This window comes from Hibiscus syriacus, unplaced genomic scaffold (assembly GCF_006381635.1).
Source record: "Hibiscus syriacus cultivar Baekdansim isolate YM2019G1 unplaced genomic scaffold, ASM638163v2 tig00110356_pilon, whole genome shotgun sequence".
Classification (NCBI taxonomy): Eukaryota; Viridiplantae; Streptophyta; class Magnoliopsida; order Malvales; family Malvaceae; genus Hibiscus; species Hibiscus syriacus.
Window position 1 is genome coordinate 960,261 of NW_024062700.1, and position 134,512 is coordinate 1,094,772.

The 134,512-nt window shown below is 34.7% G+C and overlaps 10 protein-coding genes, 2 long non-coding RNA genes and 3 pseudogenes across 13 annotated transcripts; 5 read left to right on the top strand and 10 right to left on the bottom strand.

Moving 5' to 3' along the window:
• Positions 1 to 4,123: 4,123 nt before the first annotated feature.
• On the bottom strand, positions 4,124 to 23,792 carry LOC120121121 (myosin-16-like; the record flags this gene model as incomplete). The annotated part of the gene is given in 27 exon segments (XM_039140575.1): positions 4,124 to 4,716; positions 4,998 to 5,257; positions 5,793 to 5,932; positions 6,185 to 6,388; positions 7,413 to 7,507; positions 7,859 to 7,928; positions 9,355 to 9,683; positions 9,840 to 10,017; positions 10,329 to 10,389; positions 10,493 to 10,602; positions 10,688 to 10,777; positions 10,779 to 10,820; positions 10,998 to 11,168; positions 11,259 to 11,385; positions 11,546 to 11,583; positions 13,401 to 13,502; positions 13,583 to 13,640; positions 20,190 to 20,291; positions 20,386 to 20,532; positions 20,623 to 20,759; positions 20,846 to 20,995; positions 21,102 to 21,261; positions 21,680 to 21,738; positions 23,153 to 23,232; positions 23,235 to 23,308; positions 23,394 to 23,539; positions 23,625 to 23,792. Coding segments are annotated over 27 exon segments (3,345 nt in total), but the record flags the coding sequence as incomplete, so codon positions are not given.
• A 12,021-nt stretch (positions 23,793 to 35,813) lies between these two features.
• LOC120121122 lies at positions 35,814 to 39,164 on the top strand (annotated as a pseudogene).
• Positions 38,903 to 41,203, bottom strand: LOC120121009 (annotated as a pseudogene).
• Positions 41,204 to 46,991: 5,788 nt separating this feature from the next.
• LOC120121057 (signal recognition particle 9 kDa protein-like) lies at positions 46,992 to 50,705 on the bottom strand. 2 transcript variants are annotated; one of them, XM_039140532.1, is made up of 5 exons: positions 50,536 to 50,705; positions 50,346 to 50,414; positions 47,675 to 47,768; positions 47,347 to 47,464; positions 46,992 to 47,055 (listed from the first exon to the last, which is right to left on the bottom strand). In XM_039140532.1, exons 1-4 carry the CDS (start codon positions 50,605 to 50,607, stop codon positions 47,388 to 47,390), a joined length of 312 nt encoding a protein of 103 aa, XP_038996463.1. In that variant the 5' UTR covers positions 50,608 to 50,705; the 3' UTR covers positions 46,992 to 47,055; positions 47,347 to 47,387. The 2 variants fall into 2 exon arrangements, with proteins under 2 accessions (XP_038996463.1, XP_038996462.1); XM_039140531.1 differs by lacking the exon at positions 46,992 to 47,055 and having other exon boundaries at positions 47,212 to 47,464.
• Positions 50,706 to 56,664: 5,959 nt separating this feature from the next.
• LOC120121011 (transcription factor UNE12-like) lies at positions 56,665 to 59,776 on the bottom strand. The gene is made up of 6 exons (XM_039140493.1): positions 59,227 to 59,776; positions 58,527 to 58,646; positions 58,143 to 58,208; positions 57,680 to 57,745; positions 57,408 to 57,485; positions 56,665 to 57,307 (listed from the first exon to the last, which is right to left on the bottom strand). The coding sequence occupies exons 1-6, from the start codon at positions 59,566 to 59,568 to the stop codon at positions 57,077 to 57,079; spliced, it is 903 nt and encodes a 300-aa protein (XP_038996424.1). The 5' UTR covers positions 59,569 to 59,776; the 3' UTR covers positions 56,665 to 57,076.
• Positions 59,777 to 64,992: 5,216 nt separating this feature from the next.
• On the top strand, positions 64,993 to 68,152 carry LOC120121010 (tryptophan synthase alpha chain-like). Its single transcript, XM_039140492.1, has 9 exons — positions 64,993 to 65,249; positions 65,910 to 66,056; positions 66,135 to 66,200; positions 66,289 to 66,397; positions 66,971 to 67,047; positions 67,267 to 67,344; positions 67,497 to 67,574; positions 67,809 to 67,868; positions 67,966 to 68,152. Exons 1-9 carry the CDS (start codon positions 65,055 to 65,057, stop codon positions 68,098 to 68,100), a joined length of 945 nt encoding a protein of 314 aa, XP_038996423.1. The 5' UTR covers positions 64,993 to 65,054; the 3' UTR covers positions 68,101 to 68,152.
• A 1,649-nt stretch (positions 68,153 to 69,801) lies between these two features.
• LOC120121012 lies at positions 69,802 to 70,923 on the bottom strand. Its single transcript, XR_005515952.1, has 4 exons — positions 70,794 to 70,923; positions 70,650 to 70,723; positions 70,507 to 70,586; positions 69,802 to 69,999 (listed from the first exon to the last, which is right to left on the bottom strand). It is a non-coding gene; the product is annotated as an uncharacterized LOC120121012 (long non-coding RNA).
• A 2,172-nt stretch (positions 70,924 to 73,095) lies between these two features.
• On the top strand, positions 73,096 to 73,836 carry LOC120121123. Its single transcript, XM_039140577.1, has one exon. The coding sequence runs from the start codon at positions 73,138 to 73,140 to the stop codon at positions 73,834 to 73,836; it is 699 nt and encodes a 232-aa protein (XP_038996508.1). The 5' UTR covers positions 73,096 to 73,137.
• A 74-nt stretch (positions 73,837 to 73,910) lies between these two features.
• LOC120121013 lies at positions 73,911 to 74,476 on the bottom strand. Its single transcript, XR_005515953.1, has 3 exons — positions 74,216 to 74,476; positions 74,044 to 74,128; positions 73,911 to 73,956 (listed from the first exon to the last, which is right to left on the bottom strand). It is a non-coding gene; the product is annotated as an uncharacterized LOC120121013 (long non-coding RNA).
• Positions 74,477 to 77,617: 3,141 nt separating this feature from the next.
• LOC120121060 lies at positions 77,618 to 79,696 on the bottom strand (annotated as a pseudogene).
• Positions 79,697 to 82,337: 2,641 nt separating this feature from the next.
• LOC120121014 (protein ANTAGONIST OF LIKE HETEROCHROMATIN PROTEIN 1-like) lies at positions 82,338 to 84,281 on the top strand. The gene is made up of 2 exons (XM_039140494.1): positions 82,338 to 82,667; positions 83,023 to 84,281. Exons 1-2 carry the CDS (start codon positions 82,520 to 82,522, stop codon positions 84,078 to 84,080), a joined length of 1,206 nt encoding a protein of 401 aa, XP_038996425.1. The 5' UTR covers positions 82,338 to 82,519; the 3' UTR covers positions 84,081 to 84,281.
• A 31,839-nt stretch (positions 84,282 to 116,120) lies between these two features.
• On the bottom strand, positions 116,121 to 116,803 carry LOC120121076 (protein NETWORKED 1D-like). Its single transcript, XM_039140546.1, has 2 exons — positions 116,620 to 116,803; positions 116,121 to 116,435 (listed from the first exon to the last, which is right to left on the bottom strand). Exons 1-2 carry the CDS (start codon positions 116,720 to 116,722, stop codon positions 116,311 to 116,313), a joined length of 228 nt encoding a protein of 75 aa, XP_038996477.1. The 5' UTR covers positions 116,723 to 116,803; the 3' UTR covers positions 116,121 to 116,310.
• Positions 116,804 to 123,274: 6,471 nt separating this feature from the next.
• On the bottom strand, positions 123,275 to 124,123 carry LOC120121124 (FCS-Like Zinc finger 15-like). Its single transcript, XM_039140578.1, has 2 exons — positions 123,858 to 124,123; positions 123,275 to 123,466 (listed from the first exon to the last, which is right to left on the bottom strand). Exons 1-2 carry the CDS (start codon positions 124,121 to 124,123, stop codon positions 123,349 to 123,351), a joined length of 384 nt encoding a protein of 127 aa, XP_038996509.1. The 3' UTR covers positions 123,275 to 123,348.
• Positions 124,124 to 127,151: 3,028 nt separating this feature from the next.
• On the top strand, positions 127,152 to 127,910 carry LOC120120943 (non-specific lipid transfer protein GPI-anchored 19-like). The gene is made up of 3 exons (XM_039140427.1): positions 127,152 to 127,500; positions 127,596 to 127,631; positions 127,743 to 127,910. The coding sequence occupies exons 1-3, from the start codon at positions 127,167 to 127,169 to the stop codon at positions 127,865 to 127,867; spliced, it is 495 nt and encodes a 164-aa protein (XP_038996358.1). The 5' UTR covers positions 127,152 to 127,166; the 3' UTR covers positions 127,868 to 127,910.
• A 1,352-nt stretch (positions 127,911 to 129,262) lies between these two features.
• Positions 129,263 to 130,098, bottom strand: LOC120121125. The gene is made up of 2 exons (XM_039140579.1): positions 129,973 to 130,098; positions 129,263 to 129,646 (listed from the first exon to the last, which is right to left on the bottom strand). The coding sequence occupies exons 1-2, from the start codon at positions 130,096 to 130,098 to the stop codon at positions 129,263 to 129,265; spliced, it is 510 nt and encodes a 169-aa protein (XP_038996510.1).
• Between the last annotated feature and the right edge of the window lie 4,414 nt (positions 130,099 to 134,512).

Consider the following 134,512-nt stretch of genomic DNA (forward strand, 5'->3'; position numbering starts at 1 on the left):
AACTTAAACCCATAATACCCTCGTAAATACCCAGCTTCACCACTCCGTAACCATGCCAGACCACGACCACCGCGGCCTTCGCCGTCCCCATGGGCTCCGATGAAGAGTCCTAACGCCTGGACCACTCTTTCCTCGCTGGCCTAGGCAAGAAACCCAAACTTTACTGCACATTAATGTATGCTCTAGATATGATATGTTCTCCTCAGTACACGATCTATGCCCTTCGAAAATCTTGGTGAACTTTTTTTTCATTCTTGCGTATCTTTTACATGTATATCTGAAAACTTAAAAGAGAAAATCTTTCGCATGTGACAACATTTAGGTTTTTCAAAGTGGAGATCTCGCTGCTGCTAAAGTTGTGTTGTCGAACATGGCTGTTGCACTTGACCGTGTGCTTTTGGATGTAGAGGTAATTGTTCTAAAATGCTATTTCAAGATGAATCTACAGTTTGTAACTTTTATGAACTTCCTTTTTTAGTTACTGCATTTCGATTATAAGTTTTTATGAACTTCTACATGAAATATGACGGTAGCTTTTCAAGATCCTTTTGTATTTCAACCCTACCACAAAGCTTTGTGGGAGCCATTTGACTACTACAAGTTTGGTCAAAATTATATTCGACCTTTGATTGATTTCAGGTGAGTGGACAAATACCACACTGTCTTATTATAGTGGTTTCTTTAGTTATGTTGATTTAGGTTGCAGAAAACTCCGTTGATAATTGAATATGGTTTTGTCAAGAAATATATGGTTGTTCAATTTCATAACTCTATTAAGGTGAACCAATACATTAGATTTTCACGTTAGTGATTAGGACATATGTGAATGTCACAAGTAAGGTTATATAAATTTTTGATTAATTATATCTTTGAATACAATCTAAGGTTGAAATTGTTTTATATTTTGTATTCTATCTGGTGGTTCATTCGTTGTATATTTCAAAATTTTCACTCCCCTTCTTCTTCCCAGAAACATATTATTTTACATGTCCCATAGATACAATTTAATTCTTATCAACTGCTGCATAAGCTGTTAATTGTCATTCCTAGTATTGGTTTTGGTGTTTGGTTCTCTGTCCCTTGTTTTTTGCTTGGTGCTCTGTCCCTTGTTTTGTGCTTGGTGCTCTGTCCCTTGTTTTGTGTGTCTGCAGGGCATGGATTCGAGCATGGCCAGCATGGGCGACGACAGCATTGGTTTCGGTGGATGGCAGACCAGCATGGGTCTTCCTCGGTGGGTTCACGTGGGTGGTGCACTATCTCGGGCTTCCTCGTCGATTTGCACCATATGTTAATATAATAAACATGAGTAATAATAATAATTATTATTATTATAAAAAAACTTCAAAACTTATATTAATTATCCTAAATTTCTTGTAATTGTATTTTTTATTTTTTAGATTTTTTATAGTTCATACATTCATATTATAATGTAATGGTAATGGTTGATTAAAGGGAAAATTATTTATATATTTTAAATGTAATATAAGATTTTTGTAGGATCAAATTCGAGTTTGAGTTCGAGCTTTAATCGAGTTCGAGCTTGAATCGAGCTCAAAATCGAGCTTCAATCGAGCTCGAGTCTCGAGCTCTTGAATTTTTTTTGAGTTCGAGCCTTTTCGAGTTCGAGTCGAGTTTTAATATTATCTTTGGAGTTCGAGTCGAGCTTGAAAATTTTAGGCTCGCGAGTTTTCAAGTCGAGTCGAGCCTACATTTAAAGTTTTCGAGTTCGAGTCGAGCTCGGCAATACTCGAGCTCGACTCGGCTCGTTTACACCCCTAGTGAGTATGAATAAGTATGGTCCGAAATTACAATGACTTTATTGGAAATTAATTTTGATAAAGTTCACTTTACATGATTTTAAGGATTCTTTAAATGGCTGAATCAACCTTACTGTAGCCTCTAATATTTGAATTTTAACTCTCTAGAAATAACAATTATTCCTGATAATTTAGTTTGTGCTAAAGTTAAATAATTTAAATTAAAATAATAATAAAATCACATTTTGATTCTTATAAAATGATAAAGTTTTAATTTAATCATTTTAAAATTATAAAATTATGAATTAAAGAAACGATAAAGTTATATTTTAAATTCTTTAAAAATCTATAATTTATTTAGGCTCTTAAGAAAAAAATTCTAATTTTACTGTCGTATGATTTTAGTCCTAGATTTTTTTTTGGATAATTCAATTTTCTTACTCAACGAATCAAGAACTGCTACAAAAATAACCGATCACAAAAATCATATGTACATCATACTTACAAGACAAAAGATCGGTTAATCAATACCTCAAGAATTACATAGAGAAATATTGATACTATCAGACATATTAATATTAACCCCCTCAGTTTGGTAGAAACAGAATCTTTGATACAAGCAAAAAGGTCGTCAACAATCCTTGTACATCCTCGGAAAATTCGTCTATTGCGTTCCTCCCATAGTACATAGATTTTGGCACACCAAGCAATCTTTAAAATGGTTGAGAGAAGAGATTTGCCTTTCCAGTTATTGCTTGCCCATGTGATAATGTCTTCCCAAGTTGAAAGTGGTTTTTTTAACCCATTATGAAGCAATATTGAGTCCCATAAATTAGCAATATTGAGTCCTAGAATTTCTTCTAATCATAAGGACTTATTTTGAAGTTCACTTTCAGGTGGATTATATATGGTGCATTAAGGGAGAAGAGATCAGCCATTTTTTCAACCATATAGATTGCACGTTCTTAAGGGGGGGGGGATTCAAAGTAGTACATGATATTTTCTTGCATATTCATGAGTTGAAGTGCCATTGACTGTCAATGTTAGGCGAACTTGATAGAATTACAAGTACCATTGATGGTCCATGTTAGGTGAATTTCATAGCATTCGAAGTGCCATTGATGGTCCATGTCAGGTGAAGTTGATAGCATTCGAAGCTAACTGAGCTTGCAGGGATTCCACCTACGTATGGAATCAAGGATTAGAGAATGGTCGCAGATTCTGTTGTCTTGAGAAGGCTTGTTGTAAGGTGAAAATATGAGCAACGCAACCATGATCTTGAATCCTTGCTTGGGCTTCAGAAGGATGACATTGCTACCACCAAACACTTCATGAAAAGATGCAAACTTTTCAGGGCCTTGTTCCGAGAGAAACAAACAGCAGAAGGGGCTGCATTTTCGTCTCAGAAACTTGAATGCGCCACAAGGGGTGGCAGTGCTGGAACATGTTGATGCCATGGGAAGAGACTACATAGAATGACAAGAATTAAGAGGATCTTCAAAGTGACAATGGGGAGTACTAATTTTATAGGGGGGATTAAAGGGCTATTCAGGGTTCTAAGCTAACCTTGATTTATGCAATTCTTATAAAAATATCAGTAAAATTTACAGAACCCTATTGTTGGCATCAATAATTTAAAAGATCATAAGCATCGCTTCCACTCAAAAGCTTTTAACCTACACGTGAAAAATAAATGCACCAGCCGGGAATCGAAAACGGGACTATACCGTGTACTACTCTACCACTAGACCACTGGTGCTTCTGTTTCAGCTTTTAATATTTTTTATTTTCATATTTAAAAAAAAGCAATCGTGTTAATCTACAAACACCAGAGAAATACCAAAATATATTGGTTTAACCTGTTGAATATACAAGGTAAGAGATATAAAAGAATAATGAGTGGTTACTAATATCTGAGATAATCTATGGTGAGTATACATATGTGGACTGAGAAGAGGTAGGGTCTGTAAAAAGAAAATGGTAAAATACGTAAATAGGACCCAATTAGAACACTTTGTTTCACACCGACCCAAATGATTTTTCTATTTTTTTACTAAAGACTTTTAAGACCCTTTAGCCAAAATGAAAAAAAGAAAAGCAGCATAAACGCTATTTATCCATAGACAATAAGAGATACTTTCAACTCTTTATTATTGTAAAAAGAATTTATAATAAAACTTGCACTTGCTGCAGTTAAGCTTTTGTTTTTGCTTTCTACTACATCATATCAACCTAGAATATATTCTCTAAAAGAAAGGTAAAAGAGTACATCAAATGGCTATATATATATATGCATGAATAATACATAAATGGCTATATATGTAGTTCCCTGATGCTTCTTTGGTTGTCAATTTTTGCAGCCCCCTCCCTAGCTTCTTAACAATGCATTTTCCCTTCTTTTTTTAGGTACACAAGGAAGCCGCAGTCCGAAGAAAGGAAAAAGATTGCAGATGATCAGATACAAACCACAAAGCTACTAGATTCAGCCTCTTAATGATGGCTACATGAACCAACTCAATGTTTGCGATGATGCAGCACAATAAGCATCTCAATTGTATATGGTTCATTTCATTATTCATTAACAAAATATATAATATGGATAATGCAGAGGACTTAATTTCGAGACATATACTCGTCTTAGAACTTATCGAGCCTTGTTAGAGACAATTGGAGTCATGGCGACTGTTAGTGAAGATACAAATGAAATTAATGCAGATGGGCAAAGGCATTTCGAAAGGATTAGCTAATTATTTGACCTAAAGAACCCTGCGAATCTTACTCCTATATACAAATCCTGTATGTGGTGTATGTAATAGTTTGGTTTTGAGTCTTACATGCCTATACTGTAAAGCTATTGGATTTGTGTTTATATCCGTCATCTATTGACATGAAGAAACAGAAACACAGATCCATCAAAAGTAGTCATCAAATGCCCCCTCCTTATCACTGTCTGCAGTACCTGCACAATCCAGATCTCCAAAACTAAGAAAAACGACACGGTGTACTACATATACATCCTCCCATCATAAAATATTAACTATCAACTGACTTTGAAATATAACAAATTTTATTACCCAAAAAATTGGATATAACGCAATGAATTTGCTAAACCAGGCAAAATCTTTTTCCCTAAAAGAGAGGTTTTGATCTAGAACAAAAGATTTTCAATTCTTCTTATCTACTATGGGTTTGTTTGAAGCTAAGTCCAACCTGCATTTGCATCAAGAAATAAAGGCCAACCTGTAATGTCTGTGGTTGTAGCATCCTTAACAAGCACATGGGGAGCTTTAGCAGGGTGGGAAGAGTTGTTGGCTGAAGTAAGACCTGAAGCTCGAAATGCGAAATCTGAGCCATTTGATGAAGCATCATCAGAGTTCTCCAAATTATCAAAGTAATCAACTCGAGCAATGGGTGGAGAGGCTGAGGCTGAAATTGAATTTGATGAAGTTTGTAAAAACGTTTTAAGTTGTGAAAATTGCTCAGACATACCAAATACGAGCCTGAGACATGGAAAAGCCAGATCTAGTGTAAGTAACAAGGAATCAGGAGCTTTATAACTAGTATATTGTTGCAACCAGAATTAAGGCAGATATCAAAACTATCTTAGAGATATAATCGAGGTAATGCTCTACTTGGTAACTATCGTTCCTAATAATTTTTTTCCATAGTATTTTTCATGAGCTATCCCCAATTCCCCAGCAGTGACCTTTCATGAAAATAAAGTTGCATACATGTCAATGACCTAGCATAACAGAGTATGTGATTTCATCACTGATGTTAAACCACAAAACAACATTTACATTCATTAAAATTTGAAAACCTTTAAGTATTCAATCGTCCACTTTTAGACAAGGGATCAAATAAAAAAATTCAATAAGTATAATATATCACTGTATTTTCTTAGAGGGAGATAATTAACCCAATAAATAGAAGCCCAGAACAACTTCTAAATATAAAACATAGCAAGTTAAAGTTATCCAAAGCTGATACCAGTAAATCGTATGATACATTTTAAAAGGTGATAAAAAGTACTACCTGTTCAAAGAGTCTTGAAGCTGACATACTTTCTTTTCAGTTTCTTCTAATTTCTTGCGTCTTAGCTCACTTAATTCTTGGGCTTCAGCATGTTTCTTCTCATATTCATCAGCTCTTCTCCTTTCTTCCATCAAGAGGGCCTGTAAGATAAAAGGTCACTCTTAGTGAAAGAAGCATTAAAAGGTTCAAACTTCAAAGCTTGGAAGGTAGTTTTCTCAATTAAGATATGACGTGGCATGTCAAGCCAAGCAAGAAACTATACAATGAAAAAAACTCTATCCAGATTGTACATGGTTTGCTAACCATGTCAAAGTGATAACTTCAATATCACATCACAATTATGAGATCATATGACTTGACACGTCAAAAAAATTCAGCCTTTAAAGCAGTACCTTCAGCTTTTCAACTTCTGATGGAAGGTTCTCAGCCTTTAAAGCATCTTGTATGGAAATTGATCTTTCTACAACAATAGGACATGATTCAATTTCTTTCTCTGCGATCTCTGGCTCTTCATCAGGAGACACATTGATTTTTTTTCCTTCGTTCCGTTCAAAAGGTGGAGAATCTAGTATCTCTGCTTTCTCATGTACGTCAACCTATACAAATAATAGTTCGGTTAGATATCATAAGTACCAAATGACACAAAGTTGATTATGAGAAAATTTCAACCCTCATAATGGCCAGCACCATCACCACAATTATGACAAATGCTAAGTATTTTCTTCTCATCATCCAGGCATATCTAGTTCAAAGCAATGGAGGGAAAATCTTTTCAATTTCATAACTTTAAAATTCTCAGACAGTGCTGAAATTCATCGTTTAAGCTTTAGAGTTCCCTGCTTAAAAGTGTCTTGATCCAAAGACACATGAGGGCAAATCTGCATGCTTGGACCACACGTGCAGATAACTGTTATATATGTATAAATAGATGGGTGCATATACATTTATGTTTGTATATGTGATCTTTAAGATGTACAATCAAACAGATATACAAGCTCTTACCTTGACAAAACCTCATATTTGGAAAGGAAAGTATATCAAGGTTTATTACACTTCTAAAACTCCCTTCAAGAGTTATAAACTATCAAACTTGGGTTTCTTATTTCTAATTTTAGATCTATTTGTATTTTACTAATTGCACTAATAGAAAAACCACCAAATTTAACAAAATCTAATGGGCAGTAAAAAACAAGTCTTCTCACTTGTAATTAAGTTTGGTTAGCGATAAAGTTTCCTAGTTTCAATCTCCTGTCTTAATCCTAATACTAGCATTTAATGGCATAGAGTTAAAATTTTTCTGATTTGCATTTTAAGTATTGTAAAAATAAATTTGGCCAAAAAATAATTTTATGAATTTTCAAAGATAACAGTATTTAAAGTCTAAAACTTCTTAGGAAGTTCACAGAAAATCCAATGTAGATCTAAGTTACTATGCATTTATGCAAATATAGATAATTGGAAACAGTTTTGAAGAATAGTATCCTGAGCTCCAATATATTAACCTATAACTAAATGAACTCCAACATTTTTAAGGTCAAAGTATCAAGAACATTAACATTCAGATTTAGCACACAGAACATAAGGCTAGCAGTTTTCTTCAGAGATATTTATGTATCTTACAGTTGATTGCTTTTCTGGCTCTTTATTTTGTAGTTCATGGACTTCTTTTTCTTCTTTCTTTACCTCTTCTACTGCTTTTTCTTCTTTCTTTTCCTCTTCTTCTGCATTTTCTTCTTTCTTTTCCTCTTCTTCTGCCTTTTCTTCTTTCTTTACCTCTTCTTCTGCATTTTCTTCTTTCTTTTCCTCTTCTTCTGCCTTTTCTACTTTCTTTTCCTCTTCTTCTGCTTTTTCTTCTTTCTTTTCCTCTTCTTCTGCTTTTTCTTCCTCTTCTTCTGATTTTACTTCTTTCTTTACCTCTTCTTCTGCTTTTACTTCTTTCTTTTCCTCTTCTAATGCTTTTTCTTCTTTCTTTTCCTCTTCTTCTTTTTTTTCTACTTTCTTTTCCTCTTCTTCTGCTTTTTCTTCTTCTTCTTCTTCTTTCTTTTCCTCTTCTTCTGCTTTTCCACTGTCCTCTTCTGCTTTTCCACTGTCCTTCTCTTCTTCTTTTCCATCGTCCTTCTCTTCTTCTTTAGAAGCCTGAAAATTGTGTAATGCACATTGATGCGGGATAAAAAAAATGAGATATTGGATGTTTAAGTGCCAAATAGGGACAAGCCTACATATTGATAGTGCATTAATATGTAGTGCACTCACAACCATATGGAAACACGAAGAAAACATGCTTCCCTCCTATATGTTTCTTTTGATATCCTCTAAAGTACATCCAACATTTATTTTGAAGTTAAAATGAAGATAATAAGCTAAAGAACCCAAGCCTTAGCTTTTGGTGAGAAGAAGATAGGTTTTCCAATTTTTAAACCTAATACCAACTATTTGGTGAGAATACAGACTTAGAGCTACTCAACTATTTAAACTTAAAGCTTTTTACAACAAAAGAAAATAAATTGAACATATGAAAACAGTGAGTCTTTGACCCAACACATATCTAGGTGCAGGTCCTTTTACGTTTGGAAGGGAAGGAGTCCGATTCTGAACTCCTTTTCCGAAGGAAGGTACTTTGAATAACATTGGACCACTTAGCATAAAGCTAACCCAGAAGAGGGAGGGTAGAATTTTGCTGGTTGAAGCTAATAAAGGAGATAGTTGTTAGGAATCATGTATACATCATTTATATATGACAACCAACAAGAAAAGAGAATGGAACATGAAACTCAAAAACCAGTAAATGAAGTTCTTGAAAAGTCAAAGCCTTGTTTGATGTTAAAGGTATAAGAAATGGGAGTTACCCAGAAGACAGATCAATAAGGTTCACAAAATGGGAATGGAAACATAAGCTATTATGTATTTGAAAATTGGAGGGTTGGGTGAATTAAGTAACTCTGATGTGGTGTAATTTGAGTCCTCTATTGTTAGTACTATACTAATTGCAGTTTAGCATTGTAGAACCTGCTTTCATGGTGCAATGACAAATATTCAAAGGACACCCAACTTAAACTGAAAGAATACTCTATTTTTCCTTGTCTTGCACTTGACTAATAAGCTATCTAGAAAATCTTTTTCAATTTCACCAGCTAAATTTCAGGAAGCCTAACAAGATGAAATTTTCAGTTACCTCTTATCTGATGAGATTGTTATAAAGATCAATATACAAATTAAAGATACAGCTAAAACCATAATGCTTGCTTTAATTTCTTTTTCTAAAATCTTAGTTTCTTACTTTAATGCTGAAATACATTTTTCCTAATGGAAATAAAGGTAACATATCATTATTGTCAGCGTTAAAAAAACATGTATGTCAGTCTCATCCACCACTAACTACTAAATACTTTATAAGCCATACCTAACTGTCATCGATGCATGAATGCTCGTAACTCTTATTTTAGAATTTTAAAAAAGCATTGGAAACAATAATAATGCAAATATTAAATGCTAATTACAAACTTAGGAAAGTAAAAAAAATACCTACCGTAATATGCTTTGTGAAAGGACTGATACCTTTTTATCTTCTTATAGGATGAAACAGCATTATGACATCACCGATATGACGCAGGGATTTGTTCAAATTAAGAAACTTGTAAACATGATAAGATAATTCTTTAGGCATTACACAAAGCTGGACAATAACCTGTATAATAGCTGCGGCATGTTTTTGTTTCCTAGTTTCGAACTCATTACGGGCAACCATGGCACGCACACCTGTCTGCAATATAATTGCTGAAGATCTGATATCCATGTACTTTTTACTAGCATCTCTTCTGCGGAAAGACTTCTGAATTTTGACAGCAGATGCTATTTTTTTCCTGAATATCAGTGATTCACAAGCTAGAATTCCTAGAAGATACAACAATAAGACCAATGCAAACAATTATTACATGCAGGTGATCATCCTACAGGCCAATGACAACAAAATAAAACAAACTTGGGTTAACTAGAGATTGATTGGAACCAAATTACTCTATATGACTGAATTTTAGAACATAGACTCACCCCTCACAACAGCTTGTATGAAAACAGTAGCCGTACGGATATCAAGATATTGTTTGCGAGATAAACAAGATCTAACTTTCTTCTGAATAGCCTTTGCGGACTCTCCAAGTACTTTTCCCTTGACTGCATCCAACTCTGCCATCTGACCAGCTTTTAAAAAGATCTTCGTTTTCCCTATCTGCAAACCAGCTCAAGGCTCATAGAATACATCCTCTTGCAACAGAATCTCAATATACAAGCATTTATAACCAAAAATATTTTCCAGAAGCAAAGACCGTGCCTTCAAATACATTTAACATACTTTCTGTAGATTAGATCAATACTGTAAGAAAAACAATGAGCATGATCTCCATCATCCAGCCATCAATTTCTCAAATGTTGTGGTTCAGTTGGCTTGATATGTAACCATTTCCTTCTTCACTTGTATTAATTTAATCTCAAATTCTGTTTGTCAAAAAAAAAAAGGAAAAAGGAAAGTTCTTGAATTACTTGATACCCTGAAAGCCCCATCTTTTCCATAATCGATTTGCATGCAACATTTTCTTCAACACTGAGGATATGCAATAACCCCAAAATGAGACCTTAATCAAGAAAAAAATAAGCATATGTTTTTTTAATGTTCTAATCAATTTGGGAAGTAGAAGAATACTTACATCCCATCCAAAACTTCTGGCGCAAGAATAGCAAATCGAGTTATAAATTCACTAAAGGTTCTATTAGTAGGGTATCCCTCACACTTGACTCTGATTGCCTCTAGGACACCCTATACAACTAACAATTAGTTTAGAATGCACAGGCGTAGACCAATAAATATTTGTGAATTGTGATGCAATACCAAGTATACTTACACCAGAACGTAGTTGCTGCAAGACATTGACATTCTCAAATACTTCAGGTCTTAAATCAGAGTTTGGTTTTATACATCTGATGTAGTGGGGGTTCAGTAGAATTTAGTGTATCCATCAATTGTTGCAATTGTAGCTGCAGCAATGAGGCCAAAACATGAGATCTCACCTTTCACAGAGATATTGAAGTATTGAGAACACATGCATGGCTTAACAAACCATTCATTTATCAACATATTTTAGAATGTATGTGTGTGTGTGTGTGTACAAAACTCCTGACTAGTTTATTGAAATGCTAGCAAAATTAAGATACCTTGAAACGAGAACCAATAGATGAGAACTTGCCAGGTTTAGGTGTATCCTCATTAAGTGGAGGAAAAAGGGTTGTTACAAAGGAACATTTGGAAGTACTTAACATCTCCTGATGTTCAGGAACAACATAGTCTTTGTTCTTGTCTAAAAACAGATCACACTGATACTGGACCTGAAAATATGCATGGAATAATAAAAACTTATATGCAATGAATAGAATTGCAGGTGTCTAAACACGGAGACAAGAGGAATCATAACTAACCTCTCCTGCATAATGAACAAGGGTAAATTCTGTGCGAGCCAATTTTGGCTTTACAAAGCGTTTGTGAGTCATGAATGTCTGATAGAGCTTTTGGGCAAAGGTTTCATGGGTTGATTTTGGAAACATACTGTATAATGAAAAATGACAACTATGTAAGGAGTTCAAGAAGAAGAAACATTAGACTTCATGAATGCTACGTATGAACAGGATACTGCATTAGGAATATCTTATTTCACATGTAGCATAGCTTCAATGTCACATATATTGTAAAGAAAATGTTTTCATACCATGTTTCATCAAGAAGAGCAATGATCCCCCCTGGTTTCTGCAGAAGCATTAGAAATTAGAAATTTGTTAAAAAAAATGCTATTCAACAACTCATGTGCACATACTAGAAAATATGGAACAAAAAAATACAACCCCTATAATAACACAAAACCAGGATACATGAGGATTTACATGGCAAGATGGCAATGGCTAATGCAGTTATGCAATGGTAATTTTACGAGGTAAGGTAAGTCACGAAGGTATGGGTTAAAAGAATGAACCAGACAAAATATTATCTGCTCCACATTGCGATCCAAAAGGATAAGTAGCTCCACCCCATAAACCATGTCACACCCAATTTTCAGAGCTCTGTTCCAACAAGCAAACGGTAAGCTCAAAAGAAACTCCATCCTAACAATGTTGTCAGCATTGTACCATCTCATTCCGTGGTCTGATTGGCACCAACCCTTTTTACTAAGGAAACTTACTGAAATCAAATGTAAAACAAATGTTTTTTATATAAAAATGGCCAAAGTAAAGAAGTCTCCCGAACCTAAAGAAGAATGGTAGCAGGCCAAAAATGTTTCAAGAACACAACCAAATCAATGCTCATTGTTAAGATATTTTTGGGTCAAAATAATTGACAGCGCTTCAAATACCTCTAAGCTGATTTACTTTGTGATATATGTCTTCAACTAATCAAATTTGGTAGCAGCTGATTTACTTTGTGAAGACTGAGGAAGAGCCAAGAGGTGAAGGTACTGCTGTATGTAATTAAAGTTATGGTGGCCAGCATTCATACTACTTTTTTAGATAAGATGGACTGGTAAAGAAAAAAAATTTCAATGCATTTGAATTGCTGCCTGAACACTTGACAGTTAATAGATTTTCATGTCAGCATCAGAAGATTGACCAATAGAATCTCATAAACCATCAACACTACCTGTACCGCAAATAGCGACAACACTAGTGTTTCCTATCCTCCAACAGACTGAAGCCAATAGCAAAATCTTTCAGCTTTTTTAGTTAGATATATCAAACCTTTGCCAAATGTTTCATTAAGAAGCTATTACTTGTACATATCTCATTGGAAAAGAAAAAGGGCGTCTCCAATCCCTTCGCATCCATCATTCTCCATTCTGATAGTTGTTCCAGGTAGATTAGAGAAAACAATATTTTCTTTAACCAAAACTTCCCTCTCCATTAGCCTCAGGCAGGGTTGTTGAGTGACTCACCAGAAGTACGAATCCTTTTCTCCTCCCTATTGGCTATTGTTCCTCTGCCATTGATGTTTAAAATATAGTAGTTTTTCATTAAGGTTCTAAACGGTCACAATGATATAAAGCTAAAAAAATGTGCACCACATGCTATTACCTTTTTTTAATCTTTCATGCGCCCTCAAATATATTTTACCATTCATGCTGATAATATTTCGATTTATACGCATTTTTAAAATTGTACACTTTGCATGTAGAAGGCAGATACATTACTGTGAAAATCATGAAGTTTAAGACAAGTGTACCATTTATATTAATCTGAATGGAATGGTACGCAATTTGAACTTCGAAATCTCAAAATGCATATGGTAATTTTAATCTTCTGGATAAAATAAGCAATACTAGCCCCAGCATGAAGTGTTTCTATGCACACTTCGGGTTATACCACTAACTAGTGTCATGTTCCATCAAGATCCTTACACTTATTTGATGCCACATATGTTTCATTCAAGGGGTGTTGACTAGTTTATATTTAGGGAAAAATTTTAGTAGGGAGACTACCCAAGGCTAAGAAAATAACTGGAAGAGGAAAAAAGTAAAAGTAGATACATTTGACAATTTCAAAGTGCTATGAACAGTTAAAAGGACAGTATGCAACCTTTTCGATAAGATCCAAAACATCTTGATTATCAACAAATTCTATATAGCTCCAATCTATTTCCTCTTCTTTGTATAAAGCTTGCTCCATCTTGAACACGTGCTGATTGTATAACCATACTCAGTACATACAATGGAGGACTGAACTAAAACTTAAGTTGTCACATGAGACTAACCTCATACCTGGTTGAAATGCTGTTGAAGCTTTTCATTTGTGAAGTTAATACAAAACTGCTCAAAACTGCACAGAATAATGTATAAAACCAAAATATAAGTAGTCCTAAACATGATTAATTTCTATTACTTTATAATTCATAAATTTATCAAAATCACAACTAAGCCTTGGATTTCTTTAATATCTCAACCGTTCTTGTAAGTCTAAAAAAACTCTGACAATGAAATTCTCCATTCCCAAAAGATTAACAACAAAATAAAGCACCATAAAATAATACTCAATATAATTAAAAAAAAATTATGGTCCATTATGCCCCTTAGTCCCAATGTTGTCAAGGGTGAAATATGCACTCTAGGTGCTTAAACCCTATATTGCCTCAACCGCAACACACAAAAGAAAAGCACCAGACCGAGTGAAGTAAAGCACAATATGCATGTAAGATTTTATATTATATAAATCTTATGATAATAAACTAAAGAGAAAAAAGTGAAAATAAAAGAAACTAAAGAGAAATTCAATCAGACAGGATTCTTTTTATGCCTATCGCCTTATGAAAAAGCATGCCTAGGTGCACTAGGTGTGTTCCTGATCAAATGGACATGGCTTGAAAGGGTCTGCGACACTAATGCTGTATAATGCTAAGACGCATGTCTTGACAACACTGTTTAGTCCACACCTTTTCATTGGTTAAAACCACATAGACTTTAAATAATACACTATAGGAAGGCAGTGAAGCAGAGATAATATGCAATCCGCTGCAGCATTATTAGTGTATGTGCCATTGCTCATTGTTAAGGATGCATTTGTTGGTAAAGTCTAAAATAGAAGATAATTTTATTAATGTTTTCCTTTTTAAATGATGTAATGTGTACTATATGAAGGCCATCAAGAAGAGATCACATTTCTTTGGCCTTGCGACTCAAGCAATATAAGTTGTCTAATGCCTACAATATCCCTTGTGCCCTTGATAACACCAATCCATTGTTTTCAAAATGCTAAGATGCTTGAATAAACAACTCAGTATAAGAAGGTCTATGCCCAACTTCCTTACCCCATCATTAAAGGAACTTCACATCATAAAAAAGGGATAAAGGAGGTTTTCAAATGAATTCTTGATAGTCCATCTTATATCCATGCATTATTGGTAGATAGCTGTTAACCTTGGATGTTCAGAGAAAAGTAAATGGTTTAAAATATTGCTACACAATTCTAAAGCAAAGTAGGGACCATCATCTGGTAAGGTGGTAAATGCATTAGATCCACAAACATTCCAAAATAAAAATATACCAACTTGTCACTGAAAATAGCCACTCTTAAGCAAATCCAGTGGCCACTAAAAATATTTCCAATGAATCCAACCTACTACTTAGGATCCTGCCTTTTTGCAGGATCATAATGTTAAAAGTTCAAAGCTTGGCAACCAACTTTGAAAAAATGGTTTTCAAAGTTTGGTAAATGTTTTTTTGAAAATGGTTTTCAAAGTTTGGTAAATGTTTCTTTGAAAAATGGTTTTTCAAAGTTTGGTAGATGTTTGTTGAAATATTGTAATGAGATAATCATAATTAGTCACTAGACTTTAGGGTATTTACAAGATTAAATCCTTACGCTTCAACTATAAACACCCTAGCTCATTTAGCTTCAAAATCATCCAAAATCCCAAATCATTTCTCTCCCAATACTAGAGAGTTTCTTCTGAGTAGTGAGTATTTTGTAAACACCTGTAAATTTTCTCTCTTAGTAAAAGATCTACAGCAGTCCGGAGACGTAAGCACAATTGGCTGAACTCCGTTATCAATTTTCGGGTATTATTTTTCCGCTTTTATTTCGCACTTACTAATCTGGTTATAGGAAAATTACTTGTTTACTCGTTTATTTCCCAACAACTGGTATCAGAGCTTTTGGTTATAAATTTTGTTAATTTTTACGAGGTTACTATTTATTACTATTCACATGAATAGTGAATTCCGTGAATTGTAAAAAAAAATCGGCGATACGAATTTGTCGACGGAGGTGTTCTAATACACAGTGGTTTGCAAGAATTGTCAGAAACGATCCAAACGAAGCCAAATTCGAGTGGGAGCGATGGCTGCAGACGAAGGGAATATGAAAATTGAAAAGTTCGATGGTGCGGACTTTGGCTTTTGGAAGATGCAGATTGAAGATTTTCTGTACCAGAAAAATCTATATCAACCTCTCTCAGGAAAGCAACCAGAGGGCATGAAAAATGAAGACTGGACTCTTCTCGACAGACAAACCCTCGGAGTTATCCGACTGACGTTGTCCCGCAATGTTGCTTTCAACATAGCAAAGGAAAAGACCACGGCGGGTCTTATGACGACTCTCTCCAGTATGTATGAGAAGCAATCAGCCTCAAACAAATTTCACTTGATGAGACGATTATTCAATTTGCGGATGGCAGAAGGGGCATCAGTGGCTCAACACCTAAATGAACTCAACACAATCACAACCCAGTTGAGTTCCGTGGAAATTGAATTCGATGATGAAGTTCGAGCTTTAATTCTCTTATCATATCTACCAGACAGTTGGAATGCTACTGTTACAACAGTCAGCAGCTCGTCGGGAAACAACAAATTAAAATTCGACGATGTTCGGGATCTGGTACTGAGCGAAGAAATTCGACGGAGAGAATCGGGTGAAGCATTAACCTCCTCAGCCTTGCACACGGAGTCCAGAGGGAGAACTTCAGAAAGAAATTCAAATCGTGGCAGATCCAAATCCAGAAAGGAAAAATCAAGAACGGGGAAGAAAGATTTTACCTGTTATAACTGCGGCAAGAAGGGTCACTTTAAAAGAGATTGCCGAGCACATAGAAAAATACCGGCGTACAGGAATCTACCAACATGACAGAGGAGACAGGTGATGCCATGATTCTAAGCGTCAACAGTCCGATTGAATCATGAATCTTGGATTCAGGAGCATCTTTCCACTCCACCCTATGCCGAGAAATCATGGAGAACTATGTCAGTGGTGATTTTGGGAAGATTCATCTAGCTGATGATGAAACCTTGAAGATCGTCGGAAGAGGAGACATCCGACTAAAACTATCAAACCAGACCACCTGGACGCTGAAAGGTGTGAATGGAAGATTACAAAAGAAGCACTCGTCATTGCTCGTGGTAAGAAGACTGGTACTCTCCATGTAACCTCAAACTTAGAGAATATCATTGCAGTTGCAGATGCTGATGGAAAATCAAACCTATGACACCAAAGGCTTGGTCATATGAGCGAGAAAGGGATGAAAACACTTTTGTCAAAAGGGAAGCTGTCGGATCTAAAGAATGTAGATGTCGGACTATGCGAGGATTGCATCTTTGGCAAACAAACAAAAAGTTAGTTTTGCAAAGATTGGTAAGACACCCAAGGCTGAAAAGTTAGAGTTGGTTCATACTGATGTCTGGGGACCATCTCCAATTCCATCTCTTGCAGGCTCATTATATTATGTCACATTCATCGATGATTCTACAAGGAAGGTGTGGGTTTATTTTCTGAAGAAAAAATCAAAAGTCTTTGATACCTTCAGAAAATGGAAGGCCATGGTGGAAAATGAGACTGATCTGAAAGTCAAACGGTTGAGGTCTGATAATGGAGGAGAGTACAAAAATCGTAGATTCAGAGAATTTTGCGCAAATAATAGGATCAAGATGGAGACAACAGTTCTCATGACACCGCAACAGAATGGCGTAGCAGAGCGCATGAATAGAACTCTAAATGAACGTGCCAGAAGCATGAGGATACATATCGGATTGCCCAAATTTCTATGGGCTGAAGCTATCAACACTGCAGCTTACCTGATCAACTATGGGCCCTCAGTTCCTTTGGATGGCAAAATACCAGAGGAAGTTTGGAGCAAGAAAGAAATAAACATTTCACACATAAGAGTGGTTGGTTGTATTTCTTATGTATACATAGACTTTGCTGAAAGAAGTAAACTTGATGCTAAGTCCAACAAATGTGCCTTTGTTGGTTATGACGGTGATGAGTTCGGTTACCGATTTTGGGACTATGAAAATCGGAAGATCATCAGAAGCAGAGATGTCATTTTCAATGAGAATGTGATGTACAAAGACAGGTCAACCATGGAATCAAGTAACTCCAACACCGAAGCTGAAACAAAGGAATTTGTTGAGTTTGAGGAGATTTCTAGAAATGATGTTCAGATCGCTCCTGAAGCAGTTCAAGAAGAACCAGTCACACCAGAACTGAGACGCTCCTCCAGAATTCCTAAACCAACCCAACGGTATTCTCCTTCTTTGCACTACTTGTTGCTAACTGACAATGGTGAACCAGAGTGCTATGATGAAGCAATGCAAGTGGAGGATTCAGTCAAGTAAGAGTATTCCATGAAAGATGAGATGGACTCGCTTATGTCAAATCAGACGTGGGAATTAGTTGAATTACCACCAGGCAAGAAAGCGCTCCACAACAAGTGGATTTACAGGATCAAGGAAGAGTATGATGGGAGCAAACGCTACAAAGCGAGATTAGTTGTCAAAGGTTTTCAACAAAAAGAATGTATTGACTACAATGAAATTTTCTCTCCAGTCGTGAAGCTATCAACAATTAGACTGGTGTTGAAAATTGTAGCTGCAGAGAATTTACATCTTGAGCAGTTAGATGTGAAGACAGCATTCCTTCATGGTGATTTGGAGGAAGAAATCTATATGAGGCAGCCAGAAGGCTTTATAGAGGCAGGCAAGAAAAATCTGGTATACAGGTTGAAGAAGAGCTTGTATGGTTTAAAACAAGCTCCTAGACAGTGGTACAAGAAGTTCGATAGCTTCATGGGTAGCAATGGTTTTACCAGATGCCAAGCAGATCATTGTTGCTACATCAAGAGGTTCGAAAATAGCTTCATTATTTTATTATTATACGTTGATGACATGCTCGTTGCAGGTTCAGACATGAAAGAGATTATAAACTTGAAGCAAAAATTGTCGAAGCAGTTTGCTATGAAGGATCTGGGCGCTGCAAAGCAGATTCTTGGGATGAGGATCAAGAGAGACACAAAGTCGGAGACTTTGATATTATCACAGGCTGAGTACATCAACAAAGTACTCTCCAGGTTCAACATGCAAGATGCTAAACCAGTAAGTACCTTTAGGTGTTCATTTCAGACTCTTCAAAGAACAGTCACCAAAGACGGAGGAAGAACGTACACAAATGGTGAAGGTGCCATATGCCTCAGCAATTGGAAGTCTGATGTATGCCATGGTTTGTACCAGACCAGATATTGCTCAAGCAATGGGAGCTGTTAGCAGGTACATGAATAATCCGGGTAAGGTACACTGAGAAGCAGTCAAATGGATCCTCAGATATTTGCGGGGTACCACAAATAAAACACTTTGTTTCAAAGGTGGAGATACGATACTGACAGGCTATGTAGATGCTAACTTAGCCGAAAATGTTGACATCAGAAGGAGCACTACAGTGTATATCTATACTCTAGGGGGAACCGCAGTGAGTTGGGTTTATCAACTACAGAAGATAATTGCTCTCTCCACAACTGAAGCAGAATATGTCGTTGTTACGGAAGTCAGCAAGGAGATAGTTTGACTCCAAAGTTTCTTGGAAGAGTTAGGCAAGAAACAAGAAAACAATGTCTTGTATTGCGACAGTCAAAGTGCTATACATCTAGCAAAGAATCTGTCATTTCATTCCAGGACGAAGCACATACAATTGCGATATCATTTTATCCGGTCTCTTCTGGAAGATGGGATTTTGAAACTTGAAAAGATCAGTGGAGCTCAAAATCCGACAGACATGTTGACAAAGACGGTGACTACAGACAAACTGAAGTTGTGTTCAACTTCATTTGGCATGCTAGAGTAACAAGACTAGAAAAACTGCTGTATTGATCGAGGTGTGAAGACAGATTAAAATCAGTCTTCAAGTGGGAGATTGTTAAAAGTTCAAAGCTTGGCAACCAACTTTGAAAAAATGGTTTTCAAAGTTTGGTAAATGTTTCTTTGAAAATGGTTTTCAAAGTTTGGTAAATGTTTCTTTGAAAAATGGTTTTTCAAAGTTTGGTAGATGTTTGTTGAAATATTGTAATGAAATAATCATAATTAGTCACTAGACTTTAGGGTATTTACAAGATTAAGTCCTTAAGCTTCAACTATAAACACCCTAGCTCATTTAGCTTCAAAATCATCCCAAATTCCAAATCATTTCTCTCTCAATACTAGAGAGTTTCTTGTGAGTAGTGAGTGTTTTGTAAACACCTGTAAATTTTCTCTCTTAATAAAAGATCTGCAGCAGTCCGGAGACGTAAGCACAATTGGCTGAACTCCGTTATCAATTTTCGGGTATTATTTTTCCGCTTTTATTTCGCATTCTTACTAATCTGGTTATAAGGAAATTACTTGTTTACTCGTTTATTTCCCAACACATAACTGGCTAATAACCTTTTATTGGAGGATGGGGATAATCACATATTTATATACATATAAAGATTGTTTCTGATACAGGTAACTTAATATGAATAATGATTTCAGCTAGAGTCAATGACAAAAGATTATCAATGATGCAATTTACGAAGTTTTAATTTTTCACACCCATATAAGTACAAATAACACCAGTGCCCTTAAGCAATACCTGCTAGTTTTAAAACTTTCAAAACCATAAATGTCAAGGACTCCAATGAAACACTTTGAGTCAGGATCTTGCCCAATGGAGACGTTTATTTTCTTAACCATCCTGGATATAACACAAATAAGCCATTGATAAGAAATCCATCCAGTTTAAAATGAGTTACGGAACTGCACAAATGCTTCAGAAGTCAGCATCTTACCAGTCAAACAAACGTGAATACAATGTCTTTGCTAAACCATCCCTGCTAACTGCTGCACCATGTGGATCGAGGCTCTTTTTGATAACTTCTTCTGGGGTGACCACATTTCGCTTACATAGTGCAGATTCCAATGCTTCGAGATCACACCTGTAATGAGGATCAGTGGATCTGCAAATACAGAGACACGGAATGGAAAGGAGACAGCAAGCCAAGAGAGAACCTATGATATAGCCATACATGAGTAGGTCTGCTGTCATTTGAAGATGAAATTTGGCTTTGTCGTCCTCTAACACGGATGAATCTTCTTCTTCTTCCTTAGCAAATGCAATATTGCCAAGATGAAGAATTGCAGCTACAATTCTGAAAATTGCTTCCTAAGAAAGAGAAAGAGATATTATTCCCAGTCCGGCTACATACACAGGCAGCTAAATACATCAAAGCTATATAGCATATGGGAGACCTGTTCGCTCTCAGTCATCCCAACAATATCCATTGCTTTCTTGGTTTTAAGATAATCCTTGGCATCATCTACACCAACCAGGTTATAACAACTAGATTGATTAAGGTAATGAAACGTCGTAGGATCTCCCAACTTATACCTCTCAATCTCCTGACAGGACTTAAAAAACTGGTCAGATGGAATGCTATGATAAAGATTCATGAAAATTATTAAAGGGCTATGCAATAAATAATGTAGAATCAGGGTAAATATAAACCTCTGGTGGTGCAGCGCAAAGAAGATAAAAACAGTGGTAGTTCCTTTCAGGATCTGAAATTTGGCAAACACGAGATTTTTCTAGGAGATAAGTTCTGATGGCTGCCCCTGATATTTGTCCACGTCTATCAAATTGAATCTCAACAAATTTTCCAAAACGACTGTGACAACATAATGAAGAGAATGTCAGAAACTACACAAATGACATGACTGAAAAGTGATCATTGAAATTTGAACTATCACAATTCGCTCTTATCAGAAGAAAGAATTTTCACACAAGGAGAGGAGAGCTAATTTTTTTTTTGTTAGTTTAACTCTCTAAAGAAGCACCAGGCTTTGTAAAGAACTTCAAATGTAGTGATTTAAACAAGATGATACTACAGAAGTAAATCCATTTTTTGAACCAAAAAGGGTAACAAATTTAAAACTGTAAGAGAACAATGAATAATTGTGTACACGTCGCATTAGATGAAATTAGGAAGTTAGTCTTTGGCAGAAACCAATAAAAAGAACTTAAAAGTGTAGGTAGAACGACCATCCAAATTACTAGAAACTCTTCAAGCAAGACTATTTTCTCACCTTGAATTGTTATTCCTGACAGTTTTTGCATTTCCAAATGCTTCAAGAACAGGGTTTGACTGCATCAAGACATTTAGTGCATAACATTCAGAAAAAATACATATTAAAAGAACAAGGAACTCTTGTCTATAATAATTTCAAAATTTAATTATATGAAGGGAAAGGAAGATTTAAGGTCCTTTGATTTGTCTAAAAACAAAATTTTGAATGAAAAATGATTACATGCAAGTTAAATTTCCACATACTTTTTGGCATCTGACTCCATTTGCGGGTAGTTTGTTACAGATCCAGAATGTGTTAATTGTAAAAAAAGATTTTCATAGAAATTAGAAGGTGTAATTATAACAAATTTGAAAACAGTAAAATAGTAAAAAAAATGATTAATTTTCTATGCAGTTGCCCATCTGATTTCAAGAAAGCGACCATATTACATGCTGCTGCATTTGATTTGGATTCTATATTTTTGTTTCTCAACCATGTCATAATGTACTGTCTCCAGGTCAACATATGTAGATGCCAGCATGAAGGTCAAATTACATGAAAGACTGATTTTCTAGTCTGAACAAATAAAATAACCATCCTCCTGATTCACATACTGTTTTCAGAAAAGGACCCTCAAAAGACAGGAAAATAGCTCCATTAGCACTAATGAGTCAACCGAATATAAAAACTCAAATAGCAACTGTTCAAGCACTTTCCTTTTCTATAATTTTAGTGACTTGCAAACTACTGCTAATATTCCAACATCAGCCCCCTTATTTCACATTCTCTCCTCTCTCCGCTAAGCAGTTAGGTTTCTCCACTAAAGTGCAAGATTTTTCTTGTGATGGTAAACCTGCCATTATGCTAGCATCTTAAGGATTACACGAGTTAAAATTTTAAGGAAATATACCCTTTTTCCACTTCTAGTCTTTATCCTAGATATAATCCTTTATCTGTCTTTTTGGATAAACTTAGAAGAGGAAATCAAAGGATATTTCAAGGATATTAAGCATTTGATGACATTGGAGAAATTGTCACAACTTTTGACAAGTAGATTGATATTTTCCATCATCCAATGAGTACATCTCCTATGTTTAAAAATGTTGTAATGAGATAGATGTGTCCCTATGTTTAAAAAGGTTGTAATGAGATAGATGTGTCTTACAAATTAAAGCACAAAGCATATGAGACAAAAATATTACTAATGTGTTAACACAGATGCTTTTATGCGTAGCTAAGTCTACTCTTGGATAACAGCACACTATAATATAGTCATTGCACCTCATAACTATGATCTGCATTAACACCTCCTACAGAACACGCGAGAGAACTATGATGTATTGTTGCCTTAATTAATTACATAATGACAACTCCAAAACTTTTTAGTCCTCAAATTGTGTGCTTCAAGCATTTACTTGACTCTAAGCCAAAGATAAAGATTGAAATATTAGCTTACTTCAGTTCAGAATAGAGTTAGATCATCCAGCTTACTTCTAGAACTTTTCGTTCAACTGTCCGTCCTTCCGCACTAGCATGGCCACCCAAATATGCAAGATAGCTCATAATCAATTGGTGGTTTCGGTCTTACCTGCTCCACTTTCACCGCTGACCAATATAGAATTGGATTTGCATTCGTTAATCATCGCCCTGGTTGAAAGTTAAACAACATAGAATGAACCAGCTCCATGATCTTCAAACAATACACAGATAAAATATAGAACCGCTTAGTTACCTATATGCAACATCAGTAATAGCAAAAACATGAGGTCTCAGGTCCCCTAGTTCAGCCCCTTTATAACTGTCCATCAATTTATGATCATACAAATGTGAGAGAGCTTGGAATGGATTGATAGCAATGAGAATGTTCCCGCAGTAAGTCTGCAAGGAGGTATAAAGTATCACCAATACAATTCGTAACAGCAGTACTTAATGCTTCAAAACTGAAAAGTGAGACCGGTCATACATAAATCTCTTGGATTCCGTATCTGATGGCCAAATTGTAAAGCACAGCAGGCTCGTGCAAGTATGATAGCTTAGTCATGTCATCAACACCCCCAGCGGGAGCTTCCATATCCCTGGGATGCAATTTAGATAACTTTGTAGTAACCTGCCCAACATTATGGTGAAGAAAATGAACGATCGGGTTATTAAAGATCAGTTGCAATTGACGATAATTAAGGCTGAACCAGAATGTAATAATAAATAAATATATATGGCTTGCCTTCTTCTCATTTCTAATGTCAACCTCAACTCCATTTCCATTAACACTAGTTACAACCCCGTCAGTCCAAGCCAATTCTGGGACTTCGACCCATACAGGGGAACCTACACCAATTTCCTGTGGCATCCGTAGCACCAGTTAAAGTTTTTCTTTTTAAAAAATATAAAGTAAAAATTACACATTATTTCAGCCTACCATTCCGTTTGGTGAATGTAAAATTCCTCAGAAAATATTAAAATCAAATGAAACCCATGATTTTGGAGAAGGATTCTGACCAAAATGCCGATGTTTTTTCCCCAGTGAAGGAAGAGAAGGTTGTTGTTTGGATGGGGATTGGTATGAGAAAAACGCAATAATCGGAGCACCAATGGATTTCGCCATTTTCTAGGAGCCTCGTGTGGTTCTTTTTCATTTCATTTTAATTTTTTTCCTTTATTTGCATTTTACTTTCTTCTTTTTTTAAATAGACCTAATTTAATCTTATTTCTACAACTAAAATTTCATAGACATGGTTTAGAGAAATAACATGAATAGATAAAATTCAACAATGATATTATATTTTAATTTTGTTGTATAACTCTAAACAAAAGACAGACTTCGACTTGACGGTCTAGCGTTAAATATTTTATTTTTTAAAATTTAATAAAAAAGATTAAATTTTTAGAGACCTGATAATATTTGGGATAATTATCTATTTAATCTTATGTTTCATTTATATTTTGATCATCCTCTAAATTTGACGAAACTGATATATACGATATAATATAATAATAATTTTAATTTAATAATTTATGAATACTTTATTTCATATGAAATTGTTATCGCTTCGGGATGGTTCTGGCGAATGATCAACTTACACAGTCTCATTCAATGAAGACTCTTTAACATCTCATATCGAGCGTCTAAAGGAAACACTGAGAACGCTTTTTTTCTCTAAGAAAAATAAAAACGTCGACAGCAGTATTCGAATCCGTGCAGGCAAATCCCAACAGATTTCGAGTCTGTCTCCTTAACCACTTGGACATATGGACGACCGCGTCCAAACTGATTTGTAAACAATCATTTGGCTTCTGTTCACCCAAAGAATATTACAATTACTTTGAGATTAGTCAAGTGTAGGATAACGTGCAGAAACCGTTTTATTGCAAGGTTTGTGATACTATCTAGCAGTCTGGTGTTGTATTGGAGTGTCTATGGCGTCAGTCTACTCATTTAAACATTAATAAAATAATCTATTCTTGAGAAGAAGAAAATAACCATGACAATGCAATCCTGGGAAAGGAAAACTAATCTTTATTCATTTTTCTCTGTTAATTCAGACAAATTATATTTATATATTGCAAATGTAGCAGACCTTGGGGTACGTATATCTAGAAAGTTCAAACCAAGCTTAAAAAACCTAGTTAAAATAACAGAGCTGAGGTTAACACGTCCGATGGTACATCACAGCAAAGAGAAGCAAACCCTAAAGAGCCACAGCAGCTCTAAAACCAACTAAACGGCAATCCGTTCAAAGAAGAGCACAAGCCCAAAGCACTAAAAATGAATGAAATATCAAGAAAAGACAATTAAAAGATCAACGAGTCGATTAACACCTGCTGTAGCTTATTTGTCAGCAACAACCATAAATGTTGATTTAAGTTGGTAGTGTGGAGTACTTGCCAGCGGAGATAGACCAAGGACTGGCTTGGATAATCGCCTCCGTGAAAATTTTAAATTATTAAATAGTTTAGATATTTTCTTTATAATCTTAATTGATAATGTGTTTTTGTTTCTTAAAATTTTATAATTTCGCCCTTAACATAGAATACATAGTTCGTCCGTGCTCGTCAAATATTGGGTGGGGGTGTGTCCTTTCCTAATGTGCAGTCTGAGGTAGGTTAAAACTACAACTTAATTCAAGAATTACGATGCACTTTCCATGGAAAATCTTTCTTGCCGAAAGTGTTAAGGTAAAGAGTGGAAGTGGAGAAGAAAACAACAGCATATACAGAAATTTGGGATTTGTCCATGTGATTATTATACCCCAAAATCAAATCTCTTTCTAAAGGCTTCCCATGTTTCTGCTGTCAGCCTCTCTGAATATACTCGAATTTTTAACTGCTAATAAGATTTTAACAAGAATATATATGGATACTTTTTAAAAATAAACAATAGATTTTGCTTCAACTCAAAGGTGGGCATAAGCACTCAAGTCTTTATCGACGACATGTGTTAAAGTACACCGAGCATCATCTGTGATTAAGTGAAAGATTAATAGCCGCCATGATCCTAATATGAGAAGAAATCAAAAGCGAAAAAGCAAGTGACTTGCCAACAGAGATTGTGGACTCGTGACTTGCCCTGATGGAATCTTTTAATTTTAGGCATATAGATTTCCCACCAAGAAATGGAAAGGAGCTGGTGATCATGATCACCCTCTTTTGATGTAAAGGGAAAACTATGATCAACTAACCCTAATGTGCAGATATTAATAATTTAAGAAAAAAGAAAAAGGGATTGCAAATACTTTGAGAGTAGAGTGGATTTGTAAGGGTAGGCCGCCATTGATGTTGATGATAAGGGAATCTATGCATGTTTTTGGGATTGGATTGAGGGAAAACGACAAAAGAGAATATGGAGTTTCGAGAGATAATAATAATAATGACAAAACTGGAACCAACAAAATCAAAAGCTTTATGTATAATTTAATTAAGGGATAAATCATGCATCCACCTTTCCTTTTTAATGAAATGGTGGAAAAGGCTCAGAACTTTCCCATATATATAGGATAAGTTTTAGCTAGCTAGCACGCAAAAAAAAAAAGTATCGTACAAATACAAGATAATATATGTTTAAAGATAACTTTTAACATTTTAGCATTGAATATTCACATTTATAATATCTATGGTGCTCAAATACGAATTTTTAAAAAATAACAACAATTCATTTACTACAAAATAAAATATTATATATATAAACGTATGCTTATTTAAAAATATTTAAAAAGACGTTCTCCGTACGAATATTCTCGAAAATATATTTTCAATAAGAAAGAAGATGTTTCTACAAATTCTCATCACAAAAGGATGTTGCCTCAATTTATTTTAAAAGTAGTATCAAATATATCAAAATAATTTTATGTTGAAAATTATTTGAATATTAAAAATGATATCTTTTTGTACGAGTAACCTTCGAAAACATATAACCGATAAGTTAGAAGGCCTTTCTATAGATTTCTCTCATAAAAGAATATTATCTTGGTTCGTAAATTATATAAATATTTATTTATGATATGTATATTAAAGATATATGTATTTTTTTTCTTTCACTAAGATTCTTTAACCATAAAGTTTTTATCTTACTAAATTTTAATGAGACGCATTATCTTCATGAATATTTAAGTGAGAGTGTTATGAATATTTATTTATGTGGATGTCTATTATAATTAGACCACTATATATTAAATAAGATTTTGATGTACCTTATTATTATGACCTTAATGTTATTTTTCTTATTATTTAATTCTTTTTATTTCCTAATAATATGAATATTATTTTTATAAAAATTGAAAGATACATAAATTGAAAATAAAAATGTAAAAAATGTTAAGGAAATATGTAATATTGGATACAAGTATATTATAGCTTTTGTTGATTAAAAGAGTAAAAAATTATAATTAACAACTTATTGAGTGTCTCAGTGATAAAATAAAATGTTGTTCTCTCTAAAAATCTTGAGTCGGAGTAGTTGTATATATAGTGTGTGTTCTTCATTATTAATTTTTTAAAATAAATATTACCTTATAATCGCCTTAAATGATATTAAAAATATTATAATGATTAGAATACGCTAATTGTAAATAAAATATGTAAATAAGAAAACAATTATATATATATATATATACCCACCATCTAAAGTGTGCCCATTTGCTGTTAAAAACTTTATATTTAGATTTTGACGTCTCTATCATATATATAGTGTTTTCTGGTTTCTTCTTTCTATTATTATTTAACTAAGATTTGTCGGAGGTCAAGAGAACCTTTTTGGACAGTAATGGACCAAAACAGCTTATAATTTTGAACTAGAAATATAGATAATGTATGCCCATGCACTAATATATATGACAACTAATTGGTAAATGTTTTAAATTTTATTAATAATGTTGGGATCTCTTAACAGATTGTATCGAAAATCTCAAGTTTTTTTTATATAAATTTCAGATCAAGCATAAACAGATTTATAAAATTTTAGGATGAAAATAAATTATTAATAAAATATGTTAAAATTAAATAAAAACTTAAATTTTTTAAAAGAATAATTGTTCTGATAATTTTCTTGATCGTTCCCTCACTAGACCCCGAAACAAGTAATATAAGATTTAATCTCTTAGAATAATTTATCATAAGATCACCAATTAAAAATAAAATAGAATTCAATGGCAAAGCAAAGCTTGGATTTAATTTATGACAACCTAAGCTCCTAAAATCAATCCATCATAAATAAAGCGCTAGAAATTGGAATTTTTAAAGCAATCCAACATTTAATTAATATGAGATAATAGGATTTTGTTAAGCCTAAATGCGTGTGTAAATGACGATCAATAGGCAAAGAGTTTAACTCAAAAGATTGCACTAATGAGTAATGAGGTCCATTAAAGTTAATGGAAACTGGTGGGTTGCACCGTAAGTTTTAACATTTTTCGAAGTTGTTTTTGTATTCTTTATGGTGGAAACTGGAGCATAACAAATCTCTATTTTGAAATTGTGAAAGAAGTTACTTTCAATTAGGATGAAGATTTGTTGGGTATTTTGATTGAATATAAGAAATGTGGGAAGGGGAAGAATCTCACATTGATTGGGGGGGGGGGAGAACAAAGAAGGGTGGGACTTAAGGTCTTGGTTTTTAGATATACCAAGTTAAGTATTGGGATGTCCATTTAACTTATAAATTCCTCCATGTTCTTTTGTTTTAGGGTGATAGAAGATGTAGTTTATATATTCCGATGTTTTTTTAATCGTAAATTTAATCAGAATCCTACCTAGGAAAGAGAGGAAAGGAAATAGAGTGTTTATAGTTAGTCTAAAGTACATGAGCTAAAAAGATATGAGAGAACAAAGATAAAGAGTTGAGAGAACAAAGATAAAGAGTTGACCACCTGACCAAACGTTATTTCTCATATATTTCAAAGTTTGTAAAAGTAATTAAAAATGGGTAGGTGATATAATTTGACAGAGATATTATAGTCCTCTCAACTCGTGGATGCCAATCCCGATATTCATTCAATCGTTTATTGGTTAAAAGTTAAAACCAACATATTAAAGTATATATGTATGAAATCTTTGACCATCTTCTTGTAGAGATCAGACGTGCGGGTTTCATGGAAATTACCAGGCCTAGATTAATGGAATTCAACAATATATGCATGAAAGATACGTTAATATCGGAAACAGCATCAACATGAACATACATACATACATACATACAGTAACTTGTCAAGAAACAATTGCAGAATTTAGTAGAGATTGATCTCTAGGGTTTATTTCCATAATAATCCTTTAAGATTTGCAGAACTCTCTCCTACTCCGAGTGGACCTAAAAGCGAAAAAAAACATAACATATCATAAAGTAATAATTAATTTTCGTTATAACGAAGTGCATATAAGACGATTGAACTTTAAAGAAATGGAAAGGAGGTGGTCATTAACAGCCTCTTTTAATGGAAAACAATAATTAAGAAACCCTAATATATATATATATGGACATATTATATAACTGCTCCGTCTGATGGAGCCTGAGTGAAGATCGATACATGCATTCATACACACATATATACTATAACTTGCAGAGCAAATATTTTTATAACAGAACCCATATTATTTACCTATGGAGATTGAAACTCCAATATATATATATAGGTACCATTTTGTCTAATGAATCTGGCAGTGTCCACCACCACTATAACTTCCATCGCCGCCTATGTAAGTACAGGGAGAGTGACCGGAGGGTGGAATAAGCCCTCTTTCAGTTGGATTCAACATCTGTCCGGTTGTAGTTGGCGGTGGCCTTTGAATCTCGGCCGATTTCAAGGGCCTAAGAGCTGAAACCCGTTTGTTGCTGACAATCAACAGGATGTAGCAAATCATTACTCCGCAGCAGTAAAAACGTGTTGGACTAAGTTTGACGATCATCGTTTATTGTAGAATGTAGACTGCTGCTAGGGTTTTTGAATTGCTTCTGAACCCTAACTTACGCAGAAGCCTTCCTTTAATTTATAGACGAATAGAAAGAATGAGCAAAGCTCTTTCCTGTTGGTGGAATACGAAAGCTACGTCGCTTTAAAAAAATGAAAGGTATATTTTTTGGGTGCAAGCAAAAAAAAAAAGACGATGAGGAAAATGTTCATATCATATTCTTTGTAGAAAAATAAAAGTTTATATTTAAAAAAAAAACAACCTTATATTATGGATAAACCAGTCAATGGTAATCCACGATTCACCTAATGTGTTTAAGGCGGCGCTTTGTTTGCACACGAAGTCACTTTATGCGATTCTCCCTTGCTTGTCTGGTATTAATCATTATATATATATAAACTCTTTAATTTTATAAAAATTTAATATCGTTCAATGAGTGAAAATAAATTATTAGATTGTGTTCTTGCTTTTTAGTAAATATATTCACATTTCTTATTTTTAATCTCGTTCATTTATTTTTACTTGTCCAACAACCCTAAATCTGTATAAAACTCTTTTTTAGGACCATTGGATGAAATAAATTAAAGGTTGAGATTAACAGTAGAAAATGAGATGATATTCACTGGGGGAAAAAAGAAACTAATCTCATCCTTTGATTTCTCTCAATCCAATAATCCTATAAAATATATAAAACTAAGAGTTTTACCTAATGTAAATAAATTCTAACTCGTATATATACACACACAAAATTACTTAATCTTATAAGAAAAATATATGTGCCTCAAACTATTATTATACATAGTAAAACTCGACATAGTAATAATAACAATAATAATTAAAATAATAAAATCTAAGGTGTGAAATAATAATAATAATAATATTTATAAAAAAAAGGATTGCAATTACTTACACCTCTCACTTCTCTGGTAGAAATGAAAGGTTGTAATGAGAGACTTCTAATTACATCCAAATTAATAATACCTATATATTATAATAATTATTCAGACATATACAGATGTATAATAACATCTACTTACATGTAAGTTTAATTATATAATAAAAGTTTAAATATAAAAATACTTAATTATTCAATAATAAAATTACAGATATAGGTCTAATATATATAATTACATGTAAGTTTAATCATATTCACTTTCTAAACTCTTCTTTTCTTCTTGGTTGTTCCCTTGTCAACTGAGCAATGAACTTCATCTTGGATCATGGCCGTGGTGAGTTTGGTTAACGACCGGAGAGAGTCAAGAGGATGAAGAAGAGGGAGATTTTATTTTAATATGGAAATAAAATAAATAATTAAAAATCTAGTCTAAATTTAATGATGATTAAAAAAATTGATGACATATTTTAATTTTATTAGTTGGGATCATATCATACGTGGTGAAAAGGGTCTATAAAATAATTTCTCATTAAATTAGACTTAATATAAAAACAAGTGATTAAACTATATTCAAAATTAACTTTTTGTGTCTAAAGAATTTTTTTGTTAAAATTTGGTGTTTAAGATTTTTTCCATTACACTTTTACGTGCACACCATTAAAAAATCATCAAGTGACATGTGTCATGTTTAGATTTTAAAAAAATATTTTTAAAAAATATTTTATTTTAAAAAAATAAAAAAAAATATAAACATGACACCCTTCACTTATAAGATTTTTAACGATAACACCTAAAAGTATAGCATAAAAAAATATTAGGCACTGTTTTTAACAAAAAAAAATTCTTTAAATATAAAAAAAAACTTTGAGTATAATTTAGATACATATTTTTATATTACATCATTTAGTTATTCTATTTAAAGCGCGAACCAAGTGGCCTCCTTGATAAAGGAATTATCGTTATTACTTGAAAATCCGAGTTTGAACATCATAGATATTAAAATTGTGAGCATTCAATTTCAGAAGATTGAGGGGTTATCTTTAAGTAGAGATATTATTCTTACATGAATTTTTTTAAGTAGCTTTATAAATATACACGAATATTAATCATGGACGTAAATATGTAAATTATTATTACAATAAACTAATGTGTTTTATATACATTTATTAAAAGAAATTGATGTTATAATAAAAGAATATTGTTTTAATCCAAACATTAATTTTTCAAACATATATATTTTACGTAGAAAAAAAGGTTCATTGAGCATTTATTTAAATATAAATACCATCATCTAGCACTAACCGATAAATGACAGTTAAATAATCGGATCAAAATAATAATCCACCGATTATAACTCAAAGTACACTGGTAAAAGTAATTATTATTGATTGGTTAAACTCAAAGGTGTTTTATTTAAATTATTTTTTAGACGTGTGTTATATATGTATTTATATTTTATTACTGGGTAAACTACATGTTCAGTACTTCAATTATCACTTTTATTTCATTTTAGTCACCCAACTACTTTTGTTTCAAAATCATATATAATATTATGTTTTGATTTTATTTTGATCACCTACCATTAAAAAATTAATAAAAACGATGACATGATATTTTAAAAAAAAAATCAGTGATGACATGTCATTACCTTATGGTGAGACGTCAATATCATTAGGGGTGTTCAGATTCAATCCGATCAAAAAAAATAACCGAAAACCGAAACCGATTTAGTGTGTTTGGTTTTTTTAAAAAAACCCAATGGTTCGGTTCGATTTCGGTTTGAAAATCCGGAACCGATCCAAACCGAACCGAACCGATGAAATAGAATATTGAATTTACAAGCATGAAACAAACCCATCAAAAGCCCCACAAAATCTCACAAAACCCATATACATATACAAATTCAGCTTTCCTCGACACACACGTAATAATTTTGCTCCAGATTCTAGTCATCGATGCCAATGAAAAAAATGGTGCAATAAATGATAATAGCAAAGAAGGATAGTATAGTCTTTTGGTATTTCCTCACTTCTGAGGTAGAGAGAAAATTGTCGGACAAAACTTAGAAAATGTGCCGTTTTACTTTTATGGGTGACTTACTGACGAGAAATTGATTCGTTTCTTGATTTGTTAAAATATATATTATCTTTGTAAGCTTCACAAGCTTGCATTTGTTAAAATATATATTCTCTTTGCATTTGTTATACATATGTTTTTTTATGAAAAAAATTCAAGAATTATTTTGAAAAATTAGAATCCAAAAACCGCACAAATCCAAACCGAATCAAGCCGCACTTAATTCGATCGGATCAGATCCGATTTTTTTTAGAAACATCCAAACCGCAAACATTTATACTTTCGGATCGGGTGAATTTTTAGCCAAAAAACTGATCCAAACCGACTGCAAACACCCCTAAACATCATCATTAACTTTTTAATGGTAGGTGATCAAAATGATACCAAAACATAATGTTATGTATGATTTTGAAACAAAAAGTAGTTGGATGACTAAATGGAATAAAAGTAATAGTTATAGTACTAAACATGTAGTTTATCCTTCATTATTTAATGATTATTTTTAGGTTAAATTATGCATTTAGTTCCTAAAATAAGTTTTGGTCCGTTTTAGTACCTAAACTTTTAATTTTTTTATAAAAATAATACATAAATTTTAGTTTTAGTTTCATTTTAGTACTTCGTTCAAAATTTAACGTTAGGTACTAAAACGGACCAATACTTATAGTTAGGTACTAAACGTGTTAAGTTTTTAACGGTGGGGTATTAAAATGAAACGAAAACTAAACATTAGGTATGGTTTTGAAAAAAATTAAAAGTTTAACTTTTAATTTTTTTTCAAAACCATACCTAAAGTTTAGTTTTGATTTCATTTTTTACCCGGTTCAAAATTTAACGTTAGGTACTAAAACGGACCAATACTTATAGTTAGGTACTAAACGTGTTAAGTTTGTAACGGAGGGATACTAAGATAAAACGAAAACTAAACATTAGGTATGGTTTTGAAAAATTAAAAGTTTAAATACTAAAACGGACTAAAACTAATAGTATAAGTACTAAATACATAGTTTATCCTTTTTAATTTTATATAAAATGAAAAGTATATGCTTCCATTTCGTGGCAATTTGACCCAAAACTCACCCTAAAAAATAAATATCCCCTATTAGACACCTTTCCCTAAATATTTACTGATCTAACACCCTTTTGGAGGAGAGAAAAAGGCATGTTTCACCAATAGCGCTTTAGGTGAGAAAAAGGAAAGGCGCGTTACACGGGACACACCTTTTAGATGACATGGCGCCACGATGGACGTGCCTTTGAAGGCATGTTTCGGGATACACACTTTTCATTCTCAGGTTTCTGGTTTTTTTGTCGGGTTTCTAAATTTTTAAAAATAACAATTATTTTAATAAAATTTTAATTTAGTCTTATCATTTTCCTTTTCGAGTTCTAACAGTTATTTCTGCACGGAGTGCATTGTCAAAAAAAATAAAAGTTATAAAATGATACCACTTTATTTTAATACATAAATAGGGTACTATTTTATTAAGTTTATCAATTATTAAAAGTTATAAAATGGTCATCAGACTATAGAATGATGTTCTGTTGAGTCCTTCGACTATTAAAGTTATAAAATGATCACATGACTATTCATTATATTCCAAACTCGTCCTTTTCCGTTGAAAAATTGACGATATTCTAAGTTGAACATTAACATATTGATTGTGATATAATCAAATCTGATATCAAAATTTCAAACTACTATCATATTTCAATCATCATGTTAACCTCAAGCTTAAACAACCTTCAACTTTTAATAGTCAATAGACTTAACAAAGTAATATTCTATAGTCGAAGGATCATTTTGTAACTTTTAATAGTCAATGAATTTAATAAAATAGTACCCTATAATCGAGATACTATTTATGTATTTTACACTAAATTTAAAGAATCAATTTTTCATTAAAAAATTGACGGTCATTTAAGCTTTAGGTTAACATGATGACTGAAATATGATAGTCGTTTGAAATTTTGATATCAGATTTTATCATATTACACCATGCAGACACAACTGCTCAAACCCAATAAGAAAAATTATAAGATTAAATTAGATTTGTATTAAAATAATTATGATTTTTTTTAATTTAGAAACTCAACAAAAAAACTTAGAAATCCATGAATAAAAAATGTATCGAAATGCAATTTTAAAAGTGCGTCCACCGTGGTACCAAGTCAACAAAATCTCTGGAAGGTGTATTGCACGTGACACGCCTTCCCATTTTTTCACCCAAGGACTTTTTGGTAAAATACACATCATTCTCTCTCCTCTAAAGGTATTAGCTTGGTAAATATATGAGAAAATATGTAATGATATGAGATATTTGGTTTTTAGGGTAATTTTTTTGGTTAAATGATATTTGCCAGTGCAGCTCAGTTGGTAGAACACAAGACTCTTAACCTTGTGGTCGTGGGATCGAGTCTCACGGTGGACAATTCATAATTTTGACTGCCGGAGGTCTACCACTGAAGCTGCTCACAACCTGACGTTGGAGGCTGCCTACTATCTTACTTCCCCCTCACCCCGTTACATAGGGGAATAGAGTCAACTAATTTTTTTTAGGTCAAATGACCCCCTTTCGTCACCCCTTACCGTTATCCGACAAATATATTATAAAGAAATATATAGTAGTAAACGAAGAACGTTGATTACCCAGTTTATACTTATCTTTTTATCAAGTTTATAAAGAATTGTATGTCTAGCTCAGTTGGTAGAACACAAGACTCTTAACCTTGGGGTTGCGAGGAATAATTTATAATTTGGAGGTCTCCACGAAAGCTGCCCTCACTATGACGTTGGGACAACCTACTATCTTACCTCTCCTTACCCCATTCCATACGTTTATAACCTTAGCTATCATTTTCTTCCTCAGTCTCCCACTTTTCTTCTTCATTGTCAACAAAAACTCAAAATCCCAGAAATCCAATGTTTTGCCCAAGCGTTAACCAATCATCGGTTCCTATTTTGCAGTAAAATCCAATCTAAGCACCGTGTCCAATGGATCACACATCCTCCAGAACTGCCCCTCTGCAACTTACACTCTCCACCTCGTCTTCGGTTACCGCTGGATCTTAACAGCCAACCCCGACAATCTCCGCCATATTCTCAAGACCAATTTCAATAACTACCCCAAAGGCTATTTCTTCGTTAGAGTTTTATTTGATTTTCTTGGAAATGGTATCTTTAATGCCAACAGGGAGTCCTGGAAGTTCGAGAGGCAACTTTCGAGTCACGAGTTCAACACTAAATCTCTTCGTAAATTTGTTGAAACCGTCGTTGATACCGAGATTCACGACCGTTTGGTTCCGGTTCTCTCTGACGCCGCCGGCGAGACGGTGCTTGACTTGCAAGATGTTCTTCAGAGATTTGCTTTTAACAACTTTTGCAAAAGCGCTTTCGGACATGACCCGGCCTGTTTGTTACCTTGTTTGCCGCAAATCCAGTTTGCTGATGCGTTTGAAGAGGCTACTGAGATCCTCTTTCAGTTCCTTGGAGAATCAAACGACTTTTCAATATTGGGTCGGAGAGAAAACTCAAAATCGCTATCGCTCAAGTCCGTGATTTCGCGAAGAAGATTGTTAGGGAAGAAGAAGAATTAGATGATAAATCGTCTTTGAAATCGGTTGATCTCTTATCAAGGTTCTTAAGCTCCGGTCATTCTGACGAGAATTTCGTTACAGATATAGTCATCAGCTTCATACTCGCCGGCCGCGACACAACATCGGCGGCTTTGACGTGGTTTTTTTGGTTAATATACGAATACCCTGAAGTGGAGAAAGAAATCCTCAAAGAAATCAAAGAGAAATCGGATACGCCAGTGTATGAGGAAGTTAAAGTCATGGTTTACGTTCATGTTTCGCTTTGCGAGTCCATGAGACTGTATCCTCCGGTACCTAAGGACGGAAAATTGGCGGGGGAGGACGATGTTTTGCCGGACGGGACGGTGGTCAAGAGAGGAACTATGGTGACGTACGCTCCTTAGGCGATGGGGAGGATGGAGAAGGTATGGGGAACCGATTGGGCGGACTTCAAACCGGAGAGATGGTTGGAAAGAGATGAGGCGCGGAAGTGGAGCTTCGTTGGGAGGGATCCTTATACTTATCCGGTGTTAAACGCCGGACCCAGGATTTGTTTGGGGAAGGAGATGGCGTTCTTGCAGATGAAAAGGTTGGTGGCCCTAAATTCAATTTGCAATATTCAACCCAAATTTGAAATTTCACAAGGCAGTGGGCTTGCTGAGTACGCAAATTGAATTGGTTTTCAATTCTAAATTGAGAAAATAACACCGAAAATATTTTATAATATACGATTTTAATCAATTTTTTTGGATTTGTCAAAATGACCAACAAAATCGTAACGCGAACTCTAATTTTTCAACTCAGTTTTCAAATTCGCAACGCGATTGTAAGGTTCGCAACTCGATTTTGAAAAATGTATTGCGAGAGTTTGAAAAACGTGTTGTTGCAATAGTGAAAAAGTGTTACGATAGTGAAAAATCCAAAATAAGTTTAAATTTTAACTATTCCAAATTCATGTGGAGTTTGAAACAATAAAGAATGTGTTGCGATAGTATAAAAGATTCTCAAGTGTTGGCAATGCTCAATCCCACATAGTATTGTAAACACTATTGAGAATAGGTATTTAAGGCTTGAATTTCCCACTTTCTTGTTGAGTGGAAGAGAACAAGGGGGATTCTCGCGCACTGCCGCCGCCGTCCCATCTCGGGTCGTGGAAAATCGCAACGTGAACTTCGACTATCGCAACGTGAACTTGGACTATCGCAACGAATTTAGACTAATGTAAATTTGGAAAATCGCAACGCGAACTTGGACTATCACAAAATCGCGTTGCGAATTTGGAAACTGAGTTGAAAAATTAGAGTTCGCGTTGCGAATTTAAGATTGTATTGCGATTTTGTTGGTCATTTTGGCAAATCCAAAAAAAGTTGGTTAAAATCGTATATTATAAAGCATTTTCGGTCACTGAGGTTATTTTCTCTTCTAAATTTCGGCATTGTTTGCGGTAAATAAATAATTGAGGTGCAATAAAATGATTTCAATGATTAATAAATTAGGATATGAAACAATAAATAAAACATAAAACGAGACATACTGTGAGTTACTCAAGTTTAATTTGTTTAAAATTCAATCAACACTCAAATCGAATAAACTTGACACGAACATCAGTTCTTAACAATTTTTAAGTATACTATATTTTAATTTTTAATTAAATTATTAATAATATTAATATATGTATAATACAATATAAGGTTTCATGTACTAAATGTTAAAGCTCAAGTCATAGTTGATAATTTTAAGCTCTTAAGCTTTCGAGTCTATTCAAGCATTAATTTTTCATTTCGAATTAAAGTCAAGCTTAACAATTTTAAACTCCTAACTTACAAGTCAAGTTAAACTCAACAATACTAGAGTCAAGTCAAACTCAACTTTGAAGTTTTTGAGTCGAGCCAAACTCAACAATACTCGAGTTCAAGTCAGCTCGTTTTCAGGTTTTGAAATGGCAATGGAATAGGGATTGCCAATTTGGCATTGCAATGTGATTGTGGAAGCATGTTGCCCATGTTGGTTAATCTGCAAAACTCACATGCCTTGTTCCAAATCCTCCCTAAGATTCGACTTCAATAATACTTCACGTGACACCAATAAAATAGAAAGAAATGGTTCGGCAAAAACATCAGAAACTCAAACCCCACGCCTTGTGTCTTATCATTCCACAGTTTCCAGCTGTGTATGCAAATCATGTCACAAGCAACTCCACAACCATTTAACCAAATCTTGCTAGTCAGACAAAATTCTCAACATTTCTGGTTTGGTTCCAAACATATTTCACATGTAGACCTGCATTGATGACACTTTCCCATTCAATTCCAAAAATTCAATCCCCTTTCTACCATTCATTGCAATTAAAGATGAAATAGTTCTTACAGTTCTAAACCCCCAATTCTACAATTTTCTTTTGCTGCCAAGGAAGAAAAATGGAAGGAAAAAAAACCAAGGAACTGCTTCGATGCATCCCATGCTCGAACCGTTCAAATATGTACAGGAGCAAATCAAGCCAACTGTTTAACTAGGATGATCGATCGAACATTGAAGGCCGAAAGCGAATCTTTTAGCAAAGTTTTCCCCCAAAGACTACTATGTCATCGTTGATTGCAATGGTAACCTTGGGTGGTTGTGCTCACCTTCATAGGTAACGATAAGCATGGATGGCTCTTCCAAGCACCTCTCCACGTGCTTCCTTGCAGGGCAACCTCTCATACTGCTACATTTATAGTATCCCCTGCACACCAGTTGAAAAGGAAAAGCCTCTTAAAGTCGATAAGTTTAGACGAATTTCTCTAAACATGAATCAAAGTAACAAGCTTGCTATAAAACACTTCAAACATGCAACTACAACTAATGACATGGCTGATAACCCACTTGAACATTAAAGATATAAATGCATCATCATTCCGCTTGGCCCTGCTCGAACCTCCCTCCATCCTCTAAGATTTCACTTCGCAAGGGGTTGAAATTCAACACTTGAAAGTTACCTTTTAACGTCTTCGAGACTAAGGTAATCACAAATCATTCAATGCAGTAAAAGCATAGATCTTAACGAAATTGAAACATTAATGATATTGTTACACAATAAAATCATTATTTTGTAACAAGCCCTTCGTTTATCTACTAAGATCACCGAGTTCCATTCCTAGTCTATTTCAATCCAAAGAGTTCCTACATGCAACTATATTTGAAGCAAAACAGAACAGGAAAACACCAGAATTCACATAATAGCATATCAAATCTTGGTCTGATGATGATCATTACCTAGGGTGAGGAGAACCCTTGATTGGCTTCTGTCCATACTTCCTCCATGAATAATCATCAGAAGGAATATCAGCAAGCTTGTTACTGATTGCGGGCACCTTGATTGATTTCTTTACTCTATGTTTCCTGCCAACAAAGAGTAACTAATATCAAGAGCATGATTCCATACAGATGCCAAAGAGGGCAAAAGATAATATCGAACCTCTTTTTCGAGCAGTGGCATTTAGCGCTGCTCCCACATTTGACACTCCCCTCCCCTCCCTAGTGGAACACTTCTTGTGTTGGGAACCCTGGTCGGAGGAACGAGAACCCCCGCTAAAATGGAAGGCACCCCCACCATTCAAGTTGGCTACACTACCATCTATGCTCAAGGAAGAAATGAAAGACCTAGTCGACGACATGGTGGGCGTACAGCTAGAGCTATCGAAATTCAAGCTAATGCCACTATTACTCCTCCTAAACATCATCTCAGCTTGATGTTTCATTTGTTGCTGTTGGAGCTGCAACCTCTGTCGAAGCTGTTGCTGTCGTTGTTGTTGGAGGAGGAAATGGTAATGCCCCGACGAAGCTGGTTCGGTGAGTTGCTGAAGGTTTTTCCCATTTGAGCTCAATTCCAAAGATGGGGTTCCTAAATAAAGAGAATTCTTGGCATGTGAACCCAATTCTTGTGCTGAGCTTTCATGGTGTCCACCAAGCTGCAAAGTCCTGTGGTGAGGGTTGTCCAAAAGGATGCTCTGGGGAAGACTGGCTTGTAATTTCCTTAGCTTCCTCACCCTTGCATGTCCTAAACCAGTGTTCAAAAGAGAAACCACTTTTTTGAACCTAAAAACAGCCTCCCCAGTTTCAGCCATTAAATTCCTGTAATGAATCTGATCTTGTGGCTGAGACAAAATACTCAAAACCCTATGGCAGCTCTCCACTGCTGCCTTGTTAGCTTCCTCAACCTCCTCCATCTTTACCCCAAAACCAAAAAACAAACCCCTAATTATCCAACCCAAAGATCAACTAAACAAAAACAACAAGGTTCAATAGGAAAACTAGATCTTTAAAGGCAAAAAAGAAAGACCCATCAGTCAAAATTCAAACTTTCTTGCAACAGAAATGAAACCATACGAAACAAAGAAAACGAAGGGGAAAACAAAACCTTGTTAGACTTGGTGTTTTCAAACCCTAGATCCTGCTTCCCATGTTCTTTTTAGATTGAAACTTAAAAAGTGGGAGAGAGAAGACTGTTTTTTGCCCATGGTAAGGTAAGAAAAATTCACAAACGGCCGTAACCAACAAAAACAAAGCTCCCATTTTTACTTTTTTCCCCTTCCACTAAACAATATAAAAAGAAATTCAACAGAGAGAGAGAGGGAGAGAGGGAGAGGGAGAGGGAGTCTGGGTTAAGCTCAGCTGAATAAATCAAAATTCTGCCGTCTCTGTCACAGATTTGAAGGTGGTCCCATGCAAAGACTTTGGTTTGTTCTTTTTTTCTGCCATGTGTTGCTCTCTAAGGAAGAAGAAGAAAGGCAAACATTATACTATATGTTTAAACACTATGGGTGCTTTTTGGTTCACAGTAAGATTATAAGTAGAAATAAAATATTAATAGGGAATATGATTGTTGTATTTTGTGTTTGGTTGGTTTAGTAGTAATGTAAGATTATCGTATTTGGTTAAATTAATAAAAGATTATTAGAATGTATATTTGACCAAATTATTCTTATTATATATTTGTATAATATTACAAATTATAAAATATTTATATATTTTCTTTAAAAAATTAAATTCATAATATTTATATAATTTTTTTATAAAATTAAAAATATAAAAAATGTTTAATGAAATGGTAAAAAAAATTTAACCCCTAAACTTCATATAAAATTTTAATTATAGATTTTTTTTTTGTAAATCTAAAATAATTTAACGATAAATTTATAATTTAATCTTCGTATAATTTTTATTATTCAATGACAGAAGAAGGATATTTTTGAAAATAAAAATAAAAATTTAAGGGCATTTTAGTCCAAAACGCCGGTAATGTTACAATACCTAAGAGAATGGAGGTAATGACATTCCCGATAATATATCTAAAAAAAATCTACTATTGATAATAAAAAAATTACCGGAAATGAGATTATCAACCAATCAAATATGAGAATATGAGATTCTCATCACAATCCTTGAACCAAACACCCCTAAAGTGATATAGATAAGGACGGATGATATTGAATATGGGCCAATGTGTTTGTGGATTTTTTTCTTCTTAAATCGATGGACTGACCAATTCTTTGGTCACCTTTGTGGTGGTATCGTTGACTGCTTTTATTTCCATTCAAAAAAGATATGTGCAATCTTCTAGCATGACTGATGAAATTTTAAAACTCAATTACTTCATTTTTTTATTGAATTTTATATCCAATTCAAAGATTCATTTAATTATTTAATTTTATATATTTTATGATTAAGTATTGGGAAGATTAATTTTAGAGAAAATCGCCTCAGTGACCAAAAATATCTTATAATATACGATTTTAACTAACTTTTTTTGGATTTGCCAAAATGACCAATAAAATAGAATCGCAATGCGATTGAGAGAGTCGCAACGCGATTTAGAAGAAAATCGCAATGCGACTGAGAGAATCGCAATGCGATTGAGAGAATCGCAACGCGATTTAGAAAATCGCAACGTTAAAAAGATAGTTAAAAGATTTTTGTTTCTTAAGAATTTTCTCTAAAAAGATAGTATCCGCGCGGACGTGTCGAAGACACGTATTACCACGACCACGACCATGACCCGACCCGACCCGAGACGACCCGACCCGAGACTAGACGGCGGCGACGGCGGCGACGGCGCGCGAGAGTCCCCCTTGTCCTCTTTCACTCAACAAGGAAGTGCAAAATACAAGCCTTAAATACCATTCCCAATAGTATTTCCAATACTATGTGGGATTGAGCATTACCAACACTTGTTCCAAATATCATTATTCTTCATAAGTTATCATCCATTACAATATGAATTAGTCGTGTTAATGAACCAATATACCTCATTAATATATGGTATTGTTGAACAAAAGAATGATGATGATGATCTTATTAAAGACCATCTAATACGAAAGAATCCAATGCATAACCGATACCTTATTGTGAAACTAATTCACATAGAGGTTGTACGTGAAAAAAAAATCTTTTACTTTTATAGTAAATATCTATCTCAATAATTTTAATATAAAAATATATTTTTTATTTAATAATAGAATTATTTCATGTATTTATCAAGTTATAATTTTAAATACTTATTAAAATGAATTAATTTATTATCGATAATTCATATTGTAATGGATGATAACTTATGAAGAATAATGATATTGGGAACAAGTGTTGGTAATGCTCAATCCCACATAGTATTGGAAACACTATTGGGAATTATATTTAAGGCTTGTATTTTGCACTTCCTTGTTGAGTGAAAGAGAACAAGGGGGACTCTCGCGCGCCGCCGTCGGGTCGGGTCGGGTCGGGTCGGGTCAAGGCGGGTCGTGGTCGTGGTCGTGGTCGTGGTCGTGGTAATACGTGTCTTCGACACGTACGCGCGGATACTATCTTTTTAGAGAAACAAATGTTTTTTTATTTTCAACGTTGCGATTCTCTCAGTCGCATTGCGATTTTCTTCTAAATCGCGTTGCGAACTTGGAAGCTCGCGTTGCGATTTTCTTTTGACCGTTGCGATTTTTTTTTTAACGTTGCGATTTTCTAAATCGCGTTGCGATTTTATTGGTCATTTTGGCAAATCCAAAAAAAGTTGGTAAAATCGTATATTATAAGGTATTTTTGGTCACTGAGACGATTTTCTCTTAATTTTATTAGAGTCGATGCTAGCCGAATAAAACCAATTATAGGTATAATCTTGATAGGAAAAGGTTGTGTGTTTTTCTAGAGGACAAAAGCTAACGGAGAGAAAAAGGGGAGAAATACAAGAGGAAAGCAAAAGTGTAGGGAAAGCAATAATAAAGATGGTAAAACGGGTGAAGCAATGGGGTAATAATTCATACTGATATGACCAACAATGATAAATTAACTATTTAAATACATTTAATCAAGTCATTTATCGTGAATATTTAACTGTTAAGGTGCCTTATTAAATTGATTAATAATATTTATTTTGAATTACAAGTAAAGTTTTTTTTGACGACATTAAAATTTGTATACTTTATTTTTTTCTGATTAATAATATTTATTTTTAATTATGAGTGTTATTTTTTTTTATATTTTGTAATAGGTTAAGGTTCGAATTGTTTTATTATTACTTTTGGTTTCATTTTTTTGGTATTCTTTATAATTTAAGGTAAATAAGAGATGGTGCGAAATAATAATTAATCATAATTGTTTTATTATCTCGGATCAAATCTCCAGCACAAATTTAATTCATTTTTTTCTATCAGATGGTGTCACGTGTTACCATTTAATTGGAAGAATGAAATCATAAATTAAAAAGAAGGCCCTCCAAAAATGTTGTGACACATAACACCATTGGCACATGTCTTCATATAATTAGAGGATTAAATTAATTTAAAAATATGACTAATGTGATAGAATGTGTAAGTACACTAATTTTATTGATTGTGCCATCACCGCTTCCGTTAAATGTTGACGGTAAGTGACATGATTGAATATATTTAAATAGTTGAGTGAGCCGATTGATAAAAATTCAAAAATAATGGTCAAAATGTAAAAAGAGTTATAATTAGATATTCATCGGTATATTTTAACTTCAAATAAAATGTTTTCTGATCAGTCCTTTCTTTCTCCTCCTCTATTTCTTGGCATTCTAAAGCTCATTATATTTATTGATGAGCTTCCATGTCTTTCTTCGATGAAAATATCTCTCAATTCTTTTACGCTCTCACGAAATAATTCGTCTGAAAAATATATGAATTTTGTTGTTGTTGTTGCTGAAGACAACTCTCCTTTTTAGTGTTTTAAGGTTTCTCGTTTTTAAAGGCTTTTAAGCATTAAGAGATGTTTAAACGGGTAATTCAATAACCGATCAGATCAAATTAAATTATCAAAATTTTATTAATCGAATTATGAACACACCAAGTACCAATGGAGTCAATATAGAACGAAGGGCGTCAAATCACATTCCAAATTTTCTATATAATTTATATATATATATAATATATAAATAATAAATGACATAATTTTTAAAATAAATTATATATAAATTTATTTATTTATTATAATTTAAAATTTCTAGTTCCGTTCTTGTTTTTAGGTATGTGCCAGGTGGATCTTATTTTTTTGATCCAATTGTAGTCTTTTGGCTGTTGATTATTCTCTAGACAATTTACGACGTTAACACGATTATTCACAATAAATATTGATGTAACAAAAGAATTTAATTGATCCTTTTAAAAAGTTTAGAATCTTAGTTGATTTTTTATATATTACTGAAAATCACAAATTCTCTAAGGCATCCAAAGATATTATAGCATGGTGCCCCGTTCACCCTTTTCTTAATGCAGATTTAGGTATATTTGATTGGTGGCATAATACACCTTTTCTTTTTTCAAACTAAAAAGCAAGTTCAGTGTGCAGCTAATCAAATCTTCATCCCAGTCCTGCCCGAATTCTCTCTCTTTTTTCTTTGGATTAGAGGACGAAAGGATCATTTTGGCAAAACAATATACTAAATCCACTTAAAGGTGTAATGATATTTAAATCATAAATAGAAATTAAATAATGAATAATTATATGAGTATCAAACATATTCACCTTATAACCAAATAATGCACTTTTTGTCCCAGCTTATACCAAAACATACTGTCCCTTCAATTGGAGAATATTTTCTCAGCCAACTTTCATTTCCTGTCTCTTTTAAGTGGAATTAAAAGTAGAGTTTTGGGGATTGTAGGAGCTTTTTCTTCTTGGCACATGCATTAAGAACGCCTTTATCTTTTTTTTTAGTTAATTTATATCATGCAAATGTAATAGTAAAAGAAATGCATTGGGATGTGAGGTTCTTTAAGGTAGGCCTGGAAATGATTAGATTAGCCAAATGATTTGTCAATACCACCAAGGTCCACAAAAAATCTTAATATCCGATTTTATGTAAAAAAATATTTAAAATCGGATTTGGAAAAAATCGATTTTTTTAAACCGGATCGGATATTTTAAAACCGGATAGTATAACCGGTTTTAGAAATTGGACGACCATATTTTTTACCGGATTAAAAACCGGTTTGAAAAAACCGGATAAAAAACTGGTTTTTTATCCTGAAAAAAATCCGGTCTGGGGTTTAAAAAATTGGATGACCGGTTTTTTTACCAGATTAAAAACCAGATTTTTTTAAAACACCGGATTTTTTCAAACCGAAACCGGTTACACCGGTTACATCATCCGGCCCTCCAAATCGATTATGATCCGAACCGATTTTTTTATTAACCGATTTTTTGATTTAATAAAAAAACCGGATCGATTTTTATTCGATCCGGATCGAATTTAAATCCAACTATGTGCAACTCTACTACCACGGGTGGCTTTGCATTTAATACTTCTAAATACAATGAATTTTGATGACATTTGCAAAACAAAGGGAGGGTTGTCTTTCTTTCCGTCTGTCTCCCACCCATAAGATTTTGACGGGACACCGAAATATTCAAGAATAAAATTATTTGCATTTAAACCTTTGTACTATAGTGATCCTTAAACTCGAGTGTTGGTATATCGTCCAGCATTGAATCTCTCTTAAAGTGTGATTGATGAATTCAAAAGTTGATGATTCAATAAGAAAATGTAAGCTTTAGAGCGGGGGAAAGTTTTGTTTTTGTTCTAAAGTTTTATGTAATGCCTTTAAAACATTGATTTTTTATCGCTACTTGTTATGTTCTACGATCATTAACTTTCCCCCCCCCCCTAGAATATTACCTACTTAATTTATTATCATTTAAAGAACAAACTACCGATACCTGTCCTGAGCACTAACTCATAACTAAACAATCTCAACTCGAAAATATGTCGCAAGAGACGGTCCATTTATGTACCACCAAGGGCCAAGCCTGCATACAAATTGACAGCGCATTTACACCAATACATAAACAGTTTTGTGGTAAATACTGAAAAGGGAAAGATTTCACCTCTTTTGCAGATTTATTGGGCTGGTTGCATTGCATGCCACGCTTGTCGTAATGACATCAAAAGATTCAGATGGAGAATCCAGTAGCAATTCAGCAATTATGCCGATTTCAGTTGCATCCTGGAGAAAGCAAAAACGGATATATGGTCCACAACCCCCCCCCCCCTTTTCTTCTTTGATTAGTGATAAACTCAAGTCTTCAATCCACGCCCCCCACAAAAATATGATAAAATAGTATATCATAATCTACAGAGTGAATCTGCATTCAATGGAATCCATAAAACACCATCAAATTTTCCGAAAAAAATTGACAATTTCAGCATTCTTAAATCATACAAGTCACGATTTCTCTCTAAAATTCAGAGGATCCTACAATAGTTGTTCAAGAACCCCATGTGTCAAGAAGAAGATCAAGCTACTGCTTTCTTCCCCTTCCCTTCTTTGTTGGCTGTGCTTCCATCTGTTCTTTCCCTGTAATTTCTGACATGTCCACTGCATCACAAGAATGCTAACTAGTTACAGCTTTCACATACAAAACCAAACACAAAAAAACGAAAATGTTGGGAAAATAAATACATGGACAAACTTTGGCATATTTTCCAACTATGTTTTTGTATCACTTTAACTTTCATGGAATGATGACTTCTGTTTTGCTACATAGTCAAGAAAGATAAGTCATAATGAAGTAATGAAGAACAATACCATCAGGTCCCCGAGCCATCAAGGTAAAGAATATATTGTTCAGTTTCTCCATCTTCTTCGCCTCCTGTGCTTGATCTGTCTTGAACTTGAGGCACTAATAACAAATAAAATAGTTCAACAATGAGAAAATCCATTGAATATACCATGAAAGAACTAGGGGACTATCAAATACAGATTTCATACATCCCAAATATTACAACTGATCAAACTCTTTTCTTTGAAAAAAAAATCTAAAGTCCAAAAACACGACAGTATCCAAAAGAAATGAAAAACCTAAAAAAAGTAGTGTATTATCATATTCACTGAGGAGACGCTGATTGGAAAGATTACTATCATATTTTCACAACGAACTGATTATGCTAATGTTTATAAGAGATCTGCCTTTAGCCCATCCAGAGGCAATTGTAGGTGCAGTATCTAATTAGGTCTTTATAGATTCAAACTTGAGATATTCAAGCAACACAGAAGGTAAGTATGAAAGTTCAAGATTTCAGTTTAAATATTGCTATAGAGTATAGACACCTAAACACAACTGAGCAACGCAGTTGACGCAGAAAACAAGCATTACCATTACGTGTTTTGAAGATCTCAAATCCAGGCAAGAGTCGCCAGGAACATTAAGTCCATAAATAGAAATCTTCTTTTAACTTCTATGCCAATCATCACCTTTCAGTTCATGATTTCAAGTGATGTGTAGGTGAGTAAGTGAGTTAAAGAAATCAGTTTAGTACTTGCTATAAACTTATCTAGACACCATTGAGCAACTCAGTTAACATGGAAAGCAAGCATAACCATTGAGGATTTTGAAGATCTCAAAACAAGACAAGAGTCACAAGGAACATTTTGTCCATATAATAGAAAATTTCCTCTGAAACCGCCATGCCAATAACAATCTTTCAATAATTTAAGTCGGGGATTACAGTTTGTTAGTTTAAGAAATCAGTTTAATACTTGCAATAAACTTGTCCAAACACAACTAAGAAACTTAGTTAACATAGAAAGCAAGCATAACAAATTGTGGATTTTGAAGATCTCCAAACAAGGCAAGAGTTGCAAGGAACATTTTGTCCATATAATAGAAAATTTCTCAAAACACCAAATTTCATCACTTCACCCGTTAATGAAAAACTCATTGGGATGACTTCTTTGAAGTTCTTTCAATGCAATTTTCTTCTCCTTCCCCTATCACGAGTCTTACAAAAATTGATAAATGCAACAAAGGTCATTGCAAGATTGACTCATGCATTATTGCTACTAATGAGACAGCCAAATGTTTTTTAGCATTTTCCCTAATTAGGGGCCAGAAATGAAAAGCGTGAACAAGTTTAATTGCAATTTATGCCGTATAGTCTACAGAATACAGCTGCAAAAGAGATAGGAAACTAACAAGACATGTTTGTTTATCAAGGAGTTGTGCAGATCAGGTTTTTACTTTCCTAAAAAAATGCTATCAGATTCCCCAGTTTCTATTTGAAAGGCATGGTAATAATCCAAACTATTAAAAGAAAAAGGAATGTTCCCTTGTACAACTCCGGAACTAAGGATCTGTTTAGCATTGCTTTTCAAGCTATAAGGAATACTAAACAGATATATTTTCAAGCAATGTTACCCGGAAAGCAGATCAGTTCAATATGAGGAACGAAAGATGGAACTGGATTTGCTACTTCTATAAAACGTAATTCGATAGTAGTAGTCCTCTCCGGTTTATTTAGTAGGAACAAAATAAAATTTATTACAACATAAAACACGTTTTTGAAACTTATAGATCATTTTTGTTTTTATATAAACACATAATTCTAAATAAATTAATTCTAAAATTTGTGATTTGTCTTTTTTACTTGATAATTTTCCAATAAACTATATTTACATGGGATCACCAGCGTTCCTTGATTCGGAACGTAATTACCAATTTGAAAATCGCTGGGGAGTCCGTGATTTCGGATAATAGAGTTTTCAAGCCAAAAATAATTTTCAAACTGGGCTTTTAAACCAACTAGCTTTTAGCTTTTGGAAAAACACTTTATTGGCATGAGAGGAAACAACTAAGTTAAAGCAATCGAGTTAAACCAAAATCATTATTGGCAGAGATACCCCGGTTCTATCATGCCGAGCTGCCTGTAAGACCTCTGTTGGTTCTTCCTTTAAGATGTATAAACCTACTGATTTTGTAAGAGCACCAACAGCCAACAGCCCAGCATTATATTTTAAATTCAATTATTTATTTTCCCCCATTTATCACCAACTATTTTTTCACTTACAAAATAATATTTAAAATAGACATTTTATCTTTTTAGAAATATTGTTTTGATGGCAATACTAAACGGTTAAAATCTAAACCAAAATTTTCCAAAAAGCACTTCTCCCGAGACTTTTAAAAAGAAGTGCTAAACTAACCCTAAGAAGCAGCAAAGCAAAAGAAAAATAGAAAAATGAAATCATTGCTGCAAATACATCAAAACGAGCTAAAATAGGCATAATATCAAGTACATTATCCACGTAACGCATATCAACAAATACATTCAAGGAAAAAAGATGCTCAAATTCTCATATTTTTCTCAATAAATCCCAAATCTACCTAATTCTCGGGAGCCAATCATCAATTAACATTTCAACATGAAAATTGACTCAGATAAATCCAAAGCAAAAGCAATTAGGGAAATTCGATCGATACCTCTTTGTCATCTGTAACCTTCAAAACCAATTTGCCATCGCAATGCCGGTACTTCATGCAATACCGCGTCTGGATCCCGCCCAATCCAGATCCAGCAAACAGATCAGAAAAATCACCATTTATTTAGTGACAACAACAGCAATAATCATAAGAGGGAGAAACAAAAAGAGGAGACTCAGATTTAGCATACAGATTCAGGACTGGCACGGAACAATTGTACGGTTCGCTCAACGAATTCGTCCCACGATGTTATGTAAACCATTGCGCCGTCAATAGAAGAAAGAACCGATTATGGGATGAGAATCTGCAAGACCGAGCGTAGCCTGCGTCACACTCAAAAGCGAAGCAGAGAATTTTATTGAATTTTGTTTGGGATGGCGGATATTATAGAAAAGTATTGCGGTTTAGGGTCATTTTTAAGCCAATAGAAGCTTGCCACGGCAGCAAAAAGAAGCAAAGTGTTGGACGGACTAGAGTTTAATTTTGCCGCCCCTGACTCGTAAGCGGAGAAAATAAGCAAACCGCTGCGTTTTATATCAAGTTATCAACATTCCTTTGTTTACGATGAAATTCTCTTTAACACCCCTCGGCTTCGTCAGCAACATCCAATTTTTTTATCAGATACATTTTTTAATAATAGCGTATGTGATTATAAGATAATAAATATTCGAAATATTCTTATTCATTTTACAATAAACTCTCAAACGTTTTTGTAGGCATCGTGTTCTAACACGAGACTTATAACAATAACAATGTCATAAGTGTGAACGCTTAATGTTAAATGATCGAGAGTAATCTTTAAACATATACTATCTATCTTGTGCATAGCTTAGATTATCAGATACTTTTGAATAAAAGAAGGGTATATTTCCATCCCGGTCACAATGAAAGAGTTCTGATCATGAAAGAAAATGCACAAGCAAGCACCTTTAGTTGAACACAGATTGATAAAAGTGGTTTAGGTATTTAGCTGTTCTAACTGTGCAACAGACCAAACAAGCTACACCAAAAAAAATGGTCAAATTAACATCGTTAAATGGAGAAACAAAATGCAGATTTCTGCTTTTTCAGCATTCATCTCACAGTAAACTGCTCATTCCGGACATAAATATTTATCATGTCACTGTATTCAACTTTCATTCCTGTCATGATTGTTCACGGATTCCATTATGGAATCTATAGTGAAGTTGTCCTAACTCACTCAGAACCCATCAGAAAACTACAAGGGGTTGCTTTGCATGCCAAAAACTTGTTTCAAGCAGGAAGTAGTTAACATATGTTTTATGACAAACATAAGAGACGGAGATATAATGGAGGATACCTACCTTAATTTCTTCAAAGGAACAGAACTCAAAACAATGTTGCAAATTGGACAGCATTCTAGTCCTCCTCTTGTATCTTATCATATATTATATGCACTTTCAGCAGACTACGTAAAATCCAAAAGAAGCCTATCATAAATTTCTAGTTGTTGACTCAGCAGAGTTACAAGGCACTGAAATGAAGATCACAAGTGAAGCAAAAATCATCTTGAAGTTTGAATCTTTCTTTAGACTTGTATAAATTTCTAGTTATGATTACTCAATCGATGTTTGATCAACTGCTCGCAGACTCTGTATCTTTTTCCAGTCTTGTCTCGAGTGGAAGACTACCGGCATCATTGGACCCATGTTTTTTCTGGAGCTCTTTATAGGTCTCTCCATTTTGCAGTCAAATTGGACTCAAATCCCTTCTCACCCATAATTCGAAGGATATTGAATAATTAAGCATATTCGAATGGAAATTGGGTATGGAACATTTAGATCCGTTTAGTTTTATTTGAATGGGAATACACTATTTGAGATGAGTTTATGGGAGTGATAAATAGACCAAGGAGGGATTATACGGCTGTTGACCGTTTTGAATGGATTGGGTCGTCTTCTAGGGCCTACTCACCGAAGAGCTTCATCGTTAGCAATTGGGTCGATGCTGATAATTGTTGGAGAATCCGGCAAAGATGTTGCATGTTGTGGAGTATTAGTTTTGTGTCCAAAGAACACTTGAGAGTTCAGTACGTCCTGGGAAAATCAACCGATTAGATCTTCTGCCAAACTTGTGTGGAGGATGGTGTTCTTCGGAGTCATATGGACTATTTGGTTGTATCAAAACGACGCCTTTTTCAACAACAAAAATTTCAAATGAAGGCCGTGTATTCGATTTGGCTATGTTGAGGGTGGGATTTTGGTGCAAGTGCAAATGGCCTACATGCTGCCCATCAGTCCTTGATTTCTTTCGATCTCCCTCCAATATCGTAGTGATGGGTAAGTAACCCTGAACTTCATTAAAGCATGGGTAAGTATTGTTCTTGTGATCGAGGGTATCTTTGACCGTCTTATATACGGAAGGTTTTGGTCTGTACCGTGTTTGTATGCTTGTTCTTTGACTCATACTGCATAACTATTCTGAATTGTCTACCCTATAACTGGGCACATTCGTTTTCCAAGTGCTGATTATGGGTCTACTATGTCATTGTGTTATGCTTTTGCTTCTGTGTATCATTTTTCTTGAGCTCGCAAGTAGTGGCAGCCGGCAGGTGTGCCATTGCCATCTCAAGTGCGATCTGGCTGTCTTAAATTTCAATTGAAATGTTTTATTAAATTTTGAATTCGTTTTAATTTTTTATATTTTGATAGACGTGTCGGATCTTATAAGAAAATTTAAAGAAAGTGGATTAGATGTAATTGAAGCACGTGTATTTTGGAATGTGCATGAATCGGATCGTCGTCAATATAATTTTAGTGAAAATCTTGATCTTATTTGATTTCATTAAACGATTCAAGACAAGATTTTATGCTTGGATGAACCGAGGTAACTTTAGTCGTCATTCTTCTGCTAGCTCCCATTAACTTCCCTTCCCAGTTCCGCATAAAAACTCCTGACCATGCAATCTTTTGTGCTTGGATGAACCGAACATCAAAATTCACCTTGACTGATGGGGAGACTGGAGGCTTCCATAGAACTATGGGGGCGGGGATGAAGAATGCAGACACACTTTTGTTGTGGTGATGTCCAGGCACTATGCTTTCACAAAGGTAATTATATCTTCAGAACGCATACGATGACCCTCATGAATAAGGTAATTATATACTTTTTTTGTTTTTAATTAATAATATATATTTTTAACATGAATGCGTAGAAAAAATGTCGTGTTCATTCAAGATTTATGGAGATAAATTCAAAAAGTCTATTGTGGATATAGAAGATTTTCCGTCGAAGCCGTGTCAGACGAGTTATGGATCAGATTTGAGTTGCCATTGAACACCAGTGAAGCTTAGAAATATAGAATTGTTATGAAAGAAAGAGGAAATCTTTGAGAGAGAAAGAGATAAAGATGAAGAGTAAGTGATAATATGATATTATTGTTAATTGTCGTAACATACAAATTTCATACATGTAAGCCCAATAATGAGCCTATTTATGCAGCCCACTAGAGCCTAACAATCTAACTAACATTAGTTACAAAAAGTTAAAGGATTGTATTCTAATACTCTCCAAGATTCCCTATTAGAATACTCTAATATTCCTCTGGTTCTTCTTCTTTAAGTCCTGATTGAACTTCTTCATAAGACTTAACACCAAGCTAAAATCGAAGACGAGGAAAAGAGGCCCTTGGCACTGGTTTGGTCAAAATGTCAGCAATTTGTTCACTGCTAGGAACAAAATTGACTACCAGCTGCCCAGTAAGAACTCGTTCTCGAACAAAAAACATGTCAATCTCTACATGTTTCATACGAGCATGATGTGTAGGATTAGCTGCTAGAGTGACTGTGGAAGTGTTGTCACACCAGGCGACTGGTCTTCCATAAATAGAGACACCAATTTCTTTCAACAATTGTTCTATCCATATAAATTCAGAAACTGCATTTGCCAAGATTCTATATTCAGCTTCACAGGTGGATCTTGAGACCACACTTTGCTTCTTTGAGCTCTAAGCAATGAGATTCCCACCAAGGTAAATACAAAAACCCGTGGTGGATCTGTGATCTTCAACTGATGTTGTCCAATCAACATCAGAATAGCATACAAGCTGAAAAGGATCTCCAACAACAAAGAACAGACCATGATCTAAGGTCCCCTTAAGATTCCTTAGAATTCTCTTAACAGTTGTCCGATGTGTTGTACAAGGAGCATTCATATACTGACTCAACATGTTCACAGCATATGAAATGTCCGGGTGAGTAAGGCACACATACTGAAGACCACCAACAGTACTCCTATAAAGATGTACATTAGAAAAACACTCATCATCATTAGATGTGAGCTTAGGAGTGACTGCTATAGGAGTTGATGTAGGAGCAGCCTGCAGCATACCAGTCCGAGACAATAATTCCTTAATGTACTTTCTCTAGTTTAGAAGCACTCCTTCTGGATAGGATTGAATCTCCATCCCAAGAAAAAAACCAAGTTGACCCAAATCTTTGAGGGAAAACTCAATATATATTTGCAGCAGCACAATCTGATCAACCTCCTCAACACTGCCTCCTGTGATCACTATGTCATCAACATACACCATAAGCAACACTGTTGACTTTGCTGAACACTTGATAAACAAAGATGTATCAGCTTTTGAGGCATGGAACCCCATCCTAGTGACCAAATTTTTTTTAAGTGTGTCAAACCAGACCCTTAGTGCTTGTCGAAGCCCATACAAGACTTTTTTCAGGTGACATACAAGATTTTCTCCATGTGGCCCTTGTTGCTCAAATCCATGAGGTTATGTCATGTGTATGTCTTCAACCAACTCGTCATTCAAGAAGGCATTGTTTATGTCAATCTGCCTTATCGCCCATCACTTCATCACAGCAGTGGCTAAAACAGTCTTGATGGTACTTGACCTCATCACAGGACTAAAAGTTTTGCTAAAATCATACCCTGGTGTTTGAGAAAAACCCTTCGCTACCAGTCTTGCTTTGAGTCTCTCAACCGACCTTTCAGGCTTTTTCTTAACCCTGAATAACCACTTACATTCAACAGACTTCCTTGAAGGAGGTAAAACTTGAAGTTCCTAAGTCTGTTTTTTTAGAGCATTATATTCCTGATGAACAGCCAGATTCCAATCAGGATCCTTTAGGGAAGTATACACATCAGAAGGTTCTGATGCAATGTGATGTGTGAGAAGGGATTTAGGCTTAAAAATACCAGCCTTCCGCTAGTAACCATTGGATGAGCATTTTAAACACGGGGTGAAATAGATGGTGATGAATTTGTGGGGATGAAGTGATGGAAGTGGGAGTGGATGAAGATGATAACGAATATTGATGTGATATAGATGGAGATAACAGATGGGGTGGAATTAATGAATGTGAAAGTTGTGAAGATTTTACAATTTAAATTTATTTTATTTTTAAGTAAAGTTTTAACTTCATTTTATTTTTAAATAGTTTAGGAAAATAATTGTAGTCACATACTACGTTATGATGTTTCCGAATAACATTAATATATATATATATATGAGTATTTTTTTCTTTTCATTTCCATCCTTGTTTTCAAGGCAACTTCAATTTGATGTGGTGGAATCATATCAATATATTAATGTTTGTTTATGTAGCTTTCTTGTGTTTGTCCTGGATCAGTCTGTTTCATAGGTGGATGTTGTGACACGTGGGAAAAACTGGTTGGGTCTATGTTGATAGGGGATATCAGGCGAAGGGTAAATTGGTTTCCCTTGGAATCCTGCTGTCATTGTAGCAAAATCACTAAGCTCAGTTTAGCAGTTTCTTGTCTTTCCCCGAATTAAAGAAGTAATATGGCTGCCATCTCTCCTACCTCATCAATCACCCCTGCAACTGTTGCTAGCAGGCCTCCAACGAGGCTTGCATCCCCGGTCGCCATTGTTAAGTTTCTATGATAATTTCATTTTCAATTCAACTGCAAAATTTGCTTCCAGGGTTGCAAGGACGGCAAAGAAAGGGAAAGTGACATGTTCAATGGAGAAGCCGTGTGATGAGGAGAAATACTCAGCGATGAGCATGAGAGCGTCGTTGCTGGCAGCAGTGTGTGCGGCCACCATGCCAAGCCCAACAGTGATGGCTCTGGTGGACGAGAGAATGTCCACAGAAGGAACTGGACTTCCCTTTGGTTTGAGCAACAATCTCCTAGGGTGGATCTTGTTCGTGGTATTCGCCTTGATTGGGCTCTTTACTTTGTTTACACTTCCTCTCTTGAAGAGGATGAGGAGTTTGGACTGTCCCTCTAAAGCTACATCATGTTGAAAGACTGTTCTATCCTGTAATAAAACTACATCATGCACGTCCAGGGTGCATTCTCCTATCTTCTTGGATAATTGGAATTTTATGTGTAAGATATCCAGTAATACCACTGTTGCAGTAACAATATAGTACAATATATATACATATATATATCTTCTGTCCAGGTCTGACAACCCACTAAACCAAAAATCAAAGCCCCCCACTATGAAAGTGCTTCCATCATTGTCCAATAACCAACTTTGATACAAAAGAGACCAGCATATCAAATGAGGTTTGACAATTCCCTTCCCTTTTTTCATCTATCAACTTGTCAAGGCATGAAGGGCCTGCCTGTATCTTTTTATGCAGACATCAAACCCTGTTTCAAACTTTTTAAAAAGGCAGGAAAAGAAAGGCATCTCTGACTTGTATTTTCGTAGTGTGGGACCAAGGATGGACTGTGGGATGCATACCCTTATTTCCGTTCTCTTTAATTCTCGGGATCTATGAAAGAGGATTTGTTTCTGGCTTGACGACAGAGGATGTATCCGGCGGTTGTGCGTGGTGGATTGCAGTGGCGAGTGAGATAGGCATGATGCAGAGGGCCTTTGATTGAAGGAATTGCATGGCAGCTCCAACGTTCTCTTCCATAAGTTTGGCTACCTGTCGCTCAGTGCCGTCGCTTGACCATATCTCCCACGCCGGTTGGCTCCTTCCACCCTCACCACTTCCATCCTGGTGTGTGATAAGAGGAAAGCTTAATTGCCCGATTGAACAGTCACAATACAATATAAAAGGAAAACGTGGCACATATGAATGATTACGTATTTGTTACCTCAACTGATGATAGTGGGATGTCTGTTACAAGTGGTGCCACTGCACCTGCCCCGCCCAACCTACTCATGCTCAAAACCTGTTATATTATCAACAAACAATGATCCCTAAATATATTGGCAAAGGATAACTTTGGAAACTACAAGGCACATTCATCTAATAAGAACTCATAGATGAATCCCATACACATGACCTGAGCAGCATTACAATATGCAGTTTTAAAAGAACGGAATACGAAGTACAAAGTCAAACGGTAAACAGAGTTAACGGTACCTTAACTTGGAGCCTCAGGAACTTCACATAATCTATAATTTCATCAAGCATGACTGCTCTATCAGTCTGCACAAAAAACATATGTCACTACTAAATGAAAAAAGATATATTACCACGGTTAACTTTCCCCAAACACACCAATCTACCATAAAGTCAACCGTCTCAAAGAGATCCATATAATAATGATCAACCTAGCTAGGTTAAACAACACAGTTAACCATAAAATTTTGAGATATTAGCTCTCAGATTAGAACACCCGAATGCATTCCATATTTACAGGCAATTTGACTTACAATAAAGTTAGATCAGGAATGAAACGAAGTGGAGAAACCCTCGAATAATAAAGTTACATTTTAGCGCCTTCACATCTCAAGTTTAGCCGTAAAACTATATTGCAAGGCTATACAACAAGATACTGGAAATACAAAGTCATTTCATTTGAAACATTAAAAAAGGAACTGACCTTGTTAACATTAGGAACAAGTTCCTGTAATGCTCTGATTCTTTCAGCAATTCTCTCCCTGCGCAACTGTACCAATGGAGAAAATGGAAAGGTTGAATATGACTGGTTCAGGTGCAACTGTCTATTGAGCAGGTTCACTTTGGAATTTCTCAACATAAAAAGTGGCAATAAATATAACTCTATTCAAGGGGATAACTTCGAGATCAATATTAATCAAATAAAAAAAATGGCATTTAAAAAAAACAATTTCATTCAAACAGCTTATATTATCGGATTAATCACTACTTATGTTGCAAGGCATCAACTCAGTCTATCAGTTTCTAGCTTCCTAAAATTTTCCTGGCTATGGAACTAATGCCTTTTGATTCTAACCAAGAAGCATACCCGTTCAGCAATGCTATGTGGATCTGTGGCCTGTCCTCGTCTAGCCCGCACCCTCGGACGCATTGTTGGTGGATGAGGTGATGGAGCAACAGTTGCAGGCATTGGTGAGCCATGGAAAACCTGGAAATTTATATAGGTCATGTCTCGATGATAGGGTTTACAAAACCATTTTCCTCGAACAACCATCTCTCTTCTCAACAAGGAAAAAGGGTAAAGCAAAAAAGATCATCACCATAGCAGCAATAGTTTGAGTGAATCCAATCTAGTGGAAAAGACAATAGAAATCTTACCAGAATCTTCTACACTTCTAAAAAGTAGTGCATAATATTTCCTATAAAATTTGTAGGATGAACTGCCATTACAAATAACTAAAACACAAAACCAACTGCTCCAGATGATATAACATCTTCTAACACGATCAGAAGCTGTTCTGACATTTGACACCTTCCACAAATAAGTGAACTCCGTCTTACATGATATTCACAATTTTTGGCAACTAGGCTGTTCTGATATTTGAGTTTTCTTTCACTATGTGACTAAAGCTTTCATTTTGGGGTAATTAGAATAATTCTACACTGCAAGTAGGTTTATGCCTCTCATTGACAAAGAAACATGTTCCGGTTTCTCTTGGTGGTTGGGGGGGGGAGCGGTTAATTAATGAGAAATTTATCATCAGTTAGCAAATTACTATTTTCCTTACACTTTTCACAGAAGAAGCCCTGCCATCAACGTCTTCATCTCGAAAGCGCTTGCTGCTGCCGGAAGCTTCCTCGGGCTTCAAAACCCCGCCTTTTCCTTGGTCCAAGCTCAACCCCAACGGAAAAACCTGTCCGGGAAACGCACCGCCTCCAATTCCGCCGAGATTTCCGGCTCCGTCACCGGAGCTGAGCTGTAGAAACATTGGCGCCGCAGCTCCCACAGCGGTTCCAGCCATTCCACCGTCGGGTCCCGCCAAACCCGACTCGGAAGGCGCGAAGTCAGGGAGACCGAGGATTTGCTCGAGGAAATCATCCGCGGGAGCTTCGTGAGGGTTATTAGCCATGAGAAAGTCGAAGAGGGATTGAAGTGAGTCGAAGTACCGTTTTAAAGCTACCAAAAAGCATCAACATGCAAACAAGTTGAAAACCCAACAGAATACTAAAAAAGAAAATGAAGTCAGTTCATATCTTTCTGTTTCCAAGCTTCAACCTTTAGATACTTGGGTTTTCGTGGGTTTGGGGTTCTTAACTTGAGAGCTCTGAGAAAGATACGGAAAGGGTAGAAGGGGGAGGAAAAGGGGGTTAAAAATGTAGCCTTTTGTCAGTTTGTGTTGAAGTTCGATCAAAATTATGTGTGGGAAAGTATGATTCCATATGATTCGGTTCGATTTTTACTTTTTATTTTTCATAATTCATCAACTTTTATTTTTAAGGAAAATATATAAATGGTCCCGCGTATATATATATTACTTCATTTGAATCTCTTAATTATTAAAAATTAAAATAAATTATATTATTTCTCATTCAATTATTTAATTATTTTAATTTTATCATCGATCTTTTAATTTTATCAATTAGATCATTTAATTATTTAATTATGTTCAATTAAACTATTAGTCATTAATGGTTAACAAAAATATTGATGTAATGGTTAAAAAAATTTGTATAATTACATTTAATCCTTAATATTTATATATTTAATATTTATATATTATATCAATGTAATCTTAATTTAAATTTAATTTAATAAATTAATCATTCAATCAATAATTATAATGTATCAACACATGATTATGACATCACCTGATTTAAAGATTTTTTTATTAATTTAAAATTATTAATTAAATAATTTTTTATATAATCAAATGGTGACAATAAAACTAAATTACAAAGAATAAATTTTAGAAGGGCTGTAAGGATTCGTACCTAGGCATCAAAGATAGTGGAAGCACGCCAATGCCAATGGGCTATCTTCGACATTTGTATACACAATAATATATATATTGACATTACAGTTAATGCCACCTCAAAACGTAAATTTAAAATATGTATATTTTTAAACTAAATTTGATATTTTCTTTTTCTTTTTACATTTATAATTTAGTGATTATATATAAAATGTTAAATTAATTATTTTTAATTTAATTAATAATTTTATTGTTTATAAATACAAATTGTATAAAAATATAAATGATTTAATTTATATTTAAATGTATGAGCCATTTGATTAGATAGAAAATTTATTTAATTAAATAAATTAAAATTAATAAAAAAAAATATTCAAATCAAGTGGTGACACGTGTCTATAGTGACACATGTCATGATCATGTGTTGACACATGTCAGTTATTGATTGAATGATTAATTTATTAAATTAAATTTAAATTATAGTCAAATTGATAGAATATATAAACATTAAGGACTAAATGTATAGTTATGCCAATTTTTTAACTACCATGTCTGCATTTCCATTAACTATTAACAGCTAGTGGCTTAATTGAACACAATTAAATAGCTAAGTGCTTTGATCGACAAAATTGAAAGATCAATAGCAAAAATAAAAGATCTAAATAATTGAGTAGTTAATGGTATAATTTACCCTAAAAATTATAAAATATCCTCAAACTATAGGAAGTTGTTTTGTTGAGTCTGTTGACTATTAAAAGTTACAAAATAGTCACGTGACTATTTATAATGTTTCAAACTAGTCCTTTTTCATAAAAAAATTTAACGGTCATCTGAGCTGAATATTAACATGTTGACTGAGATATGACAGTCATTTGAGATTATAAGATCAAATTTTATCATATCTCAGTCAACAAGTTAGCGTATAACTCAGACTACTGTCAAATTTTTTAATGAAAAATAACGAGTTTGGAACATAATGAATAGTTGAGTGACCATTTTGTAACTTTTGATAGTCGAGTGACTCAACAAAGCAACTCCTTAAAATCAGGAGACTATTTTGTAACTTTTAATAATCAAAGGACTCAATAAAACAATATCTTATAGTCAGAGAACCATTTGTGTATTTTACCCTTTATTTTTATATTGTTCTTAAGATTTTATATTTTATTTTAGTAAAATGGTTTTATTTTATGTATATTTTTTTTAAAAAAAGTATGTATATTTTTATTAATTTGAGATAAATATAAAATGTTATCTATTCAAATTATTTAATTATTTTATAACTATAAATTTTATTTTTATATTATAAAAATTAATTATAAATTAAATAAAAGATCGAAATTAATTTGATTTTGATAATGGTAATTTTTAAATTATGAATTATAAATAGTCCAAATATAAATATTTAAATCAATTTTCAATTAATTGGTTTCATGAGAGGCCATGTTATTTTCTTCCTTTTTTTATCCGTCTATGTTAATAGATAGTAGGTGGTCTTACAACGGTGTCTTTTATTCGTGAAATTTTACTTCAACTCCGGCTGAATATATTGAAAAAATAAAATAAAAATTATGTCAATAGTCTCTTTTATTTTTTGTCTAATCAACTTTGATCATTAATTTTTTTAATTAAACGCGTTTGATCCCTTACATTATCGATCGGTCCGATTTAAATTACTTAACCGTTAAATTTCGTCCATTAACATAAGTTCGAATTGGTAATTAATATATATATATATATATATATATATATATATATATATATATATATATATACACGTGTCTTCTTCTTCTTCTTCTCACCTCAGTCATTAAAACATGCTGGATCACGAAATCTAAGAATTCATACCTCAGCTACCTTCTTCTGAAACTCATATTCCACTTGAGCACGATATTCAGAAATCTCTTTCTCTGCCTCTTACTTTGCTTGTCTTAGTCTAGCCATTTTTGTTGAAGAAAGAAACTAGAAGATGATCCACATGCTTGGGGTCATTTACACCTTAAACCCGATAATGTTTTGGTCCGAGAAGATGGACATATAATGCTTTCAGATTTCGACCTCTCTCATAGATGCACCGTCTCGCCGACGTTGGTTAAATCATAAAACTCGACCGAATCGAAAAATTTAACATTTTGTACTCGGCCTGCATGTTTGCAACCAACATGTGTACTATAGTCGTATTGTATCCAACCTGCATGTTTCGAGCTGACTTTTTTTTTCTTTCGAACAAGCTTAAGAAAGACAAAATAAAGAATGAATCGAATCATCGAGTCCTCTTCTTGAGCTCACTGCAGAACCTACCAATGCTCGATCGAACCTACCGTCAATCACCGCGTGATTAAACCGAACAACCGATGAAGATACCTTCGCCGAGCTCGATGACTTGGACGGCCATGATTAACGTCTGTCCTCTGTCACCAACACCTTTCAAGGAGTCTCTTCAATCCAGAATCGGTCTTCATTGTTAATTGTGGTGTCTGTTATCGGAAGACGAGAAGCGCAATATTCGATTTCTTGGCACATGTTGGAAATTGAATGGATGCAAGGTGGACGCCATACATTTCCCATCCGAGATCAAAGCACCCACCCACCTCGGAAAAATATGGATGATCTTCGGCCAATTTTATTATGATCGCTCAATAATCCTCTCAAAAGACACGAGTGAAACCCAAGTTCTAAAAAGCATCCATACAAATGGCATAGTCAAACTCCTTTATCGATAACAATTATCTCTTTAACCACTGAAATCGTTTAGTTTGTACGCTAACTTCTTATTTTTATATAAGATAATCACATCATTTTAGTTACCACAATGTACGATATAAAAAAAATTGTATTTAACATTTGATTAAATAATCTTGGCCCCTAATATTTTATTTTAATTTATGATAAAAATATTCTTATTGTTTGATTAAATAGTCATTTTGATTCGTATTTTTTTTTAACATTTTAGCCCACAACGTCTCATTTTAAAGGGAAAAATGTTCTATTTTAGAACGTTAAATGTTTGTTGACTAATAATTTTTATCTACAAAAAAGACATTTTATCTCAAAATGAAACGTTAAGGATTAAAATATTTCGAAAAAAAATGGAGCAAAGTGACTATTATCAAATATTAGGATTTTTTAACATCACGCCTTAACAAAATAGTGGTTATTATTTTATTTGAGCAAAACTTTAAATTTTAAAAAAATATAAAATATAAAATTAAAACATTATAATTAAATTCATAATTTATATAATATAAAAATTGTTAGTAGAATTTGACATAATAAATTTAATAATTATTATTTAAAATAAAATAAAATTTTAAAACAATATAGAGATTAAAGTGACCCGATTAAAAAAAGGATTAAACTTATAACTTACAACAGTGTAAGGTTAATTAACAAAAAATTTCAAAAAATTTTATTCCTTTATTGCAATTCTCAAATTGGGCAAGTTGCAATTTTTATTATTTTCTAAAAAAAATAATTGCTCAAGTTGGTATTATTCATCTCATGTACTTTTGTCTCATTTAATTTGTCCATATTTGTTCTCTAAACAAATTCAGATTTTATAAATTTCTTTCAAGTACACGTTTAAAATTTATGTAATTTAACAATTATATTTTTTTTTCTATTTTGAATATGTTTAAATACGACATTTATGCTTTAAATATATGATTTTTTATAATATAATCTATTGACTATAATCAATATGAAAATTAATTTTATAAACATTGTTCGAATAATGTTAAATGTCATTTTATATAAATTTAGAAAGTTTACATTATTTAAATATTATAGTAATTGTTATTTTTTTACTATCAATGTTTTAAATCATAACATATACAAATATTACAAAAAATTAATCAAGGTATCTCGAGATTCATAATATCTGATTTTTTGATATTATTTCTGACAAGTCGCATAATATTTTAGATATTAAATTTATTGTTAGACGATTATATCTTTTAATCCTACAAACTTACGATTAATCATTATAATTTTAAAGTTTGACATCAATATTAGAGGTCAATATATAAAACTTTATATAAGATTGAGAAAATTGATCAATTCTCTCTTTTGAAATTTCCTAACATTCATCACCCTTAATTTATAATCGAGGGGTCTTCGTGGTAAAAGAATTGTTGTTATTTTTTTAAGACTCGAGTTCGAACACCATAAAAGCTGGGAGTGTGAAAATTTATTGTCAAAAGATTAAGATTTGACGTTGAGCAAATACTATTTTGGATTTACCCAAATTAGTAAAAAAAAAGATAAATTATTTTTTTACTATAACAACCTATATTTTACTATTAAACTTCTAATATCAAAAGTTGAATTAGTAAATTATATTTGTTAGGATTATCATAGATAGTTTAAGAATTTATGAAAGAACAAAAATCTTGGCTAACCATACATAAAAACAAACTCTATTTTTATTGAGAGAAAAAAAAGAAAAACATTCCACCAACCCAAAGTTATAGAATTAGGGTTTTTCCTTTTTAGGTTCGGCCAAATTATGGTTAGATTAATAGGTTTATGGTGAATCCTTACCCAGCAAAATCTGCTTAAAACGGGGCATCACCCTTAACCCCGAATAAACAAATCACATCAGAAGAGAGACCCTTTTATCAAAAAAGCGAAGGGACACCGTAATGGCTATTTCTCTAAAGTCAGCAGCTGCAGGTTTTCGCCAGTTAAAGAACCACAATACCATCTCTCCTCCATCTCGGTTTTCCTCCGGCAAAGCCTTTGTTTCAACTAAGAGATTCACTCCAATGGCTGCCATAACTACTGCTCCAACTCTTGGCCTTTCTGACACCTTCTCTGAATTGAAAAAACAGGGCAAAGTAAGCATTCCCCCCCCCCCCTTTTGACTTCATGTGTATTCCTTTACTGCTGTAAGTTGAGTGTAAGAAATTGATTAAATCGGCTTATTATGACATAAATATGCCAACTTTATATTATGCTAATCTATTTTTCTGTGTTACATTTCTGAATTTATAGTTAAACTTAGCTTGCATTTGAGGACTCATGGGTTTGTTAGGGTAATATCCTTTTCTGGATTGATTCTTTCATGGGCTGTAACAGTAAGGTAGCTAGAGTTTAGTTTACCCTTTTTTTACGAATTTGGACTTCATTGCCTTATTAGACTAGTTTGGAGATTCTAGATAGGTGATGTGGTTTTATTTGGAAGAAGATGATGTGGTAGCTTGATGATGTAAATTTTACTCTAGATGAAAGAATACCTTAGTTATTTTGAAAGTTCAAGAAAAAATTATCAAGGATGAAAGTTTTTATGGCGACAAAGTTGCTATTCACACACGAACATGCCTTTTGATGCAATTTTCTTGAACCAAATTTCTATGTTAAGCTCCCTAAATTGTTTCAATAACGATGAAAAATGTTTATGTTCAGTGACATGAAATTTGTGCTTTCAAGTCTACAATACCTTAGGCTTTGATTGCTGAAGATTGCTGTCTACCCTAACAAGCATTTTATTTCCTAAGGTTGCATTCATCCCCTACATCACAGCTGGGGATCCTGATCTTGCAACAACAGCAGAGGCTCTTAAGGTGCTAGACTCATGTGGCTCGGACATAATTGAGCTGGGTGTACCGTATTCAGATCCTCTGGCTGACGGTCCAGTGATTCAGGTCTGTTAACAATGTAGTACTTTTCGTGAATCTATTTATTTATTTTTCAAAAATCTTATTGATGTTTCTTTTGTTTAGGCAGCAGCTACGCGATCATTGGCAAAAGGAACTAACTTTAATGCTATTCTTTCAATGTTGAAGGAGGTAGGACAATTGTCCACTGCCATGGCACCTATGTTTATTTCCTAACTCGAGTGTTATATTTGTAATCATGTATTTTTAAATTGTACAGGTGGTTCCACAGTTATCTTGCCCAATTGCTTTGTTTACATATTACAACCCAATTCTGAAGCGTGGGGTTGAGCGGTTTATGTGCACTATAAAGGAAGTAGGCATACACGGTAAACATGTTATGATTTTGCTTAATTTAAAACTTCTTTGCTATTCTATTATCCCCCATGTCTCTTATATATTTCTTGAACTCAAATTATCAGGCTATACTTCCAGAGATTGTTTAATACTTTATTCCAGCATATAAGTGTCATTGCAATTAATCAACTGGACAAGTACTGCTTTCATAACTGTTGACTGTTGATTGTGCCATAGTTAAGCTTTTGATTGTTTTCTAGAATTTCTGATGAATGATTCAACAGTGCCTTTTCGTAAATTATGATTGTGAATAGCTCCTTCGCACAACATATTTGGCTTCATTTCATCATTTGTAGCCAATAGTGGTTATGATTATGCTTTCTTTTTAAATTAGTAGGGTTTTGTTAAGACAAAGGAATATGAAATTTGGTGTTGCTTGTGCTGCCTTTGTTTCTATCTTGGGATTCTTTTATCTAATCCAAAACATAGGCTGGATATGTATCACTTGAAGTTTTTTCATTGAGGAGATTAGCATGTTTGCTCTTATTAAGATTCCCAACATTTGTACGGTGTGGTTATGACGATAATTCCATAATTACTTGCAGGACTCGTTGTTCCGGATGTTCCCCTCGAGGAGACTGAAATTTTGAGAAGAGAAGCTCTAAAAAATAAGATCGAACTGGTACAGCCTCACTATAAGAACATTCTTAGCAGCTGGATTTACTACAGAATTGGATCTTTGAAGGCATAATTAGGAACTGATTAGCTATCCGATAAACCATTGCAACTCATTTATTTTTGCGACCCTAAATGTTATTTTCCATACTGCATCATGTGTTCCCCCTTTTCTTTTCTGGAATAAAAGTCAATCTAATATGGCTTATCTGCACGTGTGGTTAAGGTACTGCTTACAACACCAACTACACCGACAGACCGAATGAAAGCTATTGTTGAAGCATCAGAAGGATTTGTATATCTTGTAAGAGATCCTCTTCCGAATTTGATGACACTTTTCGTATTATTTTCCTTGATTACTTATGCTTTTTACCAGATTTTTTTATGTCAAGTTTCGTGACAAAGAAAAATTGAACTTTGATAAGTTTTTTTTACTCTCATCTGCTGGAAATTCAGGTGAGCTCAATCGGAGTTACTGGTGCCCGTGCATCTGTAAGCGATCGGGTTCAGACTCTTTTAAGCGAAATTAAGGAGGTTTGTATTGACAAGAAGAGTCACTATATCACTAATTAGAATGCCAAGTAATAAACTAGCATTCACAACTATTCTATGATCCATGATTAGATCGAGCTGTGCTCGGTGCAATTGTCGAAGTCATTATAAATATCTTTTGTATTTAGGCAACAAATTATTAAACTTTTAAGACATTCTGATGGCTGAATCCCCCTTTTACTTGCATTTTGAAACTTTGTGACTTTTCCATGGCAGGCAACAACCAAGCCTGTTGCAGTCGGCTTTGGGATATCGAAACCTGAACATGTGAAACAGGTTGGTCTTCGAAACACAACTTGATGCATGTATATTTTCCAAGTTATTGCCTCTATGTGAATGTTGATAACATGAACGAGTATGTCATGATCAACAGGTAGCCGGATGGGGAGCCGACGGTGTGATCGTTGGCAGTGCCATGGTAAAGGTGCTGGGTGAAGCCAAGTCTCCTGAGGAAGGATTGAAGGAACTAGAGACTTTTACCAAATCCTTGAAATCTGCTCTTCCTTGAACATCTTAATGGAACCCAATCAAGCTATTAACATTCTTCTCCCTAATGGTTTGTATTGAGATAATATTTAAATATTTTGGTTAAACTTCAATAATTTTCAGAGTTAAAATAAGTGGGTAATGCATCTTTCTGTATTTGTTCAACTTGGTAGAGATTCTTATGAGTTGTCATTTCTAGGAAATCTCACCTTTGTGCATTGACTGCGGTAAATAATAGATACGATGAGGTGTATCCTTCTTTCATATAGAAAACTCGTGCTTCTTGATTTCGAATTCTCTTCCCCTCCATATGTTACAAATATTATTCAATTATCATTATCAGTCAATCATAAGCATAAATAAAATAATTATGACTTAAGGATTATTTTACTTTTATAATAATAATAATAATAATAATAATAATAATAATAATAATAATTTTGACATTAAGTAGCTAACGTCATTAAAATGACAAGTTATATAGATACAAAATGACATAAAATATTAGTTTTTTTAAAACGACATTGTTTTTAACACCCTTGATTGTTTAATAGTGGAATGACCAAAATAAGAGAGGGTGTCAAGTTCTTTGACCCAAATAATACAAGTATTAAGTTCAGTGAGAAAATTAAAAATTTTTAAAATTCATTTAACAAAATAGGAGACAAAGTAAAGTTCACTGATGAATTTTGTAATTTATTCTAATAATAATAATAATAATCTAATAGGCTCACTGCACTAAATCAAAGGCCCAGTTTAGTTTTCTCCACACGATTTCAGCAATCTCAAGCTAACAGTGCATTTCAATCAAACCATAATTACGTTGTTAACAAGAAGGCATATCCCCTCCCGACTCCAAAAGTTTCTTCAAACATCATTCATTCAATTCAAATGGCCATTAAAGCATATCTTCGCTCTAATAAAGGTTTCGTACAGTAACTCATGGAAACTATGATGAGAATCATTACCAACTCTCTGGAAAGAGTAATTTATGTCGTAATTGGATTATGGAATTTAAGATTCTGGATGAGAATTTTTTTCCCAAATTTAAATTCCCACGTTTGGATGGAAAATATTTCCAATAAGGAGTAATAAAATATTCCCAACAATAAAAAATTTTCTTATTTTTACCAGGAATGCTAATCCAATATTTTTCTTAAGTATTTTTGTTTCCTTTTAACTTGGACTAAAATGCCCTTGAAACAAAAGATTTATTTCAAAAATATCCTTACTTTTATTTCAAAAGATATAATCTTTTGTTTTCACAAATTTATTTCAAAAATTTATTTTCACAAATTATCATAACTTTTTAAATATTAATTAACTTTAAAAGAATATATGACATATTTACTCTTTTAATATACCCATTTATCTTTTAAATATTGTAAAAAGTTTATATAAATTTTATAAATTTAAATTTAATAAAAAAAATATATAAATTGAAAATAATACAATAATATATTTTCTATGAATTTTTATATAAATATTTTCATTTAAATATTTGGAATTCAACTTGTTAAAAAAATATCATAAGAACAATTTGGTAAAATATGCATTACAGTAATCTTTTATTTCTTTAACCAAACACTGTAATCATACATTCCTGTCAAACAAACCAAACACAATATTGTAACATTCCTGGTAATATGTAAACTAATGTAATATTCTAGTAATCTTATTCTCGAAGGTAATGTTACATTCCATTAACCAAACGCCCCTTAATATTCAAAGCATGAAGAGAATAGAAACATGATGAGACAGTGGAGCCATACAAGTGTACATCTGCATTTAACGCCTCCCAGATGCCACCCATTCTGCAGAAAACAGGTATTTAACCCGTGAAAGAATAGAATCATGTGCCGGATCATACGGATGATCCTTTGATGGAATCTCCAGGATTGCTGGAACAGGCTTGCTGTAGCTAACATAATGAGGAAACATGGTAAATGACCAAATAAATATGTTTTGGGGGAATCCAATAAACTGTATGGCAGCTAGTGAACTTATGAACTCGTCATGAAATTCATGGTGTTATGAACTTAAGAAGATTTGTATAGAGCTAAATCTAAATGGTATTTACTATTCATCCACATACAACAAAAAAAAGCAGAATGAGTTTACAGATCAGCTAGCACAGCTAAATCCATATAGAAGTGTGAACTTCTCCTATAACATACCAGAACCATTCAGAAAATTGCAAACACCCCATGAAGTTTATGGTGTAACGAACTTGAGATAATTCATCATAGAGCTAAATCTGAATGGTATTTACTTCTCATACTCATAAAAAACAACAAACAGATTAAGCTGAGTTTGCAGATCGCCTAGCACGGTACTACTAACTACTAAGTGGAAGCAACATGCATCAAACTTGCACCAATTTACCCGATAGAAGCCGAGATCTGTGTACTGATTTAGGCATACTCACCTCATCTGCAATCATTGCAATACGAGCTGAGTTGCTAGTGGGGATTTGATTCCTGTTCGCCATTAATTAAGTTTCTCGAGCTGCAAAATCAAGCTATGGTTAGGAAGCTAAGATCCTGTTTTAGATTTGATAAAGAAATCTACCTTTATCTAACGAATAGCCTGCGCTTGCTCTCCACGTTCGATTTGAAGGATCAACGCTAATTCACGGAGGCGGACTGTGTGTAAGAAATTTACCGGTTAATAGGTTTGAATTAAAGTCCTAGAGGAGAGGATTAAGATTCTTACCTTTAGAACCTCAAACTAACCTTGCTAGTTCACCAAGTTACCAAATTTGTCTAGGTTACCGAAGAGGAAGACGAGGGCTTTTGGGAGAAGAATATGACAAAGAAGAGGGGGAAAAGAGAACCCCAAGCATGATATTATCAAACTATAAGGTGCCTTCGGTAGACGGAATATAAGATTATAAGTACGAAGGTAAGATGATTAGGGAATATAATTATTGATAATGTTATATTTTGTGTTTGGTTGGTTTAGTAGAAATGTAAGATTATCGTGTTTAGTTAAATGAATAAAAGATTATTGGAATGTATATTTAATTAAATTGTCCTTATTATATATTTGTTTTTTTAACAAATTGAAAAATATTTATATATATTTTTTAAAAAATTTAAATTCATAAAATTTATATTTTTTTTACAAAATTTAAAATATAAAAAAGTTTAATGAAAGGGTAAAATTTTATTTTAACTCCTTAACTTCATATAAATTTTAATTATATAATTTTTTTTATAAATCTAAAATAGTTTAAGGATAAATTTGTAATTTAACCTTGTAGAATTTTGATTATTCAATGACAGATTTGAGGAAAAAAAATTAAGGGCATTTTAGTCCAAAACGCTGATAATCTAACAATACCTAAAGAAAGGGAGGTAATGACATTCTCGGTAATATACCCAAAAAAATCTACTATTGATAATAAAATATTACCGGGAATGAGATTCCCGGCTAACAAAATATAGAAATGTGAATTTCATTCCCATCAGAATCTTACATTCTATTTACCAAACAACGATTTTCAGTTTCTGTTTTAAAAAGTGGTATAGTTGTTCTTTTGATCCTCTTAGTTTTGGTCACATCTTAAAAACACATTTTTTTATATCATGATGGGTCAAATCCAAACCCAAACTCAAAACTAACTTGATCCAAGTCCTCTTACAAGATTAATGGATTTATCTAAACCCACTCGAGTTAACCTGAAATTACTAACCCAAGATTCAAAATATTACACTTAAACTATTAATTTTAGTTTATTTTAGTACCTAACATTTTAATTTTTTTTTTCAAAACCATACCTAAAATAGTTTTTGTTTCATTTTAGTATCTCATTCAAAATTTAACATTATGTTTTTGATTTTTTTTTGAAAGTTTAAGTACTAAAAAAGACCAAAATGTGATAGTTTAGATACTAAACACGTTAAATTTTTACAACATGATACTAAAATGAAATAAAAACTAAATGTTAAGTATAATTTTAAAAAAACAGAAAATTTAGATACTAAAACGGACTAAAACTAATCGTTTAGGTATGAAATGTGTACTTTACCCTTTTTAAAAAAATGTTTTTGGTTAACTTCGAAGGGCATATTTAAAACCAGCTCTGTTCAATTTTAGGGTTCTTTTCTCTCTTTTCAGTTCAATGATTTTGCTGTACTTGATTTGCTTGGCTTTGTGGTCGTTGGCTTCTATTCTCTCACCTTCTGCTCATTGTTGATGCCGATTGCACAGCTACTATACTTTAAGGGTGCGTTTGGTTCACGGAATAGAAGATTACCAATGAGAATAGAAGATTATTAGAGAATAGAATTACTGAGAATATTGTATTTTGTGTTTAGTTGGTTTAGCATGAATGTAAGATTACCGTATTTAGTTAAAAGAATAAAAGATTATTGAAATGTATATTTGACCAAATTATCCTTATTATATATTTATTTTTTTAACAAATTAAAAAATATTTATATATTTTCTTTAAAAAATTTAAATTCATAAAATTTATATAATTTTTTTTACAAAATAAAAAATATAACAAGGTTTAATGAAAGGGTAAAATTTTATTTTAACCCCTGAACTTCATATAAAAGTTTAATTATAGATTTTTTTGTAAATCTAAAATAATTTAAAGATAAATTTGTAATTTAACATTTGTAGAATTTTTATTATTCAATGACAGAAAAATGATATTTAAAAAAAATTAAAGGTATTTTAGTCTAAAACGTCAGAAATTCATCAATACCTAAGAAAATGAAGATAATGACATTCCCAGTAATATACTCCAAAAAATCTACTATTAATAATCTTACATTACCAAAAATGAGATTCTCCAACTAACCAAACGAAAAAATATAGATTCAATTCCTATAAGAATCACATATTCCCTATCCAAATACCCCTGAGATTTCAGGTATATATGGATTTCTCTTGCTTTTTGGTTCGGTGCTCAATCCTTCGATTGATTGATTGATTGACTCGGTGCCTCTTTGGGTAGATTGTATAACAAAGTCGAGCCAATCTGGTTAATAGATAACTCTAGTTTCTTCTCAGTTCTTGATCTTCACCCATCGGTCTCTAAGGAATGGACCCTCAGTTACCCCAAAGCTTGGAGGAATACTCCGCTTCCTCGACAACCGTAAAATTCAACCGCCCAATTCCGTTACTACGGGGCCCCATCCTGGCTGGGACTTCCGACGACCTGTCATACGGTCCATATATCCTCGCCTTCAAAGACCTTCCTTCCTGGGCCGCCGCACACAAATCCTGCGAGTCCAAAATCATAGCTCAATGCGAGGAAGGTGCTAGAATCGGGTGTGCCATCACTGCTTCCAGCAAGTGCAAACCACCCTGGTGGCAGTCCCTCACTGGCTGGAAATCGATGGACTTAAAGGAGAGGGAGCGCTGCGAAGACCGTGAAATGGAAGACTGTTTGGTTGCCGCCAAGGAAAAGTGCATCGGCTTCGCCAAGGAGCGATGCACGGCGCCGTTTTTGGATGCCAGAATCGCGTTGGGAGAGAGTGACCTAATGAATAAAGTGGTCGGGAGGATGGTACACGCAGCGTCGATGCCGGAGGGAAGCAAATGGGGCCATTTGATCGGGTCGGATAGTTTGGGAGGACCCGAACCAAGGGTTACTAGTTGCAGAGCCAGCCAGTATCTGGGCTCTACTGCTCAATTGCACTTACCCTCGTCATATAGCACTTACCCTCGTCATGGATATTTTATGCCTTTGACTTTTATATTCTTGGAACAGCGTCCTGTAGCGTACATCCCAAATTAATTGTCCAAATAATATTTGATGTATTTAATATAATGTTTTAATTCAAAAGCAATATCCTCCACTTAAAAAAAAAACATACGAGAAAGCCGTAGCCTGTCATTCCAAGTTCACAATGGAGTGCTGAAGCCACCAGGCAAATGCATAGTAATAGAAGCCGCAATGCTTGTAAATTTCACAATTTTGTATGGAAGGTTTGAAGATATTTACCCTTATATCTTCTACAAATTATCCCAGCTGCCCTGTTGTCTTGCTTTGGCTTTTCATGGTATCATGAACAAAAGAATCAGTGTTTCTGTCATAGAAAAAGTTGGAATAGTTAAGGGTTTTAACATAAGCGGGAGATTAAAATCAGTCGACAGCTGTTTTAAGATTATCTAACCTGATTGTAAGAAGATTTTCAGGGTGGTAATGTCCACGACAGCAAATGGCCACCGGAATCACCGCTCAGTAACTGCTTCAAGTCAGTAGTTAAGAAAAGGGAAGTAACCGGGTGCTCATGACACATTTGTACCTTGTGGAGGAGCAATCTGTATTCTGGTGACTGGTCCAAAGGCAAGCCTCCTCCAGTTCCCATGCTAGTCGAGTTGCTTATCGTCTCTATGTCGGTGCAGTGAACCATTTGCTAGACCTTAACAGTCCCATCGTGATGGCCTGTTATGTAACAGTTTGTGTCCAGCCATTCAAAGAAGGTCGAACTTGTCGTAGAGAGTATGTAATCGGATGGAATCTGGGATGGGCTAATTACTGCTAGACAGCAGCCATTGATGCTCCAAACAGCAAGCAGAGTTCCAGCAGCAGTCATGATTTCACCAGTTAAATCATTAACATAGACTGCAGAAACTGGAGCCGGGAATTCAGGAAGTTGCCTAACAAATCGTAAGGAGCTAAGGTCCCATATGATGGCTGTGCAGTCATCTGATCCGCTCACAATTAGCATATAAGACTGACTGACGTGAAGACATGTGATTTTGGATCTGTGAGCACAAAGCACTTTCTCTAACAGCAACTGACTTGAGGTACGTGGATTGTCTTCAATGATCCTCCAAACATAAACTAAAGCATTATCAGTGCCAGTGACCAAAATGTGACCATCATGACTAAAGCCAGCACACTGAGTCTGGTTTTCTAAATGAAGATTCTCATGAGTCGAAAGGAGTCGATCTTGGTCAAAGCTCAAAAATCTCAAGCTGAGATCAGGAAAACCCCATGCTATAGATTTGGAATACATTCTAGGTTTAAGCTTAGTGTTTGCCTTGCCAATAAGAACTATCTCTTGGAAACTGACAATATGAGTAATGGAATTAGAGCTTTTCCGTATTTCATGTGGAACAAGAAGAGTTGGTGTTTTCAACGGATGGGGAGGAAGCTTTCTGTCAGACCGCCTTTTAACATGGGGTTTGAGGAATAGCTGCTTTGGTGTCTGTCCAAAATGATTGATCTGAGCTAGAATGGAAGCTTTCATTGAAGGATCTCTAACTGCGTCTATGTCTACACTCCCCTCATACGTGTAGTGGTAGAATACATTAGCAACTTTTTCAGCAGCCTGTCAGTTGTAACAACAATATACAGCATTACAAGCGGAACGATGAGAATATAACTGAACAATTAGGAAATTTTGACATCTTCTTAAGTATGTGTGTCTGAGTTTCGAATTGCGTTGCAGTTTTAGAAAATTCAATGGAGGTGAAAATATGCTTCAAGAGAATGCCAAAACCTACCTTTCCCCTTTGTTTATATAGTGCAGATTTTCTGAAACAAATTATGATTCTAAGATCTCTCTGTGCATCCGGATGAACTCCCTAGCACTGCCTTTAGCCAAAGGAGGTAGGTGAATATCTCCAACCTAGGGAATATGAAACAACAGAAAATGAGTGGTTTGTTAGTCTTACAGCACCACTAATTTGGCACTTTACAAAGAAGATTTTATTATCACATTATACAACCCATAGTTAAAAATTTCAACCAGGACAGACCTTTTCCCCTGACTGCTTCTCACCCAAGTCAAGACTGAAGGTATTTTCCAAAAACTCGGGCATGTAGAAGAATTTTGGAATGAGTTCTTTCACATCTGATGTGTTACCTTTCCCAGCAGCACTCAACCAAGTATCACTTATGCTACTGAAAAGACAATCAGCATGATCAAACTGACCACCCTGTAGTTTCTGATTTTCCACATTGAATGGTGACAAGCGAAGAAGATAAAAGAGAACAATGCCAGCACTAGAATAATGAGAACCATAATGAAATTTTGGGACCTCTGGGTCATCCCAGCTCTCATATCTGAAAGATTAAAGATAATAGGAATGGTAAGCATAACATAGATATACAACTTGACGCATGCATCTCAGAGATCAAGTAAAAAAGAAAGTAACATCCATCACATGTATGAACTTTCATCTTACATGACAGTGTAATTAGTAATTGCTAATCTGAATGTCACCAACTACATGTGTGACAAAGATAGGCAGCTATTTATTTGAATAGCTATCATGATTAACCTTGTCTTAAATTCCTCTTCTCCTTCTAGTGTCTGACAGCCCATTGGTTTCTCAAGCTTGCGGAAGCTTTTGGGATCTGACAGGTCCAGATTATCGCTCTCATAATCAGCAAGAACCCATGGTTAGATATGGACTTTGAATATTTTTTTTTTCATTTATAATTCTGGCTAGATTTATTCTTTTGAATTTTATAGCAATTGCTCTATCTTTGAGCCATCATACTCACGTTAAAGGATTATGATTTTTACCTCTTTCTGAATTACATCAACGATCTTAAACTGATTACACAGTTAATACTAAATTAAATGCTTATTCAATTTTGAGAATGGATTTTTTGTTATAATTTCTATTTTTCCTATTTGCAAGTCATTGCTATTTCTATGGGTTTGGATACTGCAATGGTTTAGCCCAGCATTTGTGTTTCATCAAATATCATGTGCATTTTTATCTCAATATGTATATATTAGGAGTAGCTTAATTCACTGTATAGTTGGCAAATGCAGTTAATTCCTTTCTGGAAGCTACTGGTTGTAGTATTGCATTAACTAAATCTATGTGCATTTTGTTTGCTAACAGGGGAAGTTATTTTGGAACCTGTGATTCTGACTGCTGTGGTGGTTGTGGCTCTCACCCTCTACACCATCTGGGCTGCAAGGAGAGGCCACGGTTGTGGTGTTTGGTGCTGTCCTTGTTCTCATGGTTTTCGGTCTGATCCAGGTATTATGATATTGCCATGTTTATTTAGCTGTTGTTTTCTCATTGTTGGAATGTATGTCTTCCTGTTTGCAGATTTTCTTCCCAATGGTAAATTGTCAGTGATGATCTATGAGTGCTTGGCCTCGGTCATATTCTGCTGTTATATCATATGTACAATACCGACAACTTAATCAAGCGCTTACGACCAATATATTTGGGCTGCTATAGCTCTTTATTTGGACATAATTAATCTCTTATTTCCACCACTCACTGTATTAAGAGCAGCAGATAGTTGAAGGAAACCACGGTGCTTATAAGCAATTCCTATTCATCACCAAAATCTTCCTGTTGTCTTCTTTATGTAGATTGATGCTCATGCTGTCTGATTTCACTGTGTTATTTTTTGTCAATAACAGGGGATCTGGGACATCTAGGTTGAATGGCTGCTAATTATATGAATGTATATACGTTTGTGTTTCCATGGCAGCAGGTCGATAGGTTGGCAGGCATACGCAAATGCCATAACATTGTACACTATGTAGTTATAATAGAACAGTAGTTGTGCAGTATATTCTTAGATGAGGTAATTACTCTAAATTCTTGCCACCAAGAGGCCTATTACTTAAGCTTTGTCACCTGAGCTTCCTTCCAGCAGCAATCGACAATAGTCTCGAGACTCCTCGAGTCCACAGATAGTACTCTCTCTGACTCCTACACTCAAACTCTACCACCCCTCTTGTTTCGGTCTTCAATCCAAAGTAATATCGCTGTTCTCTGTCGTCGAATAAATGTCTTCCTGGCCATGCCGGCATGTCCTTGCACACCTCCAAAACCACATCTGAAACTCCCTCTCAAAAGTATTATTATTATTATTATTATTTCCATGATAATCCCAGGTTTCTTGTACCAACATTGGCAATCTTGGGATACCATGCACAACAAACTTACTCTTGTTCTTTTTGGTGAAAGTCCCAGCAACATGCTTGCTCTTCATCTTCAAAATCACCTTCAGAAGTTAAATGGATGGTATTATGTTAGTTTAATGGTCATATTATATATAGTTTTGGTCCCTCTACCATGCTCATATTTGAGATGTAATCCTAGTTTAATTGTCTAAGTGGTAAGTGGTAACATTCCTGATGTGTTGGGACTAAAGCAACGAGTACCTGGCCTGCTTTATCCACATAAACCGAGACAACTTTCCAGTGCAAGTCGCCTGCGTATAAACAAAATATAAGTAATATTTAAGATTGAATGTTTTTACGCAAAAAATGAACAAACGCGTATACCTTTTCGTGTTCTTTTTAGAAGTTCACAACCCTTGGCAATTAGCTCTTGATTACAGGCACTAAGGCAATCCTCCCCGGTGTCAAGTTCGCCTCTATGGTTGCCATTTGAATGCCTGTTATTGCTCTTCGCAAAGCTTATTCCTTTCTCCGCCATAAGAACTGCGGTAACGTTCCGTACTTCCTTTTTTGCTCTTGCCTTTAAGGTCGCTGCCCCACGTAAAGCTGCAAAAGAAAATGTCTCCGTTAATGAAGGTTCTTGAGAATCAAGTAGATGGAATAATCTATTAACCTGTAGCTGCAGCAGCTGTAAGAGTCACTATATCATCGGGTGAACGAACATTAACAGCAGAGCTCACAACTGAAGCAAGATGGTCACGTTCGGCTCCCATGGCTTCGGCAGCCTCCACGCATTGCGCAGCTACTAATGTTAATGCCGATTCCACGGCCATGTCCTTCTTCTCTGATTGCTCATTTTTTCCCGAGGTGGAAGAAGAAGAAGAAGAAGATGCGGTGGCGGCGGCTGCAATGGCTGCTATGGCGGAGGCAACTGCAGCGACTGATATAGCAGCGTGGATCTGTGCATTGTGAGCTCTGGTTTCTTCTATCTTTTTCTCTTTCCTTTCCTTTAACCATCTCCCTACTGACTTTGTTTCATTGGGTGTATTCGAGCCATTACCGGCACTTGCGCGACCACCTCCATTGAATAAAGGTTGTATGGAGTTGTGGGTACGGAAATACTGCAACAATCGTAAATTACAAAGCCATTGTTTTCTAAATATGGATATGCTCAACTTGTACAGCAATTATGGACAATATACCTTGACGACATCATCGAATTCCTCGGATGGGGAAACTGGAGGGCTATTATTATCATTAACCAGAGGTTCGCTGCTGTGAGAGAGCCTCCCTGGTGTTAATGGTGACACTTCCTACATGCAAATTATAAAATATTAAAAATAATGATCAAAGCACATGCAAAATCCTAAGTTCCCGGTGCTTATTGGAACACGAAACTAATGTTAGAATCACTTTACCGATTGTGACATGATGCGTTCAAGAACGAGCTGTGACGTGGAAGTAGTAGAAGTGAAAGAGAACTGATTGGCAACAGCGGCGGTTTTATCGAGCTCATCGGTCTCACCCTTTACGTCTTGGGGTATAGAAGTGGTGGTGCAAGAAGAGCCGCTGGTAGACTTAGGAGGCGGAGTGATAGTAATGAGTGAATGGTGATGTTGAGGAGGGGCAACGGCATTGGACACTTGGAGAGCTGAAGCACTCCATTAGACCTCTTGGGCTCTCAGGAAGCTGCGTTCCGGATAAGTAATGGTGGGACAGGCGCTCCGGCCGGCAACGGGTCCATGGACTTGCCGCTTCCATGAGCAAAACTGTGAATCAGCTTCGCGTGTGTGTGGGGAGTGGGGGTCATATAGATATCATCTATAGATTAAGTGGTGTCTTTGTAATTTTTAAAAGTTAATAATCAAAATAATCATTTAAGCATAATTCAACGACCTCTTACTTATTTTACCTTAAATTTTAAATTCAAATTAACATGATACAAGGCTACAAGCTTTATAAGGTAGATAAAAGAATATTCTTGAAAATTTAAACTTAATTTAAGTTATAATTATAATCTTAATCCTAGTATTATGATTGAAATTTGAGATTTAACAATTTAATTTAACATTATTTGATGAACCTATCAAGTAGTCTTAGTAATTAAAAGGATTGTTGTTCTTTCTAAACTATTACAAAAATTTAACATAATTTAATTTATATATTTTTATAATATTATTAGTATATTAGTAACACAACTAATTTATTGTCGTAGAATTAGATTAGACCCTCAATGGCGAAACTTAGTGATAGAGTCTGGGGTAACTTAAAACTTTAAAAAATTTAGAGGCTTAAATTAATATTTTTAACATTTTTAAAGGGTTTAGTTGTTTCCCAAAAAATTAGGGTCTAATTAAATTTTTTTAAATTTTTAGAGGTTTAATGAGATTTTTTTTAAAAAATTATGGGAGGAAATTTAATTAAAAACATTCAAAAAAAATTTAGATTTTAATCTAAATTTCTAAAAGTTTAAGGAGGTTAAACTAAATGTTTTGAAAATTATAGGAATCTAAATTATAATTTTTAAAATTTTGAGGGGGTTATAACCTCTCCTAGTCTAGCTTGTGGTCTGCCGCTGTAGACCTTTGAATTAATAAAAAAATATGATACAACAAATTAAGATTATAAAAATTTTCAATACTGAAATAAGGTGAAAGGCATGAATTGCTGCAATCCATATGCGTTTGAATCAACGGAAATACCAGCAGGAGACAGTGTGGTTCCATGCAGCGCTGGCAATGTTGCATGGGAGTGGTAACCATGGAGGTGACCGAAGAGAATTGTGTTGTATCAACCATGGCTGTCTTAAGGTGTAGTTAACGTCCAAAGCCGACAGCGCATTTGAGATGTCCAGTTGAAACGACAAAAAGTTCAAGCCTTGAAGTAGAACCAGTGTTCTTCCTCTCTGGCACAATGCAGCTGGGGATAAGAAGGACCACCAAACTAAAACCTGCCCTTTTGATAGTCCTTTTTTCCCTTTTGGCTTGGCCACTGATCAAAGAGCCACACCTTTTGCTTCAATGGTCAATACTAAAAAATGTTCAAATTTCAACCATAGATTCTTCACGGATCTTTTCTATTTTCTAGTAATGATTTTTATTAAAATATGGATTGATCCAACAATAAGAGTACGAAATCACAAATTAAGTCCCGATTACATGATACTATTTTATTAAGTCCATCGATTATTAAAAGTTATAAAATGATCCTCCGATTATAGAGTTTTGTTTTATTGAGTCTCTCGACTATTAAAAGTTACAAATTAGTCACTCGACTATTCATTATGTGTCAAATTCGTCATTTTTCGTTAAAAAATTGATGACAATCTCAGTTGAATGTTAACCTATTAACTGTGATATGATAAAATTCGATCTTATAATCTCAAACAACTATCATATCGTGGTCATCATGTTAACGTTCAACTCAAATGACATTTAATTTTTAACAGAGAAAGACGATTTTAGAACATAATGAATAGTCGAGTGAATATTTTGTAACTTTTAATAGTTGAGGGACTCCATAAAGCAACACTCTATAATTGAATTATCATTTTGTAACTTTTAATAGTCAATGGATTTAATAAAGCAATATCATATAGTCATGATACCATTTGTGTACTTTACCTAAAAAAATCATCATAGATAATTTTAACTATGATGGAACACTTATAAAATCATTCTTTGTAATAATATACATCCTCTTAAAAAAATTACCCTAATTATAGGGTGTTATTTGTTAAGTTTTTTAACTATTAAAAGTTATAAAATGATCTTCGATAATGCACTGTTTTGTTGAGTCCTCTTACAATTAAAAGTTACATATAATCACTTGACTATTCATATATTCCAAACTTATCTTTTCCGTTAAAAATTTAACAATCGTCTGAGCTGAAAGTTAACCTACTGACTACGATATGATAAAATTACATTTTAATGATTTCTACTAACACTGCCAACACTTTCAAGCATTGGCTCGTTGATATAATGTTTCAAGCACTTTTTGACGACATAATGTAAATAGAGATTCAATCCACAAAACATAACTAAAACGATTATGATATTAGATTTTATCATATCTTAGTCAACAAGTTGACATCCAACTCAGACGGTCATTAATTTTTTAATGAAAAAAGATGAGTTTGAAACACATGAATAGTAGGATGATAATTTTGTAACTTTTAAGAGTTAAGGGACTCAACAAAATAAAGTCTTATAACTTAAAGACTATTTTTTAATTTCTAATAATTGGAAGACTCAACAAAGTATTATCACGTTGTCAAGTGAACATTTGTGTACTTTTCCCAAAATTATTTTGAGAAAAAATAATTAAAGGACAAATTGTGGATTAAAACTTTTATTTTTAAAAGAGCGTACGAGGCACCTAGCAAATTTAAACCGAAGTAAACGACAAGAGCAAATTGAGAGATACAGTGTACGGTTTCCCTGAGCTCGATACTTCTCCCTTTCAGTTTCTCGTGCATCAAACGTATGCTGACAAAGTGAAACCCAGTTCAAGTTAACGCCGGCATAGAACTAGGCAAAGAAGACAGTTGGAAGAATTCTGTTATTCTAGTAAGTTTATTCGATGGCTCCTTTCAAGAAATCGAAGAAAACGAAGAAATCATCCAAGAAATTGAAGAAAAACAAAAGCGTATGCGTGGTTCCAGTGGAACCCAGGGTTAACGAGCCCGATTGGTGGGTTAGTTTCTGGCACAAGAACTCTACGATTCCAGGTTCAAACTTTCAACTTATATAGTTTCCCAATTTTATTTTATTGTTTCAGATAGCTTTAAGATAATTAAAGTAGTGGGCCTTCAAGTTTTAATACCAAGAGCTAGATTGCTTACCTTTAACATGGTCAATTGCGGATTGAAGCTGAACTGCGCATCGTATTTTCAGCTTGGATAACCGCTTTTCTTTGCCCTTTATTTTAAGCAGACAAATGGGTTTTAAGATCTGCAATTTAGGAATTATATTTGAGCAATAGTGAAAAGGTTTTTTTCTTTTGGTATTTGATTTTCTCTGATTTACAATGAGAAATGAAATGTTTTTGGTTTGATCTCATTGAAAGTGAGCCCCAACTGGCAGGTCTTTCGATACCATCAAATGAGGAGGAAGGGTTCAAGTACTTCTTCAGGGTTGCAAAGAAGACATTTGATTACATTTGTTCCCTTGTGAGAGAAGACCTTGTGTCAAGGCCACCATCAGGGCTCATCAACATTGAGGGAAGGCTTCTAAGTGTTGAGAAACAGGTTGCAATTGCCCTGCGAAGGTTAGCATCCGGCGAGTCTCAGGTATCAGTTGGAGCTTCCTTTGGTGTCGGCCAATCTACAGTTTCTCAGGTGACTTGGAGATTCATTGAAGCATTAGAAGAACGTGCCAAGCACCATCTTAAGTGGCCTGATTCCAATAGAATGGAGGAAATTAAATCGAAATTTGAAGCTTTATATGGTTTGCCTAATTGTTGTGGAGCTATAGATGCAACACATATCATCATGACTCTTCCAGCCGTTGAAACATCAGATGATTGGTGTGACCAAGAGTGCAATTACAGTATGTTCTTGCAGGGAATTGTTGACCATGAGATGCGATTTCTCGATATCGTAACAGGTTGGCCTGGTGGCATGAGCGTGTCAAGACTACTCAAATGTTCAGGATTTTTCAGGCTTTGTGAGGCTGGGGATCGTTTGAATGGAAGCACAAGGACTTTATCAGAAGGGCTAGAAATGCGAGAATTCATAGTTGGCGGCGTTGCATATCCTCTGCTTCCCTGGCTCATAACTCCATATGAAAGTAATGGCCTTTCTTCCTCCACATCTACTAATTTTAATGCAAGGCATGAAGTTGCGAGGTTGCTTGCAGTGAGGGCTTTCTTGCAGTTAAAGGGCAGTTGGAGAATTCTTAACAAAGTCATGTGGAGACCAGATAAGCGGAAATTACCGAGTATCATTTTGGTTTGTTGTTTACTTCATAATATCATCATTGACAATGGAGACCAGTTGCATCCCGATGTTGCCTTATCTGGTCACCATGACTCAGGTTATGGAGAGCAATGCTGTAAGCAGGTTGATCCAATAGGTGAAACCATGCGGGGAAACATAGCAAAATACTTGGTGCAAAGTGAACAAAGAACTTTAGCGAAGTAATTTGAAAGATAGAGTCGAGTATCAGTTGTGTTATGAAAAGGTTTAATAGGGTACACCCCTAAAGAAACTATGATTCTTGTCATTTACAAAAATGAAGTACCATTGTTTTTCTTGTAGACATTAGAGGAGGTTTTGATCATGCTGTTGGTTGCTCAATGACTGCAAATTAAAAGCCTCATGTCTTAATATTTTTCTTCCCTACATATGGTTTCAGTTGTAATAACTCAGCTGCACAGATGAATTTGCATTCTTGAACACATCACAACAATGGCAAATTGATGTCAAACAAAATCCGGGTATGAAATATTTATGGGCAATACAACTAAAGTTTAAGGGAAACATTTGATGTGCATTTTCTTTCAATGAGATTGTGCCTGAAATATACAGCAGGCTCTATAAGTAAAGAAGAATGGAAATGTCAAACACAAAACTAGAAAGGTATGCAATGCAATTAAAGTCTTATTACTGGTAAGGTACACCTGCTGAAGTGCTCATGATAGCTATTGCTCAATCTCCTTTAGTTGAGGGTTTCACGCAGGCACAAAAGCGTGCTTTCTTCTTCTTCGGGATGTTTCTCCCACCATAAATATAGTCCCGCAATTGAACTCGTATTTTACTGTCAGCGATTCTGGTTCGTACCGTGCTGCCTTTTCCATCATCAAGCTGCAGTATGAGAAACTGTATTTTCTGCAACTCCAATTGCAAGCATCTTAACTTCTCAGACTCTCTTTGAGCTTGTTCCAATACTCCCTGTTTCCTAACACTCCCAATCTCATCAGATTCTAATGCAGATTTCCCATCACGATACCAGGAACCGTCTTCAACCTGTGTCATCAATTTGCGATTGGCATCACCTAGCTTCGTGATGGTTTCGTCAGCTTCTTCTAGCTGCTTTTTCACTATACAATATTCGGTTCCTTTCCCCTTTTCCCCTGTCTCAGTTATTTCCACCTTCCTCTTTAGATCCTGCGCAGTTATTTGAAGATTAGCCAACTTTTGTGCATCAGAACCAAGTCTTTCTAAGATCTTTCTCTTGCTTCCTTCTTGGTTGGGCTTTGTAAATCTCTCAGAGCCCTCTTTATCAACAACCAACTCCTTCACCAGAGATTCAGTAGAGGGATTTCTGCTCTTGTGTCCCTTCACCGTACCAATCTGTTCGTAGTCAGTTGTTGCAGTTACCATATTCTGGGCCTTGCCTATTTTCCAGTTTGCACTACCGTCATGCTCGACGGTTTCCCCAATCTCAAGCATCTGATTATTAACCTCGTCTGTTTCTTTCCTGCTTATCACATATGATGTGCACTCGGATATTTGATCAAGCATAATGTCTTTTGTCATCATCTCATTGTCCTCTTCAGATATTTCAGTTGTTGGTCTCTGAATTTCAACAATGCTACCGAGTCCATGGCTAAGTTCCCTCCCTTCTTGTCTAGCATTTACGTGCCCCTTTGCTGTAATACTTTCTCGACGTGAGCTGTTTCCAGATCTTAACTCTTTAATCTGTCTCATAGCGGTCTCTAGTTTGGAATTGAGATTAATGTTTTCCAGCACTGCAAGCCTTTCCATTTCCACCACTGCTGTTTCAATAGCTTTAATTCTTAGATGGATACCTTGCAAGTCAGAAAAAACATGTGAAACTGAGGCAATTTGATATTCGCTTATTTGTTCAGCACGCAAATCGGTCCCCGACTTTTTGTCCTGGAAAACAAGAGAATTGTAAGAGAAACACAGTTTTCAGTATGCAAGTATTATATAGAAGCAACTGAGTTAAAAAAGCATGGAAAGGAGTAATATCAATTGCTGTATAAATAAACCACTAGATGCTCATACAGGCCCCAAAGTGTGGTTGAATTAGAACTGAAATTTAATATTTAATCAAATAGCATGAAGAAGGCAATCTTGCATTGGTTTATTAAAAGTTATAGACATGAAGTCACAAGCAAGCAAACAGACATTACCTTGAACTCTTCATTATAACCCGAGGAAAGTTTAGGATGCAAGAGAGTTTCACTCTCCAAAGATGTCATGCTCTCTAGGAGAGAAACAATAACTGGATTATGTGCTGCTGCCAACTGAGCTTCAAGTCCTCCATTATTATGCTCCAAAATTCTAACACTTATTTCCAGCTCTTCTACCCTCACAGCTTTGGAATTTCTTCCAAGGATTTCGCATTCATTACATATCTCATGAGCTTTCTGTTCAAGCAAGGCTTCATGGACAGCAGAAATCTGATTCTCAAGAAAGAATGCATCAGCCTGATTTTCCCAAAGTTCCTTTTGTAGTTCAACACTCAGACTCTCCTCCCAATGTTTACTTTCGTCAATTTCCTCATTCAACTCCAACAGTTCTGTCTCAATTTTCTTATTAACATGATGAATGCTTTCGGTCCCCATACTTCGACGATCATAATCTCTGGATAGTTTCGGAATTTGACTCTTTTGATCTTCTCCCGACAGCATGACCTCATCATATCTACTCGTCAGATCCTCCACAACTTTTTGCAACTGGCCTCTCTCCTCGTGACTTGCACTGAGCATTTGTTGTTCTTCCAAAAGTGCATTTTCCAAGTTTTCCTCTTCTAGATTATGTTATTCATGAACACCCCCTATTTTAGTCTGCAAAACTTCTTCTCTTTGGCCTCCTTCTGTCTCTTTGCATCTCAATTCTTCATTCAGATCGGAAAGTTTCTCAGTTCTGCTATACAGATAAAAAAACAGCTCAGACTTGAGCCTTAACTCCTGATGCAGTGAATTCTTCTCGCTAACAAGATTTTCAGCCTCTAGTTTCAGCTGCCCAAGCAGTGTGATAAGAACTGAATTCTCAGTTACAAGTTGTTGATTTTCGTCCCGGGACTTGGTAAGTGAATCTTGCATCTCCTGAAGTCTTCCAAATACACAGTCAAGAAGTGATTGGTCTTCTTTGATTTTATCATCATAGCCATGAATAACATCAATCTCAAGAGTCGTCAACATCTGATAAAGCCCCATCCTCAACATGCTAATTTGATCACATACGGATTTCATCACCATCTGGTTTACGGAATTTTCAGTCTCTAATTCTGATATGAACTTTTCCGATACTTTGTTGGCTTCTAAGAGTTTCCTACACTCGAGCGATAGGTATACATTCTTCTCTTCCAGATCTTCTGCACATTTCTGCAGGATGAAAATTTCTACCTGAGCATTCATGGCTTTGTGCAGCTCCTCTTCATATTCTCTCTGTGTTATCAGGACAGACTTCTCGTCACCAAGACACATGCATGAATGTTCTAAGCTTGTTAATTTTTCCCTCAATTCTTCAAGTTCAGAACTTGAATCAATAAGGGAATTCTCCATAAAGTTATTCTTCTCTGAAAGCTTCTCCAAATTCTGAGTAGCAATCTGTAACTGAGAAATGAGTGCGTCCTTCTCTACAATAAGGATGGATTTCTCTTTCAAAAGAGATTGACATGATTCTTCCAGTGTCTTTACTCTCCCCCGAACAACTTCTAGCTCGATACTCAAATCCGAGAGTGAATTCTCCAGAAGGGCATTTTTCTCATCAAGTTCCTCCATGAGTTTCAACTTCTGTAGAATGGCCAGCTTTTCATCACTGTCTCTTTTGCAGACATCTTTTAGCTTTGTGTTCTCTTCCTGCAATGCCTTCACAGATGATGCAAAGTTTTCCGGATTTAAGCAAACCGACTCCAGCTTCCCTGTCATATCCTGATGTCTCTTGTTAAATTCATTGAGTTCCTCTTTCAAACAGTAAATCTCTTGCTGAAGAGCATTTCTTTGATCCACTCTAAGTTCAACCCCTGCATCAAGTTTTGCTATAGTTTCCCTTAAGCTTAAGATCTCATCTTGCAAATTCGTGATGGACATTGCTGAACTTAATTTGAGTTCATTCAGGTCTTTGTTCTCCTCCTTGACTCTCTGCAGTTCATCCTCTAAACCCTGGTTTCGAGTTCCGATGTCCTCCTGGGCACAAGCAAGTTTCATTTCCAGGCTGGAAATTGTCTCTAAGCACTGCCGAGAAGAGCAGCCGCTTCCTTATCTTTGGTCAGTTCAACAACTACTTGCTTTAAAGTTTCAAGTTCACTTTCAGCTTTCTCAGCTCTTTCAGTCATCCTTCTGGCACATTCTTCAGCATTCGATAATTTTTCTTCCAGATTGCATTTCGTCTCCGAACACTGCTTATATCGAGCTATAGAATCCTCCTTTTCAGCTTCTACACGGGCGAGGTCCTTGATTAAGGCTTGAGCTTTGACTTCAGCTTCACTAGCTCGCATATTCAGTTCTGCAGCTTCATTTAGAGCATGAGAAAGACTATTCTCAAGATTATTTATCTTCTCCAAGCATATCTGGTATTGAACAAGTTTGGCTTCCCTTTCAGCTCCTAATTTGGCGAGGACATCCTTCAATGTCTGAACTTCGGCTTCGGCTTTACTTGCTCGTTCGTTTAGCCCCCGAGCTGTCATTCTCTCCAAACTCTGCTGGTACTCAAGTAAGCCAGCTTCTTTTTCTGCTTCTAATCTAGCAAGAGTATTCTTCAAGGTTAAAATTTCCGCCTCGGCTTTACTTGCACGTTCCCTGTGATCGGAATCCCCATTGTGTTGCAGACTTTGTTCTTTCTCCTCTGTCGTAACCGGCTTTCGTCCGGGCACGAAATATTAAAATTTGGCGGGGAAATTAATATTAATAAATAATTTTGAAAATAATTTGTGAGTCGCCATCGGCCTTTTTGGATCAGGTAGGTCGAATACCTAAAAATTATTTTTTAAAAGAGTTTTAAGAAAACATCAATTAAAAAATTGAACTGATCTGCGTTTTATAACCAAAAATTCATTCTTTTTAATAATAAAAAGGGATTCGTGGTCGGTTACGTTTAGGGAAGGATTAGCACCCCTACAACGCCCAAAATTGGTACTTTTTAATTATAAATTGTCTCTATTATTAAAAATTTAAAAATTCAAAAATATATTTAATTTATAATCTTATAATTTCAAAATTGTAAAAAAAAAATATTTATTTAAAAATATCCGAAAAGAACTTCTAGGTGCCTTAAGACAACTCTTTTCTTTGATATTGATAAATATTAATTTAAATAATATTGTTTAATTTTAAAACATCAGAATAGGACATCCAGTTGTATTAAGACTGTCCTTTTCTTCGATATTAAAAATAAATATTTAAAAGTTAATATTTATTATATATATTTATGAATATATATCAAAATATTTAACAATATAATAAAATAATAATTCTATTAAACAATATATTTAAAAACAATAAAATAAATAAAGACATATAAAATTAATAACTAAATTATAAAAATAAAACTAATTACTAATTACTAATTAATTGAAATTATAGGGTTTAAATATATTTTTTTTTTATTTAATAATTTAATGACCAAAATAAACTTATCTAAAATTCAAATTTTATAATAAAATAAATTAAAAGTATGAACTAGGGACTAAAAAATTATTTATTAAAATTAAGGGATTAAATCTGTCATTTATCCTAAATATATTATTTTAATTAAAAAGACTAAAATGAATAAAATTAAAATTCAAAGACCGAATTAAAATTCTTATAAATTCAGTTTAGTGACCAAAATGTAAAGTTTACAAATATGAAGGACTGCGGAAGGGATTTAACTATTTTGTAATTACGCGAATAGCCCTTCCCGAAACGACGTCGTTCGGGAAGGACTATATAAGTCCAAATCGGCTGGCCCTTCGGGCCAGCCATTTCATTTTTTCTTTCTTTTTTTTTTCTTTCTCTCAAACAGAGAGAAGAACTCTCTGTCTTCTCTCTAAACTGAGAGAAGTTCAGTTGGCCGGCAGCCGTTAGCCGGCGTTCATCCGCCGTCAACCACCGCCGCCGGCCACCGTATTCGGTGGCCGGAAAAAAATTTTTTTATATCTAAATGTAGATCGGACCGTCCTAATGACGGTCCCGATACTTTTTTCCGTTAAATGACTCCCAATCGGAGCAGATCTACAAATATACCTTCGGTTTTTTCGGTTCTCCGGCGATGTTCAGCGTTTCCGGCGACGGTCAAGGTTTCCTTGGTAAGCTTCTCCCCTCTCTTCTTCTTTTTGTTTTTGCTCTGTTGGGATCGTTGGTAGTTTTATATCTCTCTATTTTCCCTTTTTTTTTTCTTTTTGGTTCAGTCTCTGTCTCTTCTTGCTGTCTCTTTTTTTTTTTTTTCAGGTGGGGTGGTGGCTTTTATAGCCACCACCGGTGTTCGTCTCGGACCGGTCCGAAGAGGGGGCCTCAGTGAGTCACCGGACTACCAGTGGTGACTCACCCCGTAGCCCTGGCGTGGACGGTCGGTGTTCTAGCTTCTGGAGTCTTCGGCTGGGACGTGGCAGCGGCGGAGGCGGCGAGGGCTGTCGGCAGCCGCGTGGAAGCTGGAGCGGCGCCGCGTGGCCCTAGGGTATCAAACCCTAGGGTTCCTCTCTGGAGCCATGTGGACCGTTGGATCGTGCCAGATCCAACGGCTGTGATGAGGCGGCTGAGGATGATTAGGGTTAGGAAACCCTAACTGGAAACCCAAATATTTAGGGTTTCCAGTTGGATTTGGACCGGTTTCAGTTGGTTTGTAACTGAGCCGGTTTAATTGTAATTGGTTTGTATTTAATATATTTAATAATAAAAATAATAATAATAATAATAATAATAAAAATAATAATGATAATAATATTAATAATGATAATAATAATATTAATAATAATGATAATAAAATGGATAAAAAAATAGTATCTTCAGCTGCCCCTCTTTGCTCATTCTTGTGTTAACAAGAATAGGGCAAAGATGAAAAGATAATAAAATTTTTTATCCATTTGACTTTACTTTGATCATTATGGAGATATTGAATAAATTCTTCTTTTTCTCCAAATAAGCTCTTCTTATTATGAACTTTCTGCTGGGGATGATGATGACCTCCTTTTTGTGATAGAGTCATTCAAAAGGTTGAATAAGCTCTTGATGAGTTCTTCTCATTATGAACTTTTTCTTCCTTCTTCAGATGAGTTCTTCTCATTATGAACTTTACCTGGTAATGTTGATCCATCAACTGATGAATTCAAGCAAAAGGTTGAACAAATTCTTCTCATTATGAACTTCTTCTTCCTTCTTCAGATGAGTTCTTCTCATTATGAACCTTCTCTGGAAAAGAATGATCCATCAAGTGATGAATTTAAACAAAAGGTTGAACAAATTCTTCTCATTATGAACTTCTTCTTCCTTCTTCAGATGAGTTCTTCTCATTATGAACTTTCTCTGGAAACGATGATCCATCAATTTGATGAATTCAAGCAAAAGGTTGAACAAGTTCTTCTCATTATGAACTTCTTCTTCCTTCTTCAGATGAGTTCTTCTCATTATGAACCTTCTCTGGAAAAGAATGATCCATCAAGTGATGAATTTAAGCAAAAGGTTGAACAAGTTCTTCTCATTATGAACTTCTTCTTCCTTCTTCAGATGAGTTCTTCTCATTATGAACTTTCTCTGGAAAGGATGATCCACCAAATGATGGATTCAGGTAAAAGGTTGAACAAATTCTTCTCATTATGAATTTCTTCTTCCTTCTTCAGATGAGTTCTTCTCATTATGAACTTTCTCTGGAAACGATGATCCATCAATTTGATGAATTCAAGCAAAAGGTTGAACAAGTTCTTCTCATTATGAACTTCTTCTTCCTTCTTCAGATGAGTTCTTCTCATTATGAACTTTCTCTGGAAACGATGATCCATCAATTTGATGAATTCAAGCAAAAGGTTGAACAAGTTCTTCTCATTATGAACTTCTTCTTCCTTCTTCAGATGAGTTCTTCTCATTATGAACTTTCTCTGGAAAGGATGATCCACCAAATGATGGATTCAGGTAAAAGGTTGAACAAATTCTTCTCATTATGAACTTCTTCTTCCTTCTTCAGATGAGTTCTTCTCATTATGAACTTTCTCTGGAAACGATGATCCATCAATTTGATGAATTCAAGCAAAAGGTTGAACAAGTTCTTCTCATTATGAACTTTCTCTTCCTTCTTCAGATGAGTTCTTCTCATTATGAACCTTCTCTGGAAACAATGATCCATCAATTTGATGAATTCAAATCTTTGCTAAAATCTTTGAAATTCCTATTAAAAATTCAACATAGATGAAAATGAATGAAAATGCACCTATTTTTGTAAATACCTAAAATATGATGCATGTATATTAAATTATTTGATTTCAGATGAGTGAATTGAATATTTCTTCAATTGTAGAAACCCAATATATCTGTCTTCTTCGAATCAAAGAATCTATCATCTTTGACAAATGTAGATGTAGATATAATGTCACAGAACCTCTCGAGAATAAAACTCAATAGTATAGGCTCTTGAAAAGCTTGTATTCAGGCAACATGTTAATCCTGATAGCAAATCATCTGATTATGAAGTAATCTTTCAGGATGATTTCACAGATATCGATAGTTCTTCTAATACCGAGAAATCTTGAATTCTGATTCTGATGAGGAGAATAAACTGTTATACTTGACAAAAATGGGATTCTCAAAGGCTGAAACTCCAAATAGCTTTCTTTCGGTAAAAGATGGGAAGCCATTACGTGATGATCCCAGTTACAAGCAAAGGCGAAACTTGTGCTATGATTTTTGGGAAAGGAATAAGCAAAAGAAGCTTGAAAAGAAACTTCTTAATGAAGAAGATCATGCAGTTCATCTTTTAATTCTAATGATTGGTTCTGTAGTTCTTACCAAAACAGATCAGATAACTCAAAGAACACTTCCAGAAGATGCTATTTTGTCTAATCAGATCAGATAACTCAAAGAACACTTCCAGAAGATGCTATTCTGTCTAATCAGATCAGATAACTCAAAGAACACTTCCAGAAGATGCTATTGGCAAATTCATCTTCTAAATTCACTGATTGGTTCTGTTAAACCAGATCAGATAACTCAAAGAACACTTCCAGAAGATGCTATTCTGTCTAATCAGATCAGATAACTCAAAGAACACTTCCAGAAGATGCTATTGGCAAATTCATCTTCTAAATTCATTGATTGGTTCTGTTAAACCAGATCAGATAACTCAAAGAACACTTCCAGAAGATGCTATTCTGTCTAATCAGATCAGATAACTCAAAGAACACTTCCAGAAGATGCTATTGGCAAATTCATCTTTCATTTAATGTTTGGACTGGGATATCACAGTACTTATTCGATATAAAGCCAGAATTTGTAGATTCGAAGCATTTCCATGCTGCTACACTAAAAAAGGTTATATTCATAATCTGCCAACAGAGTTTCTCTTATCATGCTTCATTCATGTGCTGATGCTTTTTCATTGACAAAGAATGATGGCTTTCATGGGATCCAAGAACAAAGTTGAACTGTTTATAAACATGTACAGGAAGTGCCAAATTGACAGAAAGGATCTGTAAGGCTTTTGAAGCTTATGACAATGAGCCACCTTCGAGTGTCCAGAAGTATGTTCTTGATGAGTGCTGAAAATGGAATCTAGTATGGGTTGGAAAGAATAAAGTTACTCCACTTGAACCTGATGAGGTGGAAATGCTTCTAGGTTTCCTTAAAAATCATATACAAGGATCTGTATAGAAACATGTTTCCTAGTGATATCAATGTCTTGTTTCTTTTTGCTGGAATCAGTAATGCAAAGATCATCTTCTACTGTTTTGAAAACAGATGTGCAAGAACTGAATGGTGATCGGTTGGAGCAATTGATGAGTAGATTTGACGGATTCGACCTTGTTGTCGGTTATATCTAGCATAACACCCTTATTGTTCAAAATGGTGATGATTTGCTTATTTTGTATTCCATGTATTTAAAAGTATTAACATAAAGTGATATTCAGAAATCTTTAATTTATTTCAAATTATGTTAATTCAATAGAAAAGAATAAATTGAATTTCCAAAAATAAATTAAATCTCAATAAATTGAACTTGAAATAGATATAATTGTATTCAAAGTTATGGCAAGCATAAGAATAATAAAAATTCAAATGTCTCAACAAATTATAAGCATAAGTATTTCTAAATTAATCAAGTTGACACAACTTAGAGTAATGATGTAAGCCTTTGTCTGGAAGATCTCAATCGTTGTCAAAATGCTTGTAGATGTGAAGCTTCTTCCAAACCATCAAAATCTTAAGAGAGTTCAATTGCCAGATGCCTAATATCAACCTACATTTGAGCCGCCTTTTCAGGTTTTCAACTCAAATCCTTCCTTTGGTTACAAGATGCCCTTTGTGGGTTTTCACCTTGACCCCTCTTTTTTCTTTTTTTTTTTTTTTTTTTTTTTTTCTTTTTTTTTTTTTCTTTTCTTTTTTTTTTTTTCTTTTTTTTTTTTTTTTCTTCTTTTTTTTTCTTCAAGCATAATATTTCTTGACAGAATCTGAGTTTATTGGATTTTTCAGAATTTTTCCATCCATTTCTGCCAAGATCAATGCTCCTCCGGAAAAGGCCTTTTTCACAACGTATGGCCCTTCCCAATTAGGCATCCATTTCCCACGGAAATCTTTATGTATAGGCAAGATCTTTTTTAGTACTAGATCACCCTCTTGGAATTCTCTTGGATGTACTTTCTTATCATGAGACTTCATCATCCGTTTTTGATACATCTGTCCATGGCAAATAGCTTTCAATCTTTTCTCCTCAATAAGGTTCAATTGATCAACCCTAGCTTGGATCCATTCAGATTCATCCAGTTTTATTTCTCTCAATATTCGGAGCGATGGAATCTCAACTTCAATTGGTAAGACTGCTTCCATCCCGTAGACTAAAGAAAACGGTGTTGCCCCAGTAGACGTTCGAACAGTAGTTCGGTATGCATATAGAGCAAAAGGTAACTTCTCGTGCCAATCTTTGTAGGTTTCAGTAGTCTTTGTAATGATTTTCTTGATATTCTTATTTGCTGCTTCAACTGCCCCATTCATCTTTGGACGATATGCCACTGAATTTGCATGTTTGATCTTGAACTGTGCACAAAGTTCGGTCATCATTTTATTGTTCAGGTTCAGAGCATTATCTGTAATGATCCTTTCTGGTAGGCCATATCGGCAAACTATCTCTTTCTTTATGAACTTGCAGACTGTGGACCTTTTAATATTGGTGTATGAAGCAGCTTCAACCCATTTGGTAAAATAATCAATTGCCACAAGGATGAAACAATGTCCATTAGATGCTTTTGGTGTGATTGCCCCAATGACATCTATTCCCCACATAGAAAATGGCCAGGGTGCTGTCATTACATGTAAAGGAGATGGGGGTACATGAATCTTGTCTGCATATATCTGGCATTTATGACATTTCCTTGCATAATCAATGCAATCTGTGTACATGGTAGCCCAATAGTATCCATATCTCATTATTTTTCTGGCCATAGAAAGACCATTTGCATGTGTTCCACATATTCCACTGTGTACTTCTTCAATGACATTTCGAGCTTTGCTGGTATTTAAACATCTCAACAGCATTTGATCATTGCTTCTTCTATACATAATCTCTCCATCAAGAAAATATCCAGCAGCCATTCTTCTCAAGGTTCTTTTATCAGTTTTTGATGCATTTGGTGGATAACTTTGATTTTTGATATATTGCAGGATATCATGATACCATGGTTTACCATCTACCTCTTCTTCCACACTATAACAATGTGCAGGAATTTCATATACTTGCATCTTGATTGGCATCATATCAACTTTCTTAGTTGCTTGAAACATAGCAGCTAATGTAGCCAAAGCATCTGCCATTTGATTTTCTTCTCGAGGGAGATAATTGAATGTAACTTTCTCAAATTCTTTCACTAATTCGAGTGTAAAATTTCGGTATTCCAACAATTTGGGATCTTTTGTTTCCCATTCTCCTCGCAATTGATACACCACTAAAGATGAATCTCCATATATCTTGAGAAATTTGATTTTTCTTTCTATAGCTGCTTTCAATCCCATGACACAAGCTTCATATTCTGCCATGTTATTGGTGCAAAAGAACTCCAGTCTACTTGTAAATGGATAATAAACATTATCAGGAGAAATTAACACTGCCCCGATTCCTCGTCCCAAAGCATTAGATGCTCCGTCAAAGTAAAGCTTCCAAGTTGCGAATGCATCATTTGTTTTGACTTCTTCATTCATGGATATGCATAACAGATCTTCATCGGGAAAATTAAAGTTCAAAGGCTGATAATCATTTGATGCACGACTGGCCAGGAAATCAGCTATGATACTTCCTTTTATCGCTTTTTGGTTGACATATACAATATCAAACTCAGATAATAACATCTGCCATCTAGCCATTCTGCCTGTCAAAGCTGGTGATTCCATTAAGAACTTCAAAGGATCAAGTTTTGATATCAACCAAGTAGTATGGTATAACATATATTGTCTGAGTCTTCGAGTAGTCCACACCAAAGCACAACATAATTTTTGTATTGGTGGATATCGAACTTCACAATCAGTAAATTTCTTGCTCAGATAATAAATAGCTTTTTCTTTCCTTCCTGATTCATCATGCTGTCCTAGTACACATCCCATCGAATTTTCGAAGACCGTCAAATAGAGAATTAATGGTCTATCAGGCATTGGTGATACTAAAATTGGGGCATTGGATAAATATTTCTTAATAATATCCAAAGTTTCTTGACATTCTTCATTCCAGACTTCAGGATTGTTCTTTCGAAGTAATTTGAACACTGGATCACATTTGTCAGTCAATTGAGAAATGAAACGAGATATATAATTTAATCTCCCCAAAAAGCCTCGAACTTCTTTTTTTGTGTTGGGTGGTGGAAGATCTTGAATTGCTTTTACTTTATCTGGATCAATCTCAATTCCTTTTTTGCTGACTACAAATCCCAAAAGTTTTCCAGAAGTTACCCCAAAAGTGCATTTAGCAGGGTTAAGCTTTAATTGATACTTCCTCAATCTCTGGAAAAGCTTTCTCAGATTTTGAATATGTTCTTCTTCCGTTCTGGATTTGGCAATAATGTCATCTACATATACTTCAATCTCTTTGTGCATCATGTCATGAAACAAAGTTACCATGGCTCTTTGATATGTTGCCCCTGCATTTTTCAATCCAAATGGCATCACTTTATAACAGAATGTGCCCCACATGGTTATAAATGTCGTCTTTTCCATGTCTTCAGGATTCATTTTTATCTGATTATATCCTGAAAAGCCATCTATAAATGAAAACCATGCATGTCCTGCAGTATTGTCCACCAATGTGTCTATGTGGGGTAAGGGAAAGCTATCTTTCGGGCTAGCTTTGTTGAGATCTCTGTAATCCACGCACATTCGAACTTTCCCATTCTTTTTTGGTACGGGAACAATGTTGGCTACCCATTCTGGGTATTTAGCTGCCTGTAGGAAACCTGCATTGATCTGTTTCATCACTTCTTCTTTGATTTGCAACAACATTTCTGGCCTCATTCGTCTGAGCTTTTGTTGGACCGGTTTATATTCTGGATTGATTGGAAGCTTGTGTATCACTATATCTGTGCTCAAACCAGGCATATCTTGATAAGACCAGGCAAATATATCTTTGAACTCTTGAAGGAGATTTATCAATTCTTGCTTTATCTGGACTGTCAGAGTAGTGCCAATTTTCACATCTTTTCTGTCTTCATCTGTTCCCAAATTCACAGTCTCAACCTCTTCTTTGTGTGGTAGAATTTGTTTGTCCTCTTTTTCTACCAATCTTAATAGTTCAGTAGGAATATCACATTCCAGTTTATCTTCACAACCATTGATTTCTTCCAGACATATAGGCTGCTCTAAATTTATCACTGGATTAAATCTAGGAATAAACATGCTATTAACACGGTGACACCTGCAAATTTAAGTCGGAACATTTCCGAAAGAATATAGTAAATTTATGAAATGTAAAAATGTAATAAAATGTAAAGAATGATTGCCATCTGAAAATTTTAAAGAAAGTTCCTTATATTTAACATAATTTCTTTTACAAGATAATAAAAAGTTTTCATATTTTTGAGCTAAACATAAAGATTAGTTCTGAATATTACTCTGCATTAATATTAAAGACTATAGGAAGATCTTCAGTGGTCCAATTGGTGAGTGTTTCTCCAGGAAGACATGGTCGAATCCTATCCAAGTATTTGCCAGTTTTGTTGTCATTCATGATCATGTTGATAAATAATCCATTCATAGCTTCTTCAACTATGTCTTGATCTTTCGTCAACTTTTCTTCTTTAAAGGCTTCAACAAGCTGCTGTTCCACATTAATTGTTCCCCCTGATCTGAATGTGGTCTTCAACTGTGGGAAAGACATGTATTTCCAAAGGATTTCTCCTCCTTTCAATTTTGCCTTTCTGTCTTCACATCTTCTTTTCATCTCTTTGTTCTTTTGCTGAAGATTGGGCTTAAACCCCAGCCCAAAACGGTCTTTTTTCATCTTTATACTGATAGGAACTGAAATCCCTTGAAGATTCTTTCCTAGACCTCTCCCAGTTTTAGCTCCGATGCCTAAAGTTTGTTGTATTGTCATCTTGGTGCAATCAGACAATCTGGGATATGGAACTTTCCTTCCTTCTGCAACAAAGGTTGTATTTACAAATTCAAGAGCTCGAAAAGAGCATTCAAGAGCTTCATCATTGGTGTCGATATATGGAACATTGCTTGTTATAGACGCAATGATTTCTTCTTCAGCATTAACGCATATTAGTTGTCCATCAACAACAAATTTCAATTTCTGATGTAATGAAGAAGGAACGGCTCCTGCTGAGTGAATCCATGGCCTCCCTAAGAGACAATTATATGTGGGGTGGATGTCCATCACCACAATATCAATATTGTACACGACTGGGCCAATTAACAACGGTATTTCCATTTTCCCAAGCACTTCTTTTTGAGTACCATCAAATGCTCGTACCACATTCTGATAACTCTTCATGTGTGATTGATCCAGAGGCATTCTTTGAAGTGTAACTAGAGGCATCAAATTGAGAGCAGATCCATTGTCAATCAATACTCCTGGCAATACATGACCATGACAGTGTGTCGTGATGTTCAAAGCTCTTACTGACCCCATTCCGCCTTCTGGTATTTCATCATCTGTGAAGGTTATGTAATTGTCGGCGGCTATATGTCCCACAATTCTGTCAAGTTTATTGAGGGATATATCTTCGGGGATAAATGTCTGATTGAGGATTTTCATCAAAGCATTCCTATGCGCCTCTGAATTCATCAAAAGATCAAGAATAGAAATTCTTGCTTGTTGTTTGTGTAGTTGTTCAACCACACTATACTCACTATGTTTCAAGAACTTCAAAAATTCTTGAGCTTGCTTTTCTGTCACAGGCTCATTGAATGCTGGAAGGGATTCATCCTCAAATACCTTCTGAGGTATTGCCATGGCTTTTCCTTTTGCTTTCACTTGTTCTGAAGCATTGGATGTTTCGGGAGAGTAACATCTCCCACTTCTTGTAAAGAAACCGACCTCGCTCACTGCTTCAGACGTTGATGTTGTACTCAGACTTTGTATTTTCTCTTCTGTTTTTTCTAGAGAAACAGATCCTCCTACCATTGAAACATTGGTAGTATAATTCCAAGGTACCCTGCGGGTATCTTTATATGGAAATGGTAGAGGAGTGGTAATAACTACTTTCGGCTTTATTGGTGCAGGAATCACCGTAGATGTTTTTACATTGATGATCACAGGATCATTTATTCTTTGACTTGGTTTAGAATCCTCTGATGAGCAAACATTATCTTCTTTTTTCCCAGGTTCTTCTTCAAAGAATTCTATTTCTCTATTGTTCATCAATTTTTGCACCAAGTTTCTAAACTCAGGACATAGTTGAATTTTATGCCCTTTCTCCTGATGATATTCACAATAATTCTTGCCTTCATTCTGCTTTGGCCTGAATTGTTGTGAAATTATACCGGCTAAAGAAAGTTGTTGGAATATCCAAACAAACGGAGATTTAATTTCAGAAATGTCAATCTTTGCTTTCTTTCTGTTCTCTTCCTGAATTGCATTCACGTTTTTATCTCCATGATTTGGCAATGGATGTCTTGATGCGGATGGTGTATTGAATTCCAACTTCCCAGTGTTGATTAAATTTTGAACCACCCTTTTGAATGCTAGACAGTTTTCAATAGAATGTCCTGTAATTCCTTCATGGTAAACACAGTGTGCCTTTGTATCATACCAAGGAGGGAATGGTGGTTGCATGGGAACCAAAGGGTAGGGCCGTATAACATCTGCTTTTAACAGCGAATCATAGATCTCTGCATATGATACTGGTAAAGGTGTAAAAGATAACCTTTCATTTTCTTTTCGAGATCCTCTGGACTCTGCTCGATTAGTGTTTGTTTCCTCTTTCTTAACCCTTGGCTGGGTTATTGTAACACTTTTCGATGAATCTTTGCTATAAGAATTGGCATTGTTGACCTCATTCTCCTTTTTCCGGTATGTAGGTCTTTTGGAACTAGACCCATCATTCGATTCAATCTTGCCACTTTTCAAAACATTTTCAATTAATTCTCCAGAAATGACCAAATCTGCAAAATTTCTGGTTGCATTCCCCATTAGATGATTTAAATAAGGGGCCTTCAATGTATGGACAAACATTACTGTGGCCTCTTTTTCTGACAAAGGTGGTTGAACTTGGGCCGCAGTGTCACGCCATCTCTGGGCATACTGTCTGAATGTTTCATTATTCTTTTTCTCCAAATTTTGGAGAGTCCATCTATCAGGGACCATGTCTGTCACATGGCGATACTGCTCTAAAAATGCTTTAGCCAAATCTTTCCAGGATCTAATGTTGGCTTTGGTCAATTGAGTATACCATTTTAAAGCCGGTCCTGTCAAACTATCCTGGAAGCAGTGAATTAACAATTTTTCGTCCTTCACATATCCTGCCATTCTTCGACAAAACATAGTAATGTGAGATGAAGGGCATGTAGTACCGTTATATTTATCAAATTCGGGAGCTTTGAACTTGATAGGGAGGATTAGGTCTGGAACTAAACTCAACTCACTAGCATCAAATCCATAGAATGATTCAGTTATTTCCACGGATTTCATTCGTTCTTCTAAGCTCTTGATCTGTCTGGTCAGCTCTTCATTTACTTTTTGTTTCTCATTCAGCTCATTTAAATCTGGGATCAACTGATCAGTATTAAGATCCCCTACTTTCACATCTGATATAAGCGGATTTTTGCTTGAAGATGCTGGATCCACTTGTTGATCTTCATGTGGTTTAGCTTCTTGTAATGCAGATGTACGAGCATTGATTTTTATAGGGGTAATACCAGAGTGATAAATTGGTTCTGGTGAAAAACCTAGAGGATATATGGGTTCTTGGTCGAAAGATACAGGATTTTCATGCATTTTTCCACTGATAGCCTGCCTTTTAAACATGTCCTCTATCTTCTTCATCATACTGTCTTGTGAATTTGCAATGCTGGCTTCAATTTTTTCCAACTTCATTCTCATTTCTTCTTGTTCTTTATGATGCTGTTCTTCAATACGCTGTATTTTATCCTCCATAATTCTCTTAGTAGCTTGTCTAGTACCGTAGTGATGTAGTATTTCTCTTTTGGCCAGAGTAACTGCGATTGAAAAATCTCTTAATATTATTTTTTCAAATTTTAATTAATGAATTTTAACTTAATAAATAAAATAATTCATAGCGAAAATTATGAAATGAATGATGAATGTATGCAAAATGTATGTATGCAAAAAGATATTGATCCCAAAAAGTTAACTGTCATAGAACAACTTTCATCGGCATACAAAAGTTTCTTTATAATAGTTCAGAACTACAGATAAGGCGTAGCTTTCCTATTAAGCTCTATAATTTCTTTCATTAACCATGACACCTTCTTTCCACACTTAGAAACTGGATCAACGTGATGCTCAATTATTTCGGCTTCAACAGCTAGTTCCCCAACATATCTGGCAACCTCGCTCATTTGTACCATGGCCTCGAACACCATATTGCTTCTTTCTTCACTTCTTTCGACATAGAACTCAGTTGACTTTTGCCATTGTTCATTCGTTCCTTCAAGAGTTTGCTCTAACTCAGTGATTCTGACTTGGCAATTGTGCAGAATTTTTTCAAGATCTCTAATGCGTCTTCGCAATGAAGCATTTTCCTCATTACTTTCCTTGAGATCATTAGGTCCTAGACGAACCTTTTCTTGAAACAATGATTCTTCCAGTTGCAAAATGTAAGCATTAAACTCTGAGTTTTTGTTTCTAGACTGATCCAAATCCTCTTCAAGTTTTGTTCGTGCTTCTTGCGTTCTTTGATTAAGCTTCTGGATTTGAACATCTTTGTTTCTGCATCTTTGCATCCAATTGCTAGCCACCTCTTGCTCTACCTCAAGTCTGGTATTGAAATTTTTTCTTTCTAACTCCCATTTTTCTTTTTCAACATTGGATTCTTCCATCTTTTGGCCTCTGACTTCAAGTTCAGTAATCAACTGGTTCATTTCAGATTCAAATCCCTTGAACATGCTATTTTTCTCGCCTTCAAATTTAACAAAGATGTCATTCTTCATCTCTTCTAAATCTTTAGCTCGATCTCTTTCTCTTTGCATTTCATTCATGATCTCACGGTGTTCAGCCTTGTGTTTTATAATTCGCTCTCTTCTGTCGACCTCGAAATCTTCCATTTTTTGCTTTCCTTTTTCCAGGCTTTTGAGTAGACGGCTATTCTTTCCTTTCAGATCTTCAACTCGTCTTTTCTCAATGTTCAATTCTCTGGTCATCTGTACCGTCGATTGGCTGGGTCCTGATGCTTTTCGAGATTTATATAACTCCTGGTAATCTTTCTGTAAGGCTCTGTACTCATCCTCACCTTTTTCTTTATCTTTTCTCAACATTGCACATTGTGATGAATGAAAGTCAATGTCAACCCCCAACATAGCTTTATCTTGTCTCATTTGATCTAACTCTTTCGACCAACCTTCTCTTTCTGCTTCAAACTCAGCTCTCAGGATTTCAATCTCTGATGGAACCACCTTAATGTGATCTTCCATAGGAATATCCTCATTTTGATCTGGTAGAGGAATATTTTCGTTTTTTCTGACAGATCTCCATTCTTCATAATCAGGAGTTAGCATTTCCTTTGCTGCTTTAGCTCGAATACAAAAAGTTGTTTTCCAAGCTGTAACGGCTTCCATGATATTTCTTTTATAATTTTTGCTGTGGAATGCGAACTCAGATGACTGTAATCCAACAGTGACAGGTACAAATTGACGACCTTCATACTGTCTTATAACCAGCAGTGGTGCATATCCAATTCCTCCCCATAATCCGAGCAGCATTACCCAGTTGTAATCACCACACCTGTAAAAGAATTCCCTTTGTATTTGCCACGGGGCTCGCCAAACAATGTCATTGCTTTGCAGATTTCTAAAGGCATTAATCCACATATCATTCTTAATTTCTTTCGGCCATTCCTGCTCCAGAAATTCCTTTAATGGTGAATAACCCGTATTGAAGCGTCGGTATGAAACCTTTTCAGTTCTCCAGAAATGACTACGGATCCAAACATATAATAACTGAGTACACCCTGAGAATCGTCCACCTTCTAACCTTCTGCAAGCATTTAATGATCTGAAGGTCTCTGCTAGGATGGCAGAAACAGGATTAATCTTCTTTGGTAGTTGTTCAAACAAGTCTACTACTGCAGCTTCAATATATCCCAATACTTTTGGGAAGATGACCATACCATATATACCCAGAGCAAATAGATCGAATCGTACTTTAGCGTCTGGATGACTCTGAATAAGCTCTCTGATGTTGGTCCAAGCAATGCCTTCGCTTTCGCCTTTTTGTTTTGTACGGGATGCTACCCATTCTTCTCGCACCCCAGCAATCTTTGCTAATTTAACTCGAAAGGGCTGAGTTTTAATTGACTTTGAATATATTCGACTCTCCAAAGCACCTTCAAGATGTAACAAAGTTGTATATTCTTCAATAGTAGGGACCAAGTCCTCCTTATTGAAAGTGAAGCAATTGTACCCTGGACTCCAGAATTGAACTAGGGCTCTGAGTAATTCATCATCAACTTCAACATAGAGCAAATATGGGATGTCTCCGTAAGTCTGATAAAACTGCAATTTTTTGTTTGAATCCCAACTTTCCCAAATACCTCGCAAATCTTGCAGATCATTTCTTTTTAGTGAAACTGAAGCATAACTGGCCAAGTCAGATACATAATCATCCTGCAGACTATCTCCTTCTTGTCTTTGTAAATCTTCAGCCCACTGTCTTACTTCTGAGTTTAGAATTACTTGACTTGAACCCTTTTTATCCATGGATGAAGGTTTTCCAATGAGACTATTAACACAAGGATCAATGTCTTTTATCCTGTATGATGCTATGCAAACAGAAAAATAAAGAACACACAAAAAGAAATAAGTTAGTTTAAAGGATAATAACATTTATTTAATTTAAACATGCTTTTCTAAATAATTTAAATAAACATGTAAAATAAATTAACAGGAAAGACATAATTCATTTCTCCTGTGTGTACACCTATTTTGGACAAAATTTCGGCATGACTTCTGATTGGAAGAGTTTCTAAGGTTTTTTATATGCAGGGTTTCAGAACTAGGAGTAAAGGTACCCGAATTGTCCTTGTTAGTGCCCCCTTGGGTTGCTAACCCTCAATCCTAGTCCATTACAGACTAAAGTGAATCGAGTTCAATTCGAGGGGATACATTTCTCTATGCCTGACACGGAGAATAAATTCTCACGAAGACAGAGAGCATATGAACCCCGAAAGTTACTTACTAGGTCTGACACGGAGAATAAATTCTCACGAAGACGTTGCTTTCACTTTCACTTAAAAGGGACAACTCAATTATAGAGCTTTATGTTATGCAATGCAAGTGTTGTGTGTGAGGAGAAATGTTAAACTTTTGACATAAAAATAAATACTGAAATAAAATACTTGCAAATAAAACATATAAATATTATAAAAATAATAAATAATAAAAAAAAATTTGAAAAGAAAGAATTAAAAATTAAATATATAAATTTTTAATTTTTAACTAATAGAGACAATTTATAATTAATTTTTAAAAGTTTGACCATTCCCCAGCAGAGTCGCCAAGCTGTCGTAACCGGCTTTCGTCCGGGCACGAAATATTAAAATTTGGCGGGGAAATTAATATTAATAAATAATTTTGAAAATAATTTGTGAGTCGCCATCGGCCTTTTTGGATCAGGTAGGTCGAATACCTAAAAATTATTTTTTAAAAGAGTTTTAAGAAAACATCAATTAAAAAATTGAACTGATCTGCGTTTTATAACCAAAAATTCATTCTTTTTAATAATAAAAAGGGATTCGTGGTCGGTTACGTTTAGGGAAGGATTAGCACCCCTACAACGCCCAAAATTGGTACTTTTTAATTATAAATTGTCTCTATTATTAAAAATTTAAAAATTCAAAAATATATTTAATTTATAATCTTATAATTTCAAAATTGTAAAAAAAATATTTATTTAAAAATATCCGAAAAGAACTTCTAGGTGCCTTAAGACAGCTCTTTTCTTTGATATTGATAAATATTAATTTAAATAATATTGTTTAATTTTAAAACATCAGAATAGGACATCCAGTTGTATTAAGACTGTCCTTTTCTTCGATATTAAAAATAAATATTTAAAGTTAATATTTATTATATATTTATGAATATATATCAAAATTTTAACAATATAATAAAATAATAATTCTATTAAACAATATATTTAAAAACAATAAAATAAATAAAGACATATAAAATTAATAACTAAATTATAAAATAAAACTAATTACTAATTACTAATTAATTGAAATTATAGGGTTTAAATATATTTTTTTTTTATTTAATAATTTAATGACCAAAATAAACTTATCTAAAATTCAAATTTTATAATAAAATAAATTAAAAGTATGAACTAGGGACTAAAAAATTATTTATTAAAATTAAGGGATTAAATCTGTCATTTATCCTAAATATATTATTTTAATTAAAAAGACTAAAATGAATAAAATTAAAATTCAAAGACCGAATTAAAATTCTTATAAATTCAGTTTAGTGACCAAAATGTAAAGTTTACAAATATGAAGGACTGCGGAAGGGATTTAACTATTTTGTAATTACGCGAATAGCCCTTCCCGAAACGACGTCGTTCGGGAAGGACTATATAAGTCCAAATCGGCTGGCCCTTCGGGCCAGCCATTTCATTTTTTCTTTCTTTTTTTTTTCTTTCTCTCAAACAGAGAGAAGAACTCTCTGTCTTCTCTCTAAACTGAGAGAAGTTCAGTCGGCCGGCAGCCGTTAGCCGGCGTTCATCCGCCGTCAACCACCGCCGCCGGCCACCGTATTCGGTGGCCGGAAAAATTTTTTTTTATATCTAAATGTAGATCGGACCGTCCTAATGACGGTCCCGATACTTTTTTCCGTTAAATGACTCCCAATCGGAGCAGATCTACAAATATACCTTCGGTTTTTTCGGTTCTCCGGCGATGTTCAGCGTTTCCGGCGACGGTCAAGGTTTCCTTGGTAAGCTTCTCCCCTCTCTTCTTCTTTTTGTTTTTGCTCTGTTGGGATCGTTGGTAGTTTTATATCTCTCTATTTTCCCTTTTTTTTTTCTTTTTGGTTCAGTCTCTGTCTCTTCTTGCTGTCTCTTTTTTTTTTTTTTTCAGGTGGGGTGGTGGCTTTTATAGCCACCACCGGTGTTCGTCTCGGACCGGTCCGAAGAGGGGGCCTCAGTGAGTCACCGGACTACCAGTGGTGACTCACCCCGTAGCCCTGGCGTGGACGGTCGGTGTTCTAGCTTCTGGAGTCTTCGGCTGGGACGTGGCAGCGGCGGAGGCGGCGAGGGCTGTCGGCAGCCGCGTGGAAGCTGGAGCGGCGCCGCGTGGCCCTAGGGTATCAAACCCTAGGGTTCCTCTCTGGAGCCATGTGGACCGTTGGATCGTGCCAGATCCAACGGCTGTGATGAGGCGGCTGAGGATGATTAGGGTTAGGAAACCCTAACTGGAAACCCAAATATTTAGGGTTTCCGGTTGGATTTGGACCGGTTTCAGTTGGTTTGTAACTGAGCCGGTTTAATTGTAATTGGTTTGTATTTAATATATTTAATAATAAAAAAAATATAATAATAATAATAATAATAATAAAAATAATAATGATAATAATATTAATAATGATAATAATAATATTAATAATAATGATAATAAAATGGATAAAAAAAATAGTATCTTCAGATGACTTCTTGTACCACTTTGTCTTCAAAAATATGAAGTGTTTCATCATTCTAGCCTCGTTTATTATTATTTTTTCTACAATTGAAGTAGAATGGGCATCAACTTGCTTCAAAGACCTTCCTCATTTGAGACTGTCCTATTTGAAAATGTTTTTTCTCCTTTCTTTATTGAAGAATGAAAGAATTTTGTAGAATGTTGTCTATCATAGGTTCACAGTAAAATCAAATCATAAACAATGAGTTTAATAAATATCAAATAAATTAACTACACTTTTAAATCATTCAAAAATCATAGTCATATGGCAAGTGTCAAAATTATTGACTGATTTGAGGTGTAGGTTGATTCTGGTATAGTAAGGTCTCTCAGGTTTTCAGGTTAGTCCAGCATATATGTCTCTTTGGGCTTCCATTAACTTGAAGAAATGGTTGTTATGCTCATCTTGTAGAGATACTTCTTGATTCCAGAATCTCAGGAACGTCTTTGGGATGTGTGGTGCTTCATTTAAGAGCTTAAGATCATCTCTTATGTCGTTTGTTGCACCATTCAATATTCGAGCCGCCTTTTCAGGTTTTCAACTCGAATCCTCCTTTGGTTCTAAGATGTTATTTAAAAATTTATATCTTGAACCCTCCTTTTATCATTTTTCATATCATGCATTAAAGATTTTAAAAACCAATTTTTGCAAATAAAAATCAATCTTGAGAGGCGGAATGAATTCTGAAGATATTCTCTTTTACTTAGAAATCCATGTATGATTAAAATGGACTTTTCAGATACGTAACGTAGGCCATGGCTTATGGTTACGAAAGAATGGGATAAAAAGGCCCAAATAAGTGTTTAAGGGTAATCAAACCAAGGATCAATTCATTCTGATGCCATCAATCTTGTTTTGTTTGACTTGGATCTGCCTTGCTGGGGAATTTTCCATCAACTGGATCCCTCTAGACTGCTAAATTTTGGATTCATTTCCATTTTCTCATATCTCCAGCATTTCTTACTCTTCTTGTTCGCACTTGATCAACCTTGTAACTTAAGGCTCAATAAGTCACCCATCTTGATTTAATTTTCCTTTTTTTTTTCTTTGTTGGATGAGTATAATACTTCAATTGCTTTGAAAAAAAATAATAAACGAGGCTAGAATGATGAAACACTTCATATTTTTGAAGACAAGTGGTACAAGAAGTCAGAAAATCTGGAGAATGGAACTTGTAACGCTCTCCTGTGACATTATTAGCAATCTATCAAGAAAGATTATCACTTATCTCATGCTGAGGTCAATAAGCATCACCAGATAGATTATTTTCCTCAGCCATCAATCCATGTTCTCTAGAAGATTACATCACAGAGATATAAATCCCAGTAAGATGTATTATGGGAATGAACAAGTCATTACCTGCACTCTGGTTATACTGTGATGCTGGCTCAAGTCTTGATACATCATTGCTGCTTTTTCCATGCTGATCATTTGCCAGGATTATATCCATTAGGTCCTTCAGAAAATTGCTGAACTTGAAATTGAGAACTTATGGCACAGAATAAGACATTGGAAAATTCTACACTTATAGACCTTTCCATGGTTCGGGAAGAGTGAGATATTGTATTGCATATTTTGGAGCAGCAGAAGAGACAGTCGTTGTAGCAATCATTGCAAGAAAATGCACCAACAAAAATCTTCAGTTCATCTTGATGATGTTTATTTCTTCCAGTAAGGTTGTTACACTGGATGCCACTGACAACAAGGTTGAATCCTCCAAATCTACTCATCAATTGCTCCAACCGATCATTATTCAGTTCTTGCACATCTGTTTTCAAATATATACTAAGACAGTAGAAGACGATCTTTGCAGCACTAATTCCAGCAAAAAAGAAACAAGACATTGATATCACTGGGAAACATGTCTCTATACAGATCCTTGTGTATGGTTGATAAGGAAACCTAGAAGCATTTCCACCTCATCAGGTTCAAGTGAAGCAACTTTATTCCTTCCAACCCATACTAGATTCCATTTTTAGCACTCATCAAGAACATACTTCTGGACACTCGAAGGTGGCTCATGGTCATAAGCTTCAAGAGCCTTACAGATCCTTTCTGTCAATTTGGCACTTCCTGTACATGTTTATAAACAGTTCAACTTTGTTCTTGGATCCCATGAAAGCCACCATTTCTTTGTCAATGGAAAAGCATCAGCACATGGAGGAAGCAGAATAAGAGAAAATCTGTTCTTAATTGGCAGAATTATGAATATAGCCCTTTTCAGTGTAGTAGCATGGAAATGCTTCGAATCTACAAATTCTGGCTCTACATCGAATAAGCACTGTGATATCCTAGTCCAAACATTAACTGGAACAAATGTAATGTGCTCCATAGCATCTTCTGGAAGTGTTCTTTGAGTTATCTGATCTGGTTAGACAGAACCAATCATTGAATTTAGAGGATGAAGGAGACTTAATAGCATCTTCTGGAAGTGTTCTTTGAGTTATCTGATCTGGTTTGGTAAGAACTACAGAACCAATCATTGGAATTAAAAGATGAACTGCATGATCGTCTTCATTAAGAAGCTTCTTTTCAAGCTTCTTTTGCTTATTCCTTTCCCAAAAATCATAGCACAAGTTTCGCCTTTTCTTGTTATTGGGATCATCACATAATGGCTTCCCATCTTTTACCGGAAGAAGTGCGTCATCATCCTTAGTCATTTGAGCAGCACATATAAAATCTATCAATTTTGCAATTGATGAATCTGGACCACATTTCTCCAGGGCTATTGAAGTTTCAGCCTCTGAGAATCCCATTTTCGTCAAGTATAACAGTTTATTCTCCTCATCAGAATCAGAATTCAGGATTTCCTCGATATCAGAAGAACTATCAATATCTGTGAAATCATCCTGAAAGATTGCTTCATAATCAGATGAGTGAGTAGTTATCAGAATCAACATGTTGCATGGGTGCGGACTTTTCAAGAACCTGTACCACTGTAAATGATCACCTCACTCAGAAGAGACACATATCTGAGACATTTCTATCAGAATGATTGAGCACTTCATAACTTTGTGACAATATGAAGAGAATTCCTCCAGCTACTTGACAACACGGTTGTTTAGTGACACCAGAATGAGAGTATTCAAGATAAACAGATTTAGGGCACGAATAAAGCCGCAAATACCCACCACAGTGCATTGTCAAAATTGGACCTAGTGGGGATCATGATATTCAAGTTAAACAGACGTTGAGAGTGAATCAGAAGCAAAATGTTGGGGCATCTTGAAAGCCCATTTTAACCAGAGATAGAATATTGGGGTATTTTTGAAGGCTCACAACAATATGAATATTTGGGCATTCTTGGAGGCTCATCTCAGCAAGAAGTAATGTTGAATGCAGTTTTTAACATCTGTATCAGCAAATGTTGGGGCATTTTAAAGGTTTCTTCAGACAGATCCATGTGGGGCATTTTGAAGGCTCAGATTAACAAGAAGCCAATGTTGGGGGCATGCTGAAAGCCCTTTTCAATTAGAATCAGAAATGTTGATGTATTTTGAACGTTTATATCAGCAAAATACTGGGGCATGCCGAAGGCCCACACCATCATGTGTTAAAGATCATTGACTTGAGCAAATAATTTCCAATGAGACAGAAATGTATAAAGAATGAAAATGGTAAAACAGTGGCAGTCGAGCTAACTACACATAATTGCTTCGTTCATCAGGCAGTTGCATTAGGGTCCTATTGTTGAACAAATATCTACTCAGCAAGTATGGTTTCAAATACCCAATCTTCTTAAACCATGTATCACATGACAGTGTGTTCTTTGTTAAGATACATCATGGTTGCATGAATAAAGATGGTCCCCAGGCAGACTATTTGATCCAGGGTTCAGTTCCTCAAGATCTCAGCTTTGAATTTTGCATTATGTGTGTTGGTGATGATTGAAAATAGCTTTTTGAGATTCCTGACAGTTAGTTTCAATCATACTGTTGAGGTTATGAAGCTGTTTTTCACATTAATTTTTGCTTACTTGATGACATTGAAAAGGGAGACTCGACTCACTTATATTACTGTTATTCCCGTTATTACTGGGGTTATCATTGCCAGCCAGGGTGAACTGAGTTTTCATCTATTTTGGTTTTATCATGTGCATTTCATCCCCAACAGCAAGAATTCCATGAACTCCCTTCCGTACATGGATCCTATAGCTGAAGTGTTTCTACTTTCTACAATGCTCATTACAGAAGAAAACATGATCAGTATCACACTTGCCCTTGCCCGAGATGATATCAAAATCAGTTGGTATCTCTTATTCAATTTGATACTAGCATATCTTGTGGATTTGAGCAACTTTTTGGCCATACCAATATCTCATTTGTATTCCCGCTGAGTTTTGTTCTCAAGTGGTCTTGTGACATCATACAAAAGCATCATTGACCAGAAATCCGGGCAGAAGCCACAGGAAAGGATGAATGTGTTGTCAAATGTTTTACGAACATCTGAGTAGAAGCTACAACATGATGAATGTGTTGTCAAACGTTTTACGAACCAGTGATTATGATGCTGAACCAATGTTGTAACCATATGGTATTTCCATTTATTGATCCAAGATGAAGTCTGTCTTCTCCAACCAAGGTTAGAAGCGAGATATGATGAAGATTTCTTTCCACAGAAGGGAAACTGAAATTTTAACAACAAGAACTAGTGGAGCAACTAAGGATGAACGACAGGTTGTTGTTAAGCATCTCGACATGATATGGTCCAAGTTACTTTGTTCCAATCCTAAGTCCCGACAAAGAAAGCTGATTTATCCAAGACAAAATAGGGCATCAAGGTCATAATTCTGACTATAGCAAGAGTTCCACAATGAAACATTTATTTGAGACTTAAATGAAGCAAAGACACCAAGATACAAGTTGATCAGATGGTTTTTCAGAAATGCAAGCTTGATAGCATAAGTTGCTACACTGATATCCAAGGGTAACCCTGGAAATAAATGATGAAGTGGAGGAAGACCGAGTTCACCACTTTGAAGTCAATGAAGATTGCATCACCATTCATGCATCATATTTAGACATTCATTTTATCCATGTTGAATATTTGACAGGAATTTTCAAAGATTTTAGCAAAGATTCAAATCCATCATTCAATGGATCAACATTTCCGGAAGAGTTCATAATGAGAAGAACTCATCTGAAGAAAGAAGAAGAAGTTCATAATGAGAAGAACTTGTTCAACTTTTCGCTTGAATTCATCATTCGATGGATCAGCATTGTTAGGTCGAGTTCATAATGAGAAGAACTCATTTGAAGAAAATGAAGAAGTTCATAATGAGAAGAACTTGTTCAACTTTTCGCTCGAATTCATCACTCGATGGATCAACTTGTTAGGAAGAGTTCATAATGAGAAGAACTCATCTGAAGAAGAAGAAGTTCATAATGAGAAGAACTTGTTCAACTTTTCGCTTGAATTCATTATTCGATGGATCAACATTACCAGGAAGTGTTCATAATGAGAAGAACTCATCTGAAGAAGGAAGAAGAAGTTCATAATAAGAAGAATTTGTTCAACCTTTTTGCTTAAATTCATTATTCAATGGATCAGCATTGCCAGGTCAAGTTCATAATGAGAAGAACTCATCTGAAGAAGGAATAAGAAGTTCATAATGAGAAGAGCTTATTCAACCTTTTGCTCGAATTCATCATTCGATGGATCAACTTTTCCAGAGAAAGTTCATAATGAGAAGAACTCATCTGAAGAAGGAAGAAGAAGTTCATAATGAGAAGAATTTGTTTAACCTTTTGCTTTAATTCATCACCTAATGGATTAGCATTGCCAGAGAAAGTTCATAATGAGAAGAACTCATATGAAGAAGGAAGAAGAAGTTCATAATGAGAAGAGCTTGTTCAACCTTTGTTTGATGCTATCACAGAAGGAAATAGATCATTATCAGCATTTTCAGAAGAAGTTCATAATGAGAAGAGCTTGTTCAACCTTTTGCTCAAATCCACCTCTTTTAAGGATCAGCATTTCCAGAAGAAGTTCATAATGAGAAGAACTCATCTGAAGAAGAAGAAGTGCATAATGGGAAGAACTTATTTAACCTTTTGTTCGACTCGTCATAGAGAGAAATATATCAACATCAACATTGTTTAACCTTTTGTCAAATCCATCACAGAAGGAGGTGGATCGTCATTCCCAGCAAAATGTTCATAATGAGAAGAACTTATAGCTCAGAAGTTTAAACATTTCAAGCTAAAAATGGTGTTTTTATGTCTTTGCTCCATTCATGTTCCACAGCAACGAGCAAAGAGGGGCAGCTGTAATCACCATTTTTACCTCTCCATTCCAGCAGCTCCACGTTGCATTTCCAGTAATTTCCAGCAGCTGCAGCAGCTCCACGTAGCAGCTACAAACCGCCTCCAGAACAGCCACGTTTCCAGCCGACTCTTCAGCTACCACGCGGTGTCACCTCTGCCATTGCCGTGTCCAGCCGTTACCATGACACCATTGAGGATTCCAGAAGCCAGGTGCCCCCCTATACGTCGATGCCCCAGGGTGAGTCACCACACAGTTCGGTGACTCACCGAAATCCACTCTTGGGACTGGTCCGAGACAAGGTCCGACGAGGCTATAAAACAACCATCACCTGCAAGATAAAGGGAGGAGAGGAACCAAGACACAGAGAAAAGAAAGAAAAAAAAACGGAGAGGAGAACAAGGAAGCCAGAAAGCCAAACAGCCACCAAAATCCATCAAATATCAAAATAAAAAATAGAGAGATACTTACTGAGGAAGCCACGCCATCACCGGCGTTCCCACGCACCCATACGAGCCACCGTTAAAATCGAAATACCAAAGGTATTTCTTTAGATTTGCGAAAATACATAGCTTTTTAGGATAAACGAGGGTCAGATTTGGGTTGAGATCACTCGGATCTATATTTTGGGGAAATTTTGTGTTTTCCGGCCAAAGGCGGCGGTGGCCGGCGGCGGTGGTCGACGGTACCGGAGCACGGCTGCCGGCCGATGGTCTCCCTCTCTGTAATAGAGAGAAGGCAGAGCTTCTCTCTCCTAGAGAGAGAAGCTGAAATGGAAAAATAAAAGAAATGGCTCAAGAGAGCAGATTTTTAGGGTATTTATACCCTCATCAAAACGGCGTCGTTTTGATGAGGGGTCTGGGTGTAATTTCAAAATAGTTAAAATAAACGCACAGTCATCTGAAGTTTATAAACTTTCATTTTTGCCACTGAAATCAATTTATGAACATATTAATATTATCTTCGAATTTTATTTTATTCTATTTTAATCATTATCTGTATATTTACATGCTTAAGGTAAAATACCATGATTAATCCTTTTAGTTTTAAACAAATTTAATTTTAGTCCCATATAATTATATAGGTTAAATTATACTGATAATATTTAGGCTTTATGGTATTTCGAATAATGTCCCTTAATTTTGATATTTTATAAATTAATCACTAATTTTTATAAATTCTCAACATTGACTATGAATTTTATATGAATATGATTTAATTGTTCTAATTTAAATTATCTTTGTTTTTAATACTTTCCCAAATTTGTTGTCAATTAACTACTCATAACAGATTAATTCACCTTTAATGTTTCATTTTCCTTAAATATTTGTAATCTTGATGTTTGTATCTTTGACTTTATTTTTTTTCTTACTTTATTTTTCTTTGCATTTATTTATAATTGGTATCTTAAATTTACTTTCCATTTCATCCATTTTAATCATAATATACATTAATACTATTTGACTTTATTATATAACTATTTATTAAACATAAATTTCTTTTAGTATTTATTCTATTCATTTACAAAGATTGCTTTTCTTATATTTATAGATGGTATTTTATTATAACGTTAAGTGTGTTTATATTATAGTTTTAATTTTGTTTATTTTATTCATTATTAGATTGCAATTTATTTTAGTATTATCCTTTTAATTTCAATATGTTTAAATTATTACTTTAATTATTATCTTAGTCATGTAAATATATATATATATATATATATATATATATATATTTTGTTTAAATTAAAAATTATAATTTAGTTTTATTTAAATAACTTTTATGAAAAATTATTACATTTTTAATAATATTTATTTATTTTTTAATATTAAGAAAAGAGCTGTCTTAAGGCACCTAGAAGTCCTTTTCTGATATTTTAAATAAATAAATATATTTTAAAATAATATGATTATAATTAAATATATTTTGGATTTTTTAAATTTTAATAATAGAGACAATTTATAATTAAAAAGTACCAATTTTGGGCGTTGTAGGGGTGCTAATCCTTCCCTAAACGTAACCGACCACGAATCCCTTTTTATTATTAAAAAGAATGAATTTTTGGTTATAAACGCAGATCAGTTCATTTTTTTTTATTAGTGTTTTCTTTAAAACTCTTTTAAAAAAAATAATTTTTTAGGTATTCGACCTACCTGACCCAAAAGGCCGATGGCGACTCCCAAATTATTTTCAAAACTATTTATTCAAATCAATTTCCCCGCCAAGTATAATATTTCGTGCCCGGACGAAAACCGGTTACGACAACTTGGCGACTCCGCTGGGGATGATGATGACCTCCTTTTTGTGATAGAGTCATTCAAAAGGTTGAATAAGCTCTTGATGAGTTCTTCTCATTATGAACTTTTTCTTCCTTCTTCAGATGACGAGTTCTTCTCATTATGAACTCTTCCTCTGGAAAAGAATGATCCATCAAGTGATGAATTCAAGCGGTACAAGATTCTTTCATTGTACTAAACAAATCATTGAACTGTCTCGGACCCTTTCTGAGAATCGAAGATTCGGATTCTTTGGCAAAGATCACCTCGGCAGCAGAACCTCCTTGTGTATCATCTGCAAATGCCATGGGAACTTGATTCGGAAATGCTTCTGCCATGCTCTGATGAGCCTGGCGAAGGACCCCGGTCGCATGATCATATCTTTCAGCCAATGCACGGTACGCTCTATAACTCTTCTACCAATTTCATTAACTCCGGGCGTTTCTTGTAATACATCTCTGCTCGCCTGGCAAAGGAATCGGCATCTTCTTCGATGAGCTTGATCATTTGCTTGACTTTAATATCCATACCTGTTCAAGCAGAGCAGTTATTGATCATCAAAATACAGGTGCAAAGATTGAAAATTTCAATGCAGCAATCACACAAAGGGAAGCGTAATGCCAATACCACCAGGAAAAAACACATTGCTTTCGTTAATCAATTTAGCTCTTTCAAACTTACAAGCTTCTAATCCATGGTCATGTGATCAAGTACCTGTTAGATTCTCCTGGAGCCATTTAGAATTTTTAGGGCTGATATGGCTGTTCCACCACCATGAGTGCATGCCTTTCGAATCCGACCACTTCACGGTTGCCATGACTTCAGTCCTCAACACCACCACTTCCGAATTCTAGCCAGCAATTACAAATCTTAATTACGAAACAAAACGAGGAGCCGGATCAACACGGAACCTACAACTTGACCCCTGATATCAACAAACAAGAACCAAAGAATTCGATTCAGTTTTGACATGAAAGGAAAATGCATCTTGATCATATGATGAGGAACATGAGAAGATATCAAAATAACCTGGTCAAGACAATCCAATCCTCCAAATATGTTTTGTAAAACGGAAACCAGTAACAGGCAATCGTTGTCTCTGATCAATAGAACATGTGATTAAACCAGAGAATCTGATCAATCAAACAAAAGGTGTTTTAAATAGAACTTGCAGATTCGGAGTCAAAGTGTAGCACAAACTTAGTCATGTTTTATCAACTTAACCATAATTCAACAACAAAAATGACCTGGAAAAGGCACACTAAACTATCAGAATTAAAAAAAACAAAGAAAAAGATACGAGTGATCTTCCTTTGGTAAAACTCTATGGAGTCTCGGATGTTTTGGGTTGCTTTAGTATGCTGGATTCTAGTGCTAGTATCGAGGGGCTGTCCAAGTTGAAATGAAAACAAATACCACTAAAACAGGAAATATTTATTTATGATAAATAGATATGTATACAGAGCGTCGTAAAATATTTTTTGGTAATTAATGATATATATATATATATAATGCTTAATGTATATTTTTAATTTAGTAAAATTGATGCATTAAAAGATTTCTTTTTGAAATTTCAAAAAAAAAATCTGAACTGATGCTGATAAACATCCAGAAAATATTAACAAGGTTGATGAAAACTTAATTGCATTGGTTTTGTCTGATACTAGAGATTAATTGGAATTGTTGATAATATTTTTTTGTTATTAGGACTGAAATAAAATTATATTTTTTAAAAGTAAATTTTTAGATTTTTTAGGAAGTTGTGATATTTTTTAAAAAATATAAATTTTAAGTTTATGATTATTTGAATTTTTATTATATCTCATTGCGTTACATTATCTTTTAACTCGTAATTTTTTTTTTGTAATCCTAATTTTTTTTTATATCTCACATAAAATTAAAATTGTTTTGAGACGAAGTAGTATTTTATTGGACAAAAAAGAAATACAAAATAAAAATATAAGGGTTAATTTCACAAAAATATAGTAGAATAATTAAAATAAAAATTTAATTATAATACAAACGCAATAAATACATATTGGCTTATTTAAGAAAGGATTTTTAAAAATTCACCCATAATGCCAAATCATTCATAGATTAAGTAACAATTAAATATATTTAATATGTAATTAATATTAAAAATATTTTTTTGGGGTACTTAAACGACAAGCAAGGAAACGAGGATTTTGTACGTCTGGGTTGAGGTTTCAAAGATGTTCTTTGTATCTCGTGTTTCTCGTTGTTTGACTTTACATTTTTAAATTTAGTTTAGTAGTTAATTTTTTTTAAAAAATTTTTAATTTAATATTAGGGTAAACTACTCGATTGGTATTCTCTTTTATATTTTTATACTTTTACTCACTAAATTTTATCTTATCAATTTATGATTACTTATGATATCAATTGTTACATTTTGGTCACTAATTTGTTAATCCTGACTAGTTTAATGACGATGTATGCTAGTTAAAAGGGGTTAATTTTTAATTTTACTTCTGAACTTTAGATGAAGTACTAGTTAGATCATGAACTCTAGATGACGTATCATTTTAACCCTTAAACTTTAAATAAAATATCTATTTGACACATGAATTCGATCAAAGTCTCTTGTCACCATCACCACTCACCACTGTTATTGTCAATCATCATTAGTCAATATCGACTGTTGTCTCTGTCAACTTTTAAATCTCAAAATTTACAGTTAACTCCTTTTTAACGTTATAAATACGAATATAGTGTTAATTTCACCGAAAATATCTAAAACTCAACAAATCTAATCTAGGATTTTTCACTTCTTTAAAAGTAAATCATAGTAATAATTTTATTATCAATATCCCTTTTAAAACAAAAAACACAAAAAAATATAAATTAATATCATAGCTAAATGCACAAATCTACATGTGGGGAGCAAGGGGTTTCCATCGTCAAGTGTTCGGTTGTTCGCATGCCATTTGAGTTTCGATCGATTGATAAAGGGTTTCGAATTAAAAATTTTAAGGGATTTTAGTTTTTTTTTTTATAACTTCAAGGAAAAAGCAATTTTTTAAATAATTTTAAGTGATTTCGAAAAATACTTTTTAATTTTTTTTAATACAACACATCTCAGATAATAGGATTTTTAATCACAGTTATAACGTATGTACTTAAAATTATAACATTAGAAATAGTAAGTATTTATTTTGAACGAAAAATTCTTTAAATATCTAAAATTAAAAAGAGTATAGTCTGAGATTTTTTTTTCATCAAGCCCATTTAATATGCATGGGTTTTAGTAAGTCCAAATACATACATACCATCTCCATCTCCATCTCCATCTCCATCTCCATCTCCATCTCCATCTCCATCTCCATGATCTTATATAATAATTTAAGTCCATCCCAATCCTTAAAAAAAAACCCACAAAAAATTCACCAATAGGCCTAAACTAGAATATTACTCATATTAGATTGAACTCGTATTGACTCAGCTCACTCGACTCTCTATTAACAAAGTACAGTTTCCAAGTTAGCATATATCCAAAAAAAGTAACTTACAGTTTTATTAGATATTCAAATTACAAACAAAATTTATAAAACTAATAGTAAATCGATTAATTAAATTGGACATTTCTTTTAAAACAATTAAAATATATAAATTATCTATTTAGGAATAAGAAAAATCATGTGGGAAAAGAATGGGAATTCAATTAAACAATTTGGACAAATGAGATACAAACTAACATTATTATCATCACGGAATGATATACATCAACACTAATACAAAAATACATATAATAATATTAATTCATCGACAAATTGATATTATTGAAATCGAACCAATATCTATGACTATTTTCAATGAATTCGTATTTTTATAAATGTATCGCCTAATAATCTAAAGTAGACAAAAATAGATCAATAAAATAATCAAATAATCAGTCTTTATATTTGGAGAGACCACGTTCAATATAATTCTAAGAAAAAAATATACTATAAAAATTAATAAAATTATTCATAATTTTATACAAAAAATAATTAAATATAAATAATATAAAGAAAAATTAGCAACTAGAGTTTTTAGTTAATTACTTTCAATGATGGAACTATAACTTCATGAGAGATAATTATTGCGTACTTAAAATTTAATTTTTTAGTTAATTATCTATTTTATTAACGGTGTTCATTATAAAATATGCTATTAATATATATATGTTTGTTATTAAAAATATTTTTGGATCTGTTACTAATTAATTTTTCTTATATATATCAAAAACTTAAAACACAAGTACTAGAGATAAAAAAATGTTAAATATCATATTTAAAAAATATTTCTCTCATTTGTGGTGTGCCATTCATACTTGTTGTTTTCATTTTTGTTGATCAATAGAGGCACTAATTTGATGTTGGTTGTCGACCGCCAATATTTTTAATTAATTTTTTATTTTTATATTATATTTTATTTTTCTCTTGTTTAATTTTTAGTAAGATTGTCATTATGACACGTTTTTCTCTGTCTTTTGATACGTTTTCGGTCATTTGGTCGTTGTTTTTCATTTATCTTTTCTAAGGGTCGATTCGACATTGTCACAACTGATCAATATGACATTTATCTGTTATCATCCTGATCATCCTTACTTTGGACCCTCAGGTTGGATTTGGATACTTGATTGCGTTCGTAGATAGTATTTTCACTTTGTTCGACTCTAATTTGCGATTTTGTCAGCGATCTTTCAATAGCTTGATCTTCCTTACTTTGGACCCTTATTCGAGTTTTAGTTAAGTTTTTTTTAATCTTTTCTTGTATGGTCCTTATGTGGTCTTATGTTTCTAGTTTTATGTCAATGATTTTAGAAAAATATTCTAATTATGTCTCTAAGTTACAATTATGATTATAAATCCCATTATAATCAAATGAGTTATTTACAATGAAGAATGACCAGACTAACAATTATAATGCACGAACAGATATGTTGCATTTAACAATAAGATTAAATGCATTAAATTAGACGAGGATCTAACTCACATCTCTATATTAACTCATGCATGCATCTAGCCTAAGCCAACGGTTATAGAATGAGAAGCCACATTTGAAAAGAACATAAAAGAGAGAGCTAGGTTAAGCAAAATAGTCACTCTTCCACTATAATAAATTAAAAAATAGTCACTCTTCCATTTTTTCATTAACGTTTAAAAAATTACTCTACAATCATTATAATTATCAATAAATTACAAAATAATCACTTTCCCATTAACCCAATTGAATTGATGATGTGACATATTAAAAAACTAATATCTAATTTAATCCTTAAACTATAATTATAAGTAAAATTTTAATTGAACCATTGAGAGATTTTAGTGGTAAAAATATGTTATTCTCTATAAAAAAAATTCAAGTTTGAGTAATTGTATTTGCATTACAAAGTATTAGTGTGTTGCCATAGTATTAGTTTGATTTATATCATATAGTACAAACGATACGCCTCGCATTCAAAAGGCACGCGCCTTGCACTTAGGCTCTAGGGACCTTTTACGTCTTTGTACGATTTGCATCTTTAAAAACCAAGAGGTTGATGAAACCAAAAACAACTAAAATCTTATAATCAATTTGTTTGATTTGAGATTTCGCATTATTAATGTCTTCATCTTTACCATGAGAAAGTGTTTAATCAAGATTACATCGTAGAGAAGTGAAGTTGTTGCATGCATAAAGCAAAAGTTGATATTTGAGCATAAAAACATATACATAAAAGATAGGTCATAGTCCTTCAGATTGAAATGGATATTCCATACAAGTAGAGTGCAATCAAGGTTTTACATTGAAAAAATGTGGAGGATTATTTTTTGTTGAACAAGATGTCAATGATCAATAACCCATATAAAAAATCCAACAAGACTATATAAAAACATGTAATATGAGGTACAAACATAAGAAATAATATTAGAGATTTAGAATTACGAAATTATAAAATTTTAAGTAACATGAAGTTAGATAATAAATAAAAAGTATATACAATTATTTGAACTATATAAAAATTTAAAATTTTATGGTATAATCGCATCTCAATACTCCTCAATTCATTCCTACATGACACTAGTGTCGCTCTCATTTACACAGGAAATGTTCTTGTGCAAATCTCTTTCACCAACCATACACCTTTATTTTTGGAAATAAAAACGAATACTTCTATTGGAAAAGCCTTTGACAGTCTCTCGTCAACCTACTACATACTACAACATATATTAAGTAATAAATAAATAGTAATAAGTTTACTTTATCCTACTAATTAAGTTAATTAATTAAATTTGGATGCTAATTGATTATTCAAAATTTTAAAATCGAACAAACCGACCACAACCAATAGATATTCTCTAATGTTAGCTTCAATCCATGGATAAAACACAAGATCAAAAGAACAACATAAACATGAACGAAAAGGCAAGCATCTTGACAACAAATGACAGTGTTTCACAAAGTGAATTTGGTGCAGGCAAACAAAAGTTGAAGTTAGATGCTGGGATAAAACCTTAGTCATTTTACACAGTGGATTTTCGGCATATATGGTGTGCACTAGAATAAGTATGTATCAGTGATGAATCTAAAAAATTAAAATGATGAATCTATAAATTTTAAAATATAGTTTAAAAATTAATAAACCTTTTGTAAAAAATTTGGATTTGCAATTTTTTTTCTTCTTCTCCCCTAACACGTTAAACTAATTTTTATAATTTTCCCGAAAGAATAAGATGCACATGTTCCCATATGGCCCTAGGAGACTTAATGCATCTACCCTGATGTGTATGGTCTTAATACTTAAGACTCAGATGACGAGTGAAACGAATATCAAACATTTTCGACACATGTAGTTCACTTTTCATACAAGACACATGTTCTTTTTTAGAATACTTAGATTTTGTTTTACGAACACCTGTAGATAATACTGCTTGAACTCGATTTACTTAGAGAAAATAATATTCTCTCCATTATCCATGGAAGATTCAATATCGTGCATATTCAAATTATTAGTAGTATAGTTCATATTCGCTAGGTTTGGAAGTTCACGAAAAGATTCTAACAGGAAATGATAAAAAGAAATCACTTTCTTCAATGAAAATATGACTATAATGCAAAGAGAGAGTAGAGAAGAATCTGCAACTGGTATGAAAGGATCGACGAGTGAAAACAAAAAAGAATACCACCCAAATCCACAGCATTTGAAAAGGATAAAAAATCTCATCATCATCATAATAAATCCTGCTTAAAAATTGGAAACAATATGTTCAATTCCCCAAACAGCTATATTTTTTTTTTAAATCCTAGAGAAGGAAAACAAACAAAAGAAAATCAACTAATGCAACTGTACAAGGCTGTCGAAGCAAATTATATGCGAGGCAGCCATGAATTCGTAAAGTGCAAGCATATCTTGAAAAATTGACAAGCTACGCACCAACAAAGTTAATTAAGCAATGTTCAAGTCAAGTACCAGGTGGATACTTCTAATGGATCTTTCGTTTTGGCTTTCTCCTTCTCATCATCTGCACTGATCAGTTTACCGCGGCATTCAAGAGAGCAAAACGCACGGAAGTCGCTGCAAATTTATTATCATTACACAACAAAATTCAACCCAGTTACCCTAAATACCGCAATGATGTTAATAAATGCCAATAATTGACTAAAAACACACGAACCAAACATAGATATGCGAGAATCATAAACTTAATCTACGGCAAGATGCCCGATACGAGAAATCAATAATCAGAATTCATTAGTTGTTGTCTCATGCCGCAATCAAAGCTTTAACAAACGAAACTTCTGTAATTAACAATTTAAACAAATATTTGAACAAAAAAATCAACATGTAAACAATTCTTTGGATCTCAGATAATAAATAAAAGCAAAGCAACAAAAGGTTTGATTTCCTATTGCTTAGTTTCCATTGCTAAACACAGATCATTAAAGATCAACAATAATTCACGTACCCGTACATAAATCTAGTGTCATTTTGGTGCAACCACTTCTTACAAAGAAAGCATTCGTCCAAGAAGTGATTCTCTTGCCAAATCGTTAATTTGGGCGTCGACACGGCCAAAATCCCCACCTTGGCCGTCTCGTGGGCATTGGGTGGCGCGTGAACGGAGATTACAGAAGGATTGACCCGTGAATTCCTTTGAAATGCGAAAGCGGTGGATGAGGCAGGCTTAAATACTCGAATGTTAACTAGGCTGCTGGAGCGAGAGCGCTTCATGTTTGATTTGATGCTCAATTTCCTGTTTTTGGTTTTGTTTTGAGGAATTTTAGGGTTACCTTGGAGCAAGCTAATCAAGCTGCGACTGTTTGCTAATTTGCTATGTTGGTGCTGAGTGGCATTATATATGATACTGCAGTCCCACTAAAGGCCAACCAGGGTTATTTTTGGGTAAACTATATGACGTAGTCATTCAATTATCACCTTGATTTCATTTTAGACACCTAACTATTTTTTTCAAAATCTTGAGAATGTTACGTTTTGGTTACTCATCGTTAAAACATAAATAGAATTACCGATTTGACAATATATTTTTTTAGTCGATGATGCGGTATCTTATGACGATACGTCAACATCACTGTTAATTTTTTAACGGCCGGTAACTAAAATGTAACTTTAGGTATGATTTTGAAAAACATAATAGTTGAATGACCAAAAGAAACCAAAGTGATAGTTGAGTGATTAAATACGTATTTTTCCCTTTATTTTTATATTGAAATCATTAGCGATCCTGTGCATCCTTTTATAAATGGTCTACCATTGACAGACACGTGGCCACGTTTCCTAATGACAAAGCACATTTTAAGGTTTCAGCTTTAACGTATGAGTTTTATATATTTATTTTGATTTAAATTATGCCCGATTAATTTAACAAAATATAAGTACTAAAATTAATATGAAAATATGATAATTAAATTTCAAATAAAATAGTAAATCACGATGGATATGAAAAAAGATCTTAACTACTTAACTTTGATTCGACCAACTTAAACTCTTGAATTTAAATTAAAAGTTGTTGTTTTTTATCTCATTATTCTTTTTATCAAAATATTAAACCCTTATTATCAATAATATCTAACGAAAATATATAAAAGAGTCTTACTATTAGTTTAAATATTAAAATTTTATAAAATAATATTGTAATTTATAAATATTAAAAAGTATAATTAATATTATAATGCAATAACAATCTAACATAATAATAATATAAATAAAAAATTATGCAATATATTATAATATAAATTTAGATTTTTAGTATACTTATTTTAAAGAATATTAACTATAAATTTATTATTATGGATTAATTTTAAAGGTAATGAAGGATTCTAGATTAGTTTGTTGAGGTTTGGGTATTTTCTGATGAACGAGACATTGATTCCGCGTTCAGGAGATTAAAAGGTAGTGAAATAAAATTTTTGGGTTTAATAATCAGTGACAACAATAGTTGATGTCAATCAACGACGATGGTGGTAAGTGATGGCTAACGACGAGAGACTTTGGTCAAATTTAAGTGTCAAATTGATAATTTTTAAAGTTTACGGGCTAAAATCATATTTCATCTAACATTTAAAATCAAATTGTATTCTATTTAAAATTCAGAATCAAATTGAAAATTAACCAATTTGACTAACTTGTCACCTCATTAAATTAACATGAATTAATAGCTTACTGAAAAAAAAATATATAATCGATATGATTAAAATTTAATAAATTAAATATATACATGACTAAAATGTAAACTTTCTTTAATTTAATTTGTAAAAATATATACATATAAAAAAGTGATCAATTTGATAATTTACCAAAAGTATTCTCTAAATGGGAGGCAACATGGGGCATCAACAAACAATATACCAATCCCGCCATTTATTTACCATTTCGTGTGAACGTGACTATATTTAATAGAAAAACACACTTTTGTACCAAATATACAATACTACCATTATCTTGTACCTCTGCAATACTGTATCTTTTCCAAGTAACAACATAATACTATCTTTAGGCTTTGGCTTTGGGCTTAATTAGAAAATAAATATCTAAATTATACCATTTTTTCTAAAGTGGTGTCTAAACTTTTTTTCTCAATTAATCTAAGTTCTCAACGTTAAAAACATTATCATTTTAAGTGCGTAACGGCGGTTAAAAAACTTCATTAAGTGATATGTGTCACGTTTTAGTAATTTTTGGAATTTTATTTTAAAAACATAAAATTATTTTTTATTAAAAGAACCCAAAATGTTCAAAAATCTTTAAAAAAAAACCCAAAAACTTTGAAAACTTTTATTTCAATCTTTTACCAACTTCAGTTGCCGCTTTTGCCATTGTTACTATTGGACTTCCACATGATCGAACCTCCGACAGACAACAAGAAGATTTAGGCCACCCAGAACCTAGAACCCGACGAATATGGACTTCCACCCAATTTAAATGTAGTGTTTTTCAAACTGTGACATCCACGAGATTCGCGATACACGATGACTTTTACAACCATATCGACAGAAAGGCTGACAATGACAGGCAAGGAAGATGGCAAGAGCGGCGTCAACATCGGTGGCTATAGCCGGTAAGAGAGGTAAGTTTAGGGATTTCAGTTTTTCTTCTTATAATTTTAGAAAAAAAAGTGTTTTTAAAATATAATTATTTTTTTATTTTTTTAAAAAATATTTTTTTTTAAATTATCGGAACGTGACATATGTCAGTTAACGAAATTTTCTAATGATCATTATGACCGAAGTACTTAAATATAACGTTTGTAACATTAAATACTTAAATGAATCGAAAAAATTTTAAACACCCCCTTCGAAAAATCGATATAATTTAACATTTATTTTCTAATAAGGCTTAGGCCTTTTATGTTGGAAATATATGTCAATGTCAGCTTTATTAGAATGATTAATGAATTATGGACTTTTTTAGCTTCCACGTGTTCATTTAATTAGCCGTCCACTTAAAAATGTAGATTAGGTTATTAAAGTCTTTCCTTCAACCCAAAGAAAGCACCAAAACTATCGTTTCCTGTACATAATTGATTCATTTGTAATGTTCCAAAGCTGGAGTTGTTCACCAAAGTATCTGTTATAAAGTAGGCAAAGTTGGTGAACTAAATAAAGCACAGCTGCCCTCCTTTTTCCATCACATTTTCCCCTTTATAAACCAAGCCCCTTCGACTTTCTCCTCCACAAGCCACTAATACTAGCATACTACTCCATTGGTTCTTTCCACCTCCCTTTCAATCTGTTTAAGAGCAAATTTTGGGTAATCAATGGCAGCAAGAAGAAGGGATGGAACAATATTTGCAGCAGTGTTCATAGTTGCAGTGTGTTTATGGACCGGAGCTTTGGCGCAATCGAGTTCGAGTTGCACCAATGTGCTCATTAGCATGTCCCCGTGCTTGAGTTATATACAAGGAAACTCGTCGACGCCATCTTCTTCATGCTGTTCTCAGCTTGCAAGCGTTGTGAGCTCGCAGCCCCGGTGCCTGTGTGAGGTCCTTAATGGTGGTGGCTCATCGTTGGGTATCGATGTTAACCAGACGCAGGCAATGGCTCTCCCAACAGCTTGTAATGTTAAAACTCCCCCTGCTAGCCAATGCAATGGTTAAATTTCTTTCACTCACACTTAATATTATTAATTTATTATTATTCAATTTTTCCAAGTTTGGATTGATTGATCTTATGTGTTTCATCCGCAGCTTCTTCTCCTTCTGGCTCTCCAAATTCTCCTTCAGGTACAACTTAGAAGAGGAGTTTTAGGTTTAATCAAGTTTTTAACTTTGATGGTCACTATTGTATGAATTCAACTAATTCATTACTGTTATTCTTTTTTTGTGTGGGTAAAGGTGGTGGTTCTAAAACGGTTCCCACGACGGACGATGGCACATCAGATGGGAACTCCGCCAAGCTGTCGTTTTCACTCTTCTTTTTCTTGCTTTTCATCGCGTCGTTGGGCTTTTTCGCCATCTAAGCAGCTCTTTAGCCTATTCTTTCCTCTATCAGTTTTCTCTTTGTTGATTTTCATTCAGTGTGATATCAACTTATTGGGAGGAATAATTGCATTGGTTTTGTTATATACTCAAATTTGAATAAGTAGACGTGTATCAGAAATTACTCTTATATTTTATTACAAGACATTTTGATTTTTAACAAATAACTTTGATTGGGTCAACCGTTAACTGAACAAATCGATTGAATATCCTAAATATATATTGCAACAGCATTCCATTATATAAGTATGAAAAGAAGAAATATTGCATTCTGAACATTAACATGGCAATAAAGGGAACATAAGCTAACTCATTCAATGGCAAACAAGCATGTCGGACAGCAGCTATGGCATCCAGGCAGGAAGAAATCCACTTCAACAACAGCCTCCTGCAATATTTATCCCACTAGCTCCCTGAAAATAGACACACACATAGTTAGCAGCAGTTAAGAAATATCTTATAAACGAAAACAGTTGCCTAAACCAAATTTCCTTCGTAAAGGAATACCTTGCAAGTAGCATGGGACATTCAACAATCTCTAAGAAAGTACACTATGAAGTATACATACCCATTAAAGTTGTGGCCTGCATAGCGACACTGATTAACCTAAGCTAATAAAAACCTTCAGAAACAGAAGCCAAGCCCTTCCCCCTTTTTATTTTAAAAAACAGAAAAAGATGGTGAGAGAAAACACTTAATGGAAGAAACGGTATTTTTAGGATATTTGCTTGTAAAGCAGCAAATTCAGGCAGTGACAGACAAATGAAAGAGTTTACAGGAAAAACAAAGCCCACTAGAAACAAACGACAATGATCGGGGTAAAGGGAATAACGATGATGAGAAGAGGCATAAAAGGAGAGGTCCAAGAATTTTGGTAAAGCAATTTAATGGAGATTCTGAAGACTACCGTATATACAATGATGCTAGAGGAAGAAAGTAGTTAGAACTTAACAACAAAATCAACACTAATCACCAACTAACAAGTACATGATCTACTTCAAGCCCAAACGATAAGTGACAGCCATCGGTGCAATTTCGTGCCAAGAAACTAGTAACAACACCAATGAAAGCTAACTTAACTCCTCTTGACCCATGTTAACGACCATCTTATTCAATCCATATACAATCTAAAACTAGTAACACCAATGAAAGCTAACTTAACTCCTGACCCATGTTAACAACCATCATATACAGTCTAAAGCTAACTCCAAATTTGCCACATCAAACTGATTTCCAAACTCCTCCATTCTTTTCAGTCATCTGTCTGTGTAGTCAAGATTCAGAATTTGATGCAGCGTCTTAGTCGCAGAATCAACATTATGAAAAAGTTCCACAGCAGATGGGCTAAGCTCCCTAGTAGGAGATGAAGCCGCAGACTAGGCAGTTGGGTAAACATTGACAACTGGGACAGCAGCAGGCAAATCAAGGGACATTGTCCTCTTCACTCGAGGTGAGAATTTGGGCACTGGCAAAGAGCTCGGCGGTGGTGAATTGGAATATGCAGGTCCGGCCCAAAGCTCAGAGTACATAAAACCTTCAACAGAGATCTCATTAAAATACTTATCCTTTCTAGGGTTTCTGTTGTCATTGATAGGAATTACAGAGCTTTTCCTGGTAGTTTTTGAATGTGAATCATTAGCAGAAGTTGATAGTAACTTTGTGGGAGATGGTTGTTTGCTTATAGGGGTAGAACTATACTTGAACGGAGTTGGGAGTAATCCTGCACCGGGTTGAAAAGTCCTGCCGTTCCTCTGAAATTTCTAGAAGGTGAAGACCCAGACCCAGCTGGTCCATGTGGGTTCGCCCTGTTACAATATTGATTCCTATGCTCCGCCACAACAAGAGTCTCCATAATTTCCTTAATTTTGATAATGAAAGTGAAACCCCTACTGATTTGTTGAGCATATTCTAGAAGTTGCCAACTCAGCATAGTTGGTTATCCAGCTCAGCACGATTAGTTACTAGACTTAACAAACTTAACAAACTCACAAACTCAGCTGCTAATGCTAATCTGTTTCAACATATTGTATATATACAATGTAGTGTATTATGAACAACAAGAAAGGAATAACACTTCTTGATTTACTTCAACACTTTGTTTTTTCAACATGGTATCTTTCGCCATTGATCTTGGAGGCTTCTTCCCTCCGTTGCTTCTCTGATAATTTCTGCAAAGTTCGTCTTCTTCTTTCTCCACTAGTGTTTCGTCCATGGCTGCTGAGGATGTTGTGCACAGCCTTGATCTTGGAGAGTCATCGAGACACAGTCGCTTGTTCACCAACAAGAAAATTAATATTGTGCTCAATGAAATGAATTACCTGTTATGGAAACAACAAGTTCTTTTAACAGTAAGAAGTCATCGCCTGGAACGGTTGCTCACTGGGGATCTTAAACCTCCGCCGGCGCAGATTCAGTCCGGAGATGGCACACTTGAAGTCAATGAAGATTACGAGATCTTTGTAGCACAGGATAGTGCCTTAGCCTCCTGGCTGTTATCAACAATCAGCGATCACATTTTGCCTCAGTTCGTTGGTGCAGAAACAGCCGCGGATGTATGGTCAACGGTTCTCAAGTTTTTTGCCAACCGATCCACAACGACGGTAATGAGCCTCCACTGCAAGTTGAGGTCGATTAAAAAAGGTGATGAGAGTATGCGATCGTATCTTACACAGATCAAAGAAGTTTGTGATGCACTAGCTGCGTGTGGAAGTGCGATTTCAGATTTGGAACAAATAGCCACTATATTGAATGGCTTACCGTTTGATTATCAACCGTTTATGGCGGTTATAACGGCGAGCAAAGAAGCTTTCTCTCTTGATGGAGTAAAGTCTGTGCTAGTTGATGCCGAGGCACAACTTAAGAATTTTCAGCTTCAAACTCAAGTTTCCATGAGTGCAAATGTTGCTCGTGTGCAGAGCAACAATCAAGGTCATGGTCAGTACAATCGACCTTATAGTTCGAGTGGCAGATCTGGTGCACGAACGGGAGCTCGTGGTCGAGGACGTACTAGGCTTCAATGTCAACTATGTGGCAAGACTGGTCACTCAGTGGACAGATGTTGGCATCGCTTTGATCAGAATTTTCCAGGAGTGTTAGCTCAAAAAGACGAATCTACTGCTGTAGATATTAACTCGTGTGAGGTGACTAATTCATACAATAACAATGTGCATCCTCAGGTTCATATGGTCTCTCCAACCTCAGACATGTGGATTGTAGACTCGGGAGCCACACATCATGTCGCCCCCGAGGCTTCTAAAGTAATCGATGGCTCGGACTACACTGGTCCAGGTAAACTGGTCGTGGGTAATGGTCAAGCTTTAAACATTAGTAAAACTGGAACTGTGGTTCTCAATGCTAAGAATCGAGCTTTGTTTCTCATAACTTGCTACATGTTCCATCAGTTACTAAAAACTTACTCTCTGTCTCAAAGTTTGCTAGAGACAATGGTGTCTATTTTGAGTTTCATGCAAAGGAGTGTCTTGTTAAAGATGAAGAAACGGATGCTGTTCTGTTGCAAGGACAAGAGAGTGGTGGACTGTATCAGTTTGTTACCACAGTGGATGATCAACATAATGGTGCAAACGATTTAGAAGCAAATGTAGTTAATAAAGTTTCAAGTGATGTGAAAAGTTCTTATACTTCATGGCACATGAGACTTGGGCATCCAGCTCATGCCTCACTTGTAAAAGCTTGTAAACACATTGGAATTGTTTTCCCTACTACTGCGAGTACTGTAAATGGTGATATGTGTGTTGCATGTAAAATGGGAAAAAGCCATAAGATTCCCTTCAATGAATCCTCTATAGTTTATACAAATCCCTTCCAGCTTGTATTCTCAGATCTGTGGGGGCCTTCGCATATTGTTTCAAACAGCTTTTACTATTATGTTTCGTTTGTTGATGCACACACGAGATATTGCTGGGTATACTTGTTGAAAACCAAGAATCAAGCCTTACATGCTTATCAGTCGTTTCATGAAATGGTCAAAACACAGTTTGGTGCTGTGATTAAAGAAGTGCAAACGGATTGGGGAGGTGAGTATCGTCCTATATCTTCACTGTTGACAAAGCTGGGTGTTCACCATCGGTTGTCTTGCCCACATACTTCAGAACAGAACGGAGTGGTCGAAAGGAAACACCGCCACATCGTTGAATTGGCCCTTGTCTTGATGGCTCAAGCATTCTTGCCGTTTAGATTTTGGTCATATGCAGTAAGCACTGCAGTTCATCTAATCAATCGCCTTCCCACACGAGTTTTGCAAGGAAAGTCACCATTTGAGGAGTTGTATAACAAATTACCAGATTATGGTTTTTTAAAAGTATTCGGGTGTAGGTGTTTTCCTCATCTTCAAGCTTATCAAGGTCATAAACTGAGTTATAGGTCACAATCGTGCACCTTCCTTGGATATAGCACACAACATAAAGGATATCAGTGCATGGCGTCTGATGGGAGGATTTACATCTCGAGACATGTCATTTTTGATGAACAGTTTTTTCCTTTTGCAGGTAAACAAGATGTTCAAAACAATGGTCACAACCTTACAAAATTGACCATGCAGCTGCCTGTGGTTAATGGAGCAGGTAGAGTTTGCATGAGAGTAGGTGTGCCACGCGAAAGTCAAGAACAACCACCCATCGTGCCTGTGCAACCTGCTACAATGTCTCCAGATGTAGGACAACAAACGTCTAGTTCTAGTCCTACTATGGATCCAACTAGGGACAGTGTGGGGCACTCGAATGAAGTTGAACAAGAGATTACCAATCAATTACCTAATGACACTAGTTTAACTCAAGGTGAGTTGCAAGGTGTGATGCAAAACACGATTGATGAAGCACAGTCAGCAGTTGCTCCCATTACTCGACACCCTATGATGACCAGGAGCAAATGTGGGATATTCAAACCAAAGCTCTATTCCATAGCTCATGTCGAGGCTGAGAAGGAACCAAGCTCGATATATGAGGCGTTGCAGTCCCCTCAGTGGAAGACATCAGTTAATGAGGAATATGAAGCATTAGAAAGAAACAGCACGTGGTCCCTTGTTAGATTACCTGAAGGGCGATCTATAGTGGGGTGCAAGTGGATCTTTCGAGTAAAGAAGAATACAGATGGATCGGTGCAGAGATACAAGGCCAGACTTGTGGCCAAGGGATTCACACAAGTTCCTGGACAGGATTTTCAGGAAACTTTCAGCCCAGTGGTTAAAGCCTCTACCGTTAATGTCATGTTAGCACTTGCAGTCCAGAACAATTGGGAGATGAGGCAAGTTGATGTGAATAATGCCTTTTTGAATGGTGAGCTTCATGAGGATGTATTTATGCGGCAACCTCAAGGCTTTGAGAAGGTAGCTCCAGATGGTTCTCAGTTAGTCTGTAAGCTACATAAAGCTTTGTATGGTCTTCGTCAAGCCCCGCGTAACTGGTTTGCAAAATTGAGGAATTATGTGATTAGCATCGGTTTTAAGAGCTCACAAGCTGACAACTCAATGTTTATTAAGCAAGAAGAAGGGCAAGTGATGTACATTCTGGTTTATGTCGATGATATAATCATCACTGGCTGCTCAAAGGATGAGATTGAAAAGGTAGTTGTCTTGCTGAGCAAGAAGTTTTTCCTCAAAGATCTTGGCCAGTTGAACTACTTTCTTGGCGTTGAAGTTAAGCATACAGGTGGTGCTATCTTCCTTAGCTAAAAGAAATACATCATGGAGTTGTTAACCAAGATGTGAATAGATACAACTACTTCAACTCCTACGCCTATGATTTCTTCACTGAAGTTTTTCAAAGATTCGGGTGATGAGATGAACGATGCAAAAGAGTATCGAAGCCTGGTGGGATCACTCCTGTATGCGTGTCATACAAGGCCGGATATTGAATTTAGTGTGAACAAGTTGGCTCAATTCATGCATGCACCCCGGGAACAACACTTTATTGCAGTAAAATGGATTCTACGATACCTTCGAGGGACTCTTGACTATGGTCTGGTGTTTTCTCCGAGTAATGAGCCAATTCAACTTACATCATTTGCAGATGCTGATTGGGGAGGTAGTATATATGACCGACGCTCGATATCCGGATGTTGTGTGTATCTAGGTGGGAATCTTGTCATGTGGAGTTCAAGAAAACAGAAAACGGTGTCAAGGTCCACCACTGAAGCCGAGTATAGAAGCTTAGCAGACGTTACATCAGATGTAACTTGGTTGGATGCGTTGTTAGCAGATATGGGCGTTCGAATGCAACCCTCACCTGTTATTTGGTGCGATAACTCAAGTGCAATTGCAATGAGTGAAAATCCTGTGTATCATTCAAAAACTAAACACGTTGAACTCGATGTTCATTTCGTTAGAGAAAAGGTTGCATCTGGGAAGTTGAAGGTCAATTATGTGCCTACTGCATACCAGGTGACTGATGGGCTAACCAAGGCTCTGCCAAAAGATCGTTTTGCTGAGTTTCGGCAAAGGCTGGGAGTGTTGCCGTTTGAAAGCTTGGAGCAGCAGGAAGGATGTTGAAGAGTTGAAGCAGCAGGGAGGATGTTGAGCATATTCTAGAAGTTGCCAACTCAGCATAGTTGGTTATCCAGCTCAGCACGATTAGTTACTAGACTTAACAAACTTAACAAACTCACAAACTCAG

What these genes read in the sequence shown, in the direction of transcription:
- LOC120120943 (XM_039140427.1), top strand. Translation starts at nt 127,167, where the DNA reads ATGGCAGCAAGAAGAAGGGATGGAACAATATTTGCAGCAGTGTTCATA. An exon ending in CCCTGCTAGCCAATGCAATG is followed by an intron (nt 127,501 to 127,595) that starts GTTAAATTTCTT and finishes TTTCATCCGCAG; the next exon opens with CTTCTTCTCCTTCTGGCTCT. An exon ending in CTCTCCAAATTCTCCTTCAG is followed by an intron (nt 127,632 to 127,742) that starts GTACAACTTAGA and finishes GTGTGGGTAAAG; the next exon opens with GTGGTGGTTCTAAAACGGTT.
- LOC120121014 (XM_039140494.1), top strand. Translation starts at nt 82,520, where the DNA reads ATGGCTCCTTTCAAGAAATCGAAGAAAACGAAGAAATCATCCAAGAAA. An exon ending in CAAGAACTCTACGATTCCAG is followed by an intron (nt 82,668 to 83,022) that starts GTTCAAACTTTC and finishes CCCAACTGGCAG; the next exon opens with GTCTTTCGATACCATCAAAT.
- LOC120121010 (XM_039140492.1), top strand. Translation starts at nt 65,055, where the DNA reads ATGGCTATTTCTCTAAAGTCAGCAGCTGCAGGTTTTCGCCAGTTAAAG. An exon ending in CTGACGGTCCAGTGATTCAG is followed by an intron (nt 66,057 to 66,134) that starts GTCTGTTAACAA and finishes TCTTTTGTTTAG; the next exon opens with GCAGCAGCTACGCGATCATT. An exon ending in CAGAAGGATTTGTATATCTT is followed by an intron (nt 67,345 to 67,496) that starts GTAAGAGATCCT and finishes CTGGAAATTCAG; the next exon opens with GTGAGCTCAATCGGAGTTAC.
- LOC120121124 (XM_039140578.1), bottom strand. Translation starts at nt 124,123, where the DNA reads ATGAAGCGCTCTCGCTCCAGCAGCCTAGTTAACATTCGAGTATTTAAG. An exon ending in GACACTAGATTTATGTACGG is followed by an intron (nt 123,467 to 123,857) that starts GTACGTGAATTA and finishes ATAAATTTGCAG; the next exon opens with CGACTTCCGTGCGTTTTGCT.
- LOC120121125 (XM_039140579.1), bottom strand. Translation starts at nt 130,098, where the DNA reads ATGGACGAAACACTAGTGGAGAAAGAAGAAGACGAACTTTGCAGAAAT. An exon ending in TGAAAAAACAAAGTGTTGAA is followed by an intron (nt 129,647 to 129,972) that starts GTAAATCAAGAA and finishes TTCACCTTCTAG; the next exon opens with AAATTTCAGAGGAACGGCAG.
- LOC120121123 (XM_039140577.1), top strand. Translation starts at nt 73,138, where the DNA reads ATGGACCCTCAGTTACCCCAAAGCTTGGAGGAATACTCCGCTTCCTCG.
- LOC120121011 (XM_039140493.1), bottom strand. Translation starts at nt 59,568, where the DNA reads ATGGCTAATAACCCTCACGAAGCTCCCGCGGATGATTTCCTCGAGCAA. An exon ending in TCCTGAGGCTCCAAGTTAAG is followed by an intron (nt 57,486 to 57,679) that starts GTACCGTTAACT and finishes ATAATATAACAG; the next exon opens with GTTTTGAGCATGAGTAGGTT. An exon ending in TCCCACTATCATCAGTTGAG is followed by an intron (nt 57,308 to 57,407) that starts GTAACAAATACG and finishes ATCACACACCAG; the next exon opens with GATGGAAGTGGTGAGGGTGG.
- LOC120121076 (XM_039140546.1), bottom strand. Translation starts at nt 116,722, where the DNA reads ATGGCAACCGTGAAGTGGTCGGATTCGAAAGGCATGCACTCATGGTGG. An exon ending in GCTCCAGGAGAATCTAACAG is followed by an intron (nt 116,436 to 116,619) that starts GTACTTGATCAC and finishes CTGCTTGAACAG; the next exon opens with GTATGGATATTAAAGTCAAG.
- LOC120121057 (XM_039140532.1), bottom strand. Translation starts at nt 50,607, where the DNA reads ATGGTTTACATAACATCGTGGGACGAATTCGTTGAGCGAACCGTACAA. An exon ending in AGGTTACAGATGACAAAGAG is followed by an intron (nt 47,769 to 50,345) that starts GTATCGATCGAA and finishes ATTTGTTATTAG; the next exon opens with TGCCTCAAGTTCAAGACAGA. An exon ending in GATGGCTCGGGGACCTGATG is followed by an intron (nt 47,465 to 47,674) that starts GTATTGTTCTTC and finishes CTTGTGATGCAG; the next exon opens with TGGACATGTCAGAAATTACA.